The sequence below is a fragment of the Helicoverpa zea genome, chromosome 1, assembly GCF_022581195.2.
Source record: "Helicoverpa zea isolate HzStark_Cry1AcR chromosome 1, ilHelZeax1.1, whole genome shotgun sequence".
Classification (NCBI taxonomy): Eukaryota; Metazoa; Arthropoda; class Insecta; order Lepidoptera; family Noctuidae; genus Helicoverpa; species Helicoverpa zea.
Window position 1 is genome coordinate 4775102 of NC_061452.1, and position 141894 is coordinate 4916995.

General features: G+C 35.8%; 6 protein-coding genes and 1 long non-coding RNA gene across 9 annotated transcripts; 5 read left to right on the forward strand and 2 right to left on the reverse strand.

The window, feature by feature from the left end:
• Positions 1-14753: 14753 nt before the first annotated feature.
• LOC124633616 (leucine-rich repeat-containing G-protein coupled receptor 5-like) lies at positions 14754-20728 on the forward strand. Its single transcript, XM_047168896.1, has 3 exons — positions 14754-14987; positions 18266-18456; positions 19081-20728. The coding sequence occupies exons 1-3, from the start codon at positions 14978-14980 to the stop codon at positions 20389-20391; spliced, it is 1512 nt and encodes a 503-aa protein (XP_047024852.1). The 5' UTR covers positions 14754-14977; the 3' UTR covers positions 20392-20728.
• Positions 20729-21325: 597 nt separating this feature from the next.
• Positions 21326-25370, forward strand: LOC124632627 (insulin-like growth factor-binding protein complex acid labile subunit). 3 transcript variants are annotated; one of them, XM_047167530.1, is made up of 3 exons: positions 21326-21448; positions 22806-23007; positions 23166-25370. In XM_047167530.1, the coding sequence occupies exons 2-3, from the start codon at positions 22828-22830 to the stop codon at positions 25245-25247; spliced, it is 2262 nt and encodes a 753-aa protein (XP_047023486.1). In that variant the 5' UTR covers positions 21326-21448; positions 22806-22827; the 3' UTR covers positions 25248-25370. The 3 variants fall into 3 exon arrangements, with proteins under 3 accessions (XP_047023486.1, XP_047023482.1, XP_047023491.1); XM_047167526.1 differs by having other exon boundaries at positions 21328-21491; XM_047167535.1 differs by lacking the exon at positions 21326-21448 and adding an exon at positions 21925-22178.
• Positions 25371-26086: 716 nt separating this feature from the next.
• Positions 26087-76206, reverse strand: LOC124633105 (protein windpipe). Its single transcript, XM_047168231.1, has 3 exons — positions 75964-76206; positions 52637-52686; positions 26087-29239 (listed from the first exon to the last, which is right to left on the reverse strand). Exon 3 carries the CDS (start codon positions 29218-29220, stop codon positions 27112-27114), a length of 2109 nt encoding a protein of 702 aa, XP_047024187.1. The 5' UTR covers positions 29221-29239; positions 52637-52686; positions 75964-76206; the 3' UTR covers positions 26087-27111.
• A 3251-nt stretch (positions 76207-79457) lies between these two features.
• On the forward strand, positions 79458-80632 carry LOC124630506. Its single transcript, XM_047164448.1, has 3 exons — positions 79458-79561; positions 79791-79916; positions 80207-80632. Exons 2-3 carry the CDS (start codon positions 79792-79794, stop codon positions 80544-80546), a joined length of 465 nt encoding a protein of 154 aa, XP_047020404.1. The 5' UTR covers positions 79458-79561; position 79791; the 3' UTR covers positions 80547-80632.
• Positions 80633-82852: 2220 nt separating this feature from the next.
• Positions 82853-83779, forward strand: LOC124630743. The gene is made up of 3 exons (XM_047164725.1): positions 82853-82994; positions 83179-83304; positions 83413-83779. The coding sequence occupies exons 1-3, from the start codon at positions 82936-82938 to the stop codon at positions 83747-83749; spliced, it is 522 nt and encodes a 173-aa protein (XP_047020681.1). The 5' UTR covers positions 82853-82935; the 3' UTR covers positions 83750-83779.
• A 7254-nt stretch (positions 83780-91033) lies between these two features.
• LOC124632691 lies at positions 91034-92522 on the forward strand. The gene is made up of 3 exons (XR_006984659.1): positions 91034-91255; positions 91730-91849; positions 92163-92522. It is a non-coding gene; the product is annotated as an uncharacterized LOC124632691 (long non-coding RNA).
• Positions 92523-103325: 10803 nt separating this feature from the next.
• LOC124630595 lies at positions 103326-104771 on the reverse strand. Its single transcript, XM_047164560.1, has 3 exons — positions 104641-104771; positions 104065-104184; positions 103326-103688 (listed from the first exon to the last, which is right to left on the reverse strand). The coding sequence occupies exons 2-3, from the start codon at positions 104181-104183 to the stop codon at positions 103343-103345; spliced, it is 465 nt and encodes a 154-aa protein (XP_047020516.1). The 5' UTR covers position 104184; positions 104641-104771; the 3' UTR covers positions 103326-103342.
• Between the last annotated feature and the right edge of the window lie 37123 nt (positions 104772-141894).

Genomic DNA, 141894 nt, shown 5'->3' on the forward strand with positions numbered 1-141894 from the left:
CGCCGCAGATGTATAAGTGGTAAGGTAAAGAATGGAAAGTAAAGTTGGCGCAATAAATTAATTGGCTCTAAGACGCCGTGCGCATGATACACCCAAGTTTAGACTATTAATTTGGGTCTTAGACGCCGACAAATATGGATACGTGTGTGTGTTCGCATTAATTTCGCTGCGAAAGATGAAAGAAGTGATGATAAAGGGTTGGGGAATTACAATTTTGGTATCGTTTGTAAAGTTAGTAAGACAACAGCATTTAAATTGTGCATATTTTTTTCTTAATTAGAGGTAATAATAGTTTGTATTGGACAATAAATGATAATATATAAATGAAATAAACTAATCAGATAATAAATGCTCATTCGTTCTCCGTATGAGAAGACAATTGAACGTTGATATGGGATCATAAAAGAGACTGATGATAACGACTAAAAATACTGCTAATTCTCTCCACCATAATAAATCTACGACCAGCAAATATTATCAAATTCTACAACCATAACCATCCATCCTAAAAATAATGACCCCGCAGGCCGAGAGCCCTCACAACACTAGTGATTACCATAAATAAGTAGAGCGTCACACTAACAACCATTTCCCATCCCTAGCGTATTGGGAGCGCCATTACGCCCTGATTGATTCGACTATAATGACTTTCGACGAAAGTTTTCGCACTCGAAACGACTGCTTTCGTCAATTTTACACGCATTAAATGCGAAAGTGGCACAATAAATTTGGCTGTAGTGATTATTTCGGCTCACAACTTAGTAAAATGAAAACATTTTTTGATTTATTTTAATTGTTTTTGTTTTCGAAGAGCAAATCCTTTTTTATTTATTGGGCTGTTTTAAGTTGTTTGATGGTTGAAGTAGACTGATATACTGTATTTGTCGACTAATTGTTTTTACTTGATGATTAATTATGTTCTTTAAACCTAAAGTATCTGTTATTAAATGTATCTTTATCAAAAAGTTGTCTATTTTCATAAAATAGGCAAATCAAAGAAAAATGCGGAAAATCTAGAAAAACTAGCGTTTTTCAAAGGGATGTTAACTAATGTTAAACTTATAAGCCAATCTTTTAAGGTACGTCCTCTATAAAATAGTCATACAATAAAAACCCTCACATGGTATGAGATGGGTACATTTCATTTTCGTTGTGAAAAAGTTGTAAGTACCGTTGATTAAATAAATAACGCATCACCGTGCGTAATTGGATTATTATAAAAGTCAATGAAAATTTTGCACTTTCGAATTCACATTTCAGTGGCAATTTATTTATTTTAATTTGATAAAAAGGACATTTTGAGTGACAATTTCTTACATAACTTTTCATTTGCAAGCTAATCAATTTTATTTGAAACAAAACTACATTTATCTAAAAGGAAAATCAATAGCCAACACTAGGTTACTTACCTATTTACTACAGAATTATAATATAACCCTTCGAAAATCAAGTCTAAATCAACCTGCACACTCGAGTAAAGTTCATAGAAGTTACAGTCCACAAAGAAAATTCTAAACACGAACTCTAAAGAAAAAAAAAACACAACTGCAGCACGTGGTTTGAGTGGGCGGATACATCCGCGGCTCATCCCCCACCTGTTGCTGATCCGGCTGATCCGCCCCCATCCGGATATGCGCGGATATAGCTGTGTGCGCGGATATACGGATACGGCGAAATCCGTGCCCGCCACGCCTAGCGCCGCCCAACGGGTTAGATTTGTCATGAAGAGATTGCTTTAGAAATGTGCCTAGGGGATGTTGTTATGGTTATGTATAGTATTACCACAGTAATACTGAAGAACAGCTGAATCCTAACTATATAAAAGTGTACCTAAATAGTAAAGAATCAGTTATTATTTTTATTTTTTGACAAACAGCAGTATGTTACACAATAGGCACATTCTTATAGTTAGTACTAACAAAATTTTACAGTATTGCTATTTAATAAAGGAGCAATTAAATGTAGACAAAACAGGTCTCAAACTTTTTAAAACATGAGAATTAAAATTCCATTAATTTGTTGATTTATGGTAGCCAGTCCATTTTTATAACGGCTACTTGCTACCAGACAGTTTTCCTTAAATAGCTTCCTACATGTTGCATCTTTTTAAAGGCCTCTGCGGCCCCATTTATCTTTTGAAAAGGAGAAAATGACCAGTTCTTCGAACCCAGAGTCAAGCAAAAAGTTAGATAAGTAGTGCTCTACCTCAATGAAAGTATACTGACGGATTTTCTTAGAAAGAAGCCTCGGCATTCAGCTGAGGGTTTTATGTTCTTCTGAATAAGAAAGTTACTAGAAAATTAACTCCGTAATGTTATGAGATAGGCCAGAAATATCATCATGAATAAGTTTTACTGGAACTAAATATAATGCAATGTTAAAATATGCCTTGGTACATTTTAATGATAGATTTAATATTTAATTGAAAAGGTTGCAAGAATTACCAGATATCTTCGTAAACCAGTTCAATTTTCTAAATCATAACTAATTGTTTCTGATATTCAAATCTCATACCTTAAACTAACTAGCCAATACACTTAATTGAACTAATAAAGAAACCGAAGCACTTAATTAAATAATTGACATCAAACCCTCACTGGCCAGACACCCTTTAAATCTAACAAAGGGCCAAATGGACGATACATCCGAATAGTCCGTCTTACCTTTAAGACGTCCCACCGACGACAACTAAACTCCTAATTGGCACCGAATCGAATTACAAACCGGGGAATCGAACCCCGATCCTGCACTTAGCACGGATCCTTTTAATGGTTTAGTGAAGACGAATCCCTTTTGCGAGACGATATTTGGCAATTAAGGGATATCACCGCTTTAGATTGAGGCGCCCTCTGTCGGTCTATGGGCGATGTTTAGTTTCTTAGGTTTGATTGAGTTTCTGTGTAAGTGTGCTTCTTAGGTACGTGTCGATTGATTTCATGCTTGATTGAAAACATTTGACTATCGTAGCAATTGCAAAAGTGATTATAAGAGACCCTTCAGAAGTGTATCAATTTTCTTCTCATATTAACTAAAATACTTTTAATCAATGGACCATTATTAATATCGTTATACTTGCTATACATTATTACAGTCCAATTTGTAGAATATATCGAACTACTATCTATGGAAAAAGTGCGACTGAATAAATAGCTATGAATTAGGAGGCACTAATAATAGTACATAATCAGTTCTTTGACACACAACACACTTTAACAGAAAACGTAAATTGTTGCTTATGTGGGCTCTGCTTGACTCTAGATATATTTAGACAGCTAATAATAACCTGAGTACGAATAAAAACGCTTCGTACAAAGAATAAGCACATTTTTACCAAATATTTTTACGTGCCTTTTTAGTTATTAGGCGGTCTTATTAACTAGGTACTTAATAAAATTATATAGATATATAAATAAATTATCATCCATCCTCCGAGCCTTTTCCCAATCATGTTGGGGTCGGCTTCCAGTCTAACCGGATTCAGCTGAGTACCAGTGCTTTACAAGAAGCGACTGCCTATCTGACCTCCTCAACCCAGTATCCCGGGCAACCCGATACCCCTTGGTTAGACTGGTGTCAGACTTACTGGCTTCTGACTACCCGTAACGACTGCCAAGGATGTTCAATGACAGCCGGGACCTACAGTTTAACGTGCCATCCGAAACACAGCCAATGGTGTCTAAGATATACTTAGAAAGTACATACAAACTTAGAAAAGTTGCATTGGTACTTGCCTGACCTGGGATCGAACCCGCGCCCTCGTACTTGAGGTTGGTCCTTTACCCACTAGGCCACCACGACTCTTATAAATAAATAAATTATATTATAAATAAATAAATTAATATTCTTATAAATAAATTATATAAATAAAAAAGTAACATCAATTATTATCATCGTTATTATCATGTTCCCAATAACTGGATCGAAAAGAAGCTGTTTTAAATATAAGAGAAATTCCAAAATTGAATTTAAAAATCCCGGTTCCATTTTCAAATCACTTCATGGGCTTGTCTAAGTTCTAAGTACTGGCAGCAATAATTGCTACTAAGAAGGTTGATCATAAGATCACACATAATATTATTGACATTACGGTCGAAGTGGTGACCCAGAATAGTTGGGCCGCAACTTGTGTCCGTGGACACAAGACGGGACCGGCCACTTTGCTGGCCGATAGTTCTAAATTAGCCGATGGCCAGTTGCACTGTCTTTCAACTTTAGCTTAACCTAAGGTTAAAAGTGTTCTCAATGTATAAGTAAATGATCTTTCTTGCTTTCGTGTGAATAAGATTTTCAGGGCTTTTTAATAGATGCATGTTTATAGCTAAGACATTTTACAACAATACCAGTAGAAAAAGTTTTTGTTGTGTAAGCTAATGCTAAAAAGTGGTAAAGTTTAGAGTGTCCTAATGTCAATCTCCAGATCCAGGCATCGAGTACACTACTATAAGAAAATAGCAATCATAATTAAAAATATATAATATTCTATAGTTAAGTTAATCAACAGTTAAACTCTAGTGCCATCCACCGAACTCCTTGGTCATCGTGCGCCAACCGTCTTTAGAAGCATTACTGGGAAATGCACTAATGCCTCTCCGATACCGTGGAAAACTGTTAAGGGGCTGGTTAGGGGCTTTCTAAGATACTGATATAATTAGTGCATTGTACCTCTAACGTCCAATACTAAACGACAACCCTCCATCTTCAGTCAATAACATCAACTGACATGGAATATTGAACCTTAAAAGCCTGTGATACGGGAGAGGGCATTTTTGAAATAGGAAAAAGTAAGTTTGTTAAGGCATAGACAAGTTTGCTTGAGTTACTAGCCGCATGCAAGAGGTCATTATCATCCAGAAAGCGGCGTGGAAGCTTTTGAATTTGGAACGTTGGGAGCTTATTAATTCAATATGGCGGCATCGTCTTGTGCATTAGGCCTCCTTGGTTTGACCGGTAGACTTGCTAACGTTCTATGCAAACTGTAATGTATCGGGTACATAAGTACATTGTGTAATATTTGAGTGATGTTTAATTAAAGTGCGTCTTAGTTTTGAAAGTTCGACGTTAGTAAGAATGTGTAATAGTAACTTACACCTTTGTAATATGCTTCTCTATCTGCTTATAGTTACAGCCTTTTTATCGTCCCACTGCTGGGCACAGGCCTCCTCACACACAACTTGCGCTAAGTGAGCGTTAATCACTTATCGCAAGTTTATTTTTCTTTTAGAAATAATAACAATGAACTTTTACAAAAAAAAAGAGACAGAGATAATTATTTTTTATGCTTTGTCAACATACTTGTCTTATTTCATTTTGAATACACATAATATGCACAGCCTCACACACACATACATAGCCTCATTTTCACACAGACCCAAACACCAAAATGAGGCAAATACTCCAATTTATTGCGTAACCAGTGTAATCAGGGCAGTGCAAAACATTTACAGTGGTAGCTATGGCTTGGCGAATAAATATGGATCTTTTAAAACGCGCCGTCTCCTAATTGCCTGCAGATGGACCGGCGCCAATTACGGACGACATTTAGCTGGGAGTTCAACTGGGCCGATAAATGGTGCAGATACCTTACTCACTTAGTGTTGGAGCTTGAATGACTAATGACGTCATAAGCCTACGTTCAGAACTTGTTATCTTGGTGTTTTGATTTTTACTTTATGATCGACGATTGATGATCGAAGTTGGAATTAATTTTTATTGATTAATCGTGATGATGTTTGTTATTTTCCGGGTATGTCAGTTTTGATTAACATTCAAATATATTTCTGGACAAAACACATCTGTTTGACCTAGATAGTATACATTCAGCCTACTTAGGACATTATTCATGTCTTTCTCTAGACTTCACATTGTAGCATCCCCAAGCACAAAGCCAACATAATTACATAAGTTTACCAGTTTACATATCTCAGTAATTGTTGTAATAAAAGTAGCGTCTGTAAGTGCCAGTCGTAATAGTAAAACAGCCATGAAACTCGTAAGCTACGATCAGGGCACATTAGCCTTACGATAGTGCGCTCTTGATGGTCCATTGAAAGACACACTGTTGGTTTGTGTGTACAATAGTACCTTCTTGAACAGTGCTGTTGACTGGAGGCTGTTTGAAAGGGTCTCTGCCTAAAACACGTCCCAAGTTTTCTCTAATAAGCATCCAACATCCAAGCAACTGTATCACCTAAAACTATTTTGTCTATAATAATGTATGGGTCGACTACGTTTACAACGTGACTAACAATCAGCATGATCATCATAATTTCGTCATCAGTGGATATTTCTTTATACCAAAGTATAAAGAGGTAAATAAAGTCCAGCATCAGGTAATCAGGTACTTATTTTCAAATTTAGATCCAAGTTAGGATAATCAACTCACAGCATCAAAATCTGCTTAGTTTTTTCCGACTATTTTCCACTCTTATGCCTAATTACGGATGCATTACGGGAGCAACTGAGAACCAGTGGAGTGACTGCCTATGCGGCTTCCACAACACAATTACCCGGGTAACCCAATACCCCTCGGTAAGACAGCAGTGACTGGCTGAAAGTAAACAAAAGAAGATCCATGGGTTCAATGGGTCCAACAAAGCGTTTGGTGTAAAATGGAATAAGCCATGTTGTCCTCTGGTTCCTGCAGTGTGTCTCAGGTCGGTAATGTGCGCGGTAGTTTATGTGGAACGCGATAGTCGCCGCGACAGAGGTTATGCGTTCCGCTAATGTGCACTTGCATCTCGTTTGCATTTGCATCGCAATGCTGGGCCAAAAATTTGCCAAAAACTGATGCCAATGGGGTTGGTGGACGAAATTCTCAGGGCGGATAGGGGATTTTAGACTGAATTGTAGGTTTTCTTACGATGCTAAGTCCGGGTTGCGGTATTGTTGAAGTTTTTTTTTATGACATACATACATACGTGAGTATTCTACCTTAGGTATTTTGTAACAAAGAACTGTTCATGTAACAATATATTTTGTCCCAGGTTAGAAGCCAATTTGGCGAGCTAATAATCACCATTGCATAAGCAGAGTAACTACAAAATAAACTCTCGTCTGAAAATTCTCAACAAAAATGAAGGCGAGAAGCGAGGCGAGGTGCGAGGCGAGGCGCGAGGCGTGTCGGGGAGCGGGGGAGGGGGTGCCTCACTCACACTATTTTCATTTCGTGTAGTGCCACATTTAATTTTGTTGAAATTCTAACGTAGCTTTGCAAAAATGTCAACTTTATTCCGCCTCAGCCGGCGTCTACGTTTCACTCCGATGCTTTGCTTCTCCATTTTCTGGAATGTTCCACAGTTTCGAGACGGGCTTTGAGAAACTATAACTTTATGAAAACTTATACACGAGCTCTGAACTAAGACGTGGCTTCTAGCAAAAATTTATCAAAGCGTATTTAATTTACGTTATGACTTCTCTGTTGAGTTTCCCGACGGACAAATTGGGGAACGGCAGGTAATGTTGGCTGCAAGGTAAAAATGACGTGAGGAAAGTTTGTGACTGTGTTCATTACACGAGTTTGAACATCGATAAACAGTGTGTCTACATCTGAACACAAATTGAAACCGATGTGGTACGAGGCGTCGCATAAAATGCGATACTGCATACGAATTCAACAATATGTTTTAATTCCTACATATGTATGTTAACATGTAGGTTTGTAGTAGCTATAGTTGGCTTGCTAAGCCGTGACTAAATGACACAAAAATTGCGAAATTGTCATCACCAACATGTTCACGAGTTCTGCCACGTCTTTATCTCTAACACTTTGTGGAAATCATTCAGTAGTTAAATACTTGTTATGAACACAAATGATTAAGTTGCCAGTTTCACTTCACCAGTTCAGTATAAAACGACTTAACATCCATAACAATGCCCCACTTCAATCTTCAGTGCATAGTCAAGAACAATCAATAAAACTACAACTTCAAGACAACACACTCACTTCAGCTCACATCAAAAATTCGATAGCATTTATCAAATACGTTTTGCGGTACAAAGCGTGCAATCTTATAACCCATCTGAAATTCATATTGAAAGTCGATCGCATAAAGCCAGGTACACACTGTAAAAGGCTGAGCTCCCGTGGGAGGTGGGGCTGAAAGGCCACGAGCGATAGCACTCATCGGACGAATAAGCCTGTTTCCCGACTCCAAGGTTTAGGGATGCGACATCGACTCAATGCTGTTTTATTCTGCTGCCATCAATACTTAAAACGGTTGTGAACGGTTTAGGGATGTGGGTGATATCGATGTTTTTATGTAAGTTATTAAATAATTACCGTGCAGTGTTTTAAGTTTCTGAGTAAGTACCTATGTGAGAAGAGGATAGCTAAAGATCTATTTAACTATGAGTAAAGCTTAGATTTAAAACCTGGACTGTAAAGTCTGAAATCACCAACCCGCATTGAGCAAGCGTGGTGATTAATGCTCAATCCTTCTCCGTGTGAGAGAAGGCCTGTGCCCAGCAACGGGACGATAAAAAGGCTGTAACAGAAAAGATTTAATATTTATTAAGTAACAGTTCAGTAGTACTAATCAGTTCAGTATTTACATGAACAGAAAATTACATAAAATAATGTTTAAGTCCTGATGAAATATAGCTTTATTATAATGTTAGTCCAATGTGTTTTTTAAATAACCTGTAGAACAAAAAGTCGATATCATTTTATCGACCGATGTCTCATCCCTTATATAAAAGGATTGTCATTTGAGGCGGAGGACGGGCGAAGTAGCGGATTCAGACCGAGACAAAGTCGACTCCGAACGGGTACTCCTTTAATAATGGCAAATATTCAGCAGATATTCAAATATATTCCTAATTTCTTATTTGTCAGATCTATTTGAATACTGAAAGGGGACTCGTCTTAGCTATCTTTGAACCCATTTGAGTATCAATTGTCTGAAAGGCAGCTCAAGGCATTATGGTTCTTGAACTCTGTTCGCACACATTAGATAATGCTGGCTGATGTAAAAATGTATAACTAAAAAGTAAGGTCTAGGTACTGGATTTACATAAATGCTGATCATTATTTTGTTACTGTATCTTTTATTGCTGATAAATTTTGCTTTTGGGACATTTACATTAACTTGTGGGTGGTCATCAATGCCATTTCGCAAGAAGTAACACAAGAGCGGCTAAACATTACTAATTGAAGGTAACGTAACGATAGCTTTAGAAAAACCATGAAAATGATACTCAAGACATTCATCAAACTGAGAAAGATAAAAAAGACAATATCTTACAAACCTCAAAACATTCAGATCAAGAAGTCAATAAAGCAAATTGGCATCTCGTTTCGGGTCAACCGGCTTAGCGGACGAAGGGCAAATCCTTAGTGGGCACAAATAAATACGGACCGCACATATCATATTTCCCTGATCCCCACTCGAAGGGTCAGCAATACCTCGCCTTCTAATACTACGTTTTGATCCCCAATTGATATTGTGAATGATGTTTTATTGTTTTTTATTTGTTTCAGATTATATTTCGAATGTTTGCTGAATCCGCTGTTGATTAAATTCTTATCCTACTTCCTACTTATATTATAAACTAGCTTCTGCCCGCGACTTCGTACGCGGATCCTGTCCCTTATGCCAGCGACTACGGGGTCAGCAAAATCAAAGATCGTCTGATATAGAATTTTAAGGGCCCGTTGACTTGAAAACAACGGAATACGCATAGCCATTACAACAGAAACGTACCATAAATTTAATTTTTGTACTTCAACGGCAAAAGCACAGCAGACTACCTAAACGCTGAGAACTGAACAGCAATAGACGTGACCATAGGGATAAAAGTAGTGATTCTAATTAGTCCGCATTTAAGATGTGTGTGGCAAAAATATTACACGTATTAATTACGTAAAAAAACATTAAATGTTACTGAGATGACAAAGTCGTGATGACTTAGTGGAAGTCGTGGTGGTTTAGTGGGTAGAGAACCAATCTCTCAAGTATGAGCGTGCGTCTTTGATTCCAGATCTGGCAAGTACCTGCCAATGCAAATTTTCTAAGTTCGTATTTTCTTTCTACGTACATTTTGGATACCAATGACCGTTATTTGGAGGGGATTTTAAACTGTAGGTTCCGGCTGTCATTGAACATTCTTGGCAGTCGTTATAGGTAGTCAGAAGCCAGTAAGTCTGACCAGTTTTACCAAGGGGTGTTGGGTTGAGCGGGTAACCGGGTTGTGGAGGTCAGATGGGCAGTCGCTCCTTGTAAAACACTGGTACTCAGTTGCATCGTGACTGGAAGTCGACCCTAACATAATTGGGACAAAGGCTCTTGAGATAATAACGACAATAATAATGATATATAAGCACCGCAGGACATCTGAGGCTGATGACGGGGAGTAGCGACCCCGCGGGGCTATATATACTGAGTCCTCCAAGGAGAGTATACTGTCCCCAATCTCCGGCCGGTCGGAGTGAACCATGACGGTGGTAGGTCTCACGCCTCTGGCTTGGCTTGGCCGTCCAGAGTGGAGTCGCTGGAGCAGGGTAAGTAGCCCTGCTCGGAGGATAGGTGCCTCGTGGTAAGTGACCCACAGGGAGCGCGTAATCTGCGTTTAAAATCCGCCGAGGTATCCTCGCCCTTCAGTCGTTCATGATGTTGCCGTGGGGTCTGAGTCCGAGTCTCCACCTGCCATTTTTACATGTATCTAATACATTGTCATCGGCAGGTATCCTTAGTTCGCTTAGTTTCCCCATTCCTAGTCCATTAGCATCTCATCACAATAGCCCAAGTAGTTTTCATCCATAGTTAGCAATAGTTTAGCACTGAAACGGGGATAGTCCTTGGGTACATTCCTATAGTGTATAAAGGGATAATCGTCGGTTTTGTGTCACCATTTCATTAAAGTTGTCTCAAAAGGGCTTCAGCGTGTTGGCTTCGGCCCCACGTTTTCCTGCCGAAAATTCGGAACTCTGTCTGGTCGGTCGGTGGTCGGTCTGGAAGAGACATACAAAATAATAATGAGATATAACGCAACAAATTCGGAGAGTGGGGGCTCGTAACGCCACGTCTAGGTAAGTAAAACTTGTACTAAGCATGACTTAAAACAAAATTCAAGCGTGTTATATCTTCATTATTATTTGTTTGTAAGAAGAAGAAAAGAAAAAATACGTGCCCATTATTTTAGGGTTATCTAAAAGACGGACTAATTACTTTTTTTAATTCACCATACCTATTTCATAACATTCATTTCTATACATTTTAAGACAGTGTAGTATTGCTCTTGAAGTTCCACATCAGGTGTTCCAGATCTTCGATGTTTATTCGTCAATAGAGAGTGCTTATCAGATTGAACCACTTTTGCTAAAACGTCATATTTTTGTATGCTATAGTCTAGCTGGGCACCTAGGGTTCCACATCAGGTGTTTTACATCTTCAATTTTTATAAGTCAACAGAGAGTGCTTATCAGATTGAACAACTTTTGCTGAAACATCATACCTCTATATGCTATAGTCTAGCTGGGCCCCTGGACTTCCACATCAGGTGTTTTAGATCTTCAATTTGTATAAGTCAATAGAAAGTGCTTATCAAATTGAACAACTTTTGCTAAAACGTCATACCTGTATATGGTACAGAGAAGCTGGGCTCTTGGGGTTCCACATCAGGTGTTCCAGATCTTCAAATTTATTATCTCAGCTGAAAATGCTCATCACATGAAACAATTTTTGCTATGGCACCATTTTTGTATCTCTTATAGTTTTGTTGGTCTGTTGACCAGGCTTAATACTGATACAACAAAGAAAAAATCATTGAAATCCGTTCAGTAGTTCCGAAGATTAGCGTGTACAAACAAACAGACATACAGACATACAGACATACAGACAATTTTTTTTTTGGATTTGTGCTCCATTACTGTTTCTAAACCCAACCCAATTATTATTTTTTTAATATATTCAATGTACAGACACAGTTTTTTTACAGATTTATTATATGTATAGATGTGAAAGTTTGTGAGAATGTATGGATGTATGTTTGTTATTCAATCACGCAAAAACGGCTGGACCGATTTGATTGAAATTTGGTATGTAGATAGGTGAAACCCTGGATTAACACATAGGATACTTTTTATGAACACACCACACGGGCGCAGCCGCTGGCGGAAGCTAGTTATTTATAATTCTGGTATGAAACCTCGCATTGATCAAAATCTTTCGTTACTTATTCAATCTGGCTAAGATTGAATAGGTCTATTTTTGTTATGTTTGTTGATGCTCGCTTTAATTTTCTAATTAAGTGATCTCAGTCAGAATTATCGATGCTAAGATTTGAAATAATCCGGTTTCAGCCACTACTTCGAAAAGGCAAGAAGCCTGATAAATCGCTAATCTCTGCCCACCCAAATTACTCGTAAACATCAACCAATCGATCAATATTCTATATCAGTAGCCAAAATACTTTTAAAAAATTGTTTCTCTCTAAAAAGTATTAAAGGAACAACTTAGACGTATTTTGGTAAATATCTTGACCCGGAAAGTGAAGCAAAAAGGCCACCAATCTCTCCCTGGGCAAATCCGGTGGCAGACAAAATTACGTCGGTTAGTTGTAGCGAAATATATCTCAAAATGGACGTAGCAATCCCAAATCTTTAACAAAATAGCTCCCCGGAACACTTTAAGTCTAAGTAAGTGGCGTTCGGCGGTCGAAGATTTGCTGGACCGTCTCTAATGGGCTTTATCCTTATTTATTGAACTTGCCGCCGAAACGGAAACGTTACGAAATATCTTTAAAGTTTTGATTACATTTTACGTGGACGTCTTACATGAGATAGGAAGATGTTAGATAAAGTTTAAAATTATAAATAGTACAGTGATTGTAAAAAAATACATGAGCTATGTAGCATCACGTTAGTGCAAAACCATCCCATTTTTTATTACAAACAGCTAGGATTTCCAAAAAAATACATATAATGTGCAATTAAAATCCCAATTTAGAAGAAAATAAAACACGAATCTTTACCATAAACAACGAACTCTAAAACCTTCAAGATCGACAGAACTTCATCTCAACTCAAGCGATGCAGCTTGAACATTCATTCTAATCGATGGGGCTTATCAGAGCATCTCGGCCTCCCCATTGAGAGCTAACTTCACGAAGTGGGGGGGGGGAGGTAAACATCTCTGGAACAAACGAGCTCAGACAACCGTGATGAGTTGTACGTGTCGCGTTTTTCGAACCGACACCTGTATTTATTAATCCGTAGCACTTAGGATTTTAAGATGTTTTATGAAAAGATTGGAAAGGTAAATAAATAAAGTATGATTTTATTGATTGTTTGGTTTTGTTTGATTAGGTTCGGAAGCTACGGGATTGTTCGAATGCATGCAGTGAGATGACCTACATACTTACGGTAAAGGTACATGAAAAATATTTCACTCAATGAAAAATATTCGTGAATTTTGACAGTAAGTTATTTATGACTAATTCGATTCATTAATTGCTAGCTTAGCAGATTTTCATACCAAAACTTAACGAAACCTTTGACATTTTTACTTCAGGTGATGCGCCAAGAAACTTATTCTTCTGCTAGAAAATCTAGGTCAGTTCCTTTTGCCGTAATATAGAACTAAGATTGTTTGAAGTCATATTTTTAAATTAAGTATATATTTCCATTGTTATTAGGTAATGCTATATAGATTAAAAAGCCGCATAGTAACAAATACATGACAGTAGACAAGCCTAAAAGGAATTGTTTGTCTTATTTAGATAAGAGTAATCAACAATTTGTTACTGGTTGATGCTAGTGAGTGCGCTCAAATGTAGGTTAACTTTAAAATAATGTAACAATTTACTTTCAATACTTTCAAAGAAATAAAAAAAGTGTTTAATTGAAAATTCTACTAATTTTATCTACATGCACAAGAAACTTATTCCAGCCATATGCATGCATAGTAATATTTACCAGAAGTAGGTAGGAAACTTTATATGTGGTAAATTATCTCAGAACAAAACCGCGGAAAACCTCTAGTTACACAATATATTCTTAATTTTGACAGATCTCTATCAGAACTAATTTCAGCCGTCATGAACAGTGACAATGCGCTGCGAACATCACACCTGACTTACTTTTAACTTTATCTTATCTTTAATTACACGGGGCCTACGTTCTAAAGTACCTACAGATTATCTAAAAAATATCTTCACCAACAATGTGTTCACAATATTTTATACATTTTCTTTTAAATATTTTGAACAATTGCACTTGTAAGAAAAGGTAAAGCAAGTACGTTTAGTGATTCACATATATTTCGAGGTGAATATTTCTTTGCGTTGACGATAAGTCGATAAGTAATCAGTGATAAGACAACGTCGATAAGGGTATTTTCGTTTACATGCTGTTTACTTTTCAATGGAAAAGTTCAATGCGGGTGTAGATAATACAATCTGCGTTCGGTGGCTTCACTTGCCTTTGCTTTTAACCCCACAACTTTGCATCACTTACACGATTTTTATATCCCAGGTGGATTGCGTCAGCTGAAATAAAATGTTATTTGTTACCTAAGAGGATCGCTTAACAAATATTAAAAGGTTATATAAAATATTATATGCCTCGTGCTTTTACCTTCAATGGGAAAGCTCTGTGTGGTTATATCAGTGAAAAATGCAGCGTTCAACGCATTACTTAACAGCTTCCTCTAATACTCACACATATATAATCACACTGTATTCAAAAAAACACTACTAAATATAATTTAAAAAAAAACAACAACCTGTACATGATGGACAATCCTATGAATTCTGAAACCCACCTTGTATCGCTAACTGTACTATCTTCACCATTACAAAAGCAATACTCACGAACGTCAGTGAAGTGATATATTTTCGTGGACTGTTATTTCCATTGGACTACTTTCAGCTTCAGGATTCATGGACATGCTGTACGTTCGACGATAATATTCGTAATAATATCGAGTGGTTTAAATATGTGAAAATGTGCCGATAAACTGTGTATAAGTTCGAATATTCAATGGCATCCGGTGAGTACTACGACAATACCGGCTTATAGAAAATTCTGTTCGATTCATTCGAATTTTTTGCACTGAAATTATGTATGAATAAAAGCGAATTTTCCTCAAACAATTTTCAACTCTATTCTCTCACAAATAGAGGCTATATTTATGTAACAAATACGGTTTAAATTAATCTGTTGCTTATTGTACTGGGACATACGCAGCGGTGTTTTAAGATAATGTTTGACAATGCGTCCTTGTACGACATGTGTAAGCAATTTCCAAAGCGAGTTTTACTCTTTTCCTTACCATTTTATATTTAAAATAGTATTAATTAAAAATTGTTGGAAACTTAGTATTATGCGCTCTTTAGTCGTTATATTTGTGAGGCAAAGGACTGAAAAGGGTGAAATACAGCTGAAGGTATACTTTAGCGCACCTTCTCCTATCCTTTAGTGGTCCACAATGAGTATCAGGCTGCGAGTATCAGGGAACTGGCTCTACCACGAAAGACGATGATGATGAATTATTGTTTTTATTGAATTTTATAATTGAAATAAGCTATTTTCTTAACCTCATCTATGTATATTAAGCCAATCTACATACCCCACAGTTAGTCAGTAATCTTATATGTTTTATCTACTACGGATTAACACGTGCTACTGATTATTTATATATAGAGCTACATCATTAATACTTCCCTTGCTTGTACCTACCCATTTGGAGATTTTTTGAGAAATTTCATGGGTCAAGTAAACAAAGTTATTTAGCAATACCCGTGACATTATGTGGCTAAGCAGAACACGAGTGCATTTATGCCTGTAGCACACCTCCGCTGCGAAACCCAAAGGGCGAAACCGCCATAGTTTCGCTGTGAGTTGTGAGTTGTTGGGCGGCGAAACAATAGCGAAATTCCCTGCTCTAACGTACAAAACTGACTATGACGTTGTCTCTTTCTAACATGATTTCGCTCATTTGCTTAGGCGCCGTCTACATCTCCGCCCTGGCGGACAACTGGCGGACAACGAGCGGAGATGTAGACGGCGCCTAAGCAAATGAGCGAAATCATGTTAGAAAGAGACAACGTCATAGTCAGTTTTGTACGTTAGAGCAGGGAATTTCGCTATTGTTTCGCCGCCCAACAACTCACAACTCACAGCGAAACTATGGCGGTTTCGCCCTTTGGGTTTCGCAGCGGAGGTGTGCTACAGGCATCATTAATATCAATATAATAAATGTCAAGTTTAAGGAAGTAGGTCGATATCGATTATTATCATACCTGTACTTTTACTTGTATTTTGCATATTGACAACATGTACTCTAACAGCCAGTTTCTTCATCAAAAGTAAAAGTCAAAGTAATGTCTAAAGTAAAAGTAACGGTCAAATTCGTTTTTTAATGGCTCAAGTAACAGCAAAACTAATAGAAAAAACGAATTTGACCGTTACTTTTACTTTAGACATTACTTTGACTTTTACTTTGGCTTTTACTTTTGATGAAGAAACTGGCTGTAAGTGTACCCGCATACTGCAGACTAAACAGTCGGCCGACAGTTGACCCGATGATTGGCATTTCTTTAAGAGCTTCTTGATTCCAATCAAATTTTTCAATAGGTCTGATACCAGCTAAATACTTGATCTTTGCCATTTGCGTACTACCATTCATCTTCATACTGATTTATTAAATGAGCCCAAACAATCGACCGACTAAAATTTTGCAGTGCACGGGTACTCCAAAGGGAAACTTTTTGGTAAATAAACCTGAAAAACGAACGTCTATTAGTGCATCATGAGTTCAGCTAGTAGCATTGTATAAATCTTCTGTCAACTTAATTCGTTTATCTGCAATTTTGTTTCTTCATTGGTCAATTGAGTCACATTTTGAGCGGGAAGATAAAGACAAGTACTTATACACATCTCTTGAGAAATAATCTACTCTTATACGAGGAAAACAGATGTACCAAAACGGCAATCCTCCAGATAAATAATTTCGAAATTCATGATCTTATCAGTTTTAATGCTATTGTGCTAATTTACTTTAGACCATAACTCGGTCAAGAGCAATGATATCTTAGTTTGGGGAAATGACGGTAGTTTTTGTGTTGACTTTTCACTAGCGTTTTGCCGTCTTACCACAAAAACTTTTTAACGTCAGTTTAAGTCTTGTCTAAAAAAATGACAAATTATGACGTTGACATATGGTTCATTTTGCAGCCAAAATTTTTTTAGACAAGTGTAAAACAGGGGTTAAAGTTTTTGTAGTAAGACCATTGGTATCCAAGAAGTTGACCTTTTCTTAATTTATTGACAAGTCATCATTAGCTCTGGTTGGTTCAAGTAGTGGTACTGCTCTTTATTTATTTTTGTTACCAAGTGGCGTTGCTTCTTCCTTAAAGGTATCAGTTTAGCGCAGCCTTGTTATTATTTTCAATATTATTAATAACAGCAAGTGGTTCAGCCATATTACTGTAGATAATCTATTATTCTCCGAATATATTATTGAACCATCAGCGAGCGTTTTCAACTTAGTTATCTTGCCGGAAAGTGACCTTTTTTGGAAACGTACTCCTTGACCTCCTTAAAACTGTTGTCTAACAGGTTCTTTCCTTATCTGCAAGAAAACAGATAAGTTTTTCCTTCCATAATGCCATTTTGGTTTCTTATTAGGTGGTCTAAAATGCTACAATGCTAAATACTACAAATACATAAGTAAATGAAATTAGGTATGAAAATACATTAATGAAATTAGGTAAAAATAGTAACGGACGTCATAGATAATAAAATATTATTTTATCTAATACCTGATAACAATCACAGGAAAATATACATATATCTCTCAATTTAGTGATGCATGGAGGTCTTTATCCGATAGATTAGGATAATGTTAGTAAGTGAGATTACTTTAAAAGACAAGCCTCTTATATGTGTTCATTCAAAAATTCAGCATTCTTTAAACCAAATGACGCTTTAGTGGGTGTAAAAAAAAACATTTTGTATCTTCAAATTAATTCGATCTCAGTGGCGTGCACTTGGAGAGGCCTATGTCCAGCAGTGGACTGCGATAGGCTGATGATGATGATGATGATGATCTTCAAATTACCGGATTGGACCTATATCAATTTGTTAAAGATTTTTTCCCACAAGGGCTCAAACTGTTTTCTTCTCACAATTTTAACCACAGTGACCGAAATGATCAAAAATAAAATACTGTCACAAAAGTCTTCACAAAAAATATAGTAGTACATGTAACAGCAGTTACCTTAAACCCCAAACCAATAACTGATACAAATACCTGTTCCGTTCCAGATGTGATACTAACAGCGCTCTTGTTATGGCTGATGCCGGCTCTGCTGTCTGCAGGAGTAGTGAAACGACAGGCGGAAGATGAGCAGGATCTAGAAGACCAGCCGTGTCGCACGTATACCTTGAACGGTCTACTGCACCTGGACTGTGCTAATAGAGGACTTAAGGATTTACCTGATGACTTGGACTACAGTGTAAGTATTAAGTTGAGTCCTTAATACTTAATATCTGTGTGTGTTCACCTAAACCACCGCGATGAAAAATATGTGACCTTTCTAAGGACTTGACTACCTGATTATCAAAATTTTTGTTAAGTTCAGTTATAAGTAGTTTTGACATGGAAACTAGCCAGGCAGATAAAGTAGCAAAATGAGGATAACCGATAGTCTTATGTAAGCAGGAAATGCTAGGATACAAGTAATAGGATAAAATCGGAATTTTTGTTATTGCTTCATTTCATCATAATCATAACGTTTCAAACAAATTAATTGATCTGGTTATCAAGACATCCATAAAATTTAAAATACCTGACATGCAGCGTTTGCACATTATCTAAATTTTATCTGAATGATATGACATAATTTCAAGGACATTCATTTCTAATTATATCAATTAATATCTTTAAATAAATCGATATACTTACATAATATTGTGAAAGTAGTGTGTCAGTTGATTACATAAATATCAGCAAAAATTAAAGTATGTGTCTGAGTGAAATCCTGCTAAAAATTCTCTTTTCTATAAAATAAGTAACTCCACTCTAGCAACATGAGCTGTATCACACGATGTGATCTAAACCTATTTATTTATTTTTTCAGGCCCAAGTGTTGCTGTTATCGAACAACAACTTCAGGACATTTCCGCCACAACTACAAAATTTTTCTCGAGTGGAAACGCTCGACTTGTCAAGAAACTATCTAAGTCATACAATTCCCAACTATTTACAAGACTGGGACACCTTACAAACCCTTAATTTATCCAACAATTTATACGATACTTGGATAAGCAATGGACGAAAATATTCAATTAGAAATCTAGATTTATCGAAGAACAAAATAAACGCCATAGATGACAGATCATTTACCACAATGCCAAACTTACATTTCCTCGACTTATCGGAGAACAGAATTAACGATTTGCCGCCTGGAGTATTCTCTGAGGCGCACAACTTAGACAGTCTCATTTTATCCAGAAATTACTTTTCCGATGTGCCCGCTTTCCAATCTCCTTCTTTGCGAAGTCTACACTTGAGCAGCTGTCAAATCGCAAATTTAAACGTCGATTCTCTTATTGGAATGGGTTCGCTCGTGGAAATCGACTTGTCTATAAATCAGCTCGAAGAGATCCCTGACAACCTCGCTTCCTACACATTGCAAGAGCTAAATTTAAGTTACAATTCAATAAATTCGTTGACGGATAGCAGCTTCTCGTCGCTACCGCATCTGGCGGTACTGGATTTGAGAGGAAATGAGTTTAGAGATGTATGGTCAACCTCACACTTTTCTTCAAATCCATTTTTGAGGGAAGTCTACGTGAAGGGGAACCGTTGGAGTTGTGAAGGTTTCAGCGTCAATCTTTTGCTGACATATGAATTTCTGACGAAGGAACCGTCTAAAATCGTTGACAGAGAGTCTTTGATTTGTTATACTCCATCGAATGTAACGCAGTTGAGTTGGCAGCAGGCGTACATTCGCACGTGGCACCCGGTGGAGGTGAGCACTCCTTCGTTCACGACCATAGCATTGATGGTAGGTGTTATTATCGGCATAGTAATAACATCTTGCGTCTGTCGCGGTCTGGTGGCTGTCACTTCGGAACCGTCAAGGCCACCCCCAGAGACTACACAATTGAATCTCAACGGTTCGGCTGGCCAGCCTAGAGTCGAGTCAGTCATATTGCGGGTACCTCTACGTGAGGATCTTCCACCGACCTACGACGAAGCGCTACTGATGCCACGCTTGAATTCGTCTTTCCATTCTTTGCCAGACTTTGTAGACGAGGAAGAACCGAGAAACTACCGCAGATCTAGATCCATTGGGGATCTCACAGAACACAGACCAAGATTGGGTGATAGACGATCTATGAGGCGTCCTATTGAAATACACACCAGGATCGCCATTGATGAGTAGGAGCATGTCACAGTTTGATTGCACAATCAAAGCACCACGTGATGTTTCAAGCGACAATATAATCTTGGACCATCTTAATATGGGTCCCTACAGATGTGGCTTAGCTTGGATAGACCATTGCATAAACTTTTTCATACGTTATGAAGTCTATGCTGGATTTTTGGATTGACGATCAAATAAAAAAGATGATTTTGTAAGAAATACTAATTATGAATTTATTTTCTAACAAAAGACTTGCCAATAGTTTTAAGTAAGTAATGATAACTGCAAAGTAGGTTTATTTTTTAAGACACATGTACATATGTTTTATAATGTTATTAAACTAGGTTTAATTGAATTAAGCAGTTTTATTATAATCTACGTCTGTCTCAGCTTTTTTTTCCGAAAATGATATTTGGATACCCATAGCGACATCTATCAACGGGCTGGTAATAAATCGAGTTACCTGTTTGACGTCAGCAGGTAGTAAAAATTGGTGACTGCATAGTTCAGTATTGACAAGATAGATGGCGCTGTACCCAATAAAAAAGAGCGGTAAAAATAAAGTAATAATAAAATTATTTTGTGTGATGGAAATAATGAGGGAGGTATTTTATTTGCTATAGAATATTTTAATGACGTATGGTCCGACATTCGGTAAAAAAAACTCAAAGCAACAAATCAAAAATAATACTCATCGGAATGAATAAATTTAGCAAAGATCTTAATCGTAAGGCCTGTTACAAATTATTTATTTTTTTCCTGTCATGTTTATTTTAATATACTCGTATATCTTTTATTTCTATTCTTACAATGATTTTGTATTTGCGCTAAATCGTACAATTACCTAATATTCACAGAAATCCTCAGGAGCCAGCTAAGTACAGATTACCGCGCCCCTTAGCACATACGCTTTCGCCATTCTTATCATCAATGATAACGTCATGAATTTGAGTCACACAATGTAATCGCATCGTAGGGACAACACGTCTAAAATAAAAAGAACTGTTCCATAAACCACAGATTAAGGTGTTTACATACGAACATAAAGTGAAGATAAGTGAAAAGTACAGATAATGTGAGTTATATAAATGTGTGTTCAATTAAATCGTGTGGAAAAGGTGTGTACTGTTTCAAATTTTGAATAGATTAGTCGGCTTTAGTTGACCGCTAGTGAAGATAAGCCATAAACTGCAACAAGACCATAAGACATTTCTTGAATGAAAACGAGTAAATCTAATTCTAGGGCATGGTCAGACCGCCAATATTTATCTGACAAGCATAGGATAAGGCTAAATAGGTCGGTACTTGACTAGCAAGTAATTAAACACCTGCGAAATAAGGTCAACAAACACTTGAAAGTGCCCATAGACAGGTGAAAACTATTTAATTTACTCTTGCACAATTTGCACAAATTGGGTGTACAATTAATTGATTTACTTAGTATAAAAATGTATGGCAATTAAGGGGTATACCTTAGTTCACGTTCGTTTTAAATGAGCCATTTAGACCATTCAACTACATCCTAATTCATTACAGTATTTACTTGCAATAAAATAAGCACCTTTCCCATGACAAAATAGGTCTTTACCATTTATTGTCCTGAATTTGCTTCACGTTTTCGATACAGATACGCAAAGTCGACCCAAATTTAAGTATCCTACTGTTTTATCAATAGCTGATAACAAAGATAAAATTGTTGTATGTACTAATGCAGCGGTTATTCATGGTATAGTGTTTTTGATTCTTTTATTTTGTGTTCGTAAGGGTTTGGAAGTTGAGGCGTGACAAGAAATTCAATCGAGCAGGTGTTCAATGTGATTCAGTTTTCCTTCCTTGTGATGTTAAGATTCAGTTAAATAAGAGTGTAGTGTTTTACTTTGAGTTTGTTTTCATACCAGCCTTGTGCAAAGTTTTAAATTGTGATTGTTTTTTTTAAGAAGTGTAACTAGCTTTATCGACCACTGTCGATGGATTAATTTAATATAAGTCTAAATACTCAATCTTCTAGTATAATCTGTGAGTTTCTTTGAACATGTTACCTGTTTGCCAAGGCATACACTTTTAGGACAAGAACACGATCACAAGCTAAGGTCCCGATGTTCTCTGATGTGCTATTGACGTACACTAAATTCATTCAACACTTTTTATCCATGACTGCTGTCGAGATCAAAATTAAGCTAGTTAGACATGAGACTTCCTGACGATTTCCCTGATGACTCAAATCAGAAAAAAACATTTGTATCGATTGATGATTAACGTTGAAAATATGATAGTACTTGAATCACTTCATCTGTACCTATCAATTGTGCAGGAAACAAAGTGTTGGTACATCAAGTGACGGGAAAAAAATACTATTTCCTTCTAAAATATGCGTCACGATAAACGGTCTCTCGGAATCGATTAAAATTAAATAAGTTGTTTATCTTTTCCAGGCAGTAATGATATCGAGACGTAATGATTCGATTACCTTGGCCACTATGTGTTCTAATGTTGATCAGCTTCGCGACCGCAGAAGTTGATTTTGATGGAGGGCTTGGTGACCTCTGCTTCTCATGTGTGTGCAGCGCAGATAGAACGATCGTCGATTGCTCCCGCAGAGGACTGACTGAGTTGCCTGATGGATTCGGCAGTCAGGTATTTATATTTTTATGGTTAATTATCCTTAAACAAATTTTAAAATTGAGTAAGCCATTCTAAGATGTTGGTCTAGTGCGTTTGTGTATTTATTAGTCTCTGAGATTGCTCAAATATTTTAAAGTAGGTAGTTACATTCAGACCTTTATTTTTTCCAGGTGACGAAGCTGAACATTTCAAACAATGAAATATCCACATTTCCCAAGAACTTACACAAATTCTATAACCTGGTCACTTTAGATATAAGTGGTAATCGTCTGAACGAAGTACCTAAAGATGCGCTACAAAACTTAACTGTCCTTGAAGACCTGAATTTATCGCACAACTACTTCACGTCATGGCTTAATCTCAATCCTAACGAAGCCTTCCTACCAGCACCAAATTTGAAGAAATTGGACTTGTCCTTCAACAAATTTGCAACAATGGGTAACCTGGCAAATCAGGAGCTGATAATTAGTCATTCTCTTGAAACTTTAATACTGGAGCAGTGTGAAATAGATGCAGTATATGGAAGATCTGCACTGAGTGGTCTTGCAAACATCAAATACCTGAAATTAAACTTCAATCCCATCACGCGAATACAAGGACTCATATCGTCTACGTTAAAGAGTCTCGACGTCAGCAACTGTGCTCTCAGCATAATAAATCATAACGAATTAATGTACTTACCATCCTTGGTACATTTGAAAATGGCTCACAATTATCGCTTGGAACTATCATCTTCCGCATACAATTTATTCTCAGACTCTTTGCGGTACTTAGATATATCATACTGCAATGTACTGCAACCAAACCTGCAAGGATTTCCTAATCTTCGAAGAGCGGTCCTCAACCACAACATGATTAGATTTCTGAGGAGTAATGAGTTTGTAAATAACACTCTATTAGAATATTTAGATTTATCTTACAATAACATCGGCTCGCTAAAAAGTGATACATTTCGAGGACTGACTTTGATAAAACATTTAGATTTATCTTGGAATGAAATAGCGATTATACCTGAGGATACCTTACTTGCAATGCCTGCACTGACACAAATGAAATTATCTCGAAACTATCTCACGAAAGTTGGTCATTTGAAATCCAACTCAGTGACTGTTCTTGATTTAAGCTCCTGCGAAATAAGCGTTATTGGACCAGATTCTTTGGAAGGACTACAGAGTCTTGTAGATTTGGATTTGTCTAGAAATCTTCTAACACACATACCTGACAGTATATCGTCTAACACATTAAAGTACTTAAATCTGAACTACAATCGTTTGACATTCGTGAATAATTACACCTTCTTCATGTTGCCTCGACTAATAGGCTTAAGTGTCATTGGAAATAGATTTACAACAATCTGGAGACGGTCATACTTTGAATCAAATCCATATCTAGAACGACTCGATTTAAGCGATAATATGTGGAGATGTGATTGTGGTGATGGAAATATGTATGATTTTTATGAATTTATTACACTCGAACCTAACAAAAAGGAAGAATCGTACAACCTTGTCTGTAATAGCCCATTATCGTTAATAGGGCAAACATGGTTAGAAGCCTGTTATTTTGTTTGGAATCCCACCGAAAAAGTACCAAGTCCAGATGGATTAATATGGTTTATAACCGTAATGATTGTAGGATTGACATTGTGCCTGCTATTAGTAAATTGTATAAGGAGATCTATGCAGCGCCGTTTAGCAGTTATTCAAGCTGAGAGAGAAAGACAAGTTGAAGAAGCAAGAGATAGATTGAGGCAGTTGAGAATACGTGCAGAACAAGAAGCTTTGTGCAACACCCCAGATCCTCGCGATCTCATTGCGCCTCCATCCTACGATGAAGCTCTCTCGATGCCAAAATTGAACGCATCTTGTCATTCTCTTAACGAAACAGGTACGGGTAAGACACGAAGAAAACGGGGCCGAAGGAAAACTAAGTCGAGTGGAGATTTACTTGAAGAAACTGAGAGGAATGGAGATGTCCGTGTGTTAGATGATGTTGAACTGTCTGAAACGTCAAATGATCGACGTCGTAGACCAAGGAGGCAAATAAGTAGGTATGGCAGTCATGAAGTGGCTGAATTAGACCAGTCGCCCGGTGCTCGTCGTCGCCGTATGTCCGAATATAATGCCGACTATGATTCGCAGAATGACGATAATGTGACTGTTGAAGTTCAGGCAGAATTAGAAAGACCCCTGCGACCTCGACCACGCAGATATTCCAATGGTGACAATAACCTAAGGGAAAGTGACTTTTGAAAGAGATTATGAGAATACCTAAATAGCATTTAGTTGAACATTATTATAAGTTTTGTTATTACCAACATTATAAATTAAGTTATTAGGCATTTTATTATGAAAAATAAATAATGTTATATGATATATTGTGTTGTATTATTTAACATTATACATTTCTTACTTATAGCCTCCACAAAACGTAGGTTTAGTAATTGACGCAAACGCCATCTATGTCTGATAACTTGAACTAACTACAGTCAAAGTTTTAGATATTCCTCAAATTGTCGACAGGCTCAATGTCGTGCTTCTTCCGAATAATTCAATTTTAGGAAGAATTTATAAAGTATTAATATCTATAGTATAGAATAGACCTTCTATAAAATATGATGAGATAACTACGTTACATTAGTGGTTGCGTTAGTTTACGATAGATGTCGCTACTGACAGCCAGCATTACATTCAGGTAACATTCTTAGCAATCAATTTTGTATTTGACACCATTATCACTATTTTCATAAACGCTATGTAAATACGTAATATATGCTTGGATGGCATACTATAATATTGTTAGTATGTACCTAAGTACCTGCGTTGATACATATATTAGATTATATGCAGGATGTAGGTACTTGACAATTGTCCAAAAAGAATGGTAGTACTATTTAATTCATAAGGTTTGATTCGCCGTGAAATAAAGACATACACCGTACAGCCTTCATAGAACAGCAAGCACAACTTTTGCTCTTTTACCTTCAGACTTTACCATCAATTGTGGAAATTCTAATCATGATGACGTTATACGTTCATGGAATTTGAAGAAATTGAAGGATCAGGGCAGAGTCATTAAAACAAAGAAGAACTTGATTCAACCATTTATATCATAAAATAGTTTCGAAATAAAAATACATTAAATTTATATTTGCTTACTGAACTATTTATTGTTCGGTTTTGTTCATAAATTCCTAAAAAATCTGATTTTTTATTTCTATTAAAATGTTGATACGTTTAACAGTTTACTATTCATTATCATAATTTAAATTAGGTCAGTAAAAGCATAAAGATACAGAGTAATTAATTTAAAAGCAGTTGCTTAGTTACAAAATAAAATAATTCATATAAAAAGATCTACGAAATATACACTAAAAGAATTTGAATTAGTTATATACATACGTGGAAAATAGTTCAGATTACTTATAATAAATGGTATCACATTCTTAAAATCTAAACTCAATAAAATTACTAAGGAACTTATGCTTAGCCAGACCATGAAAGAATGAATCTCTCCATAGAAAATGAGAAAACAATAACTAAACATAGCCAGTTGGAGCTTACGTTGTTATACATTACTGTTTAGATAAATATTCTCAGGGTAGAAGTAAGTACACAACCATTGAAATTTAACAATTCAAGAATTGTACCCCATTATACTATACATATAGATAACGCAGGATAGGTGTACCGAACAGAAACACAGAACACAATGTTTGTACAACGACTTGGATCGGTCGATACTCGTATCATCGTAGAGGACCTACAATATGAATTTCATGTATTACTAACAAGACAATTACAACTATCATGAACATGGCAACACTTTTTACACGTATAAAAATATTTTTATTACTTATTGCGCAATATATTTTTATAAAAATATATTATACCACTAACAATGTTAAAATAAAGGCACTGTCGACTACAAACACACTTTGGCAGCAAAGGTTCTAGACTTACACACGCTCCAATGAATCGATTTCAATCCTTCACACTCGAGATTTGACCTAACTACACGCACAATATAATCACAGTATTTCGCCAATAGTGAAGTGTTTGCTGTTTGACACAGATATACACAAAGTGTTATTGTCCTTGCAACTGTGGCCGGATTTCAAGTGGTAGACTTGACCGCATCTGATGGAGTTATGATGATGTCTCCAGCATTCGACCTACTTCTGGTGACTAGTACAGGTGTTTTAGGTTTAGGCATCTCCGTCATCTTTATACGTACTCGTCCCATATCGGGCGAGTACACAGGCACGTATTCGCGAGACGGTGATAAGAAGTCAGAATCAGTGTTTTGGTCCCCATTTATAAGAGGCTGAGATATATCAGAGTCGCGAGTGCCGTTTAGTTTGGGAGTATCATCATCATTGATAGGTACAAAAATATCTTCACTTGATAACGAATTAGTATCCTTCCTAGAGTCAGGTGATGCAGGTTCAGAATCAAAAGATGTTTCATGTTGTTGTAGCTTATCATCTGCTAAATTATTGTCCCTTGAACTGCTCTTATTTTGATTTGTGTCTCTTGGACTATCAGTTCTCACGCCATTGTTATTGCCATGGCTTACACCATTACCTAGGTCTCCATTTTCACTTTTCTTCTGGGGTGTTTCATGTGTTGGGACTAGTTCGTATTTTCCATTAACTTTCTTATCAACAGGGGTTTCTAAACCAGCTGGCTTGCCTAGCAGAGATTTATTCATATCGACCATTTCTTTTGATGCCTTTTCTACGTCTCTCTTTTGTTGCCTTAAAAGCCTTCTATCTCTTCGTTTTCTCATTTGCCCTTTGATTATTGCAAATCCAATTAATCCAACTAGCAATATTACAATAATGGCTATACAAACATACGTTCCTGTTTTGTGAGGAGCCTGGTTTTCGTTATCTGCAGGGAGTTGTCCATGCACCTCTGATGCATGAGTTACTCGGATTTGTTCTGATATAGTAGTATCACGTGCTGTAGACGATGTTACCATTTTTTCCGTCGTAGGCTTTGGAGTGGTTTCTTCATTCCATTTAGGATCACCTTGGTAAAGGTTTGTGATACGCGGGTACATAGGATATTCAGTACTCGATTTGTTTTCATCTTCGTTATCAATAAGTCGATGAACTGGTTCTGGGCTTAAATCTTCATAAGTGACCGTGGTGGTTTCATCAATTATATGGTCCGATATGATACCAAATGGCAGAAAACCTGAACCCTCTCCAGATCCTTCAATTGGATCTTCAGTAGTTGGGTCAGTTTCGGCGGCTATAACCTCATCAGTGGCTAAAAGTTCTTTATCGAGTTTTCGTTCCATTTTTGGTTCCAGGAATAGAATCTCTGTAGTATGCTCAGCATCGCCACCATTGCCCGAACCTTCAATGTGGCTATACGGAGACGGTGACGAATTATGACCCACTTTTAAAAACTGAAGTTGATCATCATCTTCTACAGCATCACTTCCTTGTATCACATTTCCGTCATCTAAATCACTTTTGGCTACTAGTGGCATAGATTTTAGAGCCGTGGTCTCTTGGCCTATTTGAACAGCATCTAAAGGCTGGTCTCCCATCATCATATCCATGAAATTGTTATCAGTTTTAGGAACTTTGCAGATATCCTTCGATTTCAGTTCTAACCAGGATTTCCCTTTAAACCTCGAAGGTGAGGCACATTTGACATTATCTATATAAACGTTTGCAACGAGCAAACGGTCGCGTGCCAATAAGTTTTCACATGAACAATCAAGAGGGTTACCCTCCATTTCGAGATGTTCTAATGCTGCTAAATGTCCTAGATCAGAAGGCACATCTTTCAATAGGTTGTTAGTTAAATCTAATGAACTAACGCTTGAAGGAAGATGTACGAAGGAGAGCTTTTGTATCCTGTTGTTTGCTAGATTAAGATGCACTAATTTTTTTGCATTATGGAAGAATTTGTTCAGCGTCTGGATGCCGTTCGTTGAGAGATCTAGTGTGACAACTTCTGTAAGCCGGTCGAGCTCGTGGTTAAGTTTTGTAATGTTGTTGTGCGACAGATCGAGAATGTTGATGTTGTGATGTTTCTGGCGGAGGGTAAACTTGTGCAATTCGGGAAGGCTGCTGCAGGTGGCGCGGTGGAGGCCATCTCTAGTGGTGTTGCAAACACAACCATCGGGGCACACCGCTGCTAAGATCGGTGCGAACAGCACAGACAGAGCCAAGAAGCACGCAGACACACGAAGCCACGTCATCTTGACTTGAACTCAGCACCTGGAATTAAAGAAAAAAACCTCATTAAGTTTCAATCTAACAAATTCTCATTAAAGAATCATTGATCATACAATAATGGGCGTTGTCTGTTGATCTTGTTAACAATTGTGACGCTTACATGACGTGCGGTGAAAAACGTCCATATGTTTTAGCGTTAATCTGTCAGCGGTCGTGTAGTATCAAATATCAGGCGCATATATTTTATCAATGCAAATAAAGTTACACGAGGTGATATTCGTTGCAGAGGCGGATTATAGGTAGGACGACCGGTCGGTCATCTGACTATTATATAAATCACAACATCCCTGCTCGCGAACTGTCAGCTAAATATAGGACAGAATAACATACGGGCAAACGGTCCCCTGCGGTCTATTACAGTCTCCACCTCTCCAATTATTGCAACTGCAGTTAGACGGCAATTTGAATCTACACGTTTCCTTTCATAGATAACGGCTTCTGGACTACGATGGGCTATATAGTTTTGCACAGGTTTAGAGTGTGCCAGCAATGGGAGAGCTCACTAGTTTATACACGCGTAGATTCCGTGTAGTATTTGTCTCCGCATTTAGTTTTTTTATGCAGAAATTATGTTTGGTTGAATTATACTGTTAAGTGTAACTTCGTACATAAGTACCATATGCCAAATTAGAAAGATATTTAATTTTCGTTGTTATGATAACTATATACTTAATCTGCATTTCGCAATCTGATTGCAACTTTATTAATATACTTAAATTAGCTATTATTCCGTAATCTTTAATATATGCTTAAACATAGAAAAGCTTGCATCAATTCAGGTTTTTAAAATGACAAACTTAAAAACCAGTTTTATGTTCAAGTTCTATTTCAATATTTACTTAATGGATCTTTGTAATTTGTGTAGACCAGTTTTACATATAATAGCTTAAAAAGGTTAAAAACTTTAGCAGTAGCAACCATTGAACATCAACGGAATAGAACTTTGTAATCTGGGATCAATTCTATTAACGTTATGTAACTAATAACTCGCTCAAATTTCTAAGAATATCTTCATCGATTTAAGGATAAATGCTGAATGAAAACAATCGAACTCGATTTCGTTCTCACAGTTCACATTTCCCTGCCAAATTCACATCAGAACGTTAATAACCTAATTTTAAATTTGTTCTATTTTGGTCCGAGTAATAACATCCTCGGTGCACTTGGCCGCCCGAAGAAGTGGTTCAATGTTACCCAGCCAGGAAGTGGATAGTTACCCATTTGTGCGAATGTGATGTCAAATGGTCGCGTTGGACGTGGGTGTATTGTTTGGACCCAGAGGGAGCAATATTGCGCAATAGAACACGAATATTTTTCAGCTTTCGTGGGAATTGACTTTGATGAACTCTCAAGGTTAAATATGCATTTATATTTTGTGCATGTAGGTTGAATGTTAAATGAGGTAGATTAGTGGAAGCCGCAGATTTGGAAATTGCTGCGTTAAAGAGTTTTTATTTCGTAGTTTTATATTTTTCGGTCTTTACGTTGAGAAAGTAATTAATTCTGACACTTGACGCAATTGGGAAAACCCAGCGTACAACAGTATTATTACCAGTAAAATGCCTTAAAGCCTATTGTCACAAACATCATTAGGGGGTCATAAGTTAAAAGCCTTAAAGCAGTTACGTGTATTTCATCGCGGACATTGACCTCTATTAGATAAACCTTGAAATAAACGTTTTAAATTAATTTCCGTCCAAGGATTTGTAAAAAATAATTTAATTTATAGTTTCAACTGTTTATTGTAGGAAACACGTATTTGTCGCCGTACAAGGTTGAATTATTATATTTTTATCACAGTATACGTTTAGCTTTAAGATTTACATGTATATTAAGCACGGATTTTAATAAATGACCAATATTATACAAATATAAGTAAAAATAGATGATGATAAGAGATAAACTGGATAATGTAACACGAATTAATTCTAACTAAATTCAGTTGACCTACAACACAAGATTTTTTTTACGAATTAATGAACGCGATAACTATAAAAGGGCAATCCAAACCTTTACGCACATCAGTAAAACTGAATACATAAACAAATGACTCACTCATTGATAAAACAGGGCCATGATATTAAAATTATGGCAATATCAATAAATAAGGGGTAGAACACAATGACGAAAGGTCTGACTCACGACGACAAGGTTGCAGACGCCAGACTCGCACTGGGCGACCGTGGGTCTGAAATGTCATACGTCTGTCATGCAACAGATGCAGGGCGATTAAAAGAGATTTAAATAAAAACAGCTTTAGTAAGTGAGAATGTAATTATGTGCATATATATCCGGTCTTTTTACAGCGACATTTGACGAATGAATACAATATCTTTTTTGTAAAGCATAGGTACAATTTGCATCCACTCAATCTCTTATAAATTAAACGTGAAATATCTGTCCGTCCATGACTTTTGAATATAGATCTTCAATAAATATTATAGTGATTTAACCCATAACAGATTGAGATGCGAATCAAATATTTATAAGGCTGCATCGAAACCTACTCGGTAGTCTTGCATGATTCACGTTCAAGACGACAGAAATTATGTAAACTGACTTAACATCTGCGTGTTTAATGCAGTATTTAAAAATGAATTCAATGCTCGGACATGGTCTCATAACAGTCGGCTTAAATGTCTGACCTTTACTGTTTTATGCAACAAGTAGAACGTCAGAAAGACATGAACAGTGTGAAACGACCTAAAAGCTTCCGACGCTTCTTTTGAGTGTTGCCAATTTATTAACGCGTGTAAATGATTTCTTATTGTTTTTGCCTTGGCAAGCGCATTCGGAGATTTATCACATGCATTTTACTTAAAAGTGAGAACGAGATGGTTAAATAAACCTTGGATTAATATGGCAAGTCAATAATATTAGTTTGTGGAAGGTTTGCTTGCGTTTTTAATATTTGGCTAAGAAAATATAATCATTCGCTTTTGCTATTTTCTTTCGAAGCACTAGGTAATGACATTTCAATACCTTTTACAGATGATTGAAATGGTAAGTAAAATTTGAACTGAGTATCAACATCATCTCCAGTGCAATGCCTTGTAAAATCATACGCGGAAGCCATCGCCATCGTGTAAAATTTAAATAAACACGATACTCTTACATTTCCACCAATACGTGTGATTGAACATGACGTAACAACCTCATCATGCCATCTCGAAACCGAAACACTAATAAAGTCACCGACATCAGAATTAAACCCTAATTTGGACAAGATGGACGGCCAACATTATCAAGAAGACTCCATCAATCAACCTCATATAGGAAGCCAAAAGGCCACCACCATATAAAGCAATTGCTTTAATACAATCGCTTTCGTAATGCGATATTCAACATTGAAGTCCTGAAAATAGTTATTGTTTACCTTCTGTTAAGCAAACATAAGGCAGATTGGCTTGATTTACGAGTCCACCTCTGAGCATGTGTGTGTGCACTCACACAGAGGTAGTGCAGTCAGTCAGCCTTGCGACTGTAATGTAAGCAATATGAACTGAACGCATTGTAGTTCTGTCCTACTTGGGAACGATCTGTTGCTAAATATTGAACTTGTTTATTGAAGTCACTATTTTGTATTTATATCGAATCATAACTCCTTTAATCGCGGCTTCAAATTGAAGAAAATTATTGTTTTATGTAAAAATGGCAAAATTTCCGAATTCAGAGAATCAATATTCAACTGACTGTTGATACTTACTAATATGAAACTATGTATAGACTTTTATTTGACATAAGAATTTACTTACGACAAAAGATGAAATATGCACCAAGATAAGAAAGATGAAAAGCTTTTGCCAAAAGAAAGCGTCGGATTCAGCTTCAGATATCCATAGGCAAACCGGGCCCGGTGATAAGTGATTGTCCGTCAAAACACCAATAAATCATGCAGATTTCTACCATTTGTTATGTGTGTTTATATCCTTATTCGTTTCCCACGGCATCTTGTGAAGCTATCCAGTATTTAGAAAGAAAACATGGGCATAGAAAAAATATTTTGCAAAACAAAGGATATTCGTAATTCCCACTGAATAAGTATTATAATAGGGGTATTGTTTGAATGTTCGTTAAATTAAACAAATAAAATCGTTTAGGAAAGAAAAAAAATAAGGACACTTAAGCAAATAAAAAATATGATCTCAATTTGGGCAGATACCTAGAATTATCATTCAAAATTTCCTCTTAACCTCACGCAGAGAGGAAACAGCCAAAAGAATTCATCAAAGGTTTTTACAAAGTCCAAAACACAACAGGTCTCGTTATCAACAGTGTGACTACACAAAAAAAAAACAAAGCACGATCGGTAATACCAAGTCCAAAAGTCGATTCTGTGTAATATTCCCTCCGATGATAGATAGCCCATACAGAGCTAACTAGTATTAATTACAAGCACCAGTTACCTGGCGCCTGTATTTTAATTAGGTCTCATGTATAAGATAGCAGGCTTCCTAATAAGTTTGTGAGCAATTGTAATTTGCTGTATAAGGGCAGTATAGTTGTTGAAGCTGTTGATAGCTTTTAATAGCTCGCTGTTATATGTCTTTACAGGGTGCAAAATTGACTTTCATTACTTGCAATGTTTCCTTAACAAAAATTAATAGTTTTAAAAACTAAAACACACGCTAGTCATGTATTGTCATCGGAACTCATAAAATTTCATCTCAATCGATGACCGGGAATTAAGATTCCAAGATTTTCTTACATACATAGTTAGTTACGGAAGGAGCTGCACCGACAAGAGCTGGGCTCTTAAATTGAAGAAGAATAGTTAATTACAAGTGAAACTAGTATAAGCGTGTTAAAAATTGAGTTAGGAAATATTTATTTTAAATAAGTAATTGCGTAGTGAATATCAACAATGAAAAAACCTATTATACCAAGCAAAACATCAACAGGTTGTACGTACAAATAGCAAGCATTAGCCGAGGACTGAACCCGACACCAACTGCCCACTCAGCTGCGAACATTGGAAAACTGGATCTGAGCTATAGGTGCCTACATAGGCTTAAAACTTATGTTGAGTACACTGAGTTACATACGCAATGTGCATTGCAATGATAGGCGTTAATATGATACATGTCTGGACTTTTAGACCTTGGGACAATGAAAACCCAGAAGTGTTTTGTTTTTGAATTCGAAAGTAGAACCTACTTTTTAAAAAAATTGACAATAGGCTATCTCCCCTCATGGTAAACGACGATGTGGTCGAAATAAAATTGCAATAATAAGGCATTCAAACCTACAACTTACTTTACAATTTCCGATCAATTTTGGACCGAATTACCTACCATTATAGAGTTAAGCAATCTACTGACCTACTGTCTACATACGCATATAATCAGTTAATCAAATCTTTTAGAATGTTGTATTGTATAAAAGTGCAGCTGCTTTAGTTTCGACACTCGAATGTGCATGTGCCGTACTGGTTTTGAACAGGTCAGTATGAAATAAGCAGGACTATTGCATAAAATCACATCCTGCCGTTTACGACTATTAAGCGGTACGAAATATAACTAAATATGTTAGTTAGGAAGTATTTAAAATTATCTAAAGATACAAAGTACGTATTACTTCACCTTCATCGATAAATATTTAGTTTTTATGCACTTGAACCTCGTATATATTTACGTTGGTTACAACTCTATCCATTAACCGGCGCGTGGGCCGGCAGCCAATAAATTGTGAGATAAATGTACCGACGCAAGAGTCCCGCGATTTCCCTGCCATTACTATAAGCGCTTCAGGAAATAGATTGTACATTACCGTGATTTGCGCGAACCTGCTGACGTATATAGTTCATTTGACCTCCATGTTTAGAAAAACAAATGAAATTCCACGGATTCACTCGTACATACATACTTGATACATCGATTCTGGATTGTATATAATTAATTCATTTTAATAAACATAAAACGCAACTTATCACTATAAACCTTTTATATGGGCTTTTAATGTCGACATAAAATGTTGCAGTGCATACAACTAAAACAGGATGATTGCATACTGACTCAATCAGTTCATGAGTTCGAAGCCACCAATCCGCCAAGTCATACATCGTGTTTTCGCAATATGAGAATGTATCACAATAAGCGTCGCAGGTACATTTTTCAGGCACGTATTGACTTTTTCATTGATCAGACAGTTTGTAAATAATTGGCGTTCGAAACAATGCTGTTTGATGAGTTCTGTGAAACGGATTAATGCAGTATTCAAGTCAGTGAAAACATGATCGGCTTTAACTCGTCGTCTACCGCGTAAGATATATAACGTCACTGTCAATAACCTTCCATGATCTTTATCTTCATACCTTATATAAGATTCACAAGAACTTAACCTACTAATGAAGTTCATCTTCTTTAAGTTCGTTTTCGTAAAGACCATTTCAAGCGAATTTCATATCGATGGACATAAGTTCATATCCAGGAATATAGATCACGCAAAATTTCAATTCGTTCCTGTAACGTAACTGAGAAAACAGCCAACTATGAAGAAACATTTTGATAGTTTTGAATATGCTCTCAAGATGTGTATTAAGCTTGAAAGTTCTGAGTACAAACTCGAGTGCAATAATACCCAGGGTTTCTTTGAAGCAATAAAACACCCAATCGGGCCTTTACTTTCCCGCATTAATGGCGACTGTTTTATGCGTCCGCGCATTCTGTCGTAAAACACCGAGTGTTTCCGAGTTGGCTCGGTCGATATCGGAGTATCATTATGAGAAATAGCGAATCATTTGCAATTTATAACTGGGTTCTAAGTTCATGGTTCGATCCTCACGAACATTACACTCTTGTTGTGGAAAAAGGACCAAACGGGAACTTAGGACCAAAAGTCCGCTGTGTAGAAATTTGTGGATTTTAATGCGCACTGTAGCGTTGGTGTGGGTAATATGGTTAAAGCTACCTAGAGATCAGTGGTACACAAAAGACCATAATGGTATAGAAGCTAGACCTATAAATCAGGAACTAAGAGACCAGTGAAAGTCGGTCTACTTATTCAACAGAAATGAGGTCGCTATTCAATCGATCAAGTCCCATTAGGACTCTTTCAGTAAAAGCTTTTGCATATCTGGTATAAATACTAGCATTTACCATTGACATTTTTGAGCGTAAGCGCTATTGAAAATTATTAAATCTTTTTCAGAAGTACTTTTAAAACTATAATTTCTATCCAGGGGGGCCAGCAAAATGTAAGCTTTACTTTAGATTAATTTGTTTGAGAAAGGTAAGCAGATCTTAGTACTTTTCAATGAAGCCAAGATTTAGATAATTCTGATACCAATTAAGATATTAAAACCCAATAACAATTTGTGTGTTCCCGAGTTTATATTCGCAAAGATTCACGGTTGCAACTTGGTAACTTATTGTGTAAATCATAAAATGCATAATAATTAGCATAAAACTTACATTAAGGAAGTAAAATTAAAAATTATTCAAGCAAACTTGTTCTTCGTGGCCTGGTCATTACCGCTCGAGTGGGTCTCGTTACACTAATTATAATTAGTGATTATTTCTCTTTATAATACGAGCACGCCAATAGAAGCGTGGGCGCTCATTAAAATAAAGACATGCATAATAAATTAAGAATTTAATATTGCTTATTTTTAATTCACCTTAGTTTACCATCACTTGCATTTGGTTCTATATCAAAAAGCAATGTGACAAGTGTGCATAAATAATTTACATCAACACTACTACAAAAATAATCGTGGTCTGTTAATTTACCGACTTATTTATAAGGAACGTTCTCACCTCTACAAAGGTGTTACTCGTGTCCTATCTAGTCAGTTTAACATTAATGCAGTGACCGAACGCTACGAAGAACAAACTTTCTCAGAAAATACGATATTCAATAAACATACCACAGATACGAGACTCGATACGCTTCCATGAAATGCAACACAAACTCACGATGTTACTGAAAAACACATTCACGTAGGCAGAGATGAAAAAACAAGTGACTGTAGTAAAAATCACGAAGATAAAAATGATGGAAGTCAACAGGCTGACGTAATTCGCTCACTTTACCACGAGTGACAATATGGACACTTTTGTACAACACCACTTTAGAAATAAACACACTAGGTTCACACTGAAGATTTCACTGCATTCGAAGAGAAAAGTCACATTTTATTTGTGGTATCCAAGGTGAGGGAGACAATATTTCTGCTGGACTGAAGCCAAGAGCTGTAAAGAAAAGTACACATTTCTAAGAGCTAATTGTTAGAGCCACGTGTACCGGCGTTGAATGATCAGACTTGGAATCTTAACCTAGTTACCCAGTTATTGGCAGACAATTAAGCGGAGGATTCGCGTCGTTACCGTTAATGGGATTAGCTTTGATGTATCAGTTTCATTATCTATTAGTGGTGCTATTAGGTCATTAACTAATTGTTGACCATTTACTAGAACTTTGTTAGAACAACTTGCATTTATTTCATTATCTTCAACTATCAATATAACGTTTTTACATTCATCATATTCTGTGTTATCGAAGTCATTACTAACTTTAATGAACAGTTCATTTTCTATTGTTTCATCGCAATTTTTACCAACAACAACAAGTCAAAAGTGGGTCAAAGAATCTGTGTTTAATGTAGTTTTCTTGTTTATGTGTTATCTATAAATCAAATTAAGGTCGATCAAGTAATTTGTAAAGTCACGGCTATTAATAGCGCTATCAGTGAAGCTGAAGGCATTGACCCCGATTCAATTATCTCGTTATAGCCTGTATTCAATACAGATCCTGTAGATTGTTTTATTAAATAGAATGGTTTGTCTGAAATGCCTATAATAGTTTATTTAAAAAAAAATCCGCCTTTTTATGCTACTTCTATGAATAATTTGCATATATTTGAATTTCAATTATTTATCATTAATCACGAAAGTTTTTTATACTGTTTTAATTTTAATAAATGCTGCCTACTTCAAAACGGCCGAAAAGTCTAATCAGGACCTACCCGATACCAACAAATCACGAATAAATCAGAAAATGTAATGTGTCTTGAATTTCTCGACCACGCCCGAATCGCATCAAGTCGTCAATGACAAGAATAAACTCAGACACTATAATTATTTTCATCAACTCTATCCACAATAATGAAAACGAGCTGTGAAACGAGGTGTTAATCGTCATTGAATGTAATTTATTGCTTTTCTTCTATTTAGGGACTTGCCTGGGAAATATTTAAAAAGCCGTAATGGACACTGTCTTTCACGGCGTGGATGAGATGAGACTTGTTATAGTTCGGCCATTCAGAGAATGCGTTCCTGACACGTCGCGATTGAACTGACGACGTAACTTTGCAATGGCGTTGCAGTTACGATAAAAATATTTTTGCTGGTTGTTTACCGTTTTAACAATTGAGGAGCATTAAAACAACATTATTATATCAATAATCAATGAATGTAGTTACGTCGTCAGTTCAATCGCGACGTGTCAGGAACGCATTCTCTGAATGGCCGAACTATAAGAGCCAAACCATGCTACATGAACAGTAATTTTCTAAACACTTCTAAAAATTTATTCTCATGAACAAGATAAAATCTTGAATTATAGGAAAATTAAATATGTCAGAAGATAAAGTAGAAATTCTACTTCTGTAATTCATTAGAGCATTGTGCATCATCATAAACCACCGATCCACTGATCTTCTACAAAAGCCATGATATAGACAGTCTAATCTTTAGCCATAATAAAAATGTCGTCATGTCGTACATGGCCTACATCGTGTAACATACTCGATACTCGTTCCAGTTGTGAACGCCAGTCAATTTGCTAACAACCCCATGTCACACTTTGATCGAGTGCCACTTCATCGGTTGACGAGAGCTGACTGACGATCGAACGTGCGAATCACGGAGTAAGGCTACATGAGTGGAGATACCATAATGCATATAGGTCAGGCGCCTTCTTATAGGACAAATTCGTACCGTGGACATGAACAAAGCGATCAATTACGAGTGAACTAGGGTATTTTAGACATCTCTCAACGATTTTTGGTACCAAAGAGCGGCGTATAAGGGCGAAGACAGTACCTTCCTTGTCCCCCGCTCACCCGCATTTTGGCGCGCTACTTTCCTAGGCGATATTCCGTTATGGCACCTCCACGAGTCATTTTGTTCTCCATGGTGCGAATTCACTTTCATCCATCTTCATGTTTACCCGCGAATTAAGAGAGTAATTCACACGACTGACTTGATCTCCGTGTGTTTTCGTATTTCTTGGTAAATAAACAGAACTGTATGTCTTCTGGATTGAGTAGAATAACATGTTGACTTCACCTACGAGAATGTTTAGTGTAAATTGGATAACATAAATGATTCGTCAAGAATAAGTTTTTTTTGTCTTATCGATGATGTTAAAGGACATCCCTAGTGCTGTCATTTTTGAAATAGTTCATTCCAATAACATGAATGTTTCTACGAAGGAATAATGTAAACAAAATACCTATAGGAGGTATTGTTTTTCATACTTTTCATTTTTATTTTCATTCTAGTTTTTCATAATTTCATTTCTACGGCAACTCGCATACTAATGTGGAACTTAGATATAGTTATTTATTATCTAAGTTTTTTGGTTCAGAAAACGATTATGTAGGTATAAACTATTTTATTCCCACTTTTCTTCGGTCTTAATAAAATATGCTAACGTTAACGTTACATTTAAAGACCATACATAAGCCCTCGATAAACCGTAGACGTTTCTAGAAAACATAGACCAAGATATTTACCTACTTTTTCAAGAAATGTCAGTCTCACGTGATCGTGTTCCATATATCGGATGAACACATTTTTATATATAATTCATAGTGATAAACGGTACTGGGCCACCGTGGCGTCGGATGTGCGTAAACAAGGCTGTTTGCAAACCAAAACTACAATCAGAATTGCTAAACTTTTTTTCACAGTTATATGATATGGCGAAAACACGACATTGATTACATAGAGGTCAAGTATAAAGTGAAGATAATAGATTACTCCGGAATATGGATTGTTGAGAATCATTTTTAGACTGTGTCAAAGTATAACATTATTTTTACTGCTAAGCTAACGGAATACTACATAGAGAACCAACTGTCATGTTATGTAGTCTTATTTTAATTTTTGAATATTGTGTCTTAATATCCGTATATTATGTTGTGTTATTGAAGGTCTAGACAACACCTTTTTATTACTTAGAAAAAGGACTGACGCAATACACTACTAATAATATAATCATTCAAGGATTTAAATCAACAGGTACTGTATTGAACTTTGTTTCTTTAATAGCGCTTATAAACACACAACGTTGTTAATTAATAGTTAAACAAAAAATATCCATGCGTGACCTATGACATATCATAAACAAATTTATCTACCTCTAAATGTCGATACATTTTATAACGTCAGTTTTCACGTCACTAGTTTACAGACACAGACGCACAATTTTAATACTTAAAACCTTGGCTTTTTGCTGACAAATTACAGGTTATGCAGGGTTATATACTATTACATAGTAACACATCTCAAAGTTACAGCGCAGATAAAAATAACTTACTAAAAAAATAACGACTTTGCAAGCAAAAAACAATTACGAAAAGATAATAGAATGTATAATTGAAAAACCGAAATATAAGATAAGACGTAGAGAGTAAATATGAGTAGGTAAATCTGCGTCAGATGTTTAATTAAATACTGCTATGTCATAATAATTATAAAGGAGTTACTTATGAAATATCACCAGATTGTCTTATTGCCCCTTAAGAAAGAGCAATCCTCCTCTTGCAAAGAAACATCTGTTTAAACCTGTGTACCCTATGTCGAGCTACAGCCAAGACGTTCTACAAATCTATACGAACACAAAAAATACACTAAAACCTTCATAACAGGCAGTCACTGTAACTACGTAGTAACTACAACATATTAAAAAAAAACATTTCAAAATGACCAGATTATTCTAGAACAAAAAAAATCAAATCTTAATCGTTGACTGGGTCACTATCACCAGGCCAGTGATAACAGCTACGTGAATACACGAGCCGATATATTACAAGTGATGTAGAAAAGCTGGCAACACTCCAACACACAGCTTTATGAGACTACGAGACGCCTAGTAGACTAGGAATGCTAGGAATATACACTCTAAAATACCTTGAGATTAGACGCAACAATTAGATAATTATTGTGGTTAAAAACAATTGTTGGTAGTTTTGATACTGTGTGGTAGTAATTTGAGTCTGGTTGAAAACTTTTACCTGTTAGGTCTAGTTTTTTTTTTAAGAATGACGGAAATATTTGTAAGGTTTCTATTCATTCATAATTTTTTGTAATAAAAATATGCTTATATATGCATATTTTCTACTCAATTCGTAACATTTAGTTTTAGGGAAAGACTATAGGTGTTAAAACATAGAATAAGTTTTATTCAATGGCAGAAATTAAAGCTACTAATAAAGTGTTAATATTCCATTCACTTACGCTATCATTAAAATTATTCAGACAAAATAAAATTACATTAATACTTGCAATTAACAAAGCCTCGCGAAGATTTAAAAAATAATTAATAAACAAAAAAGAACCTGATTTGTAGGTACCAGTTTTTGTTAAAATGCGTCAAACTTCCTACCTGTTAAATAATAATATACAACCGATGCTGTAGAACATAAACAATAAACATAAATAATAATTTGAGGAAACTTGATAGAAAAAGTGCCGTTTCAAATACGTATTTCGTATTGATTGTTGAAGGAGTTCTTATATCTAATCGTACTGGCTGTTACAGTATTTATTTTTTATATTTAAAATATTTTTATATATGTCACTTGACTTGTCAAAATTTCACTCAATAAAAATTTTTCCCTTTACATAATATCGTATTTTTCAATTACAACTATTTTACAACAAATGGTTATGGGCCCAGCCCTACCAATGTTGTAATTGTAACGCATATGTGTTAAAATGTCGCACAGTGATACAAATGTAGTTCCCTCGGGATCCGGGGCATCCATTCTTTCTGTAAAAAGTTTATGCGAGAAAAGTGGCTATCCGGAATGGAAATTTAAGATGCGCATGTACTTAATGCACGAAGACCTTTGGTCTACCATAGAGGGATACGGTGCCGATGACAACACGTCGATCAGCGTGAAGAAGGCTAAAGAGATAAAAGCTTTCACGAAGATGTGTTTAACTTTACATGGCGGTGCTATCACACATGTCCGTTCTTGTAATACCGCAAAAGAGGTATGGGACACTTTAGCAAATGCGTATGAAGATAAAGGCATGGGAAGGAGACTTGCGCTAGAGCGAAAGCTTTATAGATACGAGTTGAAGCAGTTTGTTTCTATTGAGGAGTATATAAATGCCGTTACTGGCACTGTCCAAGACTTGGCAGATATAGGTCGTAAAATTGACGATTTATCTATTGGTGCGATATTACTCGGTGGATTGCCAGAAGAATATGATCCCCTTGTGATGGCCCTAGAAAACTCTTGCGTGGACATAACGTCACAACTCGTGAAGCAGAAGTTGCTTAATGAAAGCGCAAAACGTGAGTCGAGGGAGTTAGTTTTTGCTTCTAAATTGTCGAGAGCGAAGAAGATTGTGTGCTACCGATGTAAGGAGCCTGGACATAAAAGTCCGAATTGTCCGCAAAAGAAAAAAGGACAAAAGTCAAAGCAAGGATATGTCAAGGAATCGACATTAATGTCTTTTGGTGCTGGAGGAAGCATAAGTTCGTCGGATTGGTACGTGGACAGTGGCGCCTCCACACATATGTCATGCAAAAAGGAATGGCTTTCTAACTTCAATTCTAATGTTGAGAGTAAAGTAATAACTTTGGCCAATAATAAGAAGGTTTCTTCGACAGGCATTGGTGATGTACAGTTGTTAAAGAAAAATAACTTAGAATTAAGTAGTATTAAAAACGTTCTTTTTGTTCCAGAATTAAGCACAAATTTAATTTCTGTAAGTAAGGCAGTTGACAAAGACATTACTGTAGTTTTTGATAAAAGAGGATGTAACATGTACAACAATAACAACGTAAAGGTAGTTGGCAAGCCAGTAGGGCACGCAACACGCAATGTTGGTGGGTTGTACAGACTCGACCATATACCTATTTGCCCGGTAAGCGCAATGGTTGGCGATGTACATACTTCTTCGAGTTTGTGGCATCGCAGGCTAGGACATTTATGCCGCGCTGCGTTGGAACACCTGCGTCATGGTCAAGCAAAAGGTATTGAATATTCTTCTTTAGATAAAAACCCTTGTGTAGCTTGTATAGAAGGAAAACAGTGTAGAAAACCCTTCAAAACTATTGAGTATAAGAAAGGTACTAGAATGTTGGAGCTTATACATTCTGACGTTTGTGGTCCTTTTGATGTTTTTTCTTTAGAATCGAACAGATATTTACTCATTTTTGTAGACGATTTTTCTAGAATGATTTTTTCTTATTTTATACGCTCTAAAGCGGATGTTAAGAAAAAGTTTTTAGAGTTTGAAGCTCTTGTTGAGAGAGAAACTTCTCTTAAAATAAGAAACTTACGTACTGACAATGGCGGTGAGTACGTCAATGCTGAGTTCGAAGCTTATCTTGCTTCAAAAGGAATTAGGCATCAGACCACTGTTCCATACTGTCCTGAGTCTAATGGGGTTGCTGAGAGGACAAATAGATCCTTAGTTGAAAAAGCTAGGTGTATGCTGCAAGATAGTGGCCTACCCAAGACTTTCTGGCAAGAAGCGGTACGTACAGCTACTTATCTTAAAAATAGATGTCCACACAGAGCTTTAGAAAACCGTACTCCGTATGATTTATGGTATAACAGGAAGCCAGATCTTGCTCATTTACGTGTTTTTGGTTGTCGTGCATACGTAAATGTACCCGCTTGCGATCGCCATAAGCTAGACCCGAAAGCAAAGCAGTATATATTCGTTGGGTATTGTGATGACAACAAATCGTATAGATTTCGAGATCCTATTAATGTTAGGAAATCCATTAAAGGACGGGATGTAGTATTTTTGGAGAATTGTTTTTCAGATACGGTTCCGAAAAAGAATGAGTCACCTGGTCGTGACATTATTCTCTCTTCTGATACCAATATTTTACAGGTCCAAGGCAGCTCAGCAATAGAGTCAGCCTTGAATGATGATTCTGTGGCAAGTACAAGTAGTGCTCCTGCTGTACCTACACCACCAGCTCTACCTATTTCTCCTCTTCCTGAAACTTCTATAGTTCCTGCTGAGGAAGAAGTAGTGCCTGTGAAAACTGGTATGAGGTACAATTTGAGGGATAGAAAACCTGTAAATTATCGCTGTACTGTCTGTTGTTCGACGATGCTAAGTGGTGAGTTAACAGACGAACCTTATTCTTATTCTGATGCTCTTTCAAGACCTGATAAAGCTAAATGGATAGCTGCTATGGAAGACGAATACAACTCCTTGATGACCAACGGTACTTGGACCTTAATAGAGAACAAGGGTCAGAAAGTTATACCGTGTAAATGGGTCTTCAAGTTAAAACGTGATTCCGAAGGTAACATTTGTAGATACAAGGCACGTTTGGTAGCTAAAGGTTTTCATCAGAGTTATGGTATTGACTATGAGGAAACTTTTTCACCGGTTGTTCGTTATTCGTCGCTGAGAGTTTTAATTGCGTTAGCAGTTGAACAGAATTTGAAAATGCATCATTTAGACATAGACACTGCTTTTTTGTACGGTAAACTTGAAGAGAATGTGTTCATGGTACAACCTGAAGGTTTTATTGTTGAAGGCGAAGAGACAAAAGTGTGTCATTTGAACAAATCGCTTTATGGTCTCAAACAGGCAGCTAGAACCTGGAATAAACGTCTTGATAAGGTACTTCTGGACTTAGGCTATAACAGATTACAGTCTGAGCCCTGTATTTATTTGAAAAGAGGTCCTGAAAATATTTCCATTCTAGCAGTATACGTAGATGACTTAATATTTATCTATGATAATGAGATTGAGCTATCTTACTTAAAGAACGGTTTGACAAAATATTTTGGTGTTAAGGATTTAGGTGAACTCAGCTATTGCCTTGGTTTGCATATCGCTAGGGAAAACGGAACTAACGATGTGAAGGTAGACCAAAAACGGTATATTTTAGAGACTTTGAGTCGTTTTAATATGTCGGAGTGCAAGACTGTAACCACTCCTATGGATGTAAGCATTGACCTGCGTTCTCAAACTGAATCGGCTGGCAATGTTCCCTACCAAAACTTAATTGGTTGTCTTATGTTTTTAGCTATCAATACTAGGCCTGATATTTTGTTTGCTGTTAGTTTTCTTAGTCAATTTAATCAGAATCCTATGCAGGCACACTGGACTGCGGCTAAGCGTGTCTTGCAGTATCTGAAAGGTACGTTGGATTATGGACTAACTTTTAAAAGAACTGGTGAACCCTTATGCGGTTTTGTCGACGCTGACTGGGCCAACGGCAGTGACAGAAGGTCGTACACAGGTTACGTTTTTAAATTAGCTAATGCACCAGTGTCGTGGGAATGCAAAAAACAGCCTACAGTAGCATTGTCATCGACTGAAGCCGAGTACATGGCATTAACTAGTGCTGCTAAGGAAGCTGTGTTTTTACAACGCCTTATTGGAGAAATAACTGGTGAGTCTTATGTAGTTACACTTTGTAACGATAACCAAAGTGCTCAGAAGTTGGCGCAGAACCCGGTCCACCATAATCGGACCAAACATATTGATGTCCGATATCATTTTATTCGAGAATTGGTCGAAAATAATAAAATAAAACTATCATATTTGCCAACTGACAGGATGTTAGCGGATATTTTAACCAAAGGGTTGAGTCGTTGCAAACATCAGCGTTGCGTGTCAGATATAGGCTTAATGATATCTTAAGTTGTTTTTATTTTATTTAAATAAGAATTGATTGTTTTGTTTTTAAGTTTTGACTAGGTACTCTCGTGTTGTTTTTATAATTTACTTTGTGAAAAGTACAGTCAGGCAAATTTAAGTATGTTTATTGTAAGTACAGTCGAGGACATTTATAAGTTTACTTGTTTGTACAGTCATGCACGATTAAAGGGAGGATGTTGAAGGAGTTCTTATATCTAATCGTACTGGCTGTTACAGTATTTATTTTTTATATTTAAAATATTTTTATATATGTCACTTGACTTGTCAAAATTTCACTCAATAAAAATTTTTCCCTTTACATAATATCGTATTTTTCAATTACAACTATTTTACAACATTGATTACGTATTTTCAATCAATTTCAAATACGTATGTAAATTGAAACTTAAAATAGAAATAGGTAAATTAACAATTTTTTGTTTGTTCACAAGGTATTTAACTGACTGATTTAAATACCAAAAAGGGTTATTTATAGCTTGAGTTATTAATAGTACACAGTTTCAATGTCGCTTGTGGTATGCAAAGTCGTTATCTTAAATACTGAAATACACAATAATATTTTCGTAAAACTTAAAAAAAAAATGCCTAATAATATATTTTGCCTTCATAATGGACTATCATTAGCACTTACATACTTTTCATTATCTCTGTCATGATAGGCCTCCGCCGTTAATTTCCAAAAGAGCATACTTTTGCCTTCTACAAATTAATAAACAAAAGACTGCACATAAAGACGGCTGACTATATTATTCAGAAACTAACCATGACCTCTTCTCAGTATTATCTTCCGACGTAGGAATTAACTCACATGATTTTCCTCTTAAACAAATGTATTTTTGTTTCGTAAATTCTTTCTACCCATTCTGAGAACTATAGGTACCTACCTACCGAACATAGAATTGAATCAAATAAAGGAACTGAAATGGCACAATTTTTTTTAAGACTGCTTTGGTAAATTCCTGTTGGCCATGTAATTTGGACTATGGCATAATGTCAACTTAAATAGGCTATTATTAAACTAATTAGGTATGTATCTATGTTACTGAAACGTGAACATTGAGACCATTAATAATGTCATTATACAATAACAATGACGATGACGATTATTGGAGTTTAACCCTACAAAGGAATTATAACCCTACAAAGGAATACTATCTAATCTAAGACAAAATAATCGAAAATATTTTTCGATTAAGGTTGGACAGAACCTCAGAAATACTTTTTTTTGTTTACATCTATCAATATATTTTAAATTATATAATTTTGAACAATATTATTATTTTTATTAAATTATTCTGATGATTATTGGTTGGGTTCGTGCGCACGAAATGAATGCAGCTGGGATTAAGTGGATGCGGCAGGTGAACACGCCAAAAGTTTAAGCGCCACCTGATACAGGAATTAATGGCCCTCCGGGTTAATCAAAGAAATAATACTCTGATTAAGTTCCAGCTGCTATTTCTTACCTCATACGGTATTTTGAAAAGGCTTTTGTAATTTTGTGGCTGTTAGGTGTTTCTCAAGTGATTTGCGAGATTAAAACTTCTGTTGCAATTTCCAATACTTCACGGTCAATTCATTATTAATGTTTCTGACATAACACTTCGAATAACGAGGTACCTAAAAAATAACTGGTTTTTATAAGTATATGCAAAGCACGGAAGTCGAAATTCCTGACCACAATATGATGTAACATAGGAGAAATATCAAATGCGGGACATGCGTGGTTGGCTGCAATTAACTGATTATACGTGTCAGTAGTTTTGTGTCAGGAGGAAACCTCCTAAATAGTGACAGAACACGCTCAATGACTTGCATGTTATTTTTTTGTTGCCTTATGACCTTTTGCACGTCGACTTCGCGATACAAAATAATACAAACTACTCAAAGACGCTGCAAGTGCGCAAAATCTTTGCCGTGTTAATTTTTTGTGTGGTTAAAATACCTGTTATGAAGTTGTCCTCGAAAATTCCCGAGATTAATCGTGATTTTAAAAAAATATACAAATCTATCATTTACCTAAGACATAAAACAAACTATTACTCCCAAGTAAGACGACTGGATCAGTCACTTACAAGATAGTGGTTCAAGTGGCAAAATGTGTCCTGACTACTGACTATCATTAGTATGCTAACTCTAATGATTATGAGACAATGATCACTGTTAAAGTTATTTGAACATTAAACGTCTAGACCTAAGTAATTATACGTGAGGAGTTATTAAATAACACAAAAGTCTTGTCTTATCACTGAAGGTCGATTCTCCATATCTTAATTATTCAAGGTTATCTCTCATAGGTATTACGTATGCCACCAAATTTAAATCATAAGTAAGTAGTCATACATACGATTTTTATATCACGTATTTTTACAAAAAGATAAATTTAATAACCTATAAACATGACGGTAAGTGCTGCCAACATTTTATTCGAGTCACTGTATTATAAAATTAGCACTTTTAATTAAAAGGAGGCGTGAAATATATTCAATGTATGTCTTTTGTTTTATTTGCTACAGGCATAGCAACTGCTGAATAAATTTTATATTTTATCTACATAGCAGTATTAATATTTAATTCAGGATTAAGTAGGATCAATGTCTACATTCCATTTGTAAAGATAACATATGTTTTGGAGGTTCTTTGGGTACATAGTACATAGATAGTTATAAAAATACTTGTAAATAAATCAGTCACTTAGTCACAAAATAATAAAACAAATATAATTATAGGTAATTTACCTATAGGAAAACCTTGATTAGCAATTATATAAATTGCACTTCCTGCCGCATACAGCTTAGCTTAATACTTTTATATTTTATTTTCAATTTGTGTGTACCTACGTTGTCAAAGCTGGTTAATATCACTTAAGTTTAAGCAAAGATATGAAAAACAAGTTTTTATGCATATGACGTGCTTCTTATGTAAGAACACATATGTACACACGAAGTTCATTTAAGACGCGAAGTAACTAATATCTCATTGTTCTTTCTATTTACTTAAACTAATATCTTAATCATTTCAGCGTCTGTAAATACGCTGCGGCAAAAAATACACAAGTAAATAGAAAAATATGTAATTATACGAATCGTTAAACGACAATAAACTTTGCATGATACTCCATTATCATCATGTTTAAGCAGCGGTCATTGACATTGCTGATTACTTCAAAACTTCAAATACTGGTTCTACTAATTTATCTTCTAACATTAATAGTCAAATACTATTTTTATAACGTAAATTCAATTCTAATAAAATAAAAGAGGATGATATCAATCAGACAAAACTCTATGGTTGCTATGACACTTGTTTTTTTTTCATATGTTATCTGTCTACATTCCATAGTGATGTATATTTAGCTCTTTAGAAACTTCGCGATTTCACGTTACCTTGTAAACGATATCACAGCGATTGAACCTCACTAACCCCGTTCCTCTGATAACGTATGAATAAACGGATTGTTATGAGAAATCACAGCTATTTTAATTAAACCATTAAATGAGAGATAATATATTATCGAACGTTTTAATATATCCACTGATTTTTTCATATTGCATAAATCCTACTAGAAATACCGTTTAGATCTTTTAATATTTTTTTGAGAGTATCTTGAACTTTGTCCTTGTCTTTGCCAGTTGAAGCGTATCTTTTAAATCTTTATATTAAGATTTTACACATGTCCGCATTTTAATAGCTTAATCTAACACATCGTATGATGTATATGCTCACGTTAATTTAACTGTCAAAAACTTGTAACCGACTTTGCTTACGTGAATAAAATTATGTGTTAATTTACTATTCTTCTTTATTTCAAGACAAAATTATCACCCACAAAGCTACAAGAATAACATCTAACTAAAAATTCGGAAGATTACAGAAATATTCAGAACGAAAAAAGCCAAAGAAAAACATAAAAGCATAAGTTAAAGAAAACTTTGCCATAGAAGCAGAAGCTGCAACTGTATTGGCAAACCGTATGAAAGTGACTTGTTGATTGCCACTATACGATAAACGACCTATTCTACTTTATGCGCCAACCAACCTATTGTTTTCTTAAGAAGAAAAGTGTAAGTGAATATGGAAAACACCTTCACTACGCATTGTGTGCAAATAACGAATCAGTAAATACATTGAACCTAGTGTAACTAGGTAATCAATTATTCTAATCTAAACTACGGATACAATGTTCTAGAAGCATTTAGTAGATACGTAATAATACACTTACATTATTTCAAGGCGAAAGATTAATGACAGTACAAGTCCAAAAACAGTAGGTAAAGAAGAAATAGAAATATCAATGGCAGGTTGTAATTATTACTAAACTGTGCCCGACACTTCTCGATGTATTATGCAGATAGTAATCTGAATCTTTAATTAATATTAATCGCACAACACCGGTAGTCAGCCACTTCCAGGAAAACATCCTCGGCAAACCGGAATTGTATTTTCTCTATTAAATGTACTAAGTACGCAAGATAGAACTAAATGTCCCCAATAAAATAAAAACTAAGCAAAAATAAAAAATACCTCTTCAACGAAGTTTTCACACAATTGAAGAAATCAGCGACGACAATCAACGCAAGCGCCACAAAAAATAACTAAAGCGGGCACATTTAGTAGAACAACTTTTTGTGCACACTCCAAACATATTATAACGAAATTCGAGAATACCAGTATACCGTTTCACTTAATTTTAAGCCCCTACATTTTTTCTTCCGCGAACATTCCTGAATAGGAATTTTGGACTTTATCCTTATCAACGTTAGATAAGATTTTTGTTAATCTGTATGACGACATTAAGTATTTAGAATATCTTACTAAGTAACGTCGCCCTACGTCCGTGTTTAAGAACTTTTGTAGTACTAGAAAGGAGAATATTATCTAAATTGCGTCACATTTTTATGGTGGATATTCAACTAATTCGACCTGACTCACTGTTGTTTACGACCGGCTATTACCACCATTGACACTGAGATGAAGGCAATATTCAGAAAAACCCCGTATCTCATTCTGTAAGCCTGTTTTGTGAATATCTTGCCAAGTCATCGCGTATGTGCATTATCTTAGATGAACTCTGTGTCGCTTACATTGTTTTCTTGAAAACGATATGACGCAATGTTAAAAAATATTCGTCAGGAGTTTCGCAAAATCATGATTCACTTTGAAAAGTCTGTTTTAATTTTGTTACTTAGGTACTGTTGTGATAATAAAATAGAGATAGAATTTATCTAAGACGAAGTGACCACTGCCGCTATAAACACGATAAGAATCTTGAAATAGGATGTGCAAGCGAGGTTATCTGACAGTATTATATATGCAACCCTATCGAATCCTACAATGATGTCATATTATATTGGGAATCAAGTTACAGGCTGCCTATTGCAACGTTTCGTAAGGAAACACCGGTGTGCGAGCGTTTGAATATGCGATGCGCGTCCATAAATGTAGTGTGTGAGGCAACAAAATTAATACCATTGTTAAAAATATGATATTGCATTGTGCTTTGTTTAATAATAACGGTATTATCAAAGTAGAAGCTAAAATATCTAATAACTGTGTAATAAGAAAGAAAGGAGATAAAGAACTAAATGTAACGCTTAACATTTCTCAGTTAAAATTGTAAATTTTAACAAACAATGAAAGCCTAAACATGACCGCACTCAATTCGCTTAATAGTGGTCAATTGAAGACCGATTACGAAAGTATATACAGTTTAATTAAAACCAATTGCCCCATCTTCCTAATTGAATCCTGATGTGACAAAAACAATAGAAAACTTAGTATTATCACCATACCAAGAAATTAAATAGATTATTCCCAAGTAGGTACTGAGTTAAATATTGAAGAAATGGAGAAACAGAAAATTCTATATATTCATCGGGTCTGACTTCCTTATTTGTATGATTCGTACTATTATTCTAATCAATTACACGTGATATAAATAATGACTGTACTTATTAATCTAGTAGTAATGACAAATTGCAACTGAACTTCAGACTCAGTTGACCTCTGTTAGTGAACTATAAACTATTGAGGTTCATATCAAACGGGCCGTCAAAGTCAAGTCATGGTTATTTTTAACGACGCCTCGGGGCATGGAAATGTTTAAACAAATAATAATAACATTAGTATCGGTAACAACATTATATTTAAAGACTGGGAAATCAGCAATATTTTGTTTATCCATACAGTTTAAATGAAAGGAGAGAGTAAATTAAACAAGTACGCAATTTAAAACTAAAAGAGATTGCAATCGCAGTGGACCAGTTTATTATTTAACATCTGTTAACATTTTGAAAACTGTTATAAATAAACGCTAAAAGTAAATGCACCGCCGTTTCGCGGAACAGATAATAATCTTGAAGTTTTTATAAGACAAGCCATCCATCACGAGTATTGAAGCAATATTTATTTTGTTTTGTTTCACTTTTGTGCTACCTTCGCTACTTTCGGAACATTGACTTATATTACAACTAAATAACTATTTATATTGCCTTACCTTTACAATAAAGACGTCATCAGTGTTGAAACATCCCACGTCTTGCACTTCTGCAACAAGAAAACAAAATATAAATTGCGAGCCAACATGAAAATATTTTTTGCCGCCTACTGAAAATAGCAGTTTTATTGGCAGAAATATTTGAGTAATAATAAACACAGCTGTCTATTATGATGGGAAGAAGAAAAATATGTGTAAGAGATATATCAAAGAAGCCGAATCAAAGAGTCCATTGAATACACCCCGACACAAAGGTGAGCTCCCGAACAGCTGTTACGGGGCCTGAGGCCAACTATTATTATCGAGTTGTGCAGGTAAAATATCATCCGATCTTTACGAGTAATCTCTCCGATTCAACGAGCAACGGTCGCGTGAATGAACTTGCAATACATTCGCACGACAGTCAATTTCTTTTCGCAATAAGTAAGGTTTAAAAAAACTATACATTTTATTGCATAATTAATTTCAAGTTATAAGCACACACGCTTTAATTAAAAACGAACGATTGATTAAAAGTAAAGCCTGTTTGGTAGGATATAACATCTGCAAAATACATCGATGAACAAAAAGTTATTCTTAAAAGAGAAATTATAATTTAGAATTACTGCACTTGTTAACGTGTTTTATTAACCCAGCCATCAGTTGAACTAAATTAAGTTCCATAGTGCCAATTTTGAAAACGTTACATGGATACAATCGTAGCTCACTTCATTTAGGCTTTAATATCAGGTCATAGGTTATCTAAGATCGGGCAAACTTTATGGCTTACACACGATACGGTCACGGTCACGGAGTACCACAGGGAGCAAGCCTGGGACCATAATTATTATCGTTTATCTGCCGTGGGAACAAACCACCAATTTCTATTGTATCCCTTTCTAATAAAAGTCCCACTTCCTATTCGATAAAATAGAACAATGTTCCTAATAAGATAACGTACCTTTCCGACTATCGAAGCGTAAGTTTCTGCTACATTCGTTTTAATAAGTTGTGTACGTGCCGACTTTGTGACCTTTCCACTGTTTGCTTATTAAGTCTCTTTCCGGCTTCGGACCGGATTTACAACATCATATATTTGATTTCCAAAAGTAAAGTCTTGTGGTCAATAGTCATTCTATGACGTAAAGCAAGTGAGTCACTGGGATTCAAAATACCAGGTTCAGACATTAGTAAATTATCAGATACAAAGATAGCAATAATTCCAAAAAACCCACTAACGTCTCCACAAGTTAGGAGAACCAGTTTGCATAACACGGTGACGTAAATAAGGTAAAGTCCACGTCATAATGCCGTCGTACTTAATGTGACAAGGTTACAGATTTGACTCGACGTGATACAGATAAATATTAGTCGTACCTTTTTATCCATATTTTTTAAAATATAGGTTTATGTATTATATTTATGACATAGTAGACACTATTGCAATCAGAAAAAAGAAAAATGCTTGAAATTAGATCCATGATTGTAAATACCGAATTGTAATTAGGTGCTTCAGGCTACTGTAACTATAATACCTACGTCTTGCGTTACGATAGGCAGTATTTTTTGCGAACCTATGTTTTTGTTTCATTATCATAATCTACGTCTATTACAATGACCTTACCGTGTCAACTTAGCTGAGTATTTTATCCTCAAGTAGCTATCTATTAGGAGCGCTGACTTCACCCGTCTCTAACCAAACCTCGATGTTATTCATAGCTATAAAATTGCTTTTCGTTCAAAACACATTTAATCAGAACATAAGCCCGGTAATCCATGATAAAAAAATCCATAAATTATAAACTTAATTGGATGATGTAAATTACTTTTCTTCATAGAATAATAAGTTAATACACTTACAAGGCATGTACGAAAGGAAATTACCATCTATCTATGAATTATAATAACAGCTGACTTTGTTGGTAGTTAAAATAACGGTGAATACGAACCGCTGCAAATACCGTACGGGACATAAACCAAAAGAGGCTTTGAGCTGCACTGGCCTCTTATTGCCAAATTCGGACATCGTTAAGACGAAATCTACGTTTCAAAGCACACACATATTAATACTGTTTACTTACATTATATAACACATGTGTCCTCATTGCCTAGATATCTATTGGAATTTATCTATTCAAAGGCAAACGTATCAGATTTCTGTAAGCGTATCGTGTACAGCCTTGAAACATCATGATAAGACCAAAAAGACAATTACAAAAACGACATCATCCGTTTCGTGACCACTGTTATTTCCCGTTTTACATTACCGTTATAATGCAAGTCTGTACCAAATTGGCAAACTAGACGCCGTGTAACAAGCTGAACGAAATAAGAAGAAATACTAGTTGAAATACGCTCCCATACCAGTTTGTTTTGAAAAAAAAGTATCTTTGATATAACAGACTTCAAGGGTAACAAGTTATGCAAACAAAATGAGACTAACTAGTGTCCCTTCCTCAAACTTGAAAAAAAAATGCGTTTTACGTAACAAAAGTTACAATAAAAAATTAAAATGCTAATAATAACTACGAGAAGTACCAAAACCGGTTAATCTGGAGAGTTTCAAACAGCAAATGAATTAGTAACGCGCATAGTTCTCAGAACATTTTACATGTCACAGTCGAAAGGCAAGAACAATCAGAGACAGTGTTGGTCAATGACAGAAATGTCCCCGAGGTGAAAGTAGGCAACTTTGCAAATAATAAGCGCGTGGGTGGTATTCGCAAAACAGATCATTCATACAAATGTCAGTCAGAAGCTAATGATTGTAACACTAAGGATTAATGTCTACATAGTTTCGTCTGAGCATTTGGTTAAGAATGGCGATGATATCGTCAATGGTACAGGATATATTGTTTCGAACAATTAAGAATACAACGATTGATTTGGTTGTGTCAATATTTGAATAAGGAACGAGTTTGACAGCATATCACGTACAAATGCAAATATTAATGCATTGTACAAATCCAAATATTATGCAAATTGCAAACAAATAATAGATGATACTATTTCAAATGCAGACAATGTACATACACTTGTGACTAATAATGATGTGGTTTGATATAATCTTTATAGAATTAACCTACACATTAATATTGATAAAGTAATAATTGCCACTCTGCAACAGGAAGATTTTCTTTTGCTCTCCTTCATGCTTCACTACAAAACAATAACCGATAGTATGGCTCATTGCAATCGGTGTGATTGCAAGAAAGATTACTATTCATTAGCCTTATAATTAGGAATGAATAAACAAGATTTACTTTTATTGCCTTTTACGCAATTAAATACTACTACTTCGTTGAACAAGCTCAGTACGGAACATAATATCAATACATAAAAACTGTGGGCAAAACAAGACTAGCTCGTTATTAGGTCTTCAGAATTCTCAGGGGGACGTGAGTTGTGCAAAATTAGACACATTTGCGGTTGTCTGTAGCCAGGCATTAGTGCGTAAATTGCACTAGTGTACGTGTAATCCCATCGGCTCCTCATTAGTCGGCTCACAACTAGCTGCAGGCCTTCGTGGGAATCTCAGCTAAGTAACATCATCTGTCGATGACTCGAACCATCTTCTGAAACGGTCCATTTATAAGGTCGAAGCAAAAAGAATAACTTCGTTAGTTTATTTTCTGAGGATAACAAAACTGTCACGGTTGCTGACGCTCTCAGTTTGGTTCGAGATATATTTTAAGGACCGAAACTAAATAGTTTACGTATTTGCTTTTAACCTTTACGACTTGTTCTCCCCTAATAGCTATTAATAGAGGCAGCATTCCACCTTAATCTGGTATATTGTCAACTTTTCCAATAAAATATGGATACACTTAAACTCCTCTCTGAGAGGAATTTAATATCTTAAGATAGTTGAGATCTTTATCATGATTCAGGTTATTAAGATGCAAGAGATAAACAATTTGCATAGAATATTTATTTTATAATGCCAAAGAAATGCACTCTGTTTTAAATAGACAATATCAGTATAAATAATAATATGAGCTGGCAACTAATGGATAACTGATAAAGATGTTTGTCCATACAATGTCAGTAGGGTGACTCGTCCGTCCACAATGTTGTTAGATTCTGTTCAAATAAGTGTGAAATAAAAAGCAAAGTACAAATAATTGTTTTGATGGTTAAAATGATTGAATAAGAACTCTTATCAATTGGTGGCGCCAAGAAAGGAAGAGTTCAGCAGAATTTGATCAATTTTTACCTATTTTATCAGGAAATAATCAGCACGTCACCTTACACGTGAGAATGGTCTCCGATATCACTGCAGTAGTTGCTATCGCGATTTTACTCATCATTTACTGGAAAATGAGTGCAAAACATGTAGGTAAGGTAGATAAATAATATATTAAATCGCAACCCCGACTAGAAGTCATAGGTCGGGTTCTAACCCAGGCAGACATGCAGATTGCAATTTGTTTCATCATTGCGACCACAGTATAGGAGAGTGTTCACAATATGTATTAGATTATAGGAAATTCTTAACATGACTAATCATGAGATAAATTCTGGGTTAGTAGAGTTTATAAAAAAAAGATATTCCAAAATGTGGCATGCAAACATTTTGCCAGTCACATCGGGACACTATCGAACGTTTAGTCCAAATCGTAAACACGCGAGGTGCAAAAGGATGCTTATTTCCTGTTTAAATAAAAAAGTGAATCTAAAAAAACCAATGACATGATCTCTGCAAACAAATAAAAAAATCTTGGCAGCTTAGGTCATTTTACCAGAAATGATTGCGTTAAAAATGAGGGGCGTCGTCGTAGGTGTGTTTGCTGAATCACAACTTTTGTTTCCAATGATTGTCGCCTACAATTTACGTTTAATGAATTTGCCAAAGACCCACGCTTCTCAATTTGGTAAAGTTCATCATATTTTTCGTAATAAGTTTGATAACATACTTCTTAGCATAATATAGTTGTCAGGTGATACACACACGGTTGGTATAGATCATGACATCATCCATGCAAATGAGGCTGTCATGGATCACTTTCCATTATATAACGTAGGACACGTCATTGACACTGGAATACATTTCTATAACATAATATCCTGTTTTAATTATTTGTCACATGAGCAGTATCGTTTTGTTATACTCCCCATTAGCGAGGTAACTGTTATTGTAGTTAAACTGTTTACTTCCATCTCAACAGTTCCTAAGTACTGATTGTTGCGTTATTTAATGAAGATTCTGAGAATCGAAGAAACGAATAATAAACTGAATTTTGAATTGCATGTATTCGATGTTTTATAGAAAACATTCAAATAGGTAGTTATCTCGCAAACTTGAATAATTGTGGAGAAGCATGCGGACAAAAAAGGGTCGTAGGTAAGGCACATCGATGGGGATGGAGCCGGTCACAAAAGGGACCTCAGTGTCGGAGGTCTTGTAAACAGAATGTAAAGGAAACGGTTTTTTGTCGAGTCGGAATCGGGCGTCGCCGTCGGCAAGTCCGGCGCGAGCGCAGGTAGGAATTTAAGAATTTCTCTAGCTGTGCCCGCTCCTACCGATATTATCTTGGTTACTTACGAGTACAAACGTTGCTATCTCCGAGCCAACTGTTTGCACAAATATGGACGACCTTTCAGCTTGCATACGTGACTGTATTACGTGGCACATAAAACTATATAGCCTTTTCATGGTTTTTATCTAGAAACCATCGTCTGAGCAGTTTCTGAGATTTTGTTCTTGCAAGAATCACAGCACGTTATCATGCCATTTTTAGAATTACGATGAACTCTTCTAATGGCTATTATCCAGATGCTTTACACATTGTAATTATTCTTGATTGTCATCCTGATTGGATTAACTACAGAGTTCATCTAAAATTAGATAAAGATCAAATCGTACAACATCATATTTTATAGGAATACCACTTTTAAAATATTCAGCAGTTTCAGACCCACCAAACAGGTTTACTAGGCAGATAACATCTGTCCAACTGAATTGTGAGCAGTTGTCCTTGACTAGAGGTCAGCGGACATACAAAATTCACAGTAAGCTAGTCCCCTATACCCACACGGTTTAAGCGATGTACATTGTGCCAGACCTTGAATACGTTAAGGACCAGACAGGTCAAGTGAATTCATGTGTACCTCTTTAATATTAATCGCGTCGAAAACACACACTTTTTCATTTGGGTCATGTTCAAATTTTTACGTGTTGTGTTTGGCGTCACTTTTTTATGTTTCTTCTGTTGTTTTGTTTCTTAATCTTTATGAATTAAGCTTTTTAGCAGTTTCCACGTCGCTAATGGTTCTTATTCTTATTTAATGAGCATCTTCATTATTTTCAATGATTTCATCAGCATTTAGATCTTTATTTAATGCCAATTTGAAGACCATCCTCTTTGTAATATTGAATATTATTGAATCAGGCAAACAGGCTTCTAGTAGTTTCCAACAGTAAGTCAAGATAACATCTGAGGTATCGAATGAGTAAATATTTCAATTGCATTGCAACTTTGTGTTTACTGCCTTGGTAATTTGAAACTCTACGGGTGCATAGTAAATAATTTCTATCTTCTCGATCAAAGTGCGATAGTCCATTGTATGGGAGATATTGTTCTCAACGTGCACTTTCATTTTTGTCATGTGTTAATTCATCCTTACTTGTCGTTGATATTATCGCCTGCATGTGAAGGCGGGATAGATTTTAATGAGTGACAAACGTACCAAAGGTTTTGGTGACAGAATTTAGAACTTGAACATTTTACTGAACCTACTTACTTTATTCTTATTAACAATCAAAAATAATTCAGAAGTCATATGAGTCATCAATATTATAATTATCATACGGCTAAGTTTATTTTAAGTTTGAATTAATTTTATTGATTTTATTATTCATTTAAATTTCAACTTACAACACGTTTTCCACGCATCAACTGGATGAAGGAAGCCGGACATTTGAATAGTTTAAATAAATCAATACATTAATCACCGATACTGCGACTACGACTCTGCCTGCACATAACAATTAGATGAAGCCATTTATATTGGAACAATTGACTGCCTACCACCGTACAATTATGGCAATCACGCGTCGAGTCGCCGATGCACTGCAATGCAAAACAATACCGGTTGCGATCGCCTCAATCTAATCAGATGTCATTTAAATTATTTTGATGTGTTAATAATCGACGGAAATACAAACATGTTTTCCAACACCTTGCTACAACCGCCAAATGAATCACTAGAACTTTACCTTAATTGAAGTACATTATTATGACAGGACTCGTCCTACTAACATAATTTCCGTCAATGCCAATTGACGCCAGTAAAGATAAACTGCAATTTACACAATCAACAGTAAATTTATGCTCCAAGTCACTTTTTATAGTGAAATATAAATGATAGTTGCAATATTTTCCTGTAGCGAAGTGATGCGATCCACGACAAATCGAGTTCCCGCATAAAATCAATCCTGTTTCGAGTAAACATAGTGTGGTCTGTCTAGGACACGTTTCCGCGTCGAATGGAACACGTTTAGCTAAAGTTTGGTTTAGGTCTTTGAACTGCGAAGTCTGGAACTAAATTCACATCTAAGAACTTTAATATTACGTAACAATATAAAACGTTTCTAATAATACGTTTATCTTCCGTATTTTCTTGAGAGACTGGCGAGCCCAAAGATGCTTTGTTTACAATGCGCCGACAAATTTGGACGCGGTTTGTCCCACTTTTCGCTTCGTTTAGCTATCTGACATCGCTAACCTCAACGAGGAAATGTTTCTCCCTTGAGCAGGTTTAAGTGATGTAGTGAATGGGGAAGTTAATAACAGTGTTATATGGTCGGTAGCCACAGCTGGTGGAGGCAAATGAGAGGCATCAAGCCGGGGTAATGGCGCGGATCAGTCTCTGTCGCGCGGCCCTTTTCCATTGCCTAATTAGTTTGAAAGGAGAACGCCTTTTATTTTTTCCGCTGACATAGTTGATCTTTGGGAATGCGCACGAATTTCTGTGGTCGGTGGATTTTGACCCAAAACGGTTCATAAATCACTGCCAAGTGGGAGTTGGCGAAATAATAAGCTTATGTTTTTATGGATGAAAATACCATCATACCACGTTTCATACTGACTTAGATTGACGATTCAATTAAACAATTTAATCCAAACACATATAACACATTAATTTGATACGTCTTACTAAACAGAAATGACAGTTATATGATACTTAATTTGTAGACATTAAAACGAATGAATTCGCATAATTGCCACTTAGTAATAAGCTCAGAGGTAATTTGAGTAATTATGGCGTACAAAATCGTTATTATGAAATCGTAACTTTGTAATTATGTACGTTAGAATATTTTTTGCCACACAAGTTGTTGTTAGGCGCTTCAATACATCACAATTTAATATCAAACTTAAAATTTTGTCTTTGCACGGATATCCGAGTTACACTATTCAATCTTTGTATTGAATCAACGATTGTTCTAGGTATTTCTTTGTTAAAAAAGAATTCGTGTACATGAACCAAAATCAGACTATTACACCATTTTGAACCCGTCAATAGAGTATTCAAAGTGCGGTGTGAATTAGGGCTATAAAATCTAAGGAAGTAGCACAAACTTTTACGTTTTTTGTTCCAAACAAAATACTCATAAAATTTTATGTTTGCTACTGAAGAAAGTAAATATAGCTGACAGGCAGTTTCGTAATACTACAATTGTGACATCATTATAAAAAAATGTATCAAAATTACATTTAAAAAGTAGGCAGTTATACGGACTGTATTTCAGGCGGCCATTGAAATTACATCGTTTATGTAAGCGTTGTTGTAATACTAGTTCATGCGTATCGTTGCACTCAAATCAACCGAGTTCGTAAGTACTTTGTGTGTTTTTGTGAAGACTGCTGAAGCGGTGTAATCGATTTTTTAATTGAAAGAAGGAACTAGGTTTTTATGAAACTGCAAGATTTACTGAAGGATTTTCAGTACAAGATAAAAATGATGAAATGTTTTTTCTCAATTGCTATGTACTAAGTAAATAATTCTACGGTTCAACCAGTTTATTCATGTGTACATACTCAGATCTAAGCTAAAAAGCTTATACCTAAACTATTCAAGCGTTTTAACATTTTCAGATTTTCTGCTCGGATTTTTCGAGTGTATCCGGGTTTTTCGACCGTATGGGCACGATAACAAACGATTGACAACTACGACATGTATAAACGACGACACGTGTAACTACTCAAAACTGCGCATTAAAACACCGTTATGCCCTAAATTGAACTTTCTGCATGCATTTACAGGAAATATCAACGCAATGTATCTTTCATTGCGCCAATAAAGGTCGCATATTTAGGACCTCTCGTGTACCGTAAGTAAATGTCGAGGCAAACACTAAACGTCTCGATATCTAATCGAATGACCACACTTTAATCGATTCTATGTTTATTGCAGTTTCTAATTCGATTCTCGATTCTCGCTTTCCAGTATCGAGAATCGAGAATCGGTATGATTGGAGAGCGGTTGGCGTGGGTGTTGAGACCTGTATTGTATTGTCGTAGGTACCCAAGTTCTAGGGCTTGCAAATATGTCGTATAAAGTGCAGTGACCAATCATGTAAGTAAAGTATTCCGAGAAGGACTACTCCTTGGATGATAGGTAGGTATCTGACAGCTCAATAATTTAGCAAAACAGACCCTAATATTCCCCTCCATTTATTTGCCCTTTTGCAGCCAAGATTACTTTAAAACTCAACAAAATGTCAAATCATGCTTTTCAGACTGCAGTTCAAGAACCAAAGAGCTAGTTAACATTCATATGGTTTTGCTCGTCGTGTACTTTAAGCTGGCAATCAGCACTGCTCACCCACGTACTCCGTAGGCGTTATGTCCCCTACAAGATAACTTCGCCCTACGAACATATTTAACTGTCCTGAGCTAAAACACTTTATATTATTTACAGGACAGCGTAACATCGAAACGGCTACCCTATTACTTATAATAAATAAACATTTTGTATCAAAAAGTAGATTATTTTTGATCCTATCTACACGTATGGATATCTTTAGATGATATTTAAACAGATATTGATTAATAAGATAAGTTGAGGATTTATAGTATTGATTTCTAATACTTACGCCAAGATTAGACATTTAAAATATATAAAAAGTCAAAAATTCTGAGGAATACAGCAAAACATTTTTTTTCATACGCAAGAAAATCTGCCTTCAGTTGTTTTTAACCGACAAAGTAAAAGGTGCATCACCGATTAAAGCACAAAGAACTTGAAATGTTTATATTATAATGACTACAACGCCCACATATTTATCAACACGTACCGTTGACTTATTACGTTAAGGTATATAAGTAGATCGTACTACATATAAACTACATATAGACGCAGAGATGTGAACTCGTGCTAATTCGGGACCTAATTAATCACGGTCATTTTAACAGTCGGTGACAGGACATTCAACGAGCTGTCACCAAGTCTATCGTAAACATTTGGACGAAATACGAACACAGCTTGGATATTATACTCTATTACATGGGAAATAAAGGTTATATTAACGTAATATATGCAGGTACCTAGAACATATTATGTTTTTGTCAAAATAAAGCTTAGTAAACAGCCCTTGAAATGTAGTAAGCTTCCGTAAGTCAAACCAGAATGAACTATGGTGATTTATTAGAATTGACAGCTTTCCTATAATAAACAGCAATAAAAAATAAACTGTTAACCTGCTAGAATCTTATGAACATTTGTCCAATCAAATGACAGCTACTAAAAGCAATTTCTCGTTCGTTTCAAACCTAATTTCTCAAACACAATAATTGTTAGTAAAAACTGTCATTACATGCATGAACAACGTTAATTAGGACGCTCGAACGCTACATAATGACACTAAGTAATCGCTTAATGATTTTTAAGTAGTTTACGCACAAGATGAATGGCAATGATCGAACACGATCGCCTTCAACGGGTAGCAAGATCAAGAACTACTGTATGACGTAAAGAAAATAAACAAACTAATACTTATAGACCGAAGTTCGCTATCACGGAGGCAGGAAGAGTGGAGTTACCATAAGGCAGGTAGGTCAGGCGCCTTCTTCTAGGTCAACTGTGTAAGTTGAGCGTAATGAAAACGATCAGATTACTAGTAAACTAACGAGGCTTTCAGGTTCCTTAACACATCTGTCAAAGATTAATCTTGATTGATTAGTGTTACAGTTAAAAAAATGGCCATATCCAGTAACGTTCCTTGTTCCCCGAACTCCAGCATTTTGGCGCGGTATTTTCTTAGGAGATTTGACATTATGACATCTCCGCTCCGTATTTTGTTCTCCATGTCCGCTATATATTTGTGTAAAATATGGGTATGGGCACCTATAGGGCAATTCCTTCTTTCAACGCCAAGTTTGTGCGTATTGTTTATACATGTGCTGAAATGTTATTTAACAGAATGTAAGCAAGGTTAACATGATTAACCAATAGGTACTTGTATCAAAGGTAGGGCTGTCAACTTTATTTAAAATGCATGTTAGATATATTTTCTGTATTTAATGAATCAGTGTTCGTTCTTTTTTATTAAACAGTTAACCATTTCCAGTCCTTTATAGATTAATATTGGAATTTCATACAATTAGAAAAGTCTGATTCTATAGAAATACATACATTGTATAAAGGGCTTCTAAGTTTTCATTTAGGCAGCCCTGGACACGTGTTTTACCGGGAAAACTGATTGTTTCTATAAACCACGAATATGTTTACAAGAAGGTGATCGTACGCGTAAATATGAGCGCACGCGCAGCTGTAAATATATCCTTGACAATAAACTATAATTATAGGCAGTGCAAGTCTACGCTAATTTTGGAACCGTGCGAGTGAATGAAATAAACCACTTGCTGAGGGGTGGGAGAAAACATTCATTCTTATTTCTATTGACGAAGATAATATGTATTTTCTTTCATAACAGAGTGAAAAAAATCATCAGAATATGCATTGCTGTAAATAATGTATGCACTTATTTGAATACTACTAACAATACGACCCCTCTACATATAAAGTACTCGAAATTGAAACATAAAAAATGCAACATACCACCCCATCCTTTAAGAGCAATCTTCTTCACCACAAAAAACATGAATCAACCTCCCAAAACAGAGAGCATAAACATCCAATTTTATTTTACGACCGAACATTAGGCGACACAAATAAATAAATAAAAACATGGCAATAAAAATAATGTGGGACACCCTTTACAACCCTTCCCGGAATATTGTCGTAAAAGGGATGCAGCGGTGACACTCAACGATATAGTTAACTAACAATTTCGAAACGATAACCGATTATACCCGCATTTTGACCACCAGTAATTGAGTCCCAATTGGGTAATCGATAAATGCCAATAACTTAGCTTAACTACAACCATTTATTATGAACAGTTTTAAAACATCTAAAAATCAGCAATCAATCGTAATATTTCTTCCACAATCTTGATCTTCAGCAGAGTAAAATTGCAGAATACATCCCATGTTTTACGAGCGCATACATCCTAATTACATCTTCGGTATTACAGTTAAACAAGAAAATATTGCACTGTATTTTGCTTGACAGTGTACTCGACCCGCCTACCCGTATTAACGTAGCCAGCCATATTGAGAAAATCAACGTTCTAAGCGTGTTTGTCAACTTAAAGCGCATTCTTCTGTTATCTTCGCGAATAAATTACAACAGTAACATTTCTGACGAGTGTAACGGTTAAAAAAACACTTAAGTTTTGCATTTTTACACATTTCATGCAAAGTTATTTAAAAGAATGTCCCCACGTATGTCATTTTAGCATACAAGCTGAGTAAATTTTAAATATTTAACCCAATTTATAAAAGATGTGGATAGATTACTTTAACTATAAGTCAACGTAAGAATCGTTTTATAATCAGTCACACTATCACTCAGTTGCAATAAGAATGTCTTATGACGTGTGGTAACTAAATCGCATCATACGTTTCTTGTCAACAATAAAAAAGAAAAGTGCAGCACTTTCCTCCGACGTTTATTGACATAAACAAGAGTCAATACATTGGTATGTCTGCCTGATTAATCCTATCACAAGCACAGCAGATTCATCGTTTTCGAATGACAATATTTGTCTAACGAGACGATCAATTACTGTGCATCTTACATTGTTCACGTGCTATTAAATACAAATAGCTCATAAAAACAGTAATATTACTAGTGGTATATCAAGACCAAGACTAGTTTCGAACTCACTACACACTCTGAAATCTTAAGCTTGCCACAAACGCTGTCAGAGATAAGTTGCGGTCGTTGATAACCTTCAAAATGCGTTATCATTTTTCATGCCCGCATTTTTATTATAATTGTGCGTACGCGATATGGTATCATGTGAATTCGAAAGGAAGTGCCTACATATGTACCTACAATTCGTTCAATATTGTTTGCACAGCTGTTTTATTGCTTCAGCATTAAAATTTGCATGTGCAAAGAACCGGTTAAGTTATTCAATTACATTATTGAACATGACACGTGTCCCCTTTGTGCAATAACCATAAAATGAGAGCAAATTAAAAGCCATTTTATCTTGTATCTTAAACAAAGTCTGACGTAATATGTCAGTATTCGCGTAACCTGCCATTTGTCTAAGGCTTAAAAAAACATAGATAAACATCGCACCATATAACGAGATAAACAAGAATCTTCGCTGGTTTTGGTCGGCAACTAAAACTCGTCACGTCTGTGCGCCGCCTTAAACGACACGGAAGGAGTTTCTTCCCTACACGGCCACGACTGGGATATATAGCGGCTAGGAAACAGGTCCCCAGGAACGATAATAGTGGTCGTAATAGGCTAAAATAGCTGTGTGCGTGCTAGAGCCAACATTAGGGGGTCCGGCGACCACTTACGATACCGCCTGGCAGCTGTGTTCGTGCAATCATTTCGCGTACATTGCTAAATTGAGACACAAATGTGAGTATATTCGACCGATCTTTTTTCTCATAAAATATATGAAGTTAACCTTCACAAATCTGTCTTAGTTTTAGTGTTATAAATACAAAATAAATCTACCATTTTATTATTACAAAAGGGTTTGGCAAATCACGCGACCTATCTAATCACGGGTTAATCAACATAATTACATTTCGTATTCAACGTAACACAATCCACATGTGCTCAATTTGACCTGTAACCCTTCTACTAATGGAGTATAAACTATTCTTACAACAAATTCATATGAAACTATAAAACTTAAAATTATACTGAGATTCACAATCGATCCATTTCACATCGACACTTCAAAGGTTTTATTTTATTAGACTTCAATTAGGACGACAATTTAAATCAAATGAAGAACTAGCACAGCTGAATTCTATCTGATTGTAGTCTATATCAGATCACATACAATTTATACTAACATAAGTATAAGTTGAATTTATTGGCTTTATTTTATTATATGAAAATTACAATCTATAGTAAAATTAGCGCATGTAATCTCAAGTTAAATGCAAAAACAAGACCGAGTCACGTGCAGTGTCGACTTTGAGCTAATACTATCAAGAGTCACACTTGACGGATCTAATACTTACATATTAACTTTAATTACTACTATTTTCCTATCACAAACAAGCATGCCGCTAGAAAATGTAAAAGTAAATCTAGACCTTACAGTTATTACTATAGAAGCTTTTTTTAAATGCCGCTTTTAGGCTATAAATCAACCGATGACAGAGTAAATAAATCGCGGATTTTTAGCTACAATTTAAAGTCGAATAAAATATAAGAAATGGGGTCGATCATAATCATCATTAGCACTTATTGACTATAAAATTGATGAATGATAAAGTTGAGACTTGGTTATAGTTATCGTTTGAGTTATTAGTTTCGAAAGTGGCAGCCAGAAGCGTCTGGCTGCTGAAGTGTCCTTTGTTCGAGATTTTTTGTGAACACTTGACTGTCTTCATTAAACTATCAAAGAGCTCTTTGTTGGCCACCCTGGGAAAGTTTATGAAATTCTAGATATCTCTGACCATGTTTTGATTGAATCGTACGCTATGTGTACTCGTGGGTATGATTTGGTGATACAAAATCAATATTTGTTCCCCAAGAGTATCGTTATCATGAGATAAGTGATGTCACAGCGTTGTACAAATTACAGATTACATTTTGGCGCATTCAAATCGTTTTCAGTTGCATAATGTTGGCGTAGGGATTTCATTTCTATTTTAGAATTTGCTATTTGTGAATGTATTTATGGTGCATCTCTGCAGATAATAAGATTGTAGATTGTGTCAAATTGTTTGATATTTATTATTTGATTAAACTCTAGTTTTCAATGCCAAAAAATCTGCAGCATTTTCAGCATATAGAACATAAGGATAGCATGAGTTAGTAAAATTCCTTGTAGGTACAGAGCGCAAAACCTTAAGGTGTGGGACTCAGCAATTTACACTTCAAACGTTTACACAGTGAAGATAAGGCTTTATCAACAAACTGTCAACAACGATATCTGTTCGTGTATTTATCTTATTATTAATTAGTTTGTCGTTCTCAAGAACATAATTAGACATTAATGGAATCAATTACAAGTAGTCAAAGGTGCACAGTGGCTCCGTTTATCGCGAAACGTGATTTGCGATTATGCTTGAAGATAAAGCGAGGGATATGAGTATTTTTTACTTAACTGTGGGTGTAGCGTAACTGAAGAAAATATACTGAAAGATAACTATAATATGAAAGATGTTCATGTTAATGGTATTTACTCTCTTTATGTCTCAATTCAATCATTTTCGTCTCATTTGGTTGAAGAGAACCAAATGAGGTTCTACATACGTCATCCAGGTCGCTAGAGTTATCAGCGTCACAATACTCACTAGAGACTTGCGCGAACGCACGATACACCTTATACAGTATGACGTAAGTACACAATTTGATGTTATAATGTTCTGTTTCACATAATTCGCGGTTTTACTACCTGACGTTAGCTGATGACGTGGTCTGTGTAACGCAATGGACTTTGAAATAGTTTTTAGAACATTTTGTAGCCTATAGAACTGTGTCTTAACTGCCATAACTGCCTAATTTTGTTGCCAAGGGGTAGTGGGTAATTGGGTTGAGGAGGTCAAATAGGCAGTCGCTCCTTGTAAAACGCTGGTACGCATCAGGTAAGACTGGAAGCCGACCGCAACATAGTTGGGAAAAGGCTCGGGAGATGAACTACTGCCAAAGTATTGTGCACATGGTACAAAAAGTCAATATTGTTGGTAGTCAGATAAGACTTTTTCTATTGCTAAGGAAGTTTCTAGAATCGACTCAGCAGGCAATTTGTCTTTTAAAAATATTAATTCACATGTAGATACGGAGATAAGAGCAGTTTTAAGATGACGAGTGGTAAGGCTTGATTGCGTATCTATAGTTCTCAGAATAACGGTTTTTTATCCAAACGATAGTAGTACAGAAAAATAAGTAAGTAGTTATTCTTAGTATTATTCTTTTGCAGCCATTCGTTTCAGTTAAATTTCTAGCTATTACTAATTGATCACATTTAGATATCTTGGTGATAAAATTACCTACTTGCAAAAAAATGCTTGAAACTTAAATGTATAATATTAACCAATTTAATTTAAAGTAGGTGTGTGACACACAAGCAGCAAAAGCTAACCTATTAATATTTATAAACGTCAGTTCTAAACAGCTCACAGTCACACAGAACTTTACAAACAATGGAGTTATTCCTTTGTTTTGCTGGTGAGATGCGCCAACGCATCACTCAGTCCATTTTATTTAAAATAATGGTAATAAAACTTATCATGACCATAGTCTGGCAACGATTACAATCTGCCGCCCAATAGAGGCATAATGGAATATCTCTGGTATGTTAGTATGACCCATTAAGGTTGGGCGCACCTTTCATATGATGCCCCATTTGCGCACCTTAGTGAATAGGTAAGCCCATACAAATTCAGTCACCCGTACAGGACCGCACTAATTTAGCCGTCATCGTTTTTCACGACATATTGTTGCTGACATATCAATTTTAAACTTTAAAAAGTACCAAGTAGGTAACAATGTATTGAATTTAATCTGTTGTTAGATGAAATTGGATAATTTGTAACTAGCTAGCGTCAAGTCTATGATAGTGACGTAAAGCTATTATTTTAAATTACAGCGAGGATGTCATTTTGGGACGTTTTTGTTGTCTCGTCCCAAGGTCTGAAAATGAAGGCTTGTGATATTGACCTTAAGAATATCCGTCACTTGAAATACACACAAAATTGCATAACTATCAATATTCATATGATAAGTACGCGGCAGTTTTCCTAAACTTTGATCTGAGCATTTAATTTGAAATGGAACACGTTTCAGGAACAATAAGTAAAACTAACTTTCAAAGTTTCTAATGACTAAATTCAAAATGCTTTGTTTCTTTACTATTAAGTAAAAATCTGAAAGGATTATTTGAACCATAATTAGGCTGATAATATTCGCAGGCAAAAATTGTATGTAGGTATTTAAGTACCGAGCTACGCATGTCATACTATATGCCATATTATACATTTTATACACGATGACATCACAATCCAGCTAGCGGTGAAAACAATGGCTGTATGATAGACCTACTTACGTTACGCTAATCAGATTAGATACGCCTATTACTATGATTTCGAAATTATACATTGCAACGCACCTACACACACAGCACTAACTAAGTATAGTATTTATCTACCTACTTACTATAGCAACGTTTTTACTAGGTGAGAGTATAAAATAAACCAAACATTTATATTCTAATTTTGGATTAGGAATAAGATACACGTTTCACCTTGACTTTACAATCAACAGCTTCGATTACGTTTCGTAAATGTTATCCAATATTTATTTTCACTCTTGAATTTGTAGATTCCGTAGTGTCTAAATCTAATTTATTAACGCAAATACTTACCAAGTCGTTTTTTTTTTCGTATTTTTACAGTATTTAGGTAATAACGAAATAAGTTTTGAGACCTAAACAATCATAAAACAACAACAAATATCCACACTCCGATGAGATTTATTCTAAAGTAATCTATTCTAGATTATCACATTTATCACATACACAATAGAAATCTATCTCATAATAAGTTATAATTCTTTAAATTAATTAGAAAAGCTAACAAAGGCTTTGAATTTCATAATAACTTTCACACGATTAGTGTTTGTTAACTTAATAGACATAAAACAATATACATGAGCTCGATCTAGGTACCTACCTTTTATAAACCAGACTAACATTTTAATCATGCTAACATCTCATGTGAAAATATTAGCATGCATTCATAACACTAATAAATAAATAAGCATATAAAATAACTAATGATATATTTAGAGAAATTGCGTTCTATAATAATTGCTCAGTGCTGGTGGTACATTTATATATATATCGATATAGGTTTACAGAACAAGTCGTTGTGTCCACTGGGGACGCAAGATAACAATACCGGTACGTATTAATATCTCTACGTACCTATACACAAGAGTATTCTGACCAGTGGGACACTAGATATACTAAGTGGGACACGTTCCAAACGAATTTCGATCCACATTGAACATAGACTGTAGCAAAAGATTTCAATCAGTATTACCTGACATTATTCATCGCATGAAGACCTAATGACACCATTTTTTGCACTGCGCATGAGCAACTGTTGATACAAATTCGCGGACCAAATTATATCGAGCTGGGGGTGAAAGTAGTGCTTTCACTGCATTCAACGTTCAGATAAAATAATTTTTAGCTCGTGACATTCTACGAGATCATGAGATAGCCCACGTAAAAGCCCTAACCGGTGTTTAAAATTGATACATAAAACTCAGTTGTCACAAACGTACCGCCCACTAGCAATAAATTAACATTTGTAATATAATAACGGTGTTTAAACTAAGAAATGACTGCTCTACATCGAGTAATATAAATTGACAGTGACAAAATTAAACGCTTCGCATTAGTATTCGTCTAACTGCTGCGATAAAAATGATCGATGATTAAAGAGGTACTGGTGCTGCATGCATTTTATAGTATTCATTTTTATTGTTGAAATATATAACATTATGTAAATCATGCTAAACGTTCACCAAACTATGGATAGCAACGTTCTACAGTCGTGGTATTGGTTTTAAATAAATCATTGGTCACGATCGTCTAGAAACGTCAGTAAATTCACAAGAATTCAACAACTGTTAGTGTAAATAGCTAATAAATATTGAAATGTCCTTCGTTTATGACTATTTGAGTTCTGAATTAGACCTTATGCAACAAGTCGTAAGTTGCTTTTTAAAAATATATGTTTAGCCGTGAAATTATCATTTCCGCCCCAAAAAAAGTTAATAGCGTTGTTTCGGTGCAAATTTTGTCTACTAGTATGAGATCGAATACGTTGACATTATAAAATTGAATATAAAGTCCAATCCATAAAATTAAAACGAGACTAGTCACTTGACAATAAAATAATACAAAAAGTTGAAGATACGAATAAATCAGAACACGAATGCAATTAAAGTCAACATTACTCGGATGAAGTAGTAGAAATCTATCAATAGGAACATTAAGAAATTGATAAAGATGAGGCACCGTCTAATCTTGGAGCGGCGACTCTCACAAATGACCCGTGTCTGGAAGCCTAATCTGAGCACATTAGCTTCGTCGCTATCGAATATTCACCGTACGAGAGGCATGTCAAGACTTATAGGTACAGCTTGCCATCCGGCTATTATCATGGCGGGATCGGAGAAAACCAATGGCACTCACCTACGACAGCCAGATACATTAACTTCGTGCGTTCCCATATACGGCTAATTCGAAATTGCTTACTCTGATACGGTTAAGTGGAAATTCATTTTAGTTGAAGATTTGCTACGTCTAATGGTGTGTTTAGCTAAGTTTTGATGTTTGTTTTCTCTTCGAATCCTTCAATTTCGATTGAATTTGAATTCTGAGATGCGTAATTTCCGTGTATCTAACGACCATAAAATTTTATCTCGTACAGACCTACGATCAATTGAGGCTCTTTCAATAGTATTTTTTTATTTGCTAATCAAATCAATTATCTTATTCCAATATTTCCGAAGTCAAACTTACATAGTCAGTGTTCAATTCCACTTCAAATATCTGCTAACGAAGGTAAACGGAGAGCAGATTTCTTTTTATAAATTCAGACAAAAAACAATGTATCGGCAAACATAATGATAGCCAAGAATCACTAGCAAGTCTGCAATCATGGCAATTCAAATTTTTATTACCGGTAATTTGACTTTCCGTTCCGAATTGACGCTTGTAAATATTTTTTATCGTTTGTACAAAGATTAGAATAAAGAATCTGCGTGACTGAGATCTTCAGGGGGTTATTTAAATTTTGTGTTTAGGAAAAACACGATTGGTTTTATATGAAGAACAACTGGATCGCCAACCGCAAATTATATCGATGCTATGCTATGTGATCCCTCTGTGCGCCTGCGTCATAAATACTCTCTAAAGACCTTGTATGATAACATTGCTGTGATGGACTGCGTCCTCTGTGCATTTAATGCAGGCGAGATAAATCATTCACACAGCATGTGCAACAATTATTGTATTCCACAATACAACAGCTGAACTGAACACATCAGGGAGGCGTTTCTTGTGAAACTGCACAGATGTACAAAACAACGCTATCTTATTTTCAAGCCAAACAGACATTAAGTCGACATCCATTGTCTGGCTTCCTGAGCCTATAATGGTAGATACGTATTCGCACAATACACGTCGAAATATTATGATTAAAATTTCGTGTTACGCAAATTCGGACTGACCAGTGATTCATCCGTCAACGCATGTAATGATTACGAAACTGTCAGAAGATTGAGAATTCGGACTCATCAATTACATTAAACTCATGTTTGTGTCAAGTACCGAGTTGATAAACGTGTGGTACTGCACCAGCTAGCCTCAAAAATCAACCATGCGTGTGATTCATTCTATGAGCAACGCATCAGTACCTTCGGTCTTAAGATGACGTTAATGTAAACATGAAGAATCACTGCTACAGAACGGCCACTTTTTAAACAAATGGTAAACAGTAAGTACTCGTTCTTGAGGAAGTAATCTGGTAACCTTGTCAATCCCACAGGGCATAGCAGTAGACACGGCATTCTACGTTTGCACCTGGCTCAGCTGTTAAGAGTACTTCAATCCCCCTATAATATGATAGTAATAAGCAGGGGGTCCTAATAGAAGTGAAGACCGTTGCGAATGTCTTAATGCATGTTGTTTGAGGAAATGAAGCGGTAGGGTAACTCCATGCCGGTGGTCGGGAGGTTAACCGTAAGCGTTCAATAATCATGCTACTATTACCGCGATACCAGAGGTGCGCTCGCGCTGCTTGCACTGTGGATCAACACATTATAAGCGCTAGTCATAATTTGCATTATTATTTTTTGTTGAGAAAATAGTGACGATGTGTTCTGAGATCGTTAATGTATGTAATTAAATATTGAAACAATGAAGTTATTGTTTTTATATTTTCAACAAGTAATTTTGTTTTATGACAATAAAAACAGCGATCATGCTTCTTTGGCACAATTATCCTATTGACTTTGGCAAAAAATATAACAAAAAAATAACCTTCATAAAATCACATCTTCAATGGAAAACGGATAACTGTAAGATGAAAAAATCTTTGTCGGTATTTTTCGTCATCTCGTATCTACTTCGTTGGTAAAACTGACTACACAATAGCACATAGACCAAATTAGAAAATATTCAAGTACCTTTTATTTGTCAGTCATTGCATACTTAGGTACATTATTTTTATTTAAAAGCCACATTCAATTCGTGGGTTAAGAACTAGAGTAGCGTAAGGGCAAAAATACAAAAAAAAATTTTTTTCACCATTCGTTTATTTAATCCCCATATTTTTATGTGCCAAAAAACTGGAACGATGTAGTGTGTTGATTGCTTAGTACAACAATAACGTATATAAAAAAAAGATATTTGTTTATTGCCAAAATGAAGTGTTTCTGCTTACAATAATCTTGACATTATTTTCTCAAAAAAATTATGAGCACAACGATCGTAACTCGATTTACAGAGCGAATAAGACACCAAAATATGCCTTCAATGTAATCGCTTAAATAACGTATCTTGCCATACGTTAATAGCGTAGAAAGTTTGATTATGTAAGCTTAGTTTGTTTCGTGCCAAATAAACGTAAAGTACCGTTACTGTCCTTGTTTCGTAAGCTTCCGTAATTTTTCTTCCTGCCAAAAAAACGTAAGGGTGGGATACGCTACTATGGCACTAATTTATGGAACAGCTAAAATGACGTATGTCAACCAGTTTTTGAAAAATAAATTTTATTAAAATGAAACCGTATTTTGATTGACCAAAAAGTTACATTATTCTGTAGCCGATAAATAAAGTTTTATTATTAGTAAAAATCAGATATCTAACTACTATAGATTTACCCCACAAAAAGGGCTATAAAATAACAGTAGGTAAATTTGAGTTGTTTTCGGGCTCTCCTGAGAAGTTGTCATTTTGGCCTTACGCTACTCTAGTTCTTAACCCTCGAATTAATGTCCGCTAAATTATTCAAGAAAACGAATAATATATTTTTTCTACATTTGACTTTGACCGTGAGAATAAAAATACGAGTACTGAAAAAAGTACATTACAAAAAAAATAATAATATATAATTAAAAGTAATGATTTGCAATCAGTTTTACGTGTTTATTGAATTTAAGATACTGCAAAGAGGTACTTGAACTGAATGTAGGGAAATCGGAAATATAATCGTAAAACGTTGAAAGTACAGGCTACGTATAATATTTATTGCTGATTGCGATTCACGATAAGATTATCATTTAGCTGTAAAATGTAGCTATGGACATCACTATTAATCGGTAGTTATTCAAACATTTTAATTATCCCACAAAGCAATTTCCGATGTACACACGTTAAATTGATTTATCTCTAACGTCCCAATAACAAAACTCGTTTTTAGTTTCACGCAGCAATCAAATATTGAAAAAATATAAGTTGGAAACACAATGTCGGAACCTTGGACACGTGTGAACTTTGTGTTCATCCAATGACACACAAAATTAAACAAACTAGTATTTACGTAAGATCTAACATTAATTAAATACAAACTTATTTAAGTTAAGTAACTTTACAGAAACATTACCCGAGCACCACCTATACAATAGAATTTTAATTGGTATACGTAGGTAGTCGTCAAACAATAATCGGCTTGCAAATTTATTTAACTAGGTATTCTAATTCACGATGAGTTCGATCAACAAGTTTTTGTTAACACATGCGAAAAAAAGAAATGTTTAAAAATACTTACCAAGGATATCGTGCAAATTACAAAGTATTCGTATCGTTTACTTCGATTCGTTATCGAATGCACGTTGCAAGTCCTCGCCAATTTTTTCCCGGATCACTCAATCTCGCTCACTGTCGCACTGTCACTTTTCAAGCACGGCCGGCTTTTTTTTAAAGTTATCACGGCAAAGTGTGTGCCTCCGTGGGAACGGTGCGTGGTGTCGATTCGATGGGTCGGTGCGGACTGGCGGGTCGCCGCTTGCCGACCGCCGCCGACTCCGAAACTTGTGTTCGCTAGACACAGAATAGGGGCTTGCTGTGCATAATCGTCACACTGTGCACCGATATGATCCAACTTTTATTGGGAATCATTAAAAAACTGGTTGGGACCTTCAATGTCTACACAAACCACTTTATTTTTAATTCTGTGTTTTCTACAAAACTTAGATTACAATTTGCGGTTTTTAGAACTTATCTTCGTTGGGCAATTTATGATTATGATGCGCATAATTTTGACACATTTTCTAAGCAAAAACCAGTGAAAGCATTGACCGAAACATCGCGTGAATATAATTGAGTCCGACTAAACCGAGGTAACATAAAATATAGTGTTCATCAGCCGCTGATATTTGCACTCTGGCACATACGCCGGCGCTGGATTAACTAACACTGTGTGTAATTGTGGGAATACGCTGCGTGCTCGGTTCAAGATCGTACGACAATCGCACCACCTCGGCTATTCGCGCGCCTTTTACTAAACACATTTTTTTTCTCTCGTTCACAGATGCATCAACTTTTTGGAATGAGACTGTTGTTGTACAAACGTGTATAAAAACGCGTTCAGTATTATCATTTTTGTTGCCGGCGCAGTTATAATAAACAACGTCAACAAGATAACATTTATTGTCAATCAACGTAAACATGAACAACCTAATTGATGTCATATTTGATAAATTAAATTATTGTTATTTTGTATGTGTGTGTGAAAGAGAAATTTTACAACAAAAAAAACGTCTTTTTATTACCTATACAGTATTTTGCAACTAATTGTGACCATTGTGCACTTAAATATGTAATTTATTTGTCCATATATAAATTTTCTATTTTAGTCTTAAGTGTATGAATCACTTTCTTATCATCTAAGAGGTGGTTAAGATAGATATAATTCCGGAAACAGTTTATCAATTGTATAGACTAAATTGTTATTTTATTAAATCAAACTTCCCTTGTTCTGAAAAACCATGCAAGTGATAATTTGTTGTGTGGGTATTTTTATTGTGAAATTTTCGTGAATAATTAGGTTTGTAGTCATTTAAGTATAGATAAATGAGTTTTGAGGAATCTCAAGAGGAAGTTATTTAACAATAAAGTAGTGAAACTCGTCATAACATACCATTTTAGCAACCTATATAAAAACCCATTTAACCAAAACCTGACTAATAAGGTCATCAATAGGATTTCGCTGCTCCTCGTTGATCGAGTGCTCACCAACTAAACATAGATAGGTACTGTGAAATCCTATAGTCGTGGACAGTGATATCAGGATCATCAATGTACGGAGCATTGTATTTAATCTGTTTTATGGCAAAATAGGGTACCTACCTACATATCTGCCGTCATTAATTGTGATAAAAGAAAAAAATGCATTCTTGTTTTCACTATTAGTCTATTGCTCCACAGTCCACTTATGGACTTCATATCATAGCAAGTACCTACTTATTAAGTTGAAATTCACAAACACGAAATTTGAAAACGAGGAAACTGTGCTCTTAAATACCAATGCTATCCAATGGATCTGAAGATTACTTAGCATTAGCTGTTCATGCTAGTAGCTGACCCTAACCCAGTTGTAAAAAGACGTGAGCAATACCTACAAAACATCACCTACGTAGGTAGACAAATATGGCATATTCAACAGATTATTTATTAGCACTTTAATTGATTTCTGATTGGCTTAGAATCAAAATAAAGTGGCGAGACAATTACTTGATGATTCAACAAAAGTATTTCTAAGTCAATTTTTCGTAGCAGCATTTACATCATTTCAACATCATAAACAGTTTGGAAAAGTGTCTATACCAAGCAATTAAATCCAACGTAGTTTATTTGTATGGAACAAAAGAAGTCTTGTATTATTATCGGTAATATTTTATTAGCAATTAAGCACTTTTAGTTGATAACATTCAGTCTCTGAGAGCGCAGTATTGAGATTTCAATGTCCACTGAACGATGTCACTACAAATGAAACAAGCAATGGGTTGTATGAAGAAGTTTAGGTAATATCGATGGGAAAATATGTTTCTATGGAACCTTGGCTTGTGGAAGCTTATTACATTTGCAAACGTAAACGTGCAGTTATTTCTCATATTCGATAAGTAAGTATTTATGTAGGTGTTTGGCTATTTGAATAACTAGGACCAAGTAGTCCAACTCGTGATTTTTTTTTTCAGTACAGAATTATTATATTGACCTATTTCTAGAATTTGATTTATTTGATTGCGCTAAAAAATATTATTACAAAACCAAAAAATCTGTGTGTATCAAAAATCTTCGTAGTTTCTTATTTCGATTTCTGCTTTATGAAAAAATAAACCTTTTTTTTTTTATTTATTTATTCCTTTATTTTAGGCAACTAGGGCCCATTTTTTGCTAAGGAAGTCATAGTATGAAATTTAAAATAAACTGTCCTCACAAACCAATCGAATTTGGAGCTAATCAAGAAAAAAGGGACTCTGTCAATTCCAAACATGTATAACAGAAAATAGGTACACGTGCAGAAAACCTACCCAATCATTATAAATCTGAATGTCTCATACAAATTGAACCAGCAGCGCTGCCAGATCTTTTTTCAAGTCGGGATTTTGGACATTTTTGAGTGTAAAAAGGACGATTTTTCTGCCGAATACGGCCCATAGTAAACGGTTTCACACGTGCCTCGAGTAAACTACTTTACGTAGTCCACAAATTAGCACAAAAGTAGTGAAATTTGTGATAAAAGGCCGAATCAGTTACTCAAGAAGATACAAAAATAGCTTGCGGGTTTTAAAAGTAGTTGAGGAAAATAAGCACCCAGTGGAATGAAACAGAACGCAAATAATTTTTCAGCTATTTTACTAGTAATCTGCCTCTACGTTCAATACGCCCTCTCTTTCTGAACATGCCGCACGCACGACAGAGATCCCCTAAAAAGCGGGACCAAGCCTCTCCTGCACATTTATGAAATTTAGATTAAATATCGGGATTTGCCAACAGCGGGACGTCTAGCAACACTGATTGAAGACTGTCCTGTTTATACTTGTTTACTGGTTATATAGGGAAAAGTTTATCAATAAGTGGATCTTCACGGGTAATTAATTGATAACCGTGATCGTAAGAGTCTGTAGGTTTGAGGATAAATCAGTAGGATAAATAGGAATAGGTATGTATTGACTTAAAAGATTGATGTTCAGATAGGCTTTTTATATTCTATTACACACATCTGATTGTCATCAGATAAATACGGAGTATATTGGTTAATCAATTCATTATCTTATCTTGCAGTATATTTGCACTATTTATACTCTGTCTCAGGACGAGAACGACTATTACGGTTTCAAGAGGACATCTTGCACATCAACAATGTAAGTGATTTTATTTATTTAATTTTTATTATTTTTAATCTGGGCTATGGTTGCTTGTTTGTTTGTATGTATAGAGTTATTATTTTTCCTGTTAATTTATGACCTAGTTATAAATAAATACAAGCTATTGTATTACTTTCCTTTGTATTGTAAAAAGCAGTCAAGCTAAAATGAGAACTTTAAGCACAAAATTTTACAAAAAGTATTATCATAATTCGTGAATTTTCAGCATGAAGAGCTTCATTCTCATTGCACTGTTGTCAACGTTGTCAGTCTGCCTAGGCGCAGCTGTGCAGCGTTCCCAAGCTCCCGTAGACATAGGAGTTTTGCAACCTGGAGATTGGGTTATGTCTAGGTGAGTAGCTGTCTTCATCTCCCTAGCATTTTGTTCGCCAATGTTGTGGTCTGCTTCCAATCTAACCTGACCAAGACCTATACATATACTAGATTTGAGTAGGCACTAACGCCAAAATGCTATTTCTAACATCCGTAAAGACTGGCTCGAAAATCTACAAAGTTTTGATCAACTTTGCAAGAGAGGCGTGTGTCCAACGGTTCCAGCAGTGCTCTCTACGCTTTAATTTCTTATTTTATTATCTTGTCATTTCTACAAATTTAATGGTGTATTTTTTTGTTTTCTTCCAGCGCGGAAACTCGGGCCAACCCACTAGAGGGTTTTATAACCTCAATAACTGTGCGAACTCGATTACATCCTAAATACCAGGTGAATATGCTGAGGCTCATCGATAGAAATCCAGCCCAAGGAGCTGTAATTTCAAGCATAGGAGGGATTGGAACGAACGAAATCAGCTTTATAGTAACATCTCAGCCCAGTGACGGATTTCATATTAGTTCTCAGCTGTGGGGACAGGACATAACCGAAGGGACAGGCGATGTGCGCTCCTTAGAGCCTGCAGAATGCACAATGACAGTGGATAATGGAAAAACTGTTCAAACTTATAACTGCAATGAAATGATTCACTGAAGTCAACAGATTGTTCAATAATTATATTATTGGAGTCAACTGATTGTTTATCAATTATTGGAGTCAAATAAATTGTTCATTCATTATTGAAGTTTTTTATTTCAATTCAATTCAAATATTTTTACTCATTTTAAAACTATCATATAACAGCATAGAAAGTACCTTAACTGGACCTCGTTACAAATCAAGCACTAAGTTTTAATCATCTTCACCAATCTTCAATATAAAATGCAAATTGAATCACATAGTAATGATTCCTCTATACTTACATGGACATTTCGAATTCTAATTAAAGATATTTGGAATATAAAGGAACATAAATAAATAAAAATGCCTTTTCAAAACTAGGAAAGGACACAAGTTTATGAGTTGTTGATAATCAAATAAGCTTATAAGGTTACTTTGCCGCAGTATGTTTGGATTGAGAAAAGAGTTAAACTTTTTCCATGACGCCATACAGTGAAGGTGACAGACCATGTATCATGGCCCTGGGTCTCAAAAGGTCTCTGGCTATTGATTAGAAGCAGTTTAATTGTTCAGAAATTATTGCATCACATAAAATTGTCCATTAATAATTGGAATCAAATAATTTGTTCATTATTCATTGAAGTCAAATAAATTGTTTATTAAATTATTGGAGTCAAATAAATTGTTCACTCAGATCCTAGTTTCAAAATATGTTTTAATTTGTAGTCACAGTAGCAGTAGTTTGGAATGAACAATAAATTCTCTTCACAAAAAAAAAAACAAATTTGGTTTTTATAAAAGGGCTATCGGTTAATTCCAAACATGTTGATGCCGCAGACATCACCGACCAACCGACTCAACCGACTTGCGCGAAGACTCGACGAATTCCAACCACCGGAGCAGGCTGGGTTTCGGAGCGGATACGGCACTATAGACCACATCCACACAGTGCGGCAGATTATACAGAAGACCGAAGAGTATAATCAGCCCCTGTGTCTAGCATTTGTGGACTATGAGAAGGCCTTTGACTCGGTTGAAATCTGGTCTGTTCTGGAGTCCCTGCAGCGTTGTCAAGTAGATTGGCGATACATCCAAGTGATGAGATGTCTCTACGAAGCCGCTACAATGTCCGTCCAAGTACAGAATCAGCAAACAAGGCCCATACCGTTGCATCGAGGAGTGAGACAAGGGGATGTTATTTCCCCGAAACTGTTCACTAATGCAATGGAGGATATGTTCAAAACGCTGAACTGGAAAGGACGCGGCATCAACATCAATGGCGAACACATCTCTCACTTGCGATTTGCTGACGATATCGTCATCATGGCGGAAACGCTGCAGGACCTACAACAGATGCTGAACGACCTGGCTGAATCTTCTCTACGCATCGGCCTACGGATGAACTTGGACAAAACCAAGGTCATGTTCAATGAACATGTTCTACCGGAACCGATTGCGATACACGGCGCCGTTCTCGAAGTTGTTCGGAAATATGTATACCTCGGGCAGACATTGCAGTTAGGTAGAAACAACTTTGAGGACGAGGTGAATAGGAGAATTCAGTTGGGTTGGGCTGCATTTGGGAAGCTACGTCGAGTCCTAACATCGTCGATCCCACAGTGCCTAAAGACAAAAGTCTTTAATCAGTGCGTCCTACCTGTCATGACTTACGGAGCCGAAACGTGGACACTGACGGTACGGCTGGTCCACAAGTTTAAAGTCGCTCAGCGGGCTATGGAAAGGGCTATGCTCGGCGTTTCTCTGAGGGATCGCATCAGAAATGAGGTAATCCGTCAGAGAACCAAGGTCATCGACATAGCCTATCGAATCAGCAAGCTGAAGTGGCAGTGGGCTGGCCATATTAGCCGAAGAACCGATAACCGTTGGGGTAAACGAGTTCTAGAGTGGAGACCGCGCCTCGGCAAACGTAGTGTAGGACGTCCTCAGGCACGGTGGAGTGATGACTTGCGCAAGACGGCTGGCAGGAGCTGGATGCGAGAAGCCGAAAATCGATCTCAGTGGCGTGCACTTGGAGAGGCCTATGTCCAGCAGTGGACTGCGATAGGCTGATGATGATGATGATGATGATGATGCCGCAGTAAACATAGGTATAGATACACGTGCTGAAAACCGACCCAATCATCATAAATGTAAATGTAGGTAACTTGGTTACTTGGGCACATAGGGAAAACTCTGTTTCGGTAAGTGGATCATCACTGGTGATTAATTGATAACCGTGATCGTAATAGACTATGTAGTTATGAGTGACACTTTAAGGATAAAAGATAGGCTCTCGTATCCTGATGCGTTAAGGAACTACTACAAACATCTGATTGTTATTAGATAAAAACGGATTATATTGATTAAAATTGGTTAATCAGTTAATTATCTTATCTTGTAGAATACTTGCACTATTTATATTATGTCTCAGGATAAAAACGTTAATAACGATTTGAAGTGGGACTCAGGCACATTTATAATGTAAGTGATTTTATTTATTATTTAATTTACTTATTCTTTTTCCTGTTAATTTATGACCTAGTTATAAATAATTAAAAGTGACTGTATTACTTTCCTTTGTACTGTAAACAGGAGTCAAACCGACAACCAGAATAATAATCACTAGATTTTATAACAAATAATATCATAATTCTTGACTTTTCAGCATGAAGAACTTCATTGTCATCGCACTGTTGTCAACCTTGTCAGTCTGCCTAGGCGCAGTTGTACAGAATGCCCAATTTCCCATAAACGTAGGAGTTTTGGAACCCGGAGATTGGGTTATGATAAGGTGAGTACCTGTTATCATGCTCGAGCCTTTACCAGTCAATACTATGGTCAGCTTCATGTCTAACGGTGTCGACGATTTAATGGTATATTTTTGATTTTTTTTTTCCAGTGGCGTGAATCGGAGCAACCCACAACCTAATTTTGTAAGCCAAGTAACTGTGCGACATCAATTACATCCTAATTACAAGGTTAATATGGTTAAGTTCATCGATCGAGCTCCAGAAACAGGAGGCTTTATTTCATTCGTGGGAGGAATTGGAACTAATTTTGTTACCTTTGTATTAACGTCTCAGAGAGGTGGGGGATACCATTATAGTTATCAGCTGTGGGGACATGACACAACAGGGGCAGATGTGAGGCACTCTTTAGAGTCTGCAGAATGTACTATGACAGTGGACGACGGAAAAACTGTTAAAACTTATAACTGCAATGAAATTGTTCATTAAATATTGGAGTCAAATAAATTGATCATTAAATTCGGGGTATTAAATTTTCAACCTTAAATAAAATTGACCGTTAGTTGGTAAATAATATTTGATTTTCCTTGTGAATACTCGGATTTCCTGTGGAAAGGTATTTTGCATCCGTGTTAATAAAATGAATCACTCAGACCTTGTTATCAAATAAGATAAGAGTTTTGCCTTCTATCTCCTATTGCGCGTAGCTACGATAAACAGTACATTTTGTCATGTAATCGTCACTTAACATTTATTATTAGAAACTTGGTTTAGTTTGCGTCAAATATCAATACTCTTTAAGGTCACGGAGGAGCGAAAGATGATGGAGGGCAGAGACGCAGGCGCCTTCTTGTAGGTCAAGCAACGTATGTATGCGTGATCATTTCGTAGAAGGCTTGTAATGGCGGGGCTAGTAACCACTTGTTTAAGAGATTTTTGCGTTTTGATATCTCTGCTAGTCAATTCATTTTTTTTTCTGCCCGAACTTTTTCTAAACGTTCGCGAACATACTCAACTTTTGCGCATGCATTGTAGTACACTCACAAAAACGACAGAATATAAAGTAGGTACCTTTAATGGACCTTGTTACATACACACTGTGGACTTTTAGTGTCATGGCACATTATACCGGCACCGCAACAGCACCGCTCCACACCAGCATTTAACTTGTCATTCAATTTAGAGCATTAAATCGTTTATAGTATAATATAATATATGAAAAAGCCAACGGCGGGCAAACAGCGCGCTTGCCGCTACCACTCAACTCGACTCGCAGCCCGCGTGCTGCAAGCGAGCGGACCTTATGAGTACAGCGCGCCGACGGCATGCTCATTACGCGCCGACTCCGAGTCGGCAGCGAAGCAAGTCCTAGGCGTGTTCATTAAAACTATATTGAGTTTGCGGTGACAGCAAGCTTACACCTCGCGGCCGGCGCGCGGACTGCGAGCTTGCACCTTGCGGACAACGCGTAGTTAGCGCGCTGGCAGCTAGCCGTAGTCTAAATTCGAGGCGACGCCGTGCTGCAGCTGTGCTGTTGCGGTGCCGGTATAATGTGCCATGACCCTTAGTCGGCCGATAGTGTATTTGGGCTCATAATCGGTATGAAGATGAAAGGATGTGCGCAAATTATTGCAACGATCACGTAATTATTTGATCGGTGTGAGACGGATTAAAAACTTGATTGAAATCAAGATTTTTAAGCTTATCATTTCCTTCTATTTCTTGTAGATGGTGCATAGGTAAGTGCGCACCGCAAATTAATATGTTATCTGTTATCTACAATATTTTTTATACAAGATTTCAATTTGCGTCATTAGCGCTTAATGTTTATTTTTCATATTTGTAGAAGTAAGTAATACTAAGTAAATAAATAAAGAATTCAGTTTATATGTATAATGATAAGATGTTATAGATAATAAATTAAAGAACTGCCAATTTCTAAACATTTTTTCCCTATTCGTAGGTAACTTTTAGATTCGATGTGAAGATGAAAAGAATTAATGTACCTACCTTAAGTAGGTACGTTATAGAAAAAAAAACTCTTCCAGAATAATAGAGAAATATTTTTAGCGGTAGTCTTACAATTCCTTTTTCAATTATTTTAACTACAAATTCAACGCGAATTAATCGATTGGAAGGCGTAACCGATAATGACGTACACGCTGCTCGAACAAATTTTCTAAATAGAGTAACAGCTTGTTAATCTCGGCTGTAGCTAGGTATCGATTATACGTACTTGCAACTCGATTAATGCTATGAGTTAAAATCTATGCCCTGCCTGTATCAGTCAATTTTGAACTACATTATTTATTCATTCACACCATACCTACATACATTATTCATTAGTCATTACGTAGTATACCGATCTATCATTGATTATTTAAAATATTTAATCGCCTATTAAAAAGTGGGTTTAATTCTATAAGATCATAACTAGTCTCTTGAAAAAGATTCAAGATCACACCTTAATGTAGGATATACCTAGTTCTGACGTGCTTGACGTCAATTAAGATATATTTTTGCAAAAAGCACGTTGAATGACGTCATTATATTTAGGGTACGCTTACATTGCAAGATTTAGGGACAAGATAAGCTACAAGTTTGACATACATACTTATAAGGAAAAAGTTTAACTTTACGACTTTTTATATAGTTCTAAGAATATTCATACTCATAACAAACTAGCCCCATTAGTTAGGTATTATTTGTACATTGGAATATTTTAGTAATGAAACAATTTCAAGAAATTATAATTCCTAGTGCTTATATTGGTCACCTTCAAATATGTCACATGAAAAAATTTCAAAAATTCTCACTTAAGGAAAACGTACTGAAAAACATATTCCATTAAATGTGTGACTTGCGCATGAAGTAAGTTTCTTATTTTAGAAATAAAAGGAAAACATGACAACATTTCAAACCGAATAAAACTAAGAGAATTACGAATGACCTATAGTTATTGAAAGTGCAACAACAAGGCGTTTGTTCTAACGTCAAGTCATTGCACGATAACAGGCACAATTGTCGCATTTGCAAGATAATAGAACTGGCTGGAAGAGGATAATCTGCCTCGGTGCTAAAATTACGTGCAAACGAGTGGCCTAGTTCAGCCAAGTGGATGTCCTCCGACAAATACAGTGTTACCGTTCAATTATGAGTAATTTTGTGGCGATCACGACTTTTTTTCAGCTGTCGGATTTGTGGTTATAGCTCAATAGGCATGATGACAAATTTTTAAATTCCTTTGTATGATGTAGGTATACGTCTATTTTATATGAAAAATTATTAATTTTAAGAAAATGCGAAGTTTTTTTATCAAATAATTGCATTTTTCTCTGTCCACTTTGAATCAGGCGCGAAAACGCTTGTCAGTGTCATGTCGTCACTTGTGACGTCACGACTGAAATTACAAGACGCAAGTAAACAACGCTCGTGCAATAATTAAGTTTTTTGTGTATATAAATATGAATTCGAAAGTGCATAGGTGTTGTGGGGTCCCCCAGTGTAAGAACACATCCAAAACAACTCCTGATAAGTTATTTGTGTACGTTCCTCACAATAAAAAAATACGAAACAAGTGGCTTAAACTTGCAAGGCGAGATTCAAAAGCAATATTGCCCAGGGTACAACTTTATTTTTGTGAAGATCACTTTGATGTAAGTTATTACATAGTTCTCTAGATTCTAACATAGAAGTTTTTTTAATTAAACTAATACCCTTACATGGAAATTTTTTAAATTAAACTAGTATACTTACATGGAAGTTTTAACATTTTCTAAATTCAGCTGAACAAAAATCTTTATTTGATGCCAAAAACTCTCCCAGCATTATGATATCAATTCTAGGCAAATTAGCGCTGTTTGCCTTGATAAATCCGGGCTCTATAACTCGTGTTATAAACAATTAATTAATTAAAAACAAAGATCGCAGTGGAAGTTCACAATAACGAAATGTGACGTTCGCGCGCTTTCACGCGAGTTGTTTTGAGAGATGACGTCACGAGCTCTGATTGGTGTTCAAGATATCATGGCGGATTGCCTTATTTCGTAATTTTATTTTATAAAAATACATATTAATCACATTATTAATAAAGAAAACAATGCGCGTTTTATATTCCAAGCTTCAAGTTTAATTTAATAAATATATTATTTTAATGATTTTTGATTACTGTCATCATGCCTATTGTAAATGAAGCTATCATTGGACCCTATATAATGTAGTTGGAAGTGGAATTCCGAAACCACAAGCTTTAATTTCATATAAATTATTATACAGAACCTTAGTTATATCTACATTATTATGCTGCTTTATGTTCTACATATATTTATTTGAAACAAAACCATTTATCTTTAATACTCTAATATCAAGGGCATATGCAACGGAAATGTTAATATTATGACCTTTTTATTATTCTCTTAGCACCTTGTTCTTTATATGAACTTATTTATTGATGCCATCAATGCATATTTCGTGTCACATGCGCTCATTTTCCTGTTATTTTTGTAGATAGAACTATGTATATAATTGGCTATCCGTTGGACAGACCAAACAGACGACGTGACCAGACAAACCTACTGCCATAAGTCAAGCCGAAGATAGCTCGGGATGAAAAAACATTGTCAGTACAGTTGTATTTGAAGTAAATAAAATTGCAAAATTATGATCTATAGGTACATATATAAGGAACATTAAATTTAAGGTACAGTAAACGATTAATGTATCGCTTATCTTTAAACCTAGGTAGTTTATTTTGTTTTAATGTTAACCCAATAATGTTTTTAAAAAGTAGCCTATCTGTCGAATATTCAAAAATATTCCTGTTTGGGCACCATTCGGTATTTTTTTTATATGGGGATGAGCCACATCATTTTTATTGTTTTATTGGATTCTGTTTTGGCACGAATTTAAAATACCGAATGGTGCCCAAACAGGAATGACCGGGATACATAATAGGAATTAATGTTTTTCGTTTTTTTTAGGGTTCCGTACCTCGAAAGGAAAAAACGGAACCCTTATAGGATCACTTTGTTGTCCGTCTGTCTGTCTGTCTGTCTGTCTGTCAAGACCCTTTATCTTAAGAACACGTGGACGTATCAAGCTGAAATTCACATGAAATACTCGGGTCTATTGCCCCTTTAGGCTGTGAAAATATCAAGCCTCTAAGCCAAGCCAATCAAAAGATACAACCGATTATGTCGATATTTTCAACAAATTCTCGACACTCGCAAAGGAATCAAAACCTACAGGGTACTTCCCGTAAACTCAGAATCTTGAAATTTGGCATGAAGCATTGTTATATAATGCAAATATAGGAAAAATTGCGAAAATCTCATTTTTTTTGTTATATAATATAATAAAAATATTTTAATAAAATGAAACTTACTACCTTATTTCTCACGAACGAATAAAGGTACCAAATTGAAATTTATACCAAATGCCTAGGTCTATTGTCCCTTTAAGCAATGAAAAAATCAATCTTCTAAGTTAACGCGATCAAAAGATACAGCAGTTTTACCAACACCTTAGACGAATTTCCGTCACACGCTAAGGAATCAAAACCTACAAGGTACTTCCCGTGAACTCAGAATCTTAAAATTCGGCACGAAGCAACGTTATATAGTACAGATAAAGGAAAAATTGCTAAAATGATAAATTTGAAGTTACATAAAATATTAAAATATTATTTTTGCTTACATGACATAAAATATTTTTTTAATAATTATAAACTTACTATTAAAGTTTTGAATAAAAAGTGAAATTCATATCAAACACTTCTTAAATATAATGGCCTCTAAACTGTGAAAAATTTTAAATGATTCAAAGGTCATTGGGCACCTTAGTATGAAAACCATACCCACGGCGGATACGAACGAAATATAGCACAGTATAATGATAAAGGCTCTGATTTACTATGGCATTAGTCGCATCAATGTGAACCATGGGAATCTAGAGAAAATCAGGTGTAAACATCAAATATTTTCCTCATTTCAATGGGGAATTTAAACGACCAAGTTTGACGGATTTGAGAAATCATTTCTTTGTAGTGAAAGAGTATACTCGCCGTTTATTTCCGTTGTCATCAGGTCAGGATCTGATGATGGAAATCCTGAGAAATCGAGGGCAACTATCAGAAATTGTAGGCATGCATAGGATTAAAACTTGATTCTCAGATGTATGTCTGGTGATACTTTCAAACAGTGAAGGTTTAGAGCTTATCTGATGATGGAGACGTGAGAAAGTCGAGAGAACTCGGTATGTTTTAGTTACGTCGTGTTTGGGCTTATATTATTCGTATTGACGAGAACTTTTCACAAAAGTTAAAAATAAAAACTTTTTACAAAAAAAAAACAACTTCTAAAACAACAAGAAAACTGTTTATATGCATCGGTCTAGATCTCGGTGGTTAAATAAATATAGATGCATCCTCTAGACACCGACTTCTAGACCGATGCACCTAACATCTTTTTAATTTCTTTCTTGCTTTTGTTTTCTTGTTGCTTTTTTATATGTTTGAAGTTGGATTTGTTTGTAAAATGCTACAAAATAAAATAATGCCGACTTTATAAAACAAAGAAAGGGACAGAATTACACTTTTGTCAAGGCTCTAGAAACGTAAAGCCAGCAGCCCCGAATCCTACTCTCTAGAAGTCGTTGTTACAATTCGACAGCTACAAGTCGTCAGGCAGTTTCGAAAAAAACCTGAAACTGGGGCTCTTTAGGTGATTAATCCCTCAAAAATAAAAGATCCCATTCCTGCAATGGCTGCTTTAACCCAAGTTAGTAGTGAATTCTCATCACCTAAAATAAAATAAGCTCCAACACAAGGTTACGTTATAAATTGTAAAGGAGTTCCCATAACTATATCTGATCTTAGCTGTCGATCCCACAATGGCAGTCAAACCTATCTTTGTGGAAAGTCTTCGCCAATACGAATAAAATAAGCCCAAACACGTGGTAGTTGCAACATACCGTTCGGGAGTTCCCTTGACTCTCTGTAGTCTCCATAATCAAATCAGCTCCAAACCTTCACAGTTTACCAGTACCCTCAAAAATACACTCACATGTCTGGTTATGACTCGATGCGTGCCTACAATATTCAAGAGTTGCCCTCGATTTCTCAGGGTTTCCAGATCCTCATCAGATCCTAGTCATCCGGATTGGCACCTTCCTTCTTTATGAAATGTCTTTAACAATAAAAACTAGCATTGCAACCTGTACAATCCTCTGAAACTGCTTGTCTTTTATATTTTTCAAACGATCCTGGACATTCGTCTCCATGGAATTTTAATAAAATATTTATATTCAAAGAAACGTCATACCATTCTCCACGATTTAAAACTACTTTGATTCATGTCCGCCACTTTTTACAAAGCGGGTCAGATATGCCCCAAGACCTTTAAGACATAATTAGTTATTTTCAATCAGATTTCTGAATGATGACTATAAAATGTTGTATATAAATAACTTCAATAAAATAACTTTTACAAGGTACTGGCCTACTATTTTAGTTATATTATAAAATAAAAAATATTAACTATTTTGACTCTCACGAAATTACCATAACTATGATTGTTCTGAACTGAACGGTTGGCGCGAAACTCACTTTTTATCTATACAGCATTTGTACGGAACCCTCGCTGCGCGAGTCCGACTCGCACTTGGCCAGTTTATTTTTCTTTTATTTATATTACTTACGTGGTATTATGTTCAGGTGATGTCCCAAACCGTCACTGCCATGTCAAATGTTTTTAGCTACATCAACTGACGGAATGCAGATAGTCACAATGATGACGTAAACAGCTATTTGGTACACAAACAAAAAAGTCTTTATCTAAAAAATATTTTATGTAAAAACGGAAGAAACTGATAAATATTGGTTAATCTATTCGTTATCTTATCTTGTTTTAGTTCATATTTACGCCTTGACCAGGTACGATAACGTCAAAAGCGATTTTTGATTGAGAGGATCAATTTAATACCTACGCATTGAAAAATGTAAGTGACTTATTATTTTATTATGTTTCTTTTTATTAATAATCAAATAATAACTATTAAATGTTGTGAGTAATATAATTTATGAAGTATTTCTATACTAGTTCATGGAAACTAGTTGCTGGAAAACTACGTTCTCTTGAAGCGTCCTAACATAACGTTTGAAACTTTAGCTTCCAGTGTTATAAGTAATTCTAGGTTATATTAGTGGTATTATTGGTGTCAGTGTAACCAAAGGGGTACTGGGTTGCCCGGGTTGCTGGGTTGAGGAGGTCAGGCAGTCGCTCCTTGTAAAACGCTGGTACTCAGCCGCATCGGGTTAGACTCCACATAGTTGGGAAAAGGCTTGCGAGATGGAGAGGGAAAAATAAGTGGTGTTATTCTTAAGTAGCTATAAGCTATATTACAGTAAAGTTCCAACAAAACCCGTTCGGAAATCTAGAATTCATAAGAAGTGAAAAATTCGTTGTTTTTCAGCATGAAAAGCTTCATTTTCATCGCGCTAGCAGCGTTGTCAGTTTGCCTAAGCGTAGCAGATCAGGAATCTCATACGTCATCCGTTGGTGAACAGCAACCGGGAGATTGGCTTATGTTTCGGTGAGTATCTGGCAGTAAGCATCTGCCTAGCCTTAACACAACGATGCTGGCTTCTGACTGGACCCGGTACCTACTAGTGCTTTCACAGACACAGACTTTACTTTGAACAGACTTTCTAGATTTCGGAAACAAAACACAGTCTAATTTCCTAGTCCTATTAAAATTAGTTATGTTTACAAAATGTAATTCTTAAGTGATTGATCGACCACAACTAATAACCTTGTTTTAAGTATTGAGAGCTGAATGTTGAATAGTTACTGTTGTAAGAGTACTAAACATCCTTACCTTGGTTATAAAAAAAAAATTGTTTCAGTTTTGAAAATACAGCCTACCCAATACCGGATTCGCGAAGACGGCACTCTGTTCAGGTTCAGTTACCATCAAGTGCTCAGGTTAACTACGTAACGTTCGAGGATAAAGACCCCTCATCAGGAGGCTTTGTTTCATACGTAGGAGGATTTGCAAACAACCACATTACCGTTATGATACAATCTCAGTGGGGCGGAGGATTTGATTTTGTTACTGATATTTGGGGACAGGATCCAGAGTCAACTCAACCGATGAACTTAATGAGCTCCGCGGTGCAAACAAATTGTTCTATGACAGTGGACGATGGAAAAACTATCCAAACTTTTGACTGCAATATGAATTTGCATAAAAAAAGTGTTGTTTATTCTTTATTGTTTTATTTTTCAACTCTCAATAAAATCATTCCTGTTTGTAAGTTCGATAGTTTTACCCTACCAACCAGGATATACTGTGATAATGTCACGAATTTCAGCAATCAAGAGCAATTTAAAGAAACAATATATAATTGCATGCAAAAAAAAAATGTCTAAAACTACATGTAAAAAGCCAGCATAAGTCAATATTTTCGTTGGCCAGCGTAATCTGAGTCATCATACTACCAACACGTTACTGCCACACCTAGTATTAGCACAACGACCATTGAACTGCCCGCATACAACAGACACTCTTGACCTGAACTAGGTCACCAATCTATTCTACCGCACCTCTTGAACTCACTGGCAGATCACCGATCATCTTTTCTACTATACTTTATACATCAGCCTTTTTATAGTTTCACTTATAGGGCACAGGTCTCTTCTCATACAAAGAAGGTTAATCGCTCGTCCGTTTGAGCCTTGATCACCACGCTCGCTGAAGGCGGATTTTCTATATCAGGCTTTACAGTCCAGGTCTCCTTAAAATGTATTCCTTCAGTGGTTGTTGTCTGGGATGTATTTAGAAAGTAGGTAAAACTACTTACAACTAAGCGTCTATTCTACTATGTATATCAGTAATTTTCATACGTTACACAATTTTAAATTAACTTCAACAATAGCCAAATGTACATTTAATAAAATAAGTAAATTCAGCAATAACATTGTTGATTGAAAAGCGGTGAGTAATGAAATTTATTCAAGACACTAGCTTTTGCCCGCGACTTCGTACGCGGATCCTGTCCCTTATGCCAGCGACTATGGGGTCAGCAAAATCAAAGATCTGAATAGTCGCAATAGACGTGACCATAGGGATAAAAGTAGTGATTCTAATTAGACCGCATTTAAGTTGTGTGTGGCAAAAATATTACACGTAGGTATTATTTCGTAAAAAAACATTAAATAGATGACAAAGTCGTGGTGACTTAGTGGAATTCGTGGTGGTTTAGTGGGTAGAGAACCAATCTCTCAAGTATGAGCGTGCGTCTTTGATTCCAGGTCTGGCAAGTGCCTGCCAATGCAACTTTTCTAAGTTCGTATGTACTTTCTACGTATATTTTGGATACCAATGACCGTTATTTGGAGGGGATGTTAAACTGTAGGTTCCGACTGTCATTGAACATTCTTGGCAGTCGTTATGGGTAGTCAGAAGCCAGTAAGTCTTACCAAGGGGTAACCGGGTTGTGGAGGTCAGATAGGCAGTCGCTCCTTGTAAAACACTGGTACTCAGTTGCATCGTGACTGGAAGTCGACCCTAACATAATTGGGACAAAGGCTCTTGAGATAATAACGACAATAATAATGAGATATAGGCACCGCAAGACATCTGAGGCTGATGACGGGGGGTAGCGACCCCGCGGGGCTATATATACTGAGTTCTCCAGGGAGAGTATACTGTCCCCCATCTCCGGCCGGTCGGAGTGAACCATGACGGGGGTAGGTCTCACGCCTCTGGCTTGGCTTGGCCGTCCAGAGTGGAGTCGCTAGAGCAGGATTAGTGGCCCTGCTCGGAGGGTAGGTGCCTCATGGTAAGCACAGGGAGCGCGTAATCCGCGTTTAAAGTCCGCCGAGGTATCCTCACCCTTCAGCCGCTCATGTCCCTATTGCCCTCTTGTTGCTATTCAGTGACTGGTTACAGTAAGTGAGGTGGCGAGTCTCCACCTGCCGTTTTTACATGTACCTAATACATTGTCATCCACTAACATCCCATCAAAATAGCCCAAGTAGTTTTCCTCCATAGTTAGCAATAGTTTAGCACAGAACCGGGGATTGTCTTTTTTTTAACGACGTCCACCGGGGATTGTCCTTGGGTTCATTTCTATAGTGTATAAAGGGATAATCGTCGGTTTTGTGTCACCATTTCATTAAAGTTGTCTCAAAAGGGCTTCAGCGTGTTGGCTTCGACCCCACGTTTGCCTCCCAAAAATTTGGAACTCTGTAGTCCCGAGGTCTGGAAGAGATATACAAAATAATAATGAAGATAAAACGCAACAAAGTTAGAGAGTGGAGGCTCGTGACGCCACGTCTAGGTATGTAAAATTTGTACTAAGCAGTGACTTAACACGAAATTCAAGCGTTGTTGTATCTTCGTTATTATTTGTTTGTGAGAGAGAGAAAAGAAAAATGCGTGTCCATTATTTTAGGGTTATCTAAAAGACGGACTAATTACTTATTTTGATTATTATTATACCTATTTCATAACATTCATTTCTATACATTTCAAGTGTAGTATTGCTCTTGAAGTTCCACATCAGGTGTTCCAGATCTTCGATGTTTACACGTCAATAGAGAGTGCTTATCAGATTGAACCACTTTTGCTAAAACGTCATATCTTTATAAGCTATAGTCTAGCTGGGCTCCTGGGTTTCCACATTAGGTGTTTTACATCTTCAATTTTTATAAGTCAACAGAGAGTGCTTATCAGATTGAACAACTTTTGCTAAAACGTCATACCTCTATATGCTATAGTCTAGCTGGGCCCCTGGAGTTCCACATCAGGTGTTTTAGATCTTCAATTTGTATAAGTCAATAGAAAGTGCTTATCAAATTGAACAACTTTTGCTAAAACGGCATACCTGTATATGGTACAGAGAAGCTGGGCTCTTGGGGTTCCACATCAGGTGTTCCAGATCTTAAAATTTATAATCTCAGCTGAAAATGCTCATCAAATGAAACAATTTTTGCCACGGCACCATATTTGTATCTCTTATAGTTTTATTGGTCTGTTGGAGTTCTGCATCAGGTCTTCAAGTTTCGAAGATAAATTATAGCCTATATGTTGACCAGGCCTAATACTGATACAACAAAGAAAAAATCATTGAAATCCGTTCAGTAGTTCGGAAGATTAGCGTGTACAAACAAACAGACATACAGACATACAGACATACAGACATACAGACATACAGACAAACAGACAGAATTTTTTTTTTGGATTTGTGCTCCATTACTGTTTCTAAACCCCACCCAATTATTATTTTTTTAATATATTCAATGTACAGACACAGTTTTTTTACAGATTTATTATATGTATAGATATAGATGTTGTAATACTTTGAATATGTATTAAGCGTATGTAATTGTGTTCGCAAAACACGAGTATTCATAAAGTATGAATCGCTAACATGTTTACTTTGAACTATAAAATGAAGTCATATGAGATATTATTCCATTTCTGAGTAATGCACAAATTTCTTTGATCATACTATAGGGAAAATAAGTAGCTGATTATTATTGGTATTACTTCCAAGTTCAAAGCCAAGTACCTAATAACAAAACGGTACCTATTCCGTTTTGCAATTCGGAAAGTCCCCAATTAGATATGGACTGCAAATTGGGTTGCCTTTTTTTAACCACCACAAATGACGTTACAATGTTGTAATGCGAACACTTGACGTGCTGACATCTTCCCAATTCGAGGTACTTTACGTCTTTTTTTTTTTTTTTTTTTTTTAGCGACGTAAAATCATCAAATGACCCCTCCCGCTGTGGGTTAGCAGCGGTGAGGGAGTGTCAGACTCTTACTGACTAAAATCGTCGTGTTCCGTCATAGGCGAGGACCCGGCGGTGCCCTTCCCATGCGGGGCACACCTGGACTGTGTGGTCCACCGTGTCCTCGGGGCTGTCCGCACAATGGTGACACCCGGGCGCCTCCTCACGACCGATGCGGTGCAGGTACCTCCCGAAACAACCGTGTCCGGTGAGGACCTGCGTCATGCGGTACGTGAGGGAGGTACTTTACGTCTCAGATTCATATAATAATAATAAAGCTTTATTTCGGACAAGTCCATATGAGCGATACAAAAAACACATGAAATAAATACATAGCAGTGTGTAGGCTAATCCAGTGCCACAGTAATGGTGAATCCCACCTATCTGTCAACACGTTCAGGATATTATTGGAACTGTAGTGGATACTATTGGAACTGTACAGGATACTATTGGAACATATACTTGTGAATATTTTGCCTAATGTAGTCCTGATACAATTGCATTGACGTCCAGACCTTAGTCAGAGTTCCCGCACACACATTTCACGTGGCTCCATATTTACTGCTGTCGATAACCACATGACATTTGGCACCCGACGCAGCAGTACATACACACGTTTGCGTATAAACGGTTTAACCATTCCGGCTGCATAGATACCGCTGGCGTTTTGTTCACGAACAATTGCTGGATAGATTGGCAGCTTACATAATTGTGTATTATTGGGAACCGTGTCATTGTTCGCTGTGTCGATGCTTGAATACTACATTGTACGCGTATTCTAAATTATGTGACTATAGAGAATTAGAAATAGACCGACAATGTGCAATAAGATCACCAACAGAGAATCACGTCGACCTACTTATAAAAATGTATATGTTGATTGAACTCAAAACAACATCAAAATATTTAAAAAATATGTTGTAGACTGTAGTGATAACTACTGTATACAGTATGTTGATGCATATGACGATGATACGAGAACTAATAGCCTGTCAAATTTTACAAGCGCGCAACCTCCTTCGCGTTTCATTAAAAACACCGTGTAACAACATTTCAAGTGCGTCAAAAAGCAAGACCACACGTTAAAAAGTCGGACATGCAGATATACGAGTATTTCAAGCTACATAATGATAAAATGCCGACACAAACGAGGCCAGTGCATTCGAACGAAAACCGCAGACAGAGCGACGCGTAGAATGCACTTCTATTAATGCCTCGACACACAATAGGTATCCGGCCGTGCGATTTTCTATGAGAGAAGTCACACTGTCATAACTATCTAGCCGCGCCTACATTTGTGGCCCGAAGTTTGTGCATTGCGAACAAGCCTATTTGAATAGGACTACATCGTATGTAGTGGTTTGAATCGAACATTACAAGTCATGGGCAAATCAAATGAATTAATTGAGTATTTGCTAAATGATAATAAATTACGAACCTATGGTATTCAATCTAATAAAATCTCGCAGAATAAGTACGAAAATATGGAAGTTAAACTGTTAAACCAAATCAAAAATCGCAACAATTAATCACTAGTCTGAAGAGCCTTTTACAATCGCGTCTGCAGTACGCTATACGTCGCGTCGTGTGGTAATGATAATTGCAAAATTTCATTCGTGACAAAATAACAGACAGCTAATTGGGCTTAAAATTTAAACGTTAATTGTACCAGAGTCTGACATTTCCATTTACTTTGAGATTATTCTTGAGAATGAGGCGAATGCGGCAGGATATTACGAGGTTCTGGTTACTTGGCAACCATGTTTACCTATTGCTTAATTACTTGAAGTGATTAACAGGGCTTAGCCTTTTAACCGTACGTAAGTAACATCATTTGCGGGCCTTGTGTGAGCGACGCACTTGTACTGATTCTGTGGCTTGAATGGATGTGCTGAATAAAAGAACACTTAATTATAATAATATTGTTAAAGTCTCGAACTCCTGATCCACAAGGGTATTTGGATTCTGGGCTTTTACATTTTGAAACCTGCAAATAGAAATCAGAATTTTTTTTTTGGCCAATTGAGGGACTTCAATACTGGAGGCAGTAACTTTTTAGGGGACTGTCACTAAGGTACTTCATGTTTATAAGGTTTCAGACATACAATCTTCTAAATATCGAAACCGAGAGTAGAAGCTAGTTCTTAATAACTTCGTTACACAATACAACATAGTGGCCAATTGATGTAACATTCAGTTGAATGAACAATTATGAATGGATTCACAGAAGTTCTATACCCGTGACGATGGCCGGATGTTTGGTAGCTATAAACAAACGAACATAATACAACTATTACAAACTATCACAAACACTACATAATTATTTAGCAATTTGAAATGGAAAGCAATTTATTTATGTAATATTTTTTGTATCGAAAAGTTATCTAGATGGTTTCATTGATTATTATTGGATCACAGTGTCGAAATGCTGCAAGAAACGTTGATATTACCTAAATAGAGGGTCAAAAAAATTACTACCATATAATATACGTAGTAGTAATAAACAAAATACAGTCGTTGAAAACTATATCATAACTCCTGAGACCTGATACAAATACTCTAACTATAATCTTAATTGTCACTTTAGGAGACCATAAGTCATAGAAAATGATAACACAATTTACAAAGCCCAAGAACACTTTCATCGCACTAATGGTGACAAATGTTTTATGCATAACAAGCACACGAAAGGAAATAACACTAATAAACACGTCGAAACACTGATAAAATCTAATATCCTAACGGGATCGCTGATTATCATGCAACGCCATAATATGGACGCCACATTAACGCTAGGAGGACACAATAGTCCCCCATATACCCCGAGACATTAGTTCCCCTCCAACAAACAAGGATCCCTAAAACAATTAACAAATTACAGAAATTGTGGTTGTCACGTGCAATAAATCTCTCTCCCCCGGAGTCAGTGAAACGTGAACATGTCAAATGTATTCAAGTTTGGAAAGAAAATATTTGATGTCGTTACACTTCAACGCTCTTTTCTCATTTGTATTGCAATTACGCTCCGATACATCGATTTGGTTTATTTAACTTGTAGACTAAAACCTAATTCAAAATGAGGCACTTTTTCTCATGGATCCTTCATTGGAAATTACTAAAATAATAGATAGCATAAAAAAACCTGAATTTCAATCTAAAACGTTGATATTGCTGTAATATAGTAAGTTTAATTAAAATAGAAATTGAACTTGAAATCATAATACATAAACCACGTTTCACAGTTTATTTTCCAATTAGCTATAAACTCTAACTAGCTCTCATACACTCGTACACGGGTCGGGACAAGTGAATTAAATGACCCTGCGTGAGCGACGCTCTCTGAATCCAAATGACCTTGACATTGGATCTCCCGCGCCTCTCAGCGAGGAGAGTCCTTTTTATAGAACAGCTTTCAAACATCGCCTCTAATCTCCGATCTGTAGGACATAAAATTGTCTTCAATTATACAGTAGTGGATACATAACTTTTTATTGATTTTATCAGGGCACATTTTCACACATAATTACACAAGCTAGGCATTCCGACTTATTCCTAAGATTTAACAGGGAAATATTTAACATACATAGCTTGATGTAAATTGCCGATTCTCAAACATAAACATACATAACCAATAATTCCCACAAACAGTGAAAGTATGACCGTATTAATTTCACGGCGGTACTTCACCGTCAACGGATTTATTTATAGGATTTAGCATAAGCAATCAAACCTGGGACCGACCAGTGAAAGTCACTAAAACTTAATTGCTTAAACTAACAATCTCGGTAATTGTTCTTACAGTACATTTATGAGTTAACTTTACATTTATAGCGATAATAACAAGTACCTATTATATCTTAAGTTAAGGTTCATTTTATGGGCTTATGATCTATCATCGTCCAATATTATGTCCAGTCATTAGTTCAACAGCAATTTAAAATAAGAGAGAGATAATTAGAACGTAGCTCAATTTAATAACAGGAATTGATTAATCATTTAAAATTTAGTTAGAACTGTAATCGATTCGAAGCAGTTACGTGTGAATTTGCAATAAAACAGGTCGATGAACTTACATTTTTACTATAAAATACTTACAATTTCCACAATCTAACTACTACTCGTAGAAGATGTCTACTTAATTAATAAATATATTCAGCCAACTTTCTACGATACAGGGAAACTTTAACAAGGCATAAACCGCGTACAACTTACCAAACGTGGATTAATAAATGACCTGACTTCTAGCCGTTGGGAAACCAATCCACGTTCAAATGGTCCGCTTGATTCAGAGCCACGATAGCTGCGGCTAATTAACTATTTACTTCAACAACTGAATATAGATACTAACTATCCAGTATAAACAGACCTTCACTTATGAGAAATGTATGTAGTTCGATAGGTCTACTCAAAATAGTTATGTAGGTACCTTAGCTTTGCAGATTTAGACCGGGTTGACGAGTTTTGGATCTCGCTTTGACTAATTATTTTAAGGATTTCCTGCTATTAGCATATTTGCAAATAGTCTGACTCAATATCAAAATGGGTACTCCATTTTATATTTTTTTATCCACCAAGATATCGTTAAACACATCCCAAAATGGAGCTGATACGTTTTTTTCTTAGTATAATCTTTATCTATTTCCTGTCACAAACGACAACAAAGTCACCAGCCAAGTAAGCTATTGCTTAAACAAAAAGAACTCGTCTCTATAAATTAATCTAAAGAGTTCCACTTTCAAAGTCTCCTAAATTCCCAAACGACTGTACCAAGCAGTCATTGTCATTATGTTCCTTTGTCTTCAAAAGTACGGTTAGTTTCGTACTTACATTAAAAAGCCGAAACGCAATCTTATCTCGAAAGACAAACGAAACAGCTGCACAAGAATTACTTCAAACCTCTTATCTGTGACACGAAACGGAAAAGAGCTACTATGGAACTGGTATTAACAATTTTGAGAACCTGTTTTTACTAAAAAAGGTAATGGACTTTTGGCTAAATATTTTTATTAGTGGTCGTAGGTCGTAATGACGTCATCGTAGATTTACGTACTTTTTTGTAAAGGAATATCGCCACATATCCGTACAGACGCTAGCAGGTGTACCTACCAGAATCAGGCAAATGTTGCCAATCGAACATTAACCTTTCATTACTGTGATAAGGTTGAAAATCTATTGAAGAAATTTGACTGATTGAGGTAGGTTCATACGGTATCTGTACATGAGCTACAAACAAACGTACATTACGTCATAATCTATAAATACTAAATTCCTCCAAAATCAGCACGATGAAGTGTAATAAAATGATGATAGCAGACAATAACTTCAATAACATTATCTTAATTCGCAAAATTACACATGATTCGCCTACCTAAAATCTGAATAAAGACCGTGACACAACAATTAAAGATGCAGCAGTAAACGCCTTTGGCAGAGGAAACGCGCTGGGATGCTATTGTGACGACATCGTAAACCAGCGGATGTCGGCGACTACAAATGCAATGTGATCAACTAAACTGGAGTCTTGCAGCCGTGGGCGGGAACCTTGGCGCAACGAACTTGAGGTCTACTAATGTACGAAGTTTAGGCAACAATGGGGTACTAGTAGGTACTGAAAATGGTGTATCTCCACATTTGTTAAGGGTCCAATAGACAGCAACGTAGACAACTGTTTGAAAACTTCCTTCAGTGCCACTAGAAACAAATTAAGCACTCTAAATGCGAAATTATGAATTATGTTTTGGAAATAAAGAAGAATATAAATAAGTTAATGTTGTCGAGGAATCGTCCCTTCGTGTAAATAAATTACAAATCCATAAAAATAAAGACAATTCTCAAGATAAGAAACAATTACCAAGTTTCCCAGACTGTAATGCTCTAAAACGTACAGATTATTCGAGAAAGGTCCATTTGAAACCAAGGGCATTTGACACCGATACAATCAGGCAGACTTGTGTAAATGGACACAGACACAATTCACTAGCTTCAAATCCCCGTTATTATGGTAAGTCATAAGTACTAAACAATATTTCATTGCTGCGAACGCTAGATCAGATAGTAGGCCTCAAAACAGCAATCCTTTCGGATTCTATAACGCTGTCTGCTTGTAAATCGCAATCGAACCCGTTGCTGTGGGAGTATATCATGGAGTAAGATATTTTCAAACAGTAAGATTTTGCATTAATTTTTATATTAATCCGTGTTTCTCCAAAATTTTAAGGGGACTGTATCAGAAATATGCAGATTCATATAAATTTTGTTCCTGTTTCGACACCAACGTAAAATGCACGGAAGTAACGAAACAAAATTGTACTATTGTGTGTAATTGTACTATTTGTAAACGACTCATATGATTTAAATTAAAAAGTATAACAGTGCAGATGCAATCTCCCATATAGATATCTAACTAGACCGTAGATCATTTTAACCTCATAATGATGATACTGTAGAATGAATTTAAAAGTCGGTATTTCTGCCCATCCATGACTTACTACTCCGTGGTGCAATAACACGTAGGATTCTGAATCAATTTGTCCTACACAATGAACTCGCAGTTATTCAATTCTGTTGGATGCCCTTCACAGTTACTTATCGCCGTGTCCTTGGATAAGCGAAGATCCGTTAGCCGCATGGGTGGTATATTCTCTCTAGATAATACAATATTCCTTCAAAATATTATAATTATATATGATCAGTTATATAGCGAAAAATCTGATAAAGGTGATAAGGTAGTAATAATAACTGCAGAAATAAAGTACCCACCTAAATACTTTGTCACATCAACTGTTCAACCCACTGGTTTTTTTTAAGTAAACCGCAGGTTTCCTGCCCGTTCTGATATGTACGTAATTGTGACCTACCTAAACCACAAACAATGTTATTATTCTTTTATTGCACACATAAATACAGAGAGACACACTGAATACAGAGAGATAATGTACAATGGCGAGCTTAACCCAGTGTTGGGTTCTCTTCCAGCCAACCTTAGAGTGAAAGAGTGATTTGATGGGGTAGGGCAAATGTTTATAAAATTGAAAAAATATTATTTATTACGGCCGATAGGATATCTACTTTCCGGTAAATCAGTACCTACCTATATTGAATGATTTATTAGAATGAAAAGATTCTAATTGGCATACATAACTTGTGTGGCTAATGACTAAATAGAGATATGTAAAAACTCTTATCACACTATATCCTGATAGGTAAAACTATCGAACTTACAAACTGGAAAGGTTTTATTAAGAGTTGAAAAATAAAACAATAAAGAATAAACTACACTTTTTTAATGCAAATCCAAATTGCAGTCAAAAGTTTGGATAGTTTTTCCATCCTCCACTGTCATAGTACAATTTGTTTGCACCGCGGAGCTCATTAAGTTCGCCGGTTCTGTTGACCCTGAATCCTGTCCATATAAATCGGTAATAAAATGAAATCCTCCGCCCCACTGAGATTGTAGCATAACAGTAAGATGGTTGTTTGCAAATCCTCCCATGTAAGAAACAAAGCCTCCTGACGAGGGATCTTTATCCTCGAACGTTACATAATTAACCTTAATAGTATTAGCTAACTGAACTTGAGCAGTGATTCGTCTTCGTGTATCCGGCATACCCACGGCTACATTTTCAAATCTGAAATAAAAATATTAATTCTTTTAATAACCAGGGTAAGGGTATTTATTACTCTTACAAAAATGTTCAACATACAGCTCTCAATAGATTAAGGATGATTAGGAGTTGTGGTCGATCAATCACTTTAGAATCACATTTTGTAAACATGATCTTAACAGGACTTGGAAACTAGACTAACTTTTGTTGCAAATCGAAAACCAGAAAGTCTATTAAAAGTAAAGTCTGCGTCTGTGAAAGCACTTGTAGGTACTATATCCTGGTAGGGTAAAACATATCCGATCTGGTAGGGTAAAACATATCGGATCCGGTGAGACTGCAAGCCGGCCACAGCATCGTTGTGTTAAGGCTAGGCAGATGATTACAGCCAGGTACTCACCTCCACAGACGTCGATCTCCCGGTTTCTGATTACCAACGGATGAAATATGCGATTCCTGATCAGCTACGCTAAGGCAGACTGCCAAAGCTGCTAGCACGATGAGAATCGAGCTTTTCATGCTGAAAAACAACGAATTTTTCACTTCTTATGAATTCAAAGATTTCCTACCGAACCGGTCTTGTTGGAACTTTACAGTAGAGTAGCTTATACTTAAGAATTACACCACTTATCCATCCATTTCCATTTCCCGAGCCTTTTCCCAACTATGTTGGGGTCGGCTTCCAGTCTAACCGGATGCGACTGAGTACCAGTGATTTACAAGGAGCGAATGCCTATCTGACTTCCTCAACCCTGGTAAACCAGTACCCCTTGGTTAGACTGACAACAATAACACCACTAATATAACCTAGAATTACTTATAACACTGGAAGCTAAAGTTTCAAACGTTATGTTAGGACGCTTCAAGAGAACGTTGGTTTCCGGCTTTTATTAAACCTTTACTTCTTACTTACATTACTCACAACATTTAATATAATTACTTGATAATAAATAAAAATAAAATAAATAATACTCACATTTTTCAATGCGTATTAAATTAATCCGCTCAAAAATCGCTACTGACTATCGTACCGGGTTAAAGTATAAATATGTAGTATTAAATGAAACAAGATAAGATAATTAATAGATTAACCAATATGAATCAGTGTCTTCCATTTTAAAATAAAATAATTTTTAGATAAAGACTTTTTTGTTTGTGTACCAAATAGCTTTTTACTGCTTCATTGTGACTATCTACATACCGTCAGCTGATGTAGCAAAACAAAAGACATGACAGTGACGGTTTTAAATATCACCTGAACATTGTACCATGTAGAAAATTTAATACATTTTTTTATTATTAATTAACAGTATTAATTCATATTATGTATCCTAATACGATCACGGTCATTCATAGTTAAACCACATAGTTTTATTGTTTTATTTGTTTCTGTTTTGGCACAAATTTAAAATACCGAATGGTGTCCAAACAAGAATACTCTTTTAATATTCTAATCGTTTTTAGTATTTTAGTATTCTATTCTGTTCAAACAAAGTACAAAAGTACAATAGGTATAAAAATAAGCGATAAATAAATCGTTTACTATAATACCTCGAAATTAATTTTCCTTATATAGATAAAAAAATTGCAATGTAATTCAAATACGACTAATTTACCTGACATCTCGTCTTCTCGTACAATTTATATCACTTTGAGGAAAACCTGAAAGGAAGAACATTACAGAAAGTTAACAAACCCTAGACATACAATACGCCCTTTATTCGTTTTAAGTTTTTTTTTTTTCAATGATCTATGTAGTTTATTTTAAAATATGTAATGTACAGATTTTGAGGTAAATAAAAATAGCATCCTACCCAAAAAAAGAACATTAACTGCTCTAGTTAATTATCACTACTTTCACTCAAAAGAACCTCGATATTCATACTCCTAGAATCATTATGCCTAATTGCCTGATTAATATTCAAACCATCTCTGAACTATCATAAAACAAAATAAAATGAAGGCTTATAATATCTGCTCCTTACATTTACGGCCAATAAATCAGAGGTCGTGCTAGAGGTTGGTGTAATGTTAAAAATAACGAGTGTCGATGCTACCAAAGGAAAGTAATCAAGCACTATAAAACTGTCTGCCTCAAAATGTTATTTCCTTGCGAATTGTCGGCAAAATAAGGACGTCCTGAGACGCTGAGTGCAACGTCACGTCACCGTTTGTTGTGTAGACAAAATAATCCCAGGGTGGGCGCAATCAATCTTCATACGTAGCCAAATTAAACTGGGACTCCGCCTCACTGGGTACAGTTAGCAAACAAACTGTATCAAACAAAAAACCTATAAATAAGAAAAAAAACATCATCATCATCCTCCGAGCCTTTTCCCAACTATGTTGACGTCGGCTTTAAGTCTAACCGGATTCAGCTGAGTACCAGTGTTTTACAAGAAAAAAAACACATAATATCACATATCTATACTAATAATATAAAGAAGAAAACTTTGTTTGTTTGGTTGTAATGGATAAACTCAAAAACTACTGGACCGATTTTAAATATTCTTTCACCATTAGAAAGCTATATTATCTGCAAGTAACATAGGCTATATTTTATCTCGGTGCGGACAGTAGCTCCCTCGGGACGCGGGTGAAACCGCGGGAAAACGGCTAGTGTATTATAACTATGAATTTATGTAAAGTCAAAAGCACATTAATATAAAACAAAACTATAATTCACAATAGTTATTATTAGAGTTATTCAAACTTTTACCTAATAAAAGGGCTCGTCGTATCCCACAAGGGCTATAAAATGATGTCATTGGCACATTACTACATACACCTTTCCCTTCAGGGATCGCAGGTGCGATGATGTTTATGTCAAGTATCGCTTCGAGCTTACCTGCATAATAGTTCTAACCATGGAGAACAGAATGACGAGCGGAGATGTCTTAACGGAAAATCTCCTAAGGAAGTAGCGTTGTCAAAACTGCGGCTGTTCGGGGGATGAGGAACGTTACTAGGTCCGCCCTCATACGCCTATTCACCGATCAATCAAAACCAATCTTTGACAAATGTCTCAAGGATTCCGCACGCCTCGTTAGTTCACTAGTAACTGATCATTTTGATCACTTCCACCGTCCGTAGTTGACCTAGAAGAAATTGCCTGACCTACCTGCCTTATAGGATCTCCATTCATGTTTCCTTCCTCCGTGATACCAACACTATGTGGGGTCGCTTTCGTTCACGACCCAAGATCACTGAAACAACACATTTCTCTGCTATTACTGTAAGTGGTAAGTAAATGCTGTAGTTTAGCTGTCGAACGTGTCTGCGAGCTTTTTACTGGTTCAACACTGTTTCATTCACGTAACTTTGTTAAGTGTGACTATTATATAAATTGAAAAGCCATATTTCACACTCATGTGAAAATAATTTTGCAAAGTATGTACTTCATTTGCTTTCTGTCTCATCTTTTGCTATCCTTTATATACCTACTACCTGTTATTTCACAAACATTTTTGATGCAGCACCAAAATATTCTTGCAAAAAAATGTTACAACTTTTCCGCTATCCCTACAGTACTCACCCGCATTTCAACAGCAATCTTCGTATTGATACAGTTAGCGGTGGCCGTCGTGACCTTGCGTCCAGGACACAATTAGCGGAGTTCCGCCACTCGCAGGAGCTCGCACGTGCCACCTGACACATCCTTGGCTGCATCCTTATCAACCGCCAACTGGCTGCGACACGAACTAGGAACTTTCGCGACATTATCATACTACTTAAACGTAGAAATGTGAAGTGAATTTGCTCCAAAAACGACCTTCCGATATTTTAAGCTGGTTTGTCGTATGATTTTGTATGACTCATGCATGTTTAATCAAGCATAGTTTAAAAGTAAATATTGAACTGATTTATTTTAAGTTCATATCAATTGCGGCTTTGTAGTTTCTGAAAACTTCTGGTTAAAAACAAGAGTTGTATCTAAAGAGATAGGGACCGTGCCAAAAACCTAGTTGAACCTCAATAAAAATAAATTCTCATCACGCGATTCAAAATCATCAATATCTCAATTTAACGTGCTGTTAAGTGTTTATCGTAAAAACAATTTCTCGTAGGCGGCCGAACACAACTAAAGTAATAGATGAGAAGTGCTTAAAATCATGTTCTTCAAGTTCTGCGCGGTCATAAAACGCCCCTAAGAGCCTCAAGCGTAAAAAGGAAATTGCGTTTCTATCGTAAATGATAATTACTGTTATGAAGTAAATGCCAAGTAACCCGATTTCTAAAGCGTATCCTGCGTACATTAACATTTAACTGTAGTAAATTAGTAGCTGACCTGATGGCCGCACAATCGGTGGAGTCATTGCACTCGGAAGTACTATTGTATTGCTATCGCATGACTCGATATCAATTAACGCACTCGATAAGTGTTTTTGAGCTCCACTTCCAGAATTGGAACGCGAAGATTTTGACGTATCATCGATACAAAAAGTGCTTACATAAATTGTAGCGAACGCTCAAAACATATTTCTGCCGACTCCTATAAAGCAATTTAACTGCCTAATCAGCTAGTTAACTAGGTAATAAGTTTGCTCGTCAATAGCGTACTAAACATTGATGTTCTCGATTGTACTTGAGTAGCAGCGTCTGCAAATTGCTGGGTGTATTTTATCGCCAATTAGATTATAGTTCATTCAGGCCATGAAAACAATGATTAGGTACACTATAAAAACTGGTAGTTTCTTTCTAGTGGCTTCATTTGTGAAGCGTTTTACTTCGATTCACTGGAAATAAAAATTAATAGTATAAAATAAGGTTTTTTAGGACTAGCCTGCTAGGCTGCCAACAATAAAAGTACCATTGAAAAACCCTAATAGGTAGTTTTGACGAAGATGGTCAGTATAGATCGACTCATTATTTTCCTAAGTACACATTTGTGGACGTTCTCAGATAAAATTGGAGGGAGATATTTTGTTAGTATGATATTGCTAACATATTTTTTTAGTATTTAGCTTTTAATTTCCTCTTAGAGCCAGTAGCAGATACTAAGGTTGTTTATGTTTTTTAGCAACTTACTTTCATTCTGCCTAAAAACTGGAGCACGCTAGACAGTTTCTCTCAGTTTGTCGTCGAAACATTATTACTTACCTGTATGATATGACTCATGCAGCGCTTTAACTTTTTATAGCACTCACTGACCGTGACCCGTTGTACATATAAACAATTTTACATTACGTTTATAAACAACACAGTTTATTATTTAGATTTACTTTATGCACCAGCTTCTGCCAATGGTTTCACCCGCTTCCTGAATTATTTCCCGCTCCTGAATAAAAAGTAGCATTGTATATTCTTCCACAAACCATGGAGTTTCTTGCTTGTTCTTCTCCATAGATAGCAACTTTTGGAACGTGCAACTTAAATCTTTGTTTGTATTTTTGAAGTTCATAAGTGCTTTTAAAGACCTATAGAAATGTAATAAAAATTGTTTGACTTCTGCTAAGATATATTACTGCTATTAAGTTTCATGGTCTCTGCACACAGCGGGCGCGTCGCGGCGGGACGGGACGGCGACGCGACACAATGTACTAGATCGTCGCGTCGCGTCGCGTTGAGCGGGACGGCTCTATGTGGCGGCCTCCGTAATATCTAGTACATTACAACTGCTCAGTGTCGCGTTGCCGTCCCGTCCCGCCGCGCCGCGCCCGCTGTGTGCAGAGACCTTCATGAAAATGCGTTCGTAAAAACATAGATATTATGGACAAATATACACACATAACAACTTCTTATAACTTAAAGGATGGTTTTAAATATAACATGGCTTATATGGTCTATATTATGGCAGTTATCAGCACTTAATACAAACGAGGTCAACCACCTGTGAGGTGTTATCAAAATCAGGTTACTTAGTTACAAATGAGCGGAAAACGGCTTTACATGTACCTGCATAATTATAATGAGACTGTTTGCGATTACTTTCTATTTTTATATAAGGAAGGATGATGTTCAGTTGTTGTTACCTTTTACCCAACTAGTTCTTACTTATATAGAACTTTGTGGCTATAAAATATGTACATTATGCAGACATTGGAAACCTCATTATTTCTTATACATAATTTTTAATTTTCCTCAACATAAAATCTATTTATAGAACAGGAAGATAGCTGAAAGCAGTCGTCCTCAATTATAGAAAATAATATTTTTTTTGTAACTAAAGACATTTATCAATGGCATTCTTTATTGCAGTTGCTATTGCTACTTTGAATAATTTAAATTTAATATTAAATTAAAAATGAACAATTCTCACTGGAGAAGTTGATGTAAAACCCCGTTGAAACCCCATGATCCTCTTAAACTAGGCAAACGAGGGATAAATAAAAGAAAAATAACAATTCAGAGCCAGTTACACTCTGAACACCACAAAATATTAATACTCAGGTATTTTAGGTCATGAAACAATACCTTAATAATCCACAGATAACAACAACAGTGAAAGCTTTATCTGAACCAGTTGATTTATAACGCACGTGTGTAACGAGCTTTACATAACCCCATTGTGTATTTCAGTATATAAAATACTATTCGATATCGTTCACAAATAATGTCAAAAATAACCGAACTTTTAAAAAAGTTTTAACTTAGTACTCGCCTCAAATGATCCGTAATTCTGACTGAATAACGTATGTTCAGCAAACTTAGAAGAGACCTCAAGATTGACAGAAGCTTTAAACCAATTTACCATATTTTTGGTAAGCTTGTTACTGTAGGTTAAGTTTATAAAGTAGGTAGGTATATTAATCAATATTCTATATTAACATATTAATTTTATTACAAGATGGACCCATTACCGATTGCTCTTTTAGCGACCACACGTGCTAATCTAGGGCATTTCTTCTAAATATAATTAACCTACAGTCAAATTGAGGTGGCCAATAATTGTGGTGTCCGTTCCAAGTAATAACAATCCCATTGTCCAGTTACAGTAACGGCCAAAAGATTATATGACGCGAATCGTCTGAGAAAGTAGGCCTGTCATTGACTTACAGCGACTAGACCGATGGTAGACGGTGACGGGGGAACAAAAACGTGCGATACGAACCGACCTTATTTCTTATGGCTTGTGTAATAGGTACATTGCCGTTTTACCTTGAAACTTGATGAACAATGTTACAGATTAGTCGGTAGTGTATGCTGATCAAAGAGTTATGGTACAATGACTGCGCATTACCTTTAGTCATGGTACACGCAGTTTTTGTGCTGCTACAAAAAGTCCTATCGCTCGATCTTATAAGGTAAGCGTTACAATAGATTATAATAATTGTAATTTTGTCTATGTTGAAAGATAAGTCATCGTGTTTTATCAAGTTTTACTTTGATGAACAAGATTAATAATGTTACGAGGTTTTAATACTTTTAATTCATTTGGCGGTCGGTTTCAGGTGACCTACTATATTAATTAAAATGAGTCTTTGTTATTTGGATGATTCTAGACCGGTGGTTTACGGTACATTTTAACAGCTATATCTTAAATTGTAACAATGCCGGCGCCAGCGCACAAGGTAACTCACGAGTTGTCTGTGGAGAATTGCATCTCACGTTCCGTACTATTGTTTTCAGTTATGTTGTTTTCAGTTTATTTGACATTTGCGTACTTAAATGGCAAATCACGTTGACAGTTTATACATTTCTAAGGTCATAGTTTTCAAAAGACAATACTGTGATGTCATCTGAAAGCAGTTGACTCGACTTGACTTATTTTTATCACATGTTGAATATTGATCAGAGATCTACCAACAGTAACATTACTTGTCACGTGCGAAACACAAAACAGGGGGATGTCTGTTTCCCTAAAAAGCCCAAAAAACTCAAGTTATCTCAGCAAAATATAGTCGAATTCAATGTAAATATTCAAGCTGATAGGAATATTGAAAGCGATAAGCTTTTGACGGTCGTGCGCGCACTGCATTTATCACGTTAGCGGCGCTCATGTGAAATGGGGCAGCCATTGCTTACTCAACTAAAGACTGTGTTCTAGATAAGAAAGCTTAGCTATAAATATTGTATGCTCAAAATAAAGCCTCAATTTCGTATGTTTAACAAAAACTTACTTACAGTAAACTAGGTAATTGAAATTACCCAAAAGTACAATATTGTTGTAGTTAACATTCTTTGTGAGAAGAATACGGTTAACACCAAAAGATAAGTTCTTAGCTGTTTCAATCAATCGATGTATCGATTTGTACATCAGTTAATCGAATCAATTAACATTGGGCACAAGGACTTGCTAATTGATCAAACATTGTTTTACTAAGAAGGTCATCAGAAAAAGTATCAAACATTACTTACCTAGATTTAATTGTCTGATAAAATTACTTCTTCCTGTCTGAATCCGAAAAAAAAACATTAAAACGTCACTCTATTATAAATTAGCCTTGCTATCTTTGAAATCTGTACATAAGTCGTATACGTTACGTAAGTTACGTTACAGCCTTTATCTCATCCCACTGCTGGGCACAGACCTCCTCTCATACGGAGAATCGTATGGAGCTGTCATATACATTAGGGAAATAATCATTAGATACCCTTTATGTACAGTCAGCACCAAAAGTCGATGAACAGAATCAATATGACAAAACACCTGTTCACAATAAAGTGCCATAAGTTATAGTCGCAACTAGGAAACAAAATAGACTGTACACCAGAAACTTACAAAAGTCGTTAAACACGAGTATTTCAAAAGTATCTGTGCACTAGTATTCCTAAAGTCACTGTACACCATCAATCCAAATGTCGCTGAACATCATTGTATCAAAAGTCACTAAACAGCAGTAAATACAAAATTGGGTTAACAAAGTATATTTTTAATGTTGCCGTGTGTTAATGTACTTTTGACTCTTATGTTGTTCAGCTACTTTTGGGACAGTACTTGCTTGACCTTAATAATGTATGTTAACACGTTAGTATCTATTTCAATAATTTTAATAATTATTTTGGAAATACACTCTTTTGCAAAAAAAGCGGGCACCTATGCGAAATCTTAGTTTTAAGGACTTTACGTGTATTTCAAAGGGTTTTAATGATTGTAGTATGTTTCTAGCATCAAAAGGGTTAGCCAAGCATGCGTGAGAGTGTATTCTAAATTTGAATTTTGTACAATTGCTAAGAAATTGGTTAAACCTTGTTTTGGACTAATTGCTGGCAGAAAGTTCGTCGGTGTTTTGAAAAGTTTTTGAAGTGATTTTCAGAAAACTGATAATGCATTCTTAATTAATGTACCCTTTTTTAGATCAAAACATTTTTGAAAAACTATGCGTATTTGATAAAATTTTCACCTGCTCTAAATGGGCTATACTGATGATTGATGGCAATGTTAAGAGTTTCGGTATTTTAGTGTAAAGCGTTCTTCTGTTTAGATATTATACCCACGTGTTTTAAAATATCGCTTTTTCATAATTAAACACTGTTTAGAGGAGTATCAGTACATTGGGCTGCGACAAAACCAATTTAAAGTAAGCAGTGCCGATCGCAACTCGTCTCCTATCGTACTTTGTCATTAAAAAATACCAATTTTTGTGATAAATGTTAAAATTAACCACATGAAAAATGATGAGGAGGGTTTATGCTATCTAAAAAGTCTAATTATTGCCGCGTTGAAGCTCTCTATAACTCCATAGGTATCGGGTTACTAAACGATGATTTCGCTGAAAGGGAGTCAAGAATTCAAAGGTATTGACCAAACGTAAGTTTCTTAAGAAATGAGCAGATAGCCAATTATTGTTATGATTTAAGCAGGAAAGTGCTGTAGATGCTAGGAAATCTCGGTGCAGGCAAGTTTATTTAATAAAATGTCAGTGGGACGAAAACACGGTATTTGAACGCTCAGACTCATAGATCTTCGGAGGTCTACGGAGTTTCCCAAGAGACGAGGTTGTTTGAAAATCAGTGATTACGAGACCTTAAGACCTTGTGCTCACAGTCTATGCGCTATTTTCTGTATTTTGTAGAATTTCAAGATTTTTAAAAATGTTAAAGTCCGAAAGGAGACGAGTTGTGATCGGCACTGCTTACTTTAAATTGGTTTTGTCGCAGCCCAATGTACTGATACTCCTCTAAACAGTGTTTAATTATGAAAAAGCGATATTTTAAAACACGTGGGTATAATATCTAAACAGAAGAACGCTTTACACTAAAATACCGAAACTCTTAACATTGCCATCAATCATCAGTATAGCCCATTTAGGGCAGGTGAAAATTTTATCAAATACGCATAGTTTTTCAAAAATGTTTTGATCTAAAAAAAAGGTACATTAATTAAGACTGCATTATCAGTTTTCTGAAAATCACTTCAAAAACTTTTCAAAACACCGACGAACTTTCTGCCAGCAATTAGTCCAAAACAAGGTTTAACCAATTTCTTAGCAATTGTACAAAATTCAAATTTAGAATACACTCTCACGCATGCTTGGCTAACCCTATTGATGCTAGAAACATACTACAATCATTAAAACCCTTTGAAATACACGTAAAGTCCTTAAAACTAAGATTTCGCATAGGTGCCCGCTTTTTTTGCAAAAGAGTGTATTTCCAAAATAATTATTAAAATTATTGAAATAGATACTAACGTGTTAACATACATTATTAAGGTCAAGCAAGTACTGTCCCAAAAGTAGCTGAACAACATAAGAGTCAAAAGTACATTAACACACGGCAACATTAAAAATATACTTTGTTAACCTAATTTTGTATTTACTGCTGTTTAGTGACTTTTGATACAATGATGTTCAGCGACATTTGGATTGATGGTGTACAGTGACTTTAGGAATACTATAGTTCGGCCATTCAGAGAATGCGTTCCTGACACGTCGCGATTGAACTGACGACGTAACTTTGCAATGGCGTTGCAGTTACGATAAAAATATTTTTGCTGGTTGTTTACCGTTTTAACAATTGAGGAGCATTAAAACAACATTATTATATCAATAATCAATTAATGTTATTACGTCGTCAGTTCAATCGCGACGTGTCAGGAACGCATTCTCTGAATGGCCGAACTATAGTGCACAGATACTTTTGAAATACTCGTGTTTAACGACTTTTGTAAGTTTCTGGTGTACAGTCTATTTTGTTTCCTAGTTGCGACTATAACTTATGGCACTTTATTGTGAACAGGTGTTTTGTCATATTGATTCTGTTCATCGACTTTTGGTGCTGACTGTACATGTACATATACATACAAGAGAGCCAGGCTACAAACTTGTACTCTATAGTAAAACATACCCACTCCTGATTCTGAACCATACTTCACTTCCATAGCTTCACATAGCAAATCTCTCGCTTCCAGAGGAACACAAGTTCACAAGGCAAATATCAGAGTTGTTGCATCACATAGGAAAAGTGAATGCTCTCAAGCAACCACCCGCTGAGCCGATAACTGATTTTATAAATATAACAGCCGATTCACTTCACACGTAATGTTCCTTTAATGACGATAATTAAAATTAATTACACGCAAATTAGAATCAGAATGGAGATCGATATAATGAAATATTTTTTCTAGTAATTCGTAGCTAGATTACTTCCGATCTTTTTTCTGTGACTTTTATTCTTAGCTTTCTGTTTGAGTGAAAAAAAAAAAGATTACATCAAATATTTATAACCTTTTTATTACGCATAGGTACTAAAGTGGAAATTATTCATGATCAATGTGGTTAAAGATAATCTTTTGAAATCAAGAAAATAATAATTAAGCAGGTCTATAGAAATCTTTTAATGTTCGTCGCATCTCTTCTATTCTGTGAGTATAATGAAGGAAATCGCTAATGACTTTTGCCTTCATCGGCCAACAGGTAAAGCAAAATGATTCATAATTTATCTTACAATAGCAAATAAATAGGCAACAGGTGTACTAAAGATACAACAACGTCATAATATCTATCTTATCCGATTAAAATCTTAGGTTTTATTCGTTGTCTAGGTATCTATATGTATGCATTGCTCATTAATGCTAATATAAGCCAAACGTTTTAAGCATCTAGCTTATCATCAATTACTTATAAACTTTCAAAATACAAAACCAACATGGCGTCTATTAATTACCCATTAGGATTAGCACACATGTTTCTTACAGCTTAATACTTAGTCTACAACCTCGGACTTTCTCGCGAAATGATTCATCATAATCTATGTTAATAAATGCCACACTTATCAATCATGTTACGCATTCAAATACCCATTGATAAATGTAAGCAATTAATTAATATCGTATAAACATTGTTAGTCGAATAATTGATGGAGTTTTGATTAAAAACGCGACGGCCATTGAAATCGATTTAAATTACTTTCACGGTAAATTGTCCGAACGGATGAATGGGTTCGGTTCGTTATTTCGTTTCCTGGTCATATTTTATAGTGGAACATTACTGAGACGGTAAAGGTTGATTTATAATCTGTTCTACGGAACTCTAGTGCCGATTTAAGTTCTCGCTGAAATAGAATACTTATACTAGGATTTGTGTACGTTACGTGCCCATTAACGGCTTTTTGACCTGAAATCCCATTTGCTTAGTTTAGAGTCAAATATCTGTGATACGTATTTGGTTCATAGCTTTTATTGTATTGCTATGAGATTGAATGATTCATTCAATATCTAATTTGGTGTAGACAAATGTGGTGTCAATGGAATCAAATTTCCTGACTTCAATTCGATCTTCCCAATTCCATTTAATAGAATCTAAGTTTGTTATGATCTCTATGCCAATTAGATGTGCTGTTGAAATACTTTTTGTTTACGAAAAATAGTTCTAATTACCTTCGGAATAAGGGTGTGGTTGTAATTTTTGTGTGATTAAAAATTTGTATTGGTTTTCCAGTGACAAATGACCAGTCGTCCACCGTACGGGTGGTCCATCAACGATGCTACCATTTATCATATAAATTTCACTTTATATAGAAACTCCATACAGGCTGCATCTTTTCTAAATCGTGACTACAACTGTAGGTACATACATAACGCTGAAATAATCTAGACATATTAACCTTTCTCTCGGGATTTCCACAAGTTTTGAAATGTCATGTGCTCGAACATGTTTTAATCGTTTTTGCAGTCACGAACCGATGTAGATAAGAGATGGTAGAAATAATTTGGAATGAGAACTTTTTGCTGAAATGTCGCAGTTTTTTGTTTGGCACACATAAGGTGATCTTCACACTGCCCCGCATCACGCTGCATCTTGCGTGTCGACGCACCTACGCGCGTTCCTGCGGGAGTGCAGATCTGCATCATCGTGCGGGTTTTTCACGCACTCACGCGCGTAGGTGCGTTTTGTAAATTCACGCACAGCGAGTTCCATTTTCAAATATACACGTCACGCCCATTCAAAATCACGCGCGGCATTGCGGGATTCAGTGTGCCATACCTTGCGTCTCGCCCCGCACCTACGCGCGGGGGTGCGTGTTTCTCCGCATGTATGTGCGTGATCCGCAGGAACGTGTTGGACTATGCGTGTTTTCCATACAAACGGAGATATTTCCATACAACGGAAAAAACGCATCCACGCACTACGCTGCATCATGCGGGGCAGTGTGATAATCGCCTTTATGTAGTCTAGTTTGTGAGGCTTACCACGAGTACCCTACTTGTGCAATCAATCGTACAAGAGCAGTGCCGGATTTAAATCTACCAGCGTCCTGTGCGAAATTTCTCCTCTTATGCACTCTCTAATTCAATCTTCTATGGACTCTCTTATGTACTCTCTTATGTACTCTCTTATGTACTCTCTTATGTACTCTCTTATGTACTCTCTTACGTACTCTCTTATGTACTCTCTTATGTACTCTCTTATGTACTCACTTATGTACTCTCTTATGTACTCTCTTATGTACTCTCTTATATACTGTCTTATGTACTCTCTTACGTACTCTCTTATGTACTCTCTTATGTACTCTCTTATGTACTCACTTATGTACTCTCTTATGTACTCTCTTATGTACTCTCTTATGTACTCTCTTATATACTGTCTTATGTACTCTCTTACGTACTCTCTTATGTACTCTCTTATGTACTCTCTTATGTACTCTCTTATGTACTCTCTTACGTACTCTCTTATGTACTCTCTTATGTACTCTCTTATGTAACCACTACTGTACAAGAGTATTCGCAATGTGGCTTAGCTTATTACACTATCTATATTATTATAAGGTATACTACTAATATAACGCATAATAAATACTAAGGTATAATACTACTATAAGGTACTTTAGAAATACCTTGCCCTCTGAACCGTCTACCCTTGAGAAACCTTTATTGACCTACGCATGTTAACATTAACATACAGGAAATCATAACAACGACTTTAAGGAACACAGCAATAAAATAAAACATTTAAGTAAAAAGGACAGTTGTAATTGCAGCCATTTTTATTATGAAAAAAAAAACCTTCCACTAGCATTTTCACCCACTTCCTTTAGGGCCTACTCCGAGCACTTGGATAAAAAGTCGATTACAGCCTTTCTTGGTAAACAGGCTATCTAGCACTGAAGAATTTTTCAAATTAATTCTCTGGTTTCCGAATGAACACTTTCTTGGGCTATATCTTCTAAAATACTAATTGATAAGTGGTATGTTAAGGAGAAATGTTGCACTTAAAAAGACCTATTGATTGATATGTAGACCATTAGCAAACTCTTCAGCTTTATAATATTTGTAAGGATTTAAGCAGAAAGTCGTAAAGGCTTACTTTATATACGTCTTATATTTACATTCAAAGTTACGGAGCCATTTAAGCTGAGTCTCTCTAAAACTGAGTATCCAAGCAAACCAATAAAGTGTGGGAATCTAGTTCATTTGTGGAAATAATAAAGGATCAAGTTATCTGTTACATTTCAGTCCAGTTGCGGTAAAGCAGTGAAGTAACTAATTTAGTGGTTGCGGGATAAATAATACGTATTTCGATTGCATTGCTGGAACATATGGGCTCTGGTGAAACAAGAAGTATATAAATAACTATCTCAATGGGTTTTGTACCGTAATCGATAACAATAGCCTTAATTTTCGGTTTGGAATAAAAATAGAAAAACACGAAATGAAAAACAATAGAGGTCGATTTAATATGGTCCAGTGTTTTCCTCTTTTTCTCAAATTAAATTCGCATGAAAACAAACCCTAATAATCATTTGAAGAAAATTTTGCCACGTCGTTTTAACTATTAAAACTTTCTGCATTTTCTACAACCTTCGAAATAGACTTTATTATAACAAAACAACAAAGTAAAGTGTGAAAAGGGACATTCCAACATATAAAACAATTGAAAATCACAAATTCGTAATTTAAAACCTTTATATACTTTTGGCTCAACAACCTTCTCTTAATACAAACTTAGTACCAGAACAAGCAATTGCGGCCATCTGTACCACAAAACAATATTTTTATCTTACAACGTTACAATTCTAGTACTCAAATTTGTAACCGAGGCATTCATCGTCAGCTATTGACCACACTTCAGATTATCTAGGCAAAATACTTCTGGCGAGACGCCAACACGATCTCGCAATTTACAGCATTATCTCCACCAATCAACCACGGTACTATAAACTGTATTGATTTACCTATAGGGGTGGAATTCCCTTGGCGATTAGATGTTGAGGTGTTGAAGTACAGTGGTCGGGTGTAACCTGATGACGCGCGATCAGCCGTATCGAGTGTCGTTCCGGGCCGGCGCGCGCCTTCGTCTCGACCCGGCTACTCGATGTGAACGGAACCTATGTCCTGGTTACGCACTAGGTGATGAAGATGCTGCAGTTATCTGTTGTTCGAGATTTTGGTGGTTGCTCAATTATTTTTAGAGGGGAAAGTATTGCTAAGGGAAAATAAGAAACAAGAACAAAAGGCTACTAGATATTCTTATCAAAAATTCCATTTGAATCTAAAGGTAACTATGAAAAACTCGAAATAAATATGCGATACCGTCAGAATCGCTGTCACTCCTCACCGATCCCCTCGAAATGCAAGTAGAGAGTTGCTACCTAATTGCTACCAGCTACCATTAGTTGCTACCAATTTGCTTCCCTCGTGGTTTTGAAGATAATCGGCATCTAAAAGTTTCGCTCTCTGCATATATTTTAATCTCTTCTAAATGTAATAGTTAAGAAGAAGCAGCATTTATATTGTCTAGTGAGTACCTACTCTTGTAAGAAGTTTTCCAAGGTTTTTATATTGGACAGTATTGTGTAGCGCAGTGGCGTTTATTATTATCTGCCACGTAACCCATTGCATCACAGGTGATATCACTGCCAAGGACAGCTCCCATTTTAGCATAAGTGTGGATTCTATAATTAATCCTAACTGATAAGTGATACTGCAAACTTGACGCACTTTACGTTACTATCTTAATTTATTTCGCGTGTAAAAATACACATTATTTTTTAAATAAAAGGTGAACTTCTTTGTTGATTATTTTTGCAAAGGTCTTAAATCCTGTAAAAGAAGTACATTTCTGCAAATACAAAAATGTAATACATAATATGACACTTTGACACTTCTCGTGACCCAAGGGCTGGCTTTTATTTCGCACAGAGGTTGAGCATTGCCATCCAACGTGGCAATGCTGCCAGCCTTCTGGGTACATTACCCAGTGACAGCGATGAGGAGCAATTTTTTGATGCAATGTATTAGTTTTAAGTTGTATATATAAGTTTATTTTTATTTTTTAAAATTAATGTAAATATTATGTAAATACTTCAAATAACAATAAAAATGTATACATAATAATAGCGAATACCTACATAAAATTATTCACCTAGGCCCCAACTTGACTTACTGACTTAGAGTCCTATGTCCCCTAGATGGGGCAGAGGGCATCCACAGTGCTCCGCCATCGCGTTCGGTCTTGAGCTTCGCGCTTTATTTCGCTCCACGTTCTGCCTATAGCCGCCGCCTCTGCAATGATCGTCCGCCGCCAGGATTGTTTAGGGCGGCCACGTTTCCGCTTCCCTTGGGGATTCCAGTCTAGGGCTTGCCTCGGGATGTGATCGGGGTCCCTTCGGAGCGTGTGGCCGATCCAGTTCCACTTGCGGCGTTTGATCTGCTGGTCGATCGGTGTCTCCCCGCAGCGTTCCCACAGTTCTATGTTGGAGATTTTCTCGGGCCAGTATATACCGAGAATACGACGAAGGCAGCGATTGACGAAGACCTGGAGCTTACGCGAGATGTCTTTTGTGGCCTTCCATGTTTCGCATCCGTACAGCAATACGGTTTTGACATTGGACCGGAATATTTTGAGCTTAACTCTCCTGGTCAACTTCCGTGATTGCCACACAGGACGGAGCTGTGCGAAGGTTGCTCTCCCTTTGGCGATCCTCGACGTGATGTCCTCCTCGGTCCCTCCTGTTTCCGACACAACACTCCCGAGGTAGGTGAACTTGTGGACCCTCTCCACTCCCTCTGTGCCGATAAGCAACGGTAATGAGCACGTCACTCCGCACCTCATTTCCTGGGTCTTCCGGGTGTTAATTTTTAATCCCGTCTCCATGGCCTCTCGTTGCAGGTCGTCCAGTTTGGCTTGCATGTCGGTTCGCGTGTGGCTCAATAGACATAGGTCGTCGGCATAGTCCAAATCTTCTAAGACGTTGGATAGTCCCCACTCTATGCCGCGGCGCTTGTTCTTGGTGGTATGGTGCATGATGCCATCAAGGACAACAAGGAAGAGGAGAGGCGAAAGGAGACACCCCTGGCGTACACCCGCATGAACCGGTATGTCCTCCGAGACGAGGCCGTCGTGAGTTACCCTACAAGAATATTTCCCGTAGATGGCCTTAATTATGGTCGTGATCTTCTCGGGGACTCCAATTTCACGAAGCCGGTCCCAGATGCAATTCCATCGCAGCGTGTCGAAGGCTTTTTCGAAGTCCACAAAGGTCAAGTACATGTCCCTCTGCCATTCTGATGCCTGTTCGAGGATTATGCGCAAGGTGTTGATCTGGTCCGTGCACGATCGGTTGGGACGGAAGCCAGCCTGCTCTTTACGCAGAAGAGGCTCGACGGCCCCCGACAGCCTGTCCAGGATGATCTGGCAGAGCACCTTGGAAGGAGTCGAGAGCAAAGTGATGCCTCTCCAATTGCCACATTCACTGAGGTCTCCTTTCTTGGGTACGGTGATGAGAAGGCCTTTGTTCCAGTCATCAGGTAACTCTTCTGCTGACCAGATGTTCTGCAAAAGGGGAGTCAGTGCGTTTGCTGCGGTGGTAATGTCGGCTTTGAGCATTTCCGCTGTGATGAGGTCGACTCCTGGGGCTTTCCCATTTTTTAGCCTACGGATAGCCTTCATTACCTCCTCCCCTGTAGGAGGAGACACATCGATATCCAGGTTTGATGTGGGCAAGCTGGCAGCAGGTACGGCCGTGGTTACGGGGTCACTTGGGACTCGGAAGATTTCCTCGAAGTGCTCCCGCCAGCGTTGAAGCTGTCCCTCCGATGTCACAATCAGCTGGCCTCCTTTATCTTTTAAGGGCTTCTTCTTCCTCTGGTTCCGATTCCCGGCCAAGGTCTTCGTCGCCTTGTACATCTCCCTGAGATTGCCGGAGTTAGCAGCGCGTTGTGCACAATCCGCAATAGAGTCAGCCCATACTCGTCGATCATGACGAGTACTGCGGTAGATTTTCCTGCGTATCAGGGAGTATTGCAGCTTCAGGTCTTGGCGCACTGCTACGTCGCTGGTTGTCAGAAGTTGAAGGTGGAGCTGGCGCCTTTCTTCAATGAGGTTCCAGGTTCGTTCGTTCGTACGTTCGCGTACCTAGGCCCCAAGCCGTAAACAAAAACATAATTTGGCTTACCGATAAAAAATAAAAGCACTAACATCGATAACTACAGAGAATAATATTTTCCTCAAATTGTGTAACCATTGAAGGCTTAACAGTTATTGTAAAAAGTTTTACACACGACTGAATTTGATAGCAAAATAAATAACTATTTGAGTATTTCTAAAGGTTACTAATTTATCTACACCCACTGAAAGTTTCACTTTCACGTTCACAAACGATATAAAAATAGTAGAGATTCATTCTTAGATATGCAAATATTTTTCGGTAATCAGCCTCCAAATAATTTTCGCAAATCTATCTACCAATAAATAAATAGGTACTGGGGGTTAAGTGGAATAAACTATTACATACGATATCAAAACCGTAGTTGAGATGACATCAGAACTTCTGCACTAAAAACAAAGTAACAACTGACCAGTAATTTATTTTCTTACATAAAAATAAATAACAATTAACCTCAAATAATTACATTGTTTTGTTATTTCAAGGAATGGTTTTATCAATGGCCAGTATTTATAGTGGGTCAGTAGAATCAGCAGGGTCAATTGTAATGAAGAGAGATTGCGGAGGGCGTAAACTGAGTGATACTAGTCAATTGCTGCTATTACCCGCCAATCATATTTTTTGCAAGAATTTTTACTCTCAATAATAATAATATAAATCGTTTTACGTAATGATATATTAGGAGGGGACTGATCTTAAAAAAACAATACCCACATATTTTGGTAATGAAATTGAGACTTTCAGTTTTATTGCTAATCTCATGTTAAGACGATTGGCTGAACATTACAACAATTTAACCAATCGTTTGAACATTACAGATTCAAATATATTAAGTCTACTGAGGTTAAGGTAGTAAAATTAGTGAATAATTGTCTCTCGTTAAATCCACTGTCGTAAAAACCACGAAATGTCCTTGCACCTTGCTTGTTCCAGAAAAATACGCATGTTCATAAACATCTTAACATTACTTCCTACTAAGCTGCCACAGAATAATTAACTTAAGCAAAGCATACACTGACTTGCAACAATATGCATCAAATGAAACAAAAGACTGACCCAAGCAAACAATTGAATGCTCTCGCGCCGGTCGTCAACGCATATGTTTCTTATTGACACACGTGCAACGCACATTGAACACTGCCAGTGGTACATGCAAAAACATCGATAAAAAACAATCAGGTATTTGTTTAAGATGAGTTTTAGATATTTTAAATAAACCAAAAATATTGATCCTCAAAAATATTTGAAAAAAGATAGCCTATTCAAATACTCTTGGCAATATAAACAAGAGAGATCGCTGGTAAATTTAACATTAAATACAGAACGGTTTTCCACATTCATAGGCCCAGTACTTGACACCAGCAAGTTTCACAAACCCTCATAAGGCTAAGTCGTAAACAATAAATTACAGCATCGTAAAACAAACACTAAAGTTCTGTAAACTCTCGCACATTATAATTTAATAACAAAATCACTTTCATCGCCTTTCTCTGGTGACAGAGCTGATGCTCAGACTAACGGGTACCTCGCATCAATCAATAGCTATGAAAAAGCAGTCAGCTAGTTAAATGGACAACTTTCGCGTTCAGTATACTACAATCGTTTGTGGCTAATCATCTAGGGTTTAGAGCCCCTGGGCCGCTTTCTGTGCAATGTGAAGTAAAGCCGAGGCCACACGAAGAAACTTACCAAAAATAATCTAAACAACATAAATATTGATCAACATCTTGCTCTCAAAATCAATGGCACATCCGTCTGTTTCTTTAGCACATGTGTGATTGATGTGTACCCAGCTTTATGCCTTGCAGCATTCATAATTGAAATGAAAGTTATAGTTCAGCAATTTGGACATAATTGTATGGCTATGGATATAAATATTACACCAATATTTATGGCCAAAGTCTAACGTTATCTGTAGCGGTACATAAATGGATGATCGTGTTTTGTTTTTTTTCGGTGATCCTTATTGTTTTCGCCGGGCAGAAAACTGTAGTTTTTTTTTTCTTACACCAGAGTATTTACAAAGAATCTTAAAACGAGCTTTGTATTATCAATTTCTGAAAGCAAAAGCCATCAATCATCTTTTTTTTTCATATAATATTGCTCTTCAAGTTTTTGTATGAATCCAACTTTAATTATTTAACTGAAACCAGTAAAGCGACTCGGTCGTTCATTCACATAACTTGGTGTTGCTCTCTTTATTCGTCCCACGTAACATGAAAGGGACGAAATAAATTCAGTAAGCGTCAATTACGATGTTGTTTTCAAGAACTAAAACCACAAGTTATAGAGCTCAGAAGTTTTAGAGGTGGCAATTTAAGTAGAAGCAAAAAACTGGTAACATAACCAAACATGAAAAAAAATCTTAAAACTTTATTCTCATCGTCATTTTTCTTTTCTGAAACTTAAGTTCTTTATATATAAAAACTGTAAAAACAAAAACGTCTTAAATGAAAGTCGAATTGCTAAACACATGAGCACCTATATAGGAAGAGAGTTTATGCTCCAATTTGCTTTTCGTTGCTTTTTGTCCCTCTTAAGGAGTTACAACATCTAAAAAGTGATTTATGTCGTACTCAAACTTGACTTTAAGAGACAGGCGCCAAAGCCTCATGCTGTCACTGTCACTTTCACATGTGTGGTAGCGACAGAAAACTTATAAGTAGCCCCTTAACAGGGAGTCATATTCGGCCGAGAAAATTTATCTATACTTATGTTATCAAACAGAAAAATCTGTTTGTTTGTTAATTAGTTTAAAGCCCTAAAAACACTGGTCCTATTTGGGAGCTTTATTTCAGTGTTAGATCGCCCACTTGGTTCCCACGTGATGTTGGTATAACCGATGACAGAAGCTAGTTAATTTATATTATTAAAGAAAGAAATCCTTTAGTATGTGCTCGTGAAGTTCTACTAGTAAACGTACGAGTATATCGATCACATTAATAGTAATTCATGCTCCCTAAAGAATTCTCATCAGAGATCCAGGATTCAAACTTGTTCAGCTCGTTTTACTCACTCGTAAAACACCCTGGCCTGATGGAGTGTAGGACACAGAGTAATATCAAATGGAGTGATCATACAGTAGTTATTGGCTGCTTATTCTTTTTATACCAGAAATATTCGAAGATATCGCGTATTAGTTTTATGCACAATAAAGGTCAAAATTCCTGAAAATTAATCTTTCATTTTAAACCAATGATGACAAAAATCGCTTACCAGGACTGCACGGTGAGTAGGTATGGGTATCGGAGGTCTTCGTCAAGCAGTGGTCGACCGGTCGTTTATCGGTGGCTGTGACGATGATGACGGAGATGACAATAATCCACTACATATATTTCGGGTCTCCACTATTTCGGCTCCACCCAAAGTTTGAATGTATTACATTATTTAGTAGTTTAATATAAAGCGCCTCGCAACTCCATACTCCATTTACTGCCTACTCCTACCCATGTTCAACAGTCATGCTCACAAGTGATCGGGGTAGGATCCTGTTTGTAACACTCATCGGCGTCCTGTCGATACACCTGCGTTGTATATGTACCTACCTTATATATGATCTTACTACTACATGCTAAGCTGTGAGGGATCTTTGACCCCTGTATACGCGCTGAAGGTGTCAGCAGAATAACGAGGCGTCCTAATGAGATGTGTTTAGTTCCCACAGGTAAATTTATTGCGATTTGTTTTTGTTTTTTGTTTCTACACACTTCGATGGAGTTTGTGGTGGGTTTCAATAACCTATCTATCTATCGATTTGGTTACTAGAGTTAGGTTTTGGACGTTCTTCGAGAATTCGTTTCTATCCTATCCAATGCTTATTGATCTGATAACTGTTTTCAAAGTTAGTAATAGTTGTTATTATGTTTTGCGTGTTAAAAGGATTTCAGTTCTGTTACAAAAAAGATGCCTTAGCCAAAACATTATTTCTTATATATTTTGCAATCTACTAAAATGCAAAATTATAACGAGCGTAAACTTGACAGTCAACCAAATACATAAATTACGAAATTGATGTATCAAATTGTGTGAAGTTTACAACCGCATAGTTGATCAATAAAAATTCTAGAGCAAACCAAATTAATGTCACATAACTTCGTAATGAATATACAGCATATTACATTTAATAAATTAAGTAACAAATGTCTGTCATAATAAAGCTATTTAGTCATAAAAATCACTATTAAAAGTTAATAAAACAAACTTATTCATTTTCAATTTTGGTAAATTATATTATATATATATATTTTATATATATATATTATATATATATTATATATATATATATATATTTATATATATATATTATATTTTTAACTATTTAGTGGTCATATTTATTTTTACGTCATAAAGCGCAACGAGGTAATGCTGCCAGCCTCTTGGGTACGCTCCCAGTCGACAGCGATGGGGATGAATTTTTTGACGCTTTTTAATTTTAATTTTCTTTTGTTTTACTGGGATAGTTTTTATATGTATTTTAAATATGTAAATATAATATGTGAATTTTGGAGTTATAGTTCGGCCATTCAGAGAATGCGTTCCTGACACGTCGCGATTGAACTGACGACGTAACTTTGCAATGGCGTTGCAGTTACGATAAAAATATTTTTGCTGGTTGTTTACCGTTTTAACAATTGAGGAGCATTAAAACAACATTATTATATCAATAATCAATGAATGTTATTACGTCGTCAGTTCAATCGCGACGTGTCAGGAACGCATTCTCTGAATGGCCGAACTATAAAAGGATTTAATTTACAAATCAATGTGTGGTAAAGCAATAAAAAATTGTTGATAACTTTTTTTTTGTTTTAGAAAGTTTTCGTTAATTAAGAGCTTGTATTTAACAGTCATTAAAAATCGTGATCTTGTAATCAGTGCTAATTATTTTCGTAGAATTGAGAATCTTTAAGAACTAGTTCCTGTTTTTATTATAATGCTAGGTTCGTTTTGATTACGATTATATCAAACGGTTAGTCGTGTTCATTTATTTTTTACAATATTTAGGTACCTATACCTAGTTTACTTCCAGTTTAGAAAGCGAAATGCCAAAAATATTTTATGCTATAAAACGCATCTTTTTTTCTTGTCCACGTGTCAATTAATGAGATGTAAGTAGTAAAAGTAAAAAAACACATATTTTTTAAAAGTATCAATTAAACATGACCCCTACTGTGATCAAAACGAATTGTATGAAGCTTACGACTTGATCTTAAATAATTATCTACCTACTTAATACTCACTGGAACCTTTAATTTTATGACCCTTTAAATAACAGCAACTTTGCAAAAATGTTATGTTTCTTTTGGTATCTCTTAAACAATAAAACTAGTGGTGTTTTTTCACCCATCTGAAATCTGAATCAATTTATCACTATTCATTCACCAGTCTGTTTAAATTAAATAGTTTATAACTCAGTTGATCTGTGGTGATGCATTTGCCCCAGTGACATTTCATTTACAATTTTGGTCACTTTAGCAAATCAACCAAAGATTTTTATTCGATAGTTTTTTTTTTCTTTTTGTATATCTTCTAACTAGGATATCCTCCTTTTACTTAACGCTTCTTGGATAAACCATTAATTAAGTTTTTATTCGTAAAACACCTCTCTTAAAATTCGAACGTCTAATCCTATAAGATGACAGATAGCTGCATCCTCTTACCTATGGAATGTTAATGGTACATTTATCAAAATCTTAATGTGTACAATGACCAATATATTTTGACCTACGGAGGAATTCGGAACTAAATTGGAGTGTTCTAATTTTGAATAATTTTTGACAGTTAACGCCACTGTCATGTGTCAAGTTTTAAATGTCAAATTGTACTATCACAGATCACGGTCTACCAGAATTAATTTCAATTTATGAGCTTATTTGGGAACATTAATATTTTTGTAAATCACTCGTAGTAACAATTCTGTACTTAACCCGAAGGATTTATTGTGGTGTGGGGGCAATTGATGGCACTTTACATTTTAAGGCGTCGTAACCAGTTAATACATGATGTCGTATTACTCTTACAAGTCTCACATTTATGGTGTGTGTTCCCTGAACACAACACAAAGGTAAAACAAGAGGTTCAATGTCTTCTCTATATCATCCTCAAATAATGTATTCTCATTTACTATACCGGGTTTAGCGGATCACAGAATTGGAACGTTATTTGTCTAGTTGGACGACTTAAAACCATTTTCTGGTTTAATGTCACTGTTTACAAACCCCAACTTTTACCCGACTGCTAGGAGGGCTATACTAATGAGCCACAAGAGTTATACTCAAAGACAAAATAAGTGACATTCGCGTAGTGTATTATAATTACTAATTCTACATAGAACCTCACACCAAACATTAAAAACATGATGACCAAAAACACTCACCAACGAAGCCAATTCCAGTTCTGTCTACAGGCTACAGTTAGAATCAATTTCCTCCTTCATTTTATTTTGAAAAGCTGTCGACCTATCGAGAAGGGATTTATTGCTGACCTCAGCACTTACTCAATCTTTAAACGGAACAGCCGCCTCACAAGTTACCCACCGAGAGACACATTAATCATAAAACCCCGTCTACACTATTCCTCAATAAATTTAATAATCCTTATAAAAGGTGCTACAAATATACCTACCGTTATAAAATATCTTTGTGAATACTGCATTATGACCTTTTTATATTTCTACAAATATAAGTAGGTATTCATCCAGTGTATAAAAATTCCACGCGCGTAATCAAATATTTATTTGTTGGTCTTCAAATATTGTAAATGTACTGCCTCTTTTGTAACAGCCTGTATAAAGCCGTATTCACGCCTTTTCTTAAAAGAAAATGTAATAAGATTCCCGACTGTAACTCGGTAACAGTTATGACTTAATGACTGTGTTGTGACTAAAGTCTGTTAGTGACGATCAAAGGGGCATTAATGGGGTACCTTAGACTGTGCATAAGACCATTTGATATTGATGAGGCCACGTGTATTTTTAACTGCTAACTTACACCATACAATATTTCAGAACCTTGAACATATAATATATACTATACCTGTAGAACATTAAAAGATTTCTTTCGAGTAGGATGTACGATGGATCTTTTGTAGCAGTTGTGTACAAGTATGTGTCCAATGTTCAATTTTAATAAATTAAATCAAAGCCTTTTCAAAGCAAACAGTATTCTACGATTGACACGTAACTAATTTCTAATCTCCTAAGCCAGTGAATCGTTAAAAGCTCATGACATTAAAGTAACAATTTCTCTAAGTAATCTTATAATCTGATATGACTCGCGCCAGTCTACGTGGGAGTCTGGGTCGCTCGTCATAATGCTTAAGCAGTAATTAGTTACTGCCATTGTTAAAGAAATCACCCCTTATTATTGTGGGAGCGGTGTACATTGGCAAGTGTGTCTGGACTTCTAGATTAGTTTCCACTTTGTATTTAACTTCGAATTCTATATTAATCAGTTCAAATTATCGTCTGATTAAGATTACAAAGGGCTTTAATTGGCCACCCCTTTCATACAACTTTTATTCCTTGCAGAATATTTCTTTAAATAATATAAAATATTACTTAGTAACAACGGCCAATGCACTCTATGACGACAATACTCACATAGAAACTCGGTTGCAACCAGAGAAGCGATAATGGTCAGCATTGAACGAGGTGATACGTGAAATGTGACCGACAATGTGCAATGCAGTGTTATGTCATTCACTCACACAAAGCCATCCAATATACATAGGTACCTATGGGTACTGGGAAGTAGCTTTTGACACGTGTCGTCAAGGACATTAGTGCAAAGTACTTTTAGTTTGCGAGTTGCTGCGCAGAAAGCATTTATAAATACGTACTTATTACCCGTGATTTAAGGGCGGTGTGCGAGGTATGAAACATGCACTTAAATACCTGTACTCCGAAGCTAGGTGCAAGCCACCACTAAGTTTGGATAGAACTACAGGTACCTACTTAGGTACGTTCGCGCGGCAATGGCATTTTCTGGTACACCACCGATATTCATAACAGCCTCTGTGTATTTTAATTTACCTCATCTTACCTACTACAAAATTTTAATAGCGCAAACTGTGTGTACTCTAAAGTGCCAAGAAACTTTACATAATGGTAGTGTATTGTTTATTTACTCACAGTAAATACCTCTATAAGTTTGCTCATGTTCACATGCTTTTCCACTTACGAGTTTTCTATTGAAATTCTACGACAAACAATTTGTCAACGCGACGATAATAGAGAAACAGAAAGGCATAAAATTGTGTTGTATATCTTTACAAGCACTTTTGTGATTGTGCAAGGTAACGTAAATTGAATATCTATGTGTGAAAGATTGTTTATTTGGCTTTATTCAAAGCTATGCCCTTATGATGAAATTAAAAGTTTCCCTAACAAAGACTAAAGCTTAACAAATTGTTTTATTATATATATTAAATTCAATTAACTGAATAGGCACATATAATTCTTAGCTCATAATTTTCAATTGAAAATAATCCCACGGCAACCACGCAACATGATTATAATTCACTATTATTACACACCGCAAACCACATCGATATCCTCCTTCAACTAACCCAGTGTCTAACATACTAGACATTACCTGTAAAAGTTTTCCCGTCAAAGAAAATGTAGCTCCGGCGCACAGGTCAATGACCTGTTGACGTAACGCAATGACAGACTGCTTGGCGTCTCAGGCGCTAGACCGTAGAAGTCTTTCAACTCTTACACGACAATGGGCTTATGTAAGCAGTTAATGATAGATTGGCACGAGATATATTTTGTTGCTTTTACTGTGAGTGACGTGAAGACAATATATATTTTGTCGTTGCATGACGCTTGTTACGATCTCGTTGGACACTTGATTTGATTACTTTGTGATCACGTAGGATAGCTGAAAGAGCGATGACTCTGCTGGGGTGAAATTAACAGCTGAAAAGGCCGCTCAGATTTTAAAATAACTTTATAAAAAGAAACTAATAATTGCGTTTATGTGCAGTCATCTTCAAATCACGGCTTGCATAATACGTAGCTTTTTTATCTCAGCTCATGAATAAGACCGCCCAGGCACTCAACACACGGCCATAGCTAGTAATCTATAAAACACATAATAGGTACCAACGTAATCATTTCGCAACAACAAAAAAGGTTGTATAATGCTGATCGGAATATAGTCAGCTATTTAAGTTTCGAAATAGATTTCTAGTTAAGTTTCAATAGTGCATCGTAGTCATATTTTCTGTTGCCGCGTGGTTGCCGCATATATGGCTTGCAAAGTTGCCACCTTCGACTTTTAAATTATTTTTATAGCTCCTGAAATGGCAGAATAAGTAGGTGTTTACGATTCATTGTCAGAACATAAACTATCTGAGTTATGTGTTGAAGGAAATAGGGTTAAGGTATTATGTTATTTTACGAGATAGCTGCACATTAACAGTTCAATGATATAAGGACCACTTATGTCAGGTTACTTTATACGAATGTAAGTACTACACATGGGTACAGCAGGCCCTTTGAGACAAAAGGCATGAAGCTATGATGCGTCAAAAGACCTTAAGACACTCGATTGTGTGTTTTTTAATTTCACCAACAGTTGTCAAGGACTCTTTAGTATGCACGATACCATAATTATGGGTATATTCAATACCCATAATGACGGGAAGAGAAGAACTTTGCTTCTACGTAGTAATCTCTCTCAATAATAACGCTCACCTTCCAAGAAGGCTAATTGTCTTTAAGTCTTTAAAAGCTTCTCGTATACAATCTACATTTAAATGGCTTAAAACAAATGAATATTACGTATAAAATAATAATCATAATTTCCTTAAGCGATGAATATTCATACTGCAAAGTTGCAAAGTAAAAAAAAGCAAGATAGCGCAAAAATACTGTTATTACAACATATAAGTGCAGTAAATAGTATGACACAGTCATTAGCGTAGATATAGTAGCGTTTTGTGCATGTGTGCATCAAGAGCGGGGTCATTGGCCTCGGACATTGTCAACGGGCTAGTAGACTATAGACATAATGATCACGCGGCCAGCCGATAAATTAATAGTGGTTATAAAGATTACTATGTAATGGTATAGATCCGAGGAGGTTTTAATGGATTGATTGCGTGGTAAATCACTCCGGCTTTAGTTTAAATGGATAGATCTATTAACAAGGTAGTGACCGTAACGTTTATCTATGAGAAAGAAAGCGGCATTTTCGTTCAGCTGATACATGTGAAGGGATGCGTTGTTCTAACCGTCAAAAGCCCGGTCGGTTTTCTTTTCAAAATTTGAAATAGATACGAGATTAGGTATATATGACATATTATTTTATAAATTGTTTTACAAATTGTAACAAAAATCACTATATTGACATTGCTAGCGAGATAATACATTACATGTTCATAGTAATATTTTATAATAAGCAGTTGCTATGCTGAAACGATTATGTGCTGTAAAATAAAATTTACAAACTTATTACAGTGGTTACGGTTCATAATTTTTATTTAAGATTTTTTTTTTCATAGTAAATATTCATTTTAAATATTCGTTTCAGAGTTAAAATATAATAAAACAGGATTTGGAGATTTTTTTATTGAAATTGATGTATATAAATATTTTTTATTGATATTGTCTTATAACGTATCCATACTGCGGAAAACAACTTGAAAGCAGTAAAAACATTTTGAACTACCGATTTTCCTGAAATTTCCGTTACTGTTTTTTTTTTTAATTAAAAAAGAACCTAAAACATTGCAATATCATTGAGAATGAGTCATAATGAACAATATACATAATCAGTGTTCCGTACCACACGGCGGATACTAGGTCAACTACCCGATGACCTTTGTACACAATTATGTCACTGTTTCGAGAGGTTAAACTTTATTTTTTTATTGTTTTTTTTTTATAAGAATAAAATATAATAATTTATTCGTGACTTTCATTTGAACTTGGAACTGAAAAGCAAATGTATGTCAAAGTTTGCTGTAAATTAGAACATCATCATTAGACAGTATATAATATCATTTACCTAAGCTTTTGAAGTTTGACAGCTAGGTATTTTCTTTATTTTCTCAAGCAAATCTTTAAATTTCAAAGTTTTTTCATGTTATTCCTAATTCTCATTCAAAGTGCGAATTTTAGTAAAAAGTAATCAACTTGTTTTCATAAGAATAATTTTATTATATTTAATTGAGGATGTCAAATGAAAAAATATTTTGGTATGTACCTAATTAAAGTTGAAAAAACATGTTTATGCATCTGCCTGCAACTACGTGACCACAGTTATGTAGGTTCATTAATTATTAACCTTCAACTGAAATAAAGTACCTACGGTAGGATAACAGTACGTTTGTGGTAGAAATAAAAACAATTATGGATAAAATACTCCGCAATAAGGACAAAGTATGGTGAGCTCATTAATTCTGTGAACTGTTTTAATATTAAAAACAAAAGATTTTACTTTTCTTTGTTCAGATAAATCATTGTTTTTAATTTACTTCATGTTTATGCACAAAGTTTTGGTAGGTATACCTAAACATTCTTGCAAATTCTTAAATATTTCGAATGTTAAAAAGGTTAAAATGGCTTGTTATGATTAAGATTCCTAGCAGTATCGTAGTATTTACTATTGTCTGCAAACAAATTGTAGTTTTGGCGTACAAAAATGTATTTACGTTCAGGCGTATAAGGGTTCATGTTTTTATGTTGATATTGTATTGCATGTGCGTTATTATAATATGAGTTTTGATATCTGAAATAATTAGAAATATTTAGGTACGTAAAATGCTTCGGGAAAAACCATAACCAGTACCCAGTACAATAAATCCATCCGAGCTTATCTGTTTTTGTTTCTTTTTCATCTTTAAACATAAAAAAAATCTAGAAAAGTCCAAACCTATACTAAATCTGCAAAGCTGTAGTGCAACGAACTGCATGCGCGTACGCACCGGACATTACTCACGCGATAATGCTATCCTCTTCCTAACGATAGTGCACTTTCACGGATTACACAACTTTTATTACATCACCATGGCAACTGAAATAACTAAATAAATTTACTACTGTTCTATGAATCCCTAATAGTCAAAATTAACTAATATTATAAATGTGAAAGTAACTCTGTCTGTCTGTCTGTCTGTCTGTTACGCTTTCACGTCTATACCACTGAACTGATTGTAATAAAATTTGGTACAGAGATAGAGTTGACCTTGAGAAAGAACATAGGATAGTTTTTATCTCGGAATTTTGAAGAATTCTTTTGGAAACGCGATATAACCGAACTTCCCGGAAGTTAGTATATTTTATGTATCATAATGATCCAAGTACTTTGATAATATTGCCTTTGTTATAGTAATAAAAAGAAGGGATTAATTGCTTTTCTATGATCGTTTGTCTATCATTTTAATTAGCTCTAAAAATATAACAACGATTAATTTATGTCCCATTGTGTTGTTCTCCGATAACTGCTTAAGAAAATGTTTTTTTTTTCGTGTACAGAGTTTAGGTACTTTATCCTACTTTTATAATAAACTAGCCGTTTTACCACGGTTTCCGGTATCCGGATAAAATATAGCTCATGTTATAGTAGTATAGCTTTTAAACAGTGAACGATAAAAGAAAATCCTAACTTAAATTTTAAAATCACTTATTATGAGACGTCTTCACTAAAATAAACGTTTACACGCTTCCATTTTGTATTGAGACAAATACCGATTTGACCTTACCTAACATCATATCTCACTGGATTATTGTCATACAGACATTATGAACAAATTATTTTTGAAACAGTTACCTACTTCATTATCAACAGTTTCGCTACAATATAATGAATAGTCATTTTGGTCCATATCTCAATGACTTCCGCACAGTTTTAGAAACGAACAATTCAGCCGTTTTATCACGTCCGTGAATCCCCTTTTAATAAAACCGCATCCTGAACAGTCATCATTCCTCATGATTATCACCAGACTTCAGGAGACTTACATTTTAAGTTAGGTACTTATTACATAAGTTGCTGTGAACCCTACGGATGGGCTGCGGGTTGTTCGAAAGAGATACCGCGGCCCTGGTACATAAAAGGCCTATGACGGAACACGACGGTTTTTAGTCAGTAAGAGTCTGACACTCCCTCACCGCTGCTAACCCACAGCAGGAGGGGTCATTTGATGATTTTTGACGTTGTTAAAAAAAAAAAAAAACAAAAAAAACCCTACGGATCTCCCTAATCCCTAACGATAAATGAGGGCATGGAAAATGCAAGCAAAATTGGTGTGAAATGCACAATGCACGTAACATGTTTATGATTTATGGACTACTTATGTACCTAACAGGCTTACTATATACTTACTATGTGTATATCTTCAGCGAATCGCCCAAAAGCAACAGACTCATGGTCAAACTCAAAATCCAGACCGACTGACCCAAAAAAATCACTAATCACATATTATCAGCAACATTCTCTAACAAAGACAAGTTATACATGCAACATGCATTACAGAATAACTTGGCATATCGGAATCCTTTGCTGTTGAATCACGGTTTATCAGCTACAACTGCTTATTTAGGTCTGCAGATGACGATAACACAAAGTGCTCCTTTGTTCACTGAATTCAATTAGATAACATGGATACAGCAATTGTTTTCGAAAAAACCATAAACGTTTGGACAGAGTGACACTGGGTTAACCATGCGTGGTGTTAGTGGGGCCATAGAGTGAGCGTGTGTTATGAATAAATTACTTTTTTTTAATATGCGTCGAACTGTGATAGTTTTCTGAATTTCTACAGTTTATTTTTAGAAAAACGTTCAAATAACAAAGCATGATTTTTGTGTTCATTTGTAATTGAATTTATATGATCTTATGCACAGTCACCAAGCATATCGCTGCTATTTTTCTCACGGATTCGCGGAATCGTTTAAAGCAGCATGTCGTTTCTTGGGCTTAAATGTTTATACATGTAGCTTGTTTGTAAACAATCTCACAACATAAGTATTACAGATAGAACATTATACACGTTTCGCATTATGTAACGAGCTTCATTAAACATGAGCGCGGTCTCCCGCTGTCTTCAAGGCCGCCAACTTAAAGATAAACAATAATTTATCTGTCAAAAAGTTTGAGTGTACGACAGGATGCCACATACAAAGAGAAGGTTGTAAATGAATAATAAAGGGACGGAAGCGCGTCAACCTTTCTCATTGTTCGATTTCGACGCACGCGCGCCCATTCGACTTTATGTCTCCATTTTTGTCTATCACGATCGAAATAAACAGTGTACAAATTGTTCATAATGTCGAGTTACAAGAGACAAAAGCTTTAATTTAATTATTCTTGACCACCTTCACAAGTTTTTGTTTGCATGACGACTGCCATATTTTCGCTAAAAACGGATTAAGTACCTACATCATTTGTAATACGATTAATTAAAATTAATAGGTTCCTATATGCCACAGTTAATCATCTCACATATAAATATTAGGTACTAAAACTGTTCACCGTTTGACCGAACAACAGATTAACAGGTAATTAGACTGGTATAGGTACTAATTTAATTTCAGTGGTAAGCAGTAATGACGTTACATTATTTCAAGGTTTATTATTCTTTTCTTACTGGGTATTTCCCGGGCTGACCTTACAGTGCAAATATACGAACAAACAAGTAATAAATAAAAAAACATTGCAAGGAGGTTACGATATTTATATACGTGTACATAGCTTTTTGTCAAAGAATATAAATTTTAAGATACTTTTAAGATTACATAGAATAGTCACATCAATAACCACATTTTTTTCTCTTAAATATTGGTGTAATGTTAAAAGTCTAGGAACAGTCATGTCATTTGCAGAAAGTACATTGAGACAAGTGAAGTAATTGCATTATACCTAAGGAAAATTTGAATCTCTATATTTTCACGTACTTGCAAAATATCAATTTTAGTTCTTATTATTCTTAGCAGTTAGACAAACTTCACAACAATAAAACAGTCAATAATTTCACAGATTACTTTATTTACAAATTACAATACATAATTTTTTAAGTAATTTAATATATATCTAATAACGAATATAATACCTAACATAATTTAATTTCAAGTGCTACTGTGTAATAATATTTTTCTAGAATACACTCCAGTTCTATACATTTAAGAAGGAATTTACCATAGTATTATAATGAAGAATGTGGGCACGTAATCCGATCGGGCTGTTTCATTTGAATCAAGCATCGGAACCGTACCGTTCCATGTATTGCCGTAATGCTTTCTCAAAACCAATAGTGCCGTCACGTACAATACCCAACAATTTAACTGATACGCCTGGATTCTATAAAGGATTACCTGATACTTTTGGGGTATTTTCAAAAGAGTGTATTGCAATGTATGAGTCCAAACTACCCTTAAACTAACATTGGACTGACTTGTTGATCTTCTGATGTTTTTTTTTTTCTTGGTTTTGGTATGGGTTTCTAAATTTTTTCATTGCCATTACAAAGTTGAATAGAGGTGAATTGTAGGTGAATAAATTAATTAAAAATTAAAGATAAGATAAAGCCAGACTGCGTTGTACCAGAATATTTTTGTGATTTTACATTTTCCACTTTTTCCCATATTTTTTTCTTTTGTAAATGTGTTAGTCTGGTAGATGAAATGAAAAAACTTTTAGTTCCGTGCCTTATGTCATTATTGATTAGTCTATCTGCACTTTTGAATGCAGTCAATCAGTTTCACCGAGTCATCGCGTGGTAACCGTGTGTGGCGTGTTACTGACTGACCGACCTTCATCCGCCTAGACAGACGGTCTGATAGGTCTGACAACATCTCAATCTACTTCTGAACTTTGTTTATTTTGTTATACTTTTCCTGAATCACTTACAACAGCACTTAACACAAACAATTATCATTGTTTTGTACCTACGTCTGTCATGATTTTGGTGAAGGGATGTGAAGGGCAAGACCAAGACACTGCGATGGTACCCATATTATACAATTTTTTAGCAGTAAATACTCAAATTGATATTTTCATATAATTTCCATTCCTACAAACGTATTCTGCACATAGGTTAACATCAAAAAGAACATCTGACCCACCGCCTAGCCACTGACATTTTTATGATGTGAATTTAATTAATGCTTACTATCTAACGTAATTAATGATACAATACTCGTATGAAAGTAAATCCTGTTTTTACAACCGGCCAGACAGTCTGGTTATTTATGTGTTTTTAAATATGCTAAGTACATTATCATTAATCATTGCTTCTTCTTGGCTTCTACTGTTGTGAAGTGTGTCGAATCTTGATCTCGATTTTGCTGATGAATGGATAACGTCTGCAATTGAACGGATGTTTGTACCTACTAAGAAGATTTCAACTACCTTAGTCTATTTTTGAAGGTCAAGGATTTGAAGCATCTTTGCTACTTATTGTTGTCAGATATCTGGGGCTGATGATATTGCGAGATGATTTTATTTTGAGAACCCGATAAAAACCTCTTGCCAAATGTTAAGGATAACTTAAATGACAAAGTATGCATGTATCTTAGTGTAACTTAGATCTTCATTCGGTAGCTACAAGTATAACAAAAAGATTATCGAAAAGCTTAGAAGCTAGACAAAACAAACTTTTATACAAATATAAAATGTCTTAACGGCCGGGTGGTCTCCCATTATAAAGGCAAGAATGACAGCCACTTTTTATAACCACACACTAATCTGATTAACAATAAAATAATAAAATAAAATTGTGACCACGTTCGGTCACATAAATATATTCTATGACCGTGGCTCTGCATTCTGTTACTTAATAAGTCACAAAATGACTTAAGTATGATATTTTTTTTTCAAACTAGTTTGAGGTAAGTCAATGTTTGGGCTCTTTTAAGGAAAATTGGTTGTGATTTAATAATGCTTAAAGAACCACTATTGGATCTAACGCATAGATGTAACATAAAATGTGTTTTATCATACTTTTTTTGGAACTCTGGCAGTTCTGCTACATTTTTCTTTTTAAATCTTCAAAAATAATAGTTTTTTTTTAAGAAATCGAGAGAAAAACACAATGCAGACTTATCACAAATAAATTAATCGTGTATTAAAATTTACCAAAATTAAGTATTACATGGTTCTGGAACTAATCGAGTGTATTAATTAATGTAATCGAGCACATAACTCCATGGATCTAGGTCCACTTGATGTAACGGGACATCCAAGAATGGAGGATGTTATAAACACCGCAGATTTTATAATTAACGGAAATACCAACGCTGATGGCTTTATTTTATACTATAGATTGTCAAAACTACATTCCTAGATCTCTTTTAATGTAACGCTACTAATTTGGCAAATTGGAATCATTAATTTACTACTAATCGTTTTGTTGTTTTTGGCTCCGGTAAATATATTTGTGCATGGTCCAAAAATGTCGAATTCTTTAAGAAAAAATGCCAACCAACGGGTCAACGGTTTTAAAGAGACAGACTACAGCTAGGTACACAATATGAACATTCCCTTAGCAAATACAACTACGTTAATTTTACCTATGTAAGTAAATCAAAATAAACACCGATTCGCATGTAGTTCCGAAGAATAATTGATAGGTTTCATGCCAATCAATAACAAAAATATAACTGCCTACAGGTGGACTGTTCGCGCCACTAAATAGCAATTTAGAACAATAAATTCTTGATTGTAATAGATCACTTAAAATATTAACCAGTTAAATAATAGCTATATGACGTAGTTTATGTAAACTAACTGTAAATTGAAGGGCATCGAACCTCTTTTTAATTTTGAAGAAGTAATAAAAGGCTTTAACCATACCTCTATGGTTTAAGTGCGTAATGTATTCAAGTTATTTATTACTGTAACAACATTATAATTTGTAGGCAAATCAGCTAATTCAATGTAGTGGTAATTTGTTACTGATCATCGATTGACAATGCCAGAAAAATTTATGTTTTGTATACTGCAAAGGCACGAAAAGAAAGAAAACAATTCCAAAGTTGTGTATCGACATATTTTTCTCTATAAAATACAAATTGTCAGAAGCAAACACTATGAAAAAGTTGAGCTGTCTTTACCGCCAACATTTTCATTGATTCCACATAATTGATCGAAGTAACCTTATACTCCTTTCTCTATTAGTGGTAGATTATATAATAACTAGCTTGATCAGGTAGCTGCCGGCTACCATGGGACCACCTACAGTGGCGGTCCTCTTTCGCAATCGAATCCTAAACTCAAATCGACTAACTTTTATTTATTATATCGGTAATCTTTGGAACAATGAAATAAGACAATAATTATGACTTTGATAAGTATAGAATTTATATGAGATGTTTGTGTAAACTGGAAAAAATACCTACAGAATTTTATAGATGCCATATATCTAAGATTTTGTATTGATCGCTATCTCTTAAAGACGTTTGTATTTCTTGAAGCTAAGCAAGACCACTTAACTTCATCCTTAAAATTAACTTTGTCACTTCAGTTAATCACCCACTCGTAAACGATGCAAATATTTTTAAAAGTGACAGTTATAGCCTGAAGTGCGTATCCCATAAACACTAGACGCTTGTAGGAGAGATTTTACTACGAGATAAACAATCTTACCTTAAGAATAGCGACTTAAGGCTCAAACGACGATGTCTCCCCATGCTTTTACTATGACTTTGTAGTAAACGTTTCTAAACATTACAAATTCATTGCTTTATGTTAAAGCACATTACTGATAGAAAGTGCCAGATTCACATTGAGCTTTAGAAACAAGATACAGCTATCTTAAGACTGATCACAGTTATTAAATTCATGTAAAACTTTCATACGGCCAGTAATGAGCTTCTGATGTTTCAAGTTATGTAAGTGGCCAGGATTCGATGTTGATTTCGCTTTTTAATTTTATTTGAATTTGGAACTATGATTAGTCTTGTTCGGTATTCAAAATTTCTAACAGTCAATGCATTAGTTGACAGCAGTGGCTTATATTATTATAATATCTAGGGACAAAGAATTAGCATTGCCATTCAACGTGGCAATGCAGCTAGTCTTCTGGGCACGTTTCCGGAGGACAGTGATGCGGAGGAATACTTACTTCGACGCCTGATTGATGTTCTTTTATATATGTTTTATGTTTATATATATTTTGTATACTTATAGTATTTTATTTTTAGTTTTGTATAAAGATAAGTAGTTTAAGTTTGTATATACATATAGTGGGACAAGTTGATAGCTTTTATTACAATTCTTGTAATATTGAGTATCAATACGGTATCAATATAGTTATTGTCGACAATTATAATTTATCAAACATTTATTGGTGTCAATATACACTGTTGGGTTTTTCATTAGTTCATGTTCTTGGATAAGAGCATCGGAAACTTGAGACTTGCAATGATTGGAATTGTTTCCATTGGTATAAAGGGTCAAATATCAATAACAATCAGTGTATCACCACTGAGTATATAACATACTTATTTGTA

Coding starts and splice junctions, on each gene's coding strand:
- LOC124633616 (XM_047168896.1), top strand. Junction 18,457..19,080: donor CTGATGACTTGGACTACAGT/GTAAGTATTAAG, acceptor TTATTTTTTCAG/GCCCAAGTGTTGCTGTTATC.
- LOC124632627 (XM_047167530.1), top strand. CDS start 22,828: ATGATTCGATTACCTTGGCCACTATGTGTTCTAATGTTGATCAGCTTC. Junction 23,008..23,165: donor CTGATGGATTCGGCAGTCAG/GTATTTATATTT, acceptor TATTTTTTCCAG/GTGACGAAGCTGAACATTTC.
- LOC124633105 (XM_047168231.1), bottom strand. CDS start 29,220: ATGACGTGGCTTCGTGTGTCTGCGTGCTTCTTGGCTCTGTCTGTGCTG.
- LOC124630506 (XM_047164448.1), top strand. CDS start 79,792: ATGAAGAGCTTCATTCTCATTGCACTGTTGTCAACGTTGTCAGTCTGC. Junction 79,917..80,206: donor GGAGATTGGGTTATGTCTAG/GTGAGTAGCTGT, acceptor GTTTTCTTCCAG/CGCGGAAACTCGGGCCAACC.
- LOC124630743 (XM_047164725.1), top strand. CDS start 82,936: ATGTCTCAGGATAAAAACGTTAATAACGATTTGAAGTGGGACTCAGGC. Junction 82,995..83,178: donor GACTCAGGCACATTTATAAT/GTAAGTGATTTT, acceptor TTGACTTTTCAG/CATGAAGAACTTCATTGTCA. Junction 83,305..83,412: donor GGAGATTGGGTTATGATAAG/GTGAGTACCTGT, acceptor TTTTTTTTCCAG/TGGCGTGAATCGGAGCAACC.
- LOC124630595 (XM_047164560.1), bottom strand. CDS start 104,183: ATGAAAAGCTCGATTCTCATCGTGCTAGCAGCTTTGGCAGTCTGCCTT. Junction 103,689..104,064: donor GGAGATCGACGTCTGTGGAG/GTGAGTACCTGG, acceptor TTTTTATTTCAG/ATTTGAAAATGTAGCCGTGG.